Here is a 144,179-nt window from a genome sequence, read left to right as displayed (position 1 = left end):
TCCTGGATGGTCACCACAATAAAACTTCATCTAATTTTCAATGAAAATAATGGTAAAGACCAGAAAACAACAAAAATTCACAGCAATTCTAAAAACTTGGATTTATGAGCAATTTAATGCAAGAAGCTGAAAGGACTCAATGCTAACTATAAGACAAAAAGACTGAGGAAAAACAAAAGTATTTAAGTTTCATGTCATGAAATGCCTAACCGTCACCCCTGTGAAACAGAACCACTTGGGGAAACAAAGATACTGTATGTTCTCCCACTGTCTGTCTCCTCAGAATCCAAGATCTTCTCCAAACAGAAAATTAGAAGCTGTTTGTTGCACTAGAGCTGTTGCCTCTGAAGGATGCTCAGTCTTTTTCTTCAATACCACATATTTTACACCACTACAGAGACAGCTATACCCAGAACGAAAACAGATAAAACAAACGGGGTGCTGATGGTAATGCCTCTAATCCTAGGAAAGGATGTAGCCCCCAAAACAAACTCTCTAAGTCAGGAACACAGAGATAAGCAGAATGCCTGGAAACGTGTATCAATGAGTATATATGTATATCTCAGGATTTCTGCCTGTTGACAGCATCATAAAGCCAGAGAGTAGCAATAGTAGATGCATCTCAATAAGGCAGAGCTGCGACAGATGGGTGCCTTCTAGAAGGTAGGTATTGAACTTGGAGTAAACTCATCAACTTACCCTCTAGTTGTCATAAGTAAAAAATGTCACCATTATGCAAGTGGACAGAACCAAGGGAAGCCACACATCTTGTTTGTTGACATATGCCAAGGTTATAACAAAAGTGAAAAGAAATGACCGTTAAGCCTATGAAGAAATAACGCCAGTATGGAAAGTTCAGAGGAGGAGTCTAATTATGAAAATTATCAACGGCTAGTTCAGAAGAAAATTTCATGAAACCCTTTGGCATCTTCAATTGATACAAGGAAAAAAAATTCAATTGATACTTCGATGAGGAGGAGCTGAAATGTGTATGGTGAGTATAACCGAGGAAGAAAGCCAACAAGTTGTCATGAAAAGGCAACATTAAGAGCTAAAAATAGATGTGGACGGACTGAAGATAAATTAAGAAAATAATAGTGAGACAGGCTGGGACCTGGGACCTGGGACCCTTTGCTGCAGGGCTTGCACCTGGACAAACGTCTCCTCAAGTAACAAAATACAAAGAAACTATAAGGGACTAAAATTAACTGCATGCATATCCAGCTGGGGCAAATTATGGACAAGATACAAAAAGACCAAAACCCAACTGCAACTTCTGAAGAGCAGGGAGCAAAAACAGGGTGTTGGGAGCAAAAGCAGGATACTGCACATGCCCTCTGCACTCAGCACCACCAAAGGGGTGGGCAAACCACCTAAGCCACGCCTCCTGCCCGACCCCCTGTGCACACCACTCCCTTCACCCATATGAGGAACCAGCTCTCTCCTCCTCAGGGAGCGAGCAAGATGGGAACCTGTTCTTTGTTCTTTTTTTTTTTTTTTAACATCTTTATTGGAGTATAATTGCTTTACAATGGTGTGTTAGTTTCTGCTGTATAACAAAGTGAATCAGCTAATCAGCTATATGTATACATATATCCCCATATCCCCTCCCTCTTGGGTCTCCCTCCCACCCTCCCTATCCCACCCCTCTAGGTGGTCACACAGCAACAAGCTGATCTCCCTGTGCTATGCGGCTGCTTCCCACTAGCTATCTATTTGACATTTGGTAGTGTATATATGTCCACGCCACTCTTTCACTTTGTTCCAGCTTACCCTTCCCCCTCCCCATGTCCTCAAGTCCATTCTCTACGTCTGTGTCTTTATTTCTGTCCTGCCCCTAGGTTCTTCATAACCACTCTTTTTTTTGTTTTTTAGATTCCATATATACGTGTTAGCGTACAGTATTTGTTTTTCTCTTTCTGACTTACTTCACTCTGTATTACATACTCTAGGTCCATCCACCTCCTTATGAATAACTCAATTTCATTTCTTTTTATGGCTGAGTAACATTCCATTGTATATATGTGCCACATCTTCTTTATCCATTCATCTGTCGATGGACGCTTAGGTTGCTTCCATGTCCTGGCTATTGTAAATAGAGCTGCAATGAACATTGTGGTACATGACTCTTTTTGAATTATGGTTTTCTCAAGGTATATGCCCAGTAGTGGGATTGCTGGGTCGTATGGTTCTAGTTTTAGTTTTTTAAGGAACCTCCATACTGTTCTCCATAGTGGCTGTATCAATTTACATTCCCACCAACAGTGCAAGAGGATTCCCTTTTCTCCACACCCTCCTGCTTCAGCAGGGGTTCCAATAAAGCCTTGCCTGAATTTCTTGTCTGGTCTCTGATCAATTTCTATTGATTAAGGAGGCCAAGAACCCTGGTTGGTAACAAGAGCATGATTTAAGATGCTATTGGAGGTCAAAAGGAGCAGAATTTATATCAAGTACAAACTTGGGATCTTTTACCAGAGTGCAAAGGAAAAAATCACAGATGTGAAAGTTACAAAAGAGATATAACTATACAGAATAGAAAGCTGAAAGAAATACTGTAGAGTAATTAGAATTCATGAAGAAAAGCTAAAGAAATACAATGGAAGAAAATGCCAAAGATATTAGTGAAAAAGAAAATTACAAACTAAATAAAACTCAGAAATCATAGGCTAATAATTTGCGGGAGGAAAAAAATCACTGAAACCGTACCCACAAATGTCTTATTCTGTGTGGTAATTTAAAAAAAAATGTCTCCAAGTTCTCTTATAATCCTCCCTTCAAGAGGTGGATCTTACTTCCCTTTACCTTCAGTGTAGACCAGATTTAGTGGCATGCTTCTAAAAAATAAATAAAATAAGGTGGAAATGGCAGTGTGTGACTTAAGAGACTAGGATATAAAAGGCACCAGTTTCTTGTTTTCTCTTTCTCTCCCAACCTGCCCCCCACCCCCATCACTTGTTTTGTGGGAAGTCAGATGCCCTGCATGGAGGTTCCCATGGTAAGGAACTGAGGCATCCTAATGACACCCAGAAAGGAACTACAGCTTCCAGTCAACAACCAGCAGCCATGAGTGAGCTATCTTAGAAGCAAATTCTCCTGCCTCAGGCAAGCCTTCAGCTGCCTACAACCCTAGATGACAACTAGGCTGCAACCTCACCAGTGACACTGAGTCAAAATTACCCAGCTAAGCCTCTACTGGATTCTGGCCCACAGAACTGATAACAAATGTTTGTTGTTTTAAGCTTCTAAATTTGGGGGTAATTTTTTACACAGAAATAGATAGCTAACACACACTGGTGCCATTTTTGAATTATGAATTTATTACATGCTAACACAAAAATCATCATATATCATTTTATATATATATATAATATATGAAAAACAGTTATGTGCTGATAATAAACAGGTACTCTACCTAAAAATTACTTGAGAACAAAAATAAAAACAGCCTTAGACTTCTCTTCTACAACACTATATGGAAGATATTAGTAAAGGAATATCTACTGAATTTGGAGAAAACATTCTGACTTGATGATTTTATCCAGAGCCAAGACAGTCTTAGAGATCCAAGAGTTCTTAAAATATACCAACCACATGTCCTTCTTGGAAAAAAATAATGATATTTTCCAAATCACTTAGTGAAGAAACAAAAAGCTCAAGGAAAGAGGGAAACGGATACAAGATATAGTCAGCACTGCCAATGACTGTATCAATAAATATAAAGCATTATGATATTATTAAAAACTAGCTATTAAATAATTATAATTGTCAAGAATTGTTTTCAAAATTGAAGATATATAGTAACTGAAAAAAAAGTAACTATAGTAATGGGCATCTAAAACCCCAGATTATATTAAGAAAAATTGAGAAGTGAGGTCTAGGGCAGGAGGTGTACTGAACTCTTTTACTTATGAAGGGGTGGGGAGAAACTCAAAATTTGCTGTTTCACTAAGATTTTTGAAGATTAGAGAAAAATAGATTAAATATTAATTTTGAAACTATTAAATATAACCAATGATATAATTAAAATCAGAACCTATCTTTACATACCTGGGAAATGATGAAATATGAAAACATAGCTTATATAACAAAAGTAAGGAAAGAGTGGAAAAATGAGAAAGCATAAAATAGATTGTACAAAATAAGGTGATAGATTTAAAAGTCAATAAGTAGTAACAAAGATTATAAATAAATTAAATCTCCACATGAAAAGCCAAGATTTTTTACTGGGTCAAAAACAAAATCCAGCTATATACCCACAATGATGCACATCAAAAACTGACACAAAGTGTGCCATTAAGCATGAAAGTACAGGTAAAAATATATTTAATGAATGCTAGTCAAAGGAAACAATGTTGAGGGGCCAATATCAGACAAAGTAGAATTCTGTGCTACAGATAAAGGAGTTGCTTGTCTTGAAAGGTCATTTTATATTAAAAGAAGTTATATTTGACAGAGAAAATATAAAAATCATAAACTTTCCTCTACCAAATAAAATTACAGCTACACATATGAAGTGGACATTCTTATAAATAAAATGGAATTACAGATGTATTAAGTGCAAGTTTTAAACTTTTTCCCTAAAGTTGATAAAAAAATAAAAAGGGACAAAAATTAAGGAAAATATAGTATAATTTGGGACACCAAAATCATAAATAATAAAAGAAAGAATTAGAAGTTTTGACTTTTTAAAGTTTAAGTTTTACTGACAAAATAACACAATAAACAAATCATCAACTTGGAGAGAAGCTTGGAACATATTTCACAAAAGGATAATACTCCTACAAACTCAAATTTAAAAAAGAACATATAAAATAATGAAAACAGAAAAAAAGGAAAAATCATATACTGGTAACGATAGGAAGCAGACGTTGAAATTATCAAGCAGATCATAAAAACATCTTTGTTGAAGAAAATTAAAAACTGAGAGTTCAGAGATTGAGTGCAGAGTGGAGAAATTTTACTGCCAAAGGTGAAATCCAGTTACAGAGTCTAGGCTCTGGGGAACAGGAGCCACGCTAGAGAAATTGGGGAAGGTCTTCTGAAGACAGAACATTGCACATACCTGTTCTCATATTAAGAAAGCAGCATCTCTGAGTGTTGTCGATTAGCTGGTGATGAATTGGACTTGGTTAACTAAGCACTGGCTGGCTGCAAGCATGGGGCCCATCTTTGGATTATGGCATCCACCTGCCTCTGCTCCATATGTGAGGTGTCCAGATGGAAATTTCTACTTCCCAGCAGGTGAGGTGACCAGGTCAGGGCTTGTCAATTTCATACTGTTAATTTTTTTTTTTTTTTCGGTATGCGGGCCTCTCACTGTTGTGGCCTCTCCCGTTGTGGAGCACAGGCTCCGGACGCGCAGGCTCAGCGGCCATGGCTCACGGGCCCAGCCGCTCCGCGGCATGTGGGATCCTCCCGGACCGGGGCACGAACCCATGTCCCCCGCATCGGCAGGCGGACTCTCAACCACTGCACCACCAGGGAAGCCCCTGTTAATTGTTTTTTTAAATGAGCAGCTATACTTTTATAATCAGAAAAGATAATAAATATGCAGTTGAGTCTTGAAAAACATGGGGGTTAGGGGTGCCAGCTCTCTGAGCAATGGAAAAAACAAGTATAACTTACAGTGGGCCCTTCATATCCTGGGTTCTGCATCTGTGAATTCAACCAACAAGATCTTGTAGTACTGTAGTGTGTATCTACTGAAAAATATCCATGTAAACGTAGATCTCTGCAAACTCCTCTTGTTTTAATTGGTCAAATGTATTTCTATTTTGAAAACAAAAGGTATATTTTGAATCAAATTGAAACATGAAACCATGAAGCAACTCAGAACGACCTTAAAGAAAAAAATGCAATGTGAAGGAAATACCTTTTTTTCATTCTAAAACCATCACTCATATTTCCTAATTTTGAGGGATAGGTTTAGGACTAAGTTAAGGAAAATACTGCAGTGCCTCAATGGGAGCCCCTTTTTCATTGCAGGTAGACTATTCCAAGGCTGTTGCAGCAAAAGGCAAGAAGAGCATCATATCTTGATACATTTCAGTGTCCTCTGACTTGATGGACCGGTGCAGAAGTGGGGAATAAGTTCCTAGGAGCTCCTGACTCAATTGAGATCTAATAACACCAAGTCAGCATAACTATGTGGATGTACTGGAGGGTAAGTTGATTAACCCAAAGAGCTTCTTTCTAAGGCAAGTTGTAAGCTCACTAAAAAGCCAAAAACTTAGAACCTGAAACACATGTTCTAAAGGAAATCCAAGTATGGCCCCAAGCCAGGGGAACTGGTTTTCCATGGAAGGTTTCAACACCTGTAAATCATATGTGGTACATTGTATTTTTGTACAAAATATGTTCTGCTCCCTCCACCCCAACCTCAGGAAGACTACACTCATATCCTCGTGTTTCTATAGCCAAGAAGCAGGTCAAGAGAGCTTCTCAGCCCCCAAGGAGAACCAGTTCCCCAAGGTATGTATATGTACTCAATGGGGAAGATGGAAAGGAAAGGACCTCCCAGAGATAGAACCAAGAGCCATGGAGAATATTGGACTGGGCATCTACTGCAGGGGCAGAACCAGGACTTGCTCAAGGAATATTTTCTAGTGCCATGGGTCAGGGTCCTGGCTAGCATGTCTAGTGGGCTTTCACCATTGTTATGGATGAATCAGTGGCTGCCGTGCACTTCCCACTCACTGCTTTTCCAAAAGGCTCTACTTATTATGGTTATCCTGTCACTGATTCCTTTTTCGTTCATAATCTCCAGATCAGAAGAAGCCACATGCAGAACGGGGGTAGAGACTAGCACAAGAATTCTGGGGTTTTGAGTCTGATCCTTTGATTGGAGGAGACTTCCATGTTGTCTCCTTTAGGGAGTGACCGAGTGTATTTTGCATGCACAAGAGAAGGAAGAAAATATTTGTGACCAAGATAGAAGACCATGGTAAGATTGTATTATTGTTCAAAATATTTGCTGTCCTTTCCCGTGGTTGAATTACACATTCATGCTCTATTGAAGTCAGTTTCTGTCATGATACATGAGCAGAAGATCCATGCGCCACCACTGAACAGAACTTTTAAGAACCACTGCATGGCTTCGGCCATGCTCTCTTTTTCCTGTGCCATGATCCATCTCCTTAAGGTCTGCTTCACCATCTTGGAAATGGGAGTCAGGGCACAGACCTGCAGCCAACCCATGATGAGCATATACAATAATTTCAAAGTAAATCTCATTGGAAACCAATATGATTTTCTAGTCATAAAATGACAGATACAGGATACACATTATCTGATTAAAGTGAATGTTACCTGATTAAAGATATTTAGGGTCTCAGCGAACTTCCCTCGCCCTTGCATTAAACAGCTGTTTGTCTTTCTAAATTCCTTTTTATTTAAAAATGAAAATATATGAATTTTCCTCTGAGTATACCTTTGACCACAGTGCACAGTTACAAATACACAGTGTTGTCACCACTATTTTCTAAGTATTTTTGAAATTATACTTTTTTTTTCCTCTTTAGCACAAAAGTTGTTTTTAAATTTTTTGAGTAGGTGGGGCTTTAAATTTTTAACTTCAGTGAATTTCTATTTTCTCTGCATTGAAATTCAGAGCCTGTATAAGTTTGGCTTTTTAGAAGTAGTAAAGATCCTCTGATTCATATATTTTATATGTGTTCTATAGTTGCCTAAAGTAATTGTATTTTCTGAAAGGTCTAAAGATTAATGCATATATAACATTAACTCTATTCAATTATAGAAATTATATTGCATGGATCCCATACATCATTATTTACTTTTTACTTGCATTGTCCGTTTAAGGCTAAATGGGTTAAGTTGTTTGGTAAAATAATGTTTTGTATATTATTCCTTGAATTTCCAAAAACTTATCTCTATTTATGTTGATGCACAGTTTTTCAATAATAATACTTCACACTAGTGATACCTAATATTTATTGGGTGCTGACAAAGTACTAAGGATCTTACATTTTTGTTTCCTGTTATTTATAATTTCTTTTTTATTCCTTTGTTTTCTGCATTTTTCTATATGAACTGGATTCTCTCTCTGTCGCTCCTCTTTTAAGAAAATATTCAACCTGATTTTAATTCAAGTAGAAATTCCCTTTACATTTTTAATTGAGATGTTTCTAATTTAAAATGCAATATTCATATTGAAAAACATGAAATCACCAGGGTCAAGAAAATCCAAGAAGAGGAAACATGGGAGAGGGGACTCACAGCAATTAAGCTTTATTATAATGAAATTATCATTTAGAAATAGCGATAATAATAACAAAAAGCACAATTCACGGAGCACTTTTAACATGCTCAGCATTTTACATAATTATATTCCCTAATCATCATATCAACCCTCTAATCATACCAATATGATTACCTGCAATTTCAGGTGAGGAAACTGAGGCTCAGAAAATTTAGGTAACTTTTTCCAAATCATACACTAGCAAGTGGCTGAGTCAGGATTTGTACCTAAGTCTGATTCATAGACGTGTGATTTTAATGTACTGAGCATCTATATTGAATACACTGTTACTGGGGGAAAAATTAAGCAGCTTTGTTTTCCAAGTAGTACATGATTGATTTATCTATCTAAGATGCCTCTAGAAGAAAATGTACAACATTATAATTCATCTTTATATAAAATGCATGTTTTATAAGAATTATAGACTTTTGTGAATTAGAACGAATACGTTTATAGTGCTCTCCATCATTTGCTAAATATAAACCTTAAACATTTTTTCCTGAATTCTTTATCCAGCATTTTACCACCTGGTGGAACCATCAGCTCCTGAGTGAATATTCCAAGTTTTCACACGTGTAAGAATACGTTAAAATGTTTGTGCAGTATTCTTGTTGCTCATCCCCCGCCCCACCTGCACACACTTATTTTCCAGAAATACATCTGAATAAAAAAGATGGTTATTTTTTTTCCTTAATTTATTTGGTAAGCTGTTTTTGTACAAAGGTCCCACTTAAAACACATTGCCCCAAATCAATGTCCTCCAAGCTTCCGCCTAACCACTGAACTGCAGCCTTATATGCATGTGTGTCTCCATCAACTTGACCTTGTTAACAGGATAAACTAAGAGTCATTCTTCTTGGATTTTGGGTCCAAGGATAATAAATGTGAATCTCTGCCTACTCAACATTTCAGTAGGAAAGAAGGCAAATCGCTTGTATTTTTTCATGTCGTGTTTGAGAAGAGGAAGGCAAATACAAGTCAGTCTGGCTGTATAAAGTACAATTGGTTCAGCTTCTCTAAGAGAAACACCTCCCCCCAAAAAAATGTAGCTTAAATGCTCTTGGAATTTTTTTTTATGTATAATAGTTGGAGCTCTTGTAGCAGCTCTGCTTCATGAAGTTGGCCATGGTGTTCTTCGTGTTTGTTCAACCTTCATCCCTAGGTATTGGCTTCATGAGAATGGCTTACGGTCCACATTAATTTCAAGTGGAAAAGAGGGGAAAAAAAGGACATGTTCTTTCCTCTCAAGACTACAACCGGTGTTCTTCATGTTTGTTCAACGTTCATCCCTAGGTATTGGCTTCATGAGAATGGCTTATGGTCCACATTAATTTCAAGTGGAAAAGAGGGGGGAAAAAAGGACATGTTCTTTCCTCTCAAGACTACAACCTTGAGGCTGCACAAGCTGCACCTTCTTACATCCCATTGGCCAGACCTAGCTGCAAGGGAGGCTGGGAAGGTAGATTGATTTGGGGTGGTCATGTACCACCAGTGGTACGTTGGAAAGCAACTTAGCCTAAGATGAAAAGGGTCCTGGTGATTGGTTCACAACATTGTGAATGTACTTAGCATTACTGAACTGTGCACTTAAAATTGGTTAAGATGGTGAATTTTATGTGATGTGTATTTTACCACAATAAAACAAAATAAAACAAAACAAAAAACAGTGTCTTAGCCTGGAAGTTAAGAGACATGAATTCCATTTATGCCATAATTAACTCTGTGAACTTGGGTGATTTTAATATTACTGAATCTGAATCTATACAATGAAACTATTTTAGATTTTTTAGGCATAACCCATTTTAACTCTACATTAGCTATTTATCTTAAGTAAAAGTGAATTTATTGGAAAAATGAACAGGAAATTGCACAGTCAGGAGGGACAAGAGAACTGGGTAAAAGAATGACCATTATGTTCACACACCAGGTACAGTCTTGTCCACACCACCATCATGATGTTAACTCTGACTGCTCCCTGTGTTCTTGTTGTTCACATTAAAAGTCGTAAGTCATGTATTTCTCCAAAGAAGACATGTGAAAAGATTCCCAACACTGCTAATTATTAGAGAAATGCAAATCAAAACTACAATGAGGTAACACCTCAGTCAGAGGCGGTCAGAATGGCCATCATCAAAGTCTTCAAATAATAAATCCTGGAGAGGATGTGGAGAAAAGGGAACCCTCCTACACTGTTGGTGGGAATGTAAATTGGTATAGGACTGTAGAAAACAGTATAGAGTTTCCTCAAAAAACTTAAAGTTGCCATATGATCCAGCAATCCCACTCCTGGGCACATATCCAGAAAAAACTTTAATTCAAAAAGATACATGCACCCCTATGTTCATAGCAGAACTACTTACAATAGCCAAGGTATGGAAGCAGCCTAAATGTCCATTGACAGATGAACAGATAAACAAAATGTGGTACATATATACAATGGAATACTACTCAGCCATAAAAAAGAACAAAATAATGCCATTTGCAGTGACATGGATGGACCTAGAGATTGTCATATTAAGTGAAGTAAGTCAGAAAGAGAAAGACAAATATCATATGATATCATTTATATGTGGAAGGTAAAATATGGCACAAATGAACATATCTATGAAACAGAAACAAACTCACAGACATAGAGAACAGACTTGTGGTTGCCAAGGGGGAGGGTGGATGGGGGAGAGATGAACCGTGAGTTTGGGACTAGCAGATGTAAATTATTATATATAGAATGAATGAATAACAAGGTCCTACTGTATAGCACAGGGAACTATATTCAATATCCTGTGATAAACCATAATGGAAAAGAATATGAAAACCTGAATCACCTTGCTGTACACCAGAAACCAAGCAACACAATGTTGTAAATCAACTATACTTCAATAAAATAAATTTTTAAAAAATTGTAAGTCATGGAAGAGATTGTCCCCACTGCCCCAGCTAGATCTGTCTGCCCAGGACAAGAAGAGGATGCACCTGGCCCCTTTGGGCTCCTCATAGAAAACAGGCAATTCCTTTGACCCATACCACTCATCACGAAGGTAAAGGCACAGGGGGACCAGATGCTTAAGGGTCAAAACACCAATACCCATTCTTTCTTTGTTCTTGAAATTCTCTCTGTGAGCTTCTATCACACCAGGTTCTCCTAGTTTTTCTCCTGCTTCTGAAACATTCTTCCTTCTCTCAGGCTTTGCTTTCTCTCCCTGATTCTGAAAGCTCTGACTTCTTCAAGGCTCTTCTGTTAACCTCTTCTTTTCTTTATCAATATACCCTCATATCCTTGCTCAATATTTCAACTCCTAATTCTGCCGATGGACCCCACAAATCTCTGTCAACTGTCTGACTTCTCTTGTAGTCCAGATGCACATATATCACTGCCAACTGGACCTACGACATCTTAACTTCATGATGTCCAGAACCACTTCCTCAGCTTCCTCCCTCATGATCTTCCTCTTTTGGGTTGTGTTTTGTTTTGGGGAAAATTATGCTCAGAGACTAAGACTGCCTTTGCCAATATTTTAGTTAACACAGGTTGACTGTGAGAATTGTTAAGAATTCCACAAGCCAGTAGCATACAGGATAATGTCTCTTACTTAATAAACCAATAAAGAAATAACACAATCCAAACCAATGAACCAATTATAGATTAATTACACGATTGCTCCAGGCAGAGGGGAGAGGACAGGAATAAAGCCCAAATTTAACTGAGGTGAAACTTTCCTTGAGTTGGTTCTCCAGAGAGTCAGTTTAGCCAATCAGGAGCTGACGTCCAGCTGCGGGTGAAATTTAAAGTCCCTGTTGCTAAAGCACGTTGCTAGGGAAGAAGTCTCCAGTGGTGGCTGGCAAGATAAGCTTTTCTTCCAGCCACTGCATGGTTCGCACCACTTGTCCACGCAGGAGCTAATGCCCCAAGGTCTTTGGAGAGCTATTTAGATGAGCCAAGAGTCACCTTGTCCAGATCGAACACCCTAGAGAGTGCTCACAATCTCTGGGTGTTTACAGGTTAACGGTCCCCTCCCACACTTGCTTCTTCATATGTTCTTATCCCCAAGCCCCCAGCAGCGGCCCCCAGCAGCTGAGCTCCTGAGTGTTGCTGGGCAATCACAGGTGCCATGAAAGTTGTTTTATATCAAAACAACTTTACAATCAGGGAACCGCTCAGAAAAGGAAGTTTGAGCCACAGCACCTGTGTTACAGACAATCTGGGGATAAAAGGCACTGTGGAAGCCACTAGAAAAAGAAAGATGGAAGAAATCAGACTTTCAGGTGAATCTAAACAATGCTTCTGGAAGCCAGAGCAGTCACTGATATGATGATAACACTCTCCCTCTCATTGACCGGAACCAGAAATCAGATAAGAAACCTGGTCGGAAAGAAATTCAGATGAGCAGTATGGGATCAAACATAAAATCATTAGATAACAACTATTCCACACGGAATGAGAGTGGGGACCACAATAGAACACTGGATTGATCTGGGATCTAGGCGAAATGGAGCCATTGAAGGGAACACCCCCGATACAGAAGATTTAGCATCACTCTCTTTGCTACATCTGGGCTTATAATATATGTACTTTTGGGTTTTGGTGGTGAAAAAAAAAACTTTACAAGTTCATTTTTTGCTATAAACGAATGGATTTGAAGTTATTTCACACTCACTACACCCCAGGTTGCCTACCTTGGTAAATGGCAGTAAAACCCACCTTGCTTCCAAGGCATGGAAATTATGTTAACCTAGCTCTCTTCATGGTTACCCACGTCCAACCAACCACTATGTCTTGTGGATTGAACCTCTGAGATATTTCCTGCACCCTCACTTGCTCTTAACCCACACTGTCAAGCCCTTGTCCTCTTCATAAAGGTGACTGGAGTTGGTGTCCAAATCAAACCGGAGAAACTGACCATTATTGTTACTTATAAAACAGTATGTTTTAGAGCTGCAATCACAACATATGCTTATACTGAAGAAAATTCCCAATAAAAATTAAAATTATTTACTGTATTACATGGTTGTGTTTTAACTTTTTGTGTATTTCTTTTAGCATGGTAACTTCAAAAAATCAGAGCAAAAGTCACATTAGATGTCATAGTTATGTGGATACATTGATTTAATATGTGAAATCAGTTTTAGATTATTACCATTTTTTAATCTTGGAGATATTCCAGCTCCACTGATTGAAACTTCATAACTTATTTGATAGGCTGAATCATATCTGATTGTTTAAAGGAGATTTTTGGAATAGAATTTGACCAACATCATTCAAGTTTTCCCCTGACCATGGCTGTCAGCACTCAGTGTTTTCATTCTTTTATAGAATCCATTGTTTTAAAACTGGAAATATCAAAGGTCAGATTTTTCGTGGCAGCCCTAAGTCTGAAGGAATTATTCTGTGACTTAAATTACGGCCATTTAAAACAAAATTAAAAGATACCGATGCATTTTTTTTTCTATGTGGAGTTAAGAAGGAAGTCATTTCTCAGTACAGATAGAACAGTCTATGTTGTCAACAGGCAATGCTTTCATTAAATATCCAAGAAACAGCTATTTCAATGTAAATGCTCCAGATGGCTTCATCACAGCCTTCCCACCCCTCCACACTCTCCCTTGTTACTTATGCAAGTCTTTTTATATACACACCAATGTGCCCATTTATCCCCCCAAGGACTGATGCTTTTTAATAAGTGTAAAGGGGTATTTTTCTGATTTGACTTGGGATGCAGGTGGCAACTGGTGAGAACAACACTCACGCCCAAGGCACCATGAGTCTCAGGTGGCAGCCACTGAAATTCACGGGCATCTTCACTTTGTGACTAGTTGAGAAGGGAAGAATTTAGATGATGATAGAGTCCAGAAAATGCAGAGAGGAGATGGTGCTCTGGAAGAGGTGATGACGCATTTAAGACTTACCCTGCTCTCGGGTCTGGGAGTGGGTTGGTCAGGTGAAGTGTCTGAGAGCTACAATCAGATCTTCATGTACTTTCATGAGGGACTTGGTGAAGCTCTGGGAAGAAGCAAGTCTGCTTCAGGTGTAGGTGACAGCATGACATGGAGTTCTCCATGGCAATGGCAAGAGCCGTTCTCCCTTCCTTTGCAGTCTGCTATGACACATCAAAGACCAGTAGCTCTGGGAGCATAGAAGACAGACTTTTTCAAGGTGTGAAAAAGTCACACCTTGGCAGGAGTGACATTTGGGAGTGGGTATTTGAGACACAGTTGTCCAGAACACACTGCCTAGTTTGTCAGCTCATACATGGGTATAAATACTTAACTTGACAGTAGCCAATTAGACCAGAAGCTTGCTGTAAATCACTGATGTACCAGTACCTGCCAGGTAAAGATCAGCCCTTTGGGGACTCTCGGAGATACTCAGAGGAGATTTTGAAAGAGGAAGAATGTTCCAGTCTGGGCAGACAGGGCAAGAACAAGAACTTTGGGTTCCTGAAATTTCATTGGCCTCTACAAACCGAGGAGGTCTTGGTTATATTAGCATTACAAAGGGATCCAGTTTTAGTGAAAAGAAATACAAATTTACCTTCGGAATGTCAGCTGCCACCCTGAGAATGGGGGCGGGGATGCTTTTTTTTTCTTTTTTTAACAAGCAGAAGTAACCTTAACCATATGATTTAGGGAGCAGTGCTTTGAACTAAGCTATTACTAATAGAGTAGCCTTCAAATAACTTTAGTATGTGAGCGAATAGAATGTTTAATAAAGAACTCTATGTGATGCCAAGAATACATTCTTTCATAATATAGTGGGATTTCATCAATCAATTCTGGCAAGCAGACCAAGTATTGTGTAGAATTTCAGAATCAAAATTAAAGCATTACAGGTCTAAGAAAAACCTGTTCTTTCACTAAGACAGTTCCTTTCCTTGTGAACTATGGTCTAGTGCAGAAATTTTTAATAGTTTTATTTTAGGACATTTAGAAATAACAGCAAAAAAAGAGAAACTTTTTGCTCAAAAATTTCCTGGTGTAATTTCTCAACGACATTCTTTTGTTTCCCAATGTGCAGGACTTATGAACAATTTGCTCGGTTCTGTATGTATTTAGGCATAGATTTGCTTAATCCGTCACTAGGTTCTAGGGCCCTGGGACACTCCGTCAATATCTACCCCCCAGGCTTCAACACCTTGTTTTGTTCTAAGGTGAAAAGGAGGGCTTCCGTTTATACCAATGACCCAACAGGAGGACATTATGATAGAAAATATATTTGTGGAATTGTCAATAACTGAGAATCTTTGGTGGCAGTGTGGGAATATTTCAGTCAAAATAGTCAAGGAGATTTTGGTTGAAGTTTTATTTCTGGAAACTTATCTATAAATTCTGGTCTGGATTCTATCACAAATTAACTGCATAATGTAATTAATGTCTCTGGGCCTCAGTTTCCTGATAGAGAAATTGATTTAAATAATGTTTTGTAAAGAACAAGTTATGGGAAACACAAATCCTATGAGTTGCTGTTTTTCAAAAGGGGCCTATAATCCACACAGGTTTAAAAATATGTCATATCAACAGCCATTTCTCAAGTCTATGTGGCCATCATCAGAAGTCAGCCAACTTATTTAATCATGGAATCCTTTTTCGGGTTACCACCTATTAAAATCCAGATAAAGCACATTAGGAAAGCCTGTTTCCAGCTAAGAAAATCCTTTAAAAATAATATTTCTAGACTTCATGAAAATTATTGCTAAATGACAAAATCATAAAACAAAATTATAAGTATGCTAGACTTTAATAAAAGGAAGACATCTTCATTCTTATGGACCAATAGTAAGGAAATGCACAAAATTGATAACAATCCTATTAAGGTGATAACATTAGGCTTTTATCTTTCAAAATCACTTTTTTTGTCAATATGTTTTTGTAATTAAAAAATAATTTTTGCACAAAAATGAAAATCTTCTCTCTTTTTCTAGGAAATAGTATCATTCTGCTAATGTCATCTGCCAGTGTCATTCTGTTCTTTTTAGGTCATTCTTTGATTATCAAACTTTTGGCTCTTCTTAGTGGGGTGTAGCTACCATAAATAAATGGACATTTCCAGTCACATTTCACTGACTGTTGCTTCAAGAAGTAGTCGTTAGCCTGTGAGAGCAGGAAACAATCACACACACACACTTGTATGTATCCCTTGTGCCCACTCCCTTGGGACATTTAGCCAAACCATTCAACCACTATGTGGCTTTGTCCAATGAACTAGAAAAGAACACTCCTGACCTTATCATCATGACCCACATTCATAACCAGTCCTGTCTGTCAAGGCCAAATTGATTTGTGCATTCACCTGGATGTGCTGATACAATCTTACTGGTTCCTCTCTGCTACTGAACTTTAGATGGAGAAATGGGGTTTAGAATGTTCCTTCAAATAAAACTTGTTGAAAAATGGAAAAAGTTTACATTAGTTAAATTTCTGTTTTCAGTGATGCCAAAAAATTTCTTTGATTGCAGTTTTAGCTGTTCCATGTATTGTCCTTTGGAAGTGTCCTGATATCTATGGTTAAAAAAAAATAAAGGAGGACTATTATCCTAATGAACCAAGCAGAGGTTTTCTTCTTTCAAGGAACAATTCCTCATTGATCTAAATAAAATTCATGTTAAGATAGAAATTAGATTTCAAACATTGGAACCATATAAAGCAAAAGCTAAAAAGTCATACTTATGGCCTTAGTGTCCCAGAAGAGAAATTCTCCCTCTCGTTTCCTTTCATCCTGGTGGTGAGGCCAAATCTGATATTAAGAGGAAGTGCTATCTTTCTTAGTTTTTTCTATTAGGATGGTTCAATCAGTATCATTGCCATAGGCAATAACTACCTTTGCTTCCAAAACATTCCTCTTCCCCTGCAGTCTTTGGATATTAAGAGCTTTGCCTTCTGCCAGCAGTATCACTGCTGGGAATCTCTCCACCATTTTTTAACTGAACTTGAGCTTGTTTTAGAAATACATGAACAGATCTGATTCATGCTTTCAACCAGTTGACTGCATATGTTTTCATCATACCTGACTCCAAATAGTTGCAGCCAGCTGTCAGATCCTTTTCATATTCCAGGTGGGGCTTGTTGACCAGAGGGTATTGCTTTCTTTATTATTGCAAGATGAGTGGAACCACCTGCAGTTTGAGGGGGTTTTGAGTTGAAAAAAAGAGAAAAGAAAAAAGAGATAGAGAAGAGGAAGAAAGGAAGGAAGGAAGGAAGGAGAGAAGGAAGAAAGAAAGAAAGAAAGAAAGAAAGAAAGAAAGAAAGAAAGAAAGAAAGAAAGAAAGAAAGAAAGAAAGAAAGAAGGAAAGAAAGGAAGAAAACCCTAAGGTTGGTAGAAAACAGTAAAGAAAAGTGGTTGTCCATTTTCTTTTTAGTCAACAGTAATAAGATATAATTTACCTATGTTAAAAATCACCCATTTGAAGTAGATCAATTTCAATAAGTTTTGACAAATTTATTTACCTAGGAAGCACAGTTGATTGAACACCTCCCTCACCCCTCAGGTACCTGCTGCCTCAGGTAACCACTAATCTGTTTTCTGTCACTGTATATTGATTTTTCCTGTTGTAGAATTACATATAAATGGAATCAAATGATATATACTCTTTTGTGTCTGGCCTCTTTCATTCAGTGTGTTTTTGCAATTCATTCACCCTGTAGTATATATCAGTAATTCATTCCTTTTTATTTCTGAGTAGTATTCCATAGTATGGATGTGCCACGATTTATTTTGTCCGTTCACCAATTGACAGCCATTTAGGTTGTTTAAAGCTTAGGACAATTATGAATAAAACAGCTGTGAACATTTGTTCACAAGTCTTTATGTGAATAATGCTTTCATTTCTCTTGGGTGAATATCTAGGAGTGAGATAGCTGGACCATTTAGTACCAGCTTTTTTTTTTTTTTTTTTTTTTTTGCGGTACACGGGCCGCTCGCTGCTATGGCCTCTCCCGTTGCGGAGCGCAGGCTCTGGACACACAGGCTCAGCGGCCATGGCTCACGGGCCCAGCTGCTCCGTGGCATGTGGGATCTTCCTGGACCGGGGCACGAACCTGTGTCCCCGGTATCGGCAGGCGGACTCTCAACCACTGCACCACCAGGGAAGCCCTAGTACCAGCTTTTAAAAAGCCAGTGAAGGCTCTCTAAATCTTTGTTTCTTCTGTTTTACATTATTCACTAAGCTTTCTCAGCTCCCCCAAAAGTGTCTGCCTTCAAAGAACAGGTATAGAACTGTCTGAAAAAAAGGAAAAAGGAAGCAAAGCAGAAGTTTATCCCATCAATGTCTTCTGTTCAGATTGTGTCTGACTGTACTGGCCAAGAGAAAGTCCCAGATCACCTCATCTATTTAACACTGCTGTAAATGATCTTGCTTTCTAAAATTTCTTTTTCCAATATTGGATTGCCTGTTTACAGAAATTGGATTTTTATTTGTTCACCTTAGTTCCTGTGGCCTTGCTAAACTCATTTATTATTTCTAGAAGGTTTTTGGTAGATTCCTTGGAATTTTCTACATTCAAATATTATGTTATTTGCAAGCAGGGACAGTTTAATCTCTCTTTTTCTAAATTCTATGGCTTTTATTTATTTTTCTTGCCTTATTGCAAAAAATAAGGGTGATGAGAAAGGACATCCTTGCCTTTTCCTGATAGTAGGGGGAAAGCATTCATCCTTTCAATATTAAGAATGATATTAGTTTTAGATTTTTTGGTAGAGGCCCCTTATCAAATTGTGGAAGTTACTTTCTATTAGTAGTTTGCTAAGAGTAGGATTTTTTCAAAATTTTTCTGCATATTGATAAAACCATGTGGGTTCCCTCTTTACTTTGTTAATGTAGTGGATTGCATTGATTGATTTCCACATTTTGAAGCAGTTTTGCAATCTCTGGATAAGCTCTGCTTCTTCATGATACATTATTCTTTCTACATAATGCTGGGCTCAATTTGCTATTTTTTGAGGATTTTTTTTGTCTATGTTCTTGGGAGATAATTTGTGTGTAGTTTTCTTTTAATGTCTTCGTTTTGTATGAGATAATGCTAGCTTCATAAATTGAGTTGAGAAGTATCTCCCCCTCTACTATTTTGTGGAAGTGATTGTGTAAATTTAGTATTATTTAATGCTTGGTTGAATTTATCAGTGAAATCACCTGGGCCTGCAGATTTCTTTTTATAATTTTTTTTAAACTCTGAATTCATTTTCTTTAATAATTATAGGACTATTTATGTTATCTACTTCATCATGGGTGAGCTTTAGCAGTTTGTCAATTTTGAGGAATTGGTCCATTTCACCTTGGTTGTAGGATTTATGTGCACAGAGTTGTTCATAGTATTTCTTTATTATCCTTTTACCTGCTGTGTCTGTAGTGATATCATCTCCTTTATTCCTGATATGGGTAATTTGTGTCTTTTTTTCTTTGTCATTCTTGCTAGACTTAAAAATATTTTATTGATATTTTTAAAGATTCAGGTTTTGGTTTTATTTATTTCATCTATTGCTTTTCTGTTTTGCTTTCTGCTTCTTATTGTTTTCTTCCTTCTACTAAGTTGGGTTCATTTTTCTCTTCTTTTTTTAGTTTCTAAAGGTGGTAACTCAAGCTATTTCTTTCAGACTTTCTTTCTTTTAAAATATAAGCATGTCATGCTATAAATTTCCTTCTAAGCATTGCTTTAGCTGCTTCTACAAGTTTTGACATGTTATATTTGAATTTTTGTTCACTTCATAATATTTTCTAATATCCTTTGCTACTTCCTCATTGACCCATGGATTATTTAGAAGTATATTGTTTAATTTGTTAGGGTTTGGAGATTTTCCTATTATATTTCTGTTAGCTATTTCTAGTTTAATTCCATTACATCTGAAGATATACTTTGTATAATTTTGATTTTCTCAAATTTAGCTCTCCTTAGTCTCTTGCATTGTCATCTAATCAGCAATTTCTATTTGAGTGAAACAAATGTTCTAAATATGGAAATGTTCACTGGAATAGATTAAAATCAGATCAATATGATGCTTCAGTGACATTGGTAAAGATACTTTTCCAGCATATGTTTGTAATGAAAGTGAACTTGTTTTGTATATTTATCATCAGTTGAAAAATTTGAAAGAAATATTTCATACATTAGAAGTTTATTGTTTGGGGAGTCATGCGGATAGTGTACTTTGGTTTGTGAATAGAATTTCCATTCCACCCTGCCTGTACCTTATCTATTCCAGCCAGTAGGAAAGGGAACTTCATATTTGGGTAAGATTTTACAAACAGTTAAGCAACCATGAAACATTCTCAGAAATAAAGGTTTGAGATGGGTTTCCTAGAGAGAAATATTTCTCTATGTTATGGTAGTATTTTCCTCATTTCAGGCTTTTCTATCCATGATTTTTTTTTTCACATGTAATAAGATGTCCTGGAAGATATAATGGTATGCAGGGTTGGGGCTTTGATATGCATATTAGTAGCCTCTAATATGGAGTTTTCAAGAACGAAAAAAAAAAAAACTTTCTCGAATGTGCCATACTTTCCCTGTTAACAGAATCTCATGTCAGGAGCTGGGGTATCCCAATCCACTGCTCTTAAATTTCACTGTGAATGACTCTCCTGAAAGCACCCAGAGCGGCATTCCTCTCTGGACCACGTTATGAAAGCCATAGCTGTAATCAATATGTGGTTTATTTATGTTCCCAGGTAAGTAGCTCTCTGGAATATGTTCAAGTTAGCCTGTTCCCCCCCAAACACGTTACTAGTAGTCCTGGAATTTCCTGCTGTGTTTGAAGACACTTTGCCAATAAAATTATGTTAAGAATAGCTACCATAGTGATGGAGATTAAACAGACCCAAATGCAACTTAGCACCAGTGAGAGGTGGAAATCAGTGGATAACTACCTCAGCCTTCCCATCACTCAAGGGACAATCCTGAGCTTCATTCTACATGGTTCCTCTGAGTCTCTAATGGGACTCATTCCTAGTTGTTCTCCTTGTAATCCACTGGTTAACACACACTCCACTGGGTTTTCCCCCTTCCGTGTCTCACTTTGACAGCTCCTTCTCCCAAAATACACTGCTGGAAACCAAGTCTAAGTCCTAGCATCTGTTTTCGTGGGAATCCAAAATAAAACAGTAGTTATTCAATACATATTTGTTGGATAGATTTTAAAATGTAGTTTCATAAAAAGAAAACATGACAAATAGAACATTAAATAGAGAGAATGCACTAAGACTGCTTCCCTACTTGGCTTTTATTGACATCTGGATGTGTTCTCGTCATCGAGGATGGGGAGTTCCAGCTCCCTAGTAGGACTCCAGGAATTTCTCCCTGGTTGGGAGAAGTAGGAGTACCTTGTTATTGTTCCTTAAGTGGCCTCCATGATGCCATTTTGGGGTATGGAATGGTCTTGTCACCATTGGGCAGTGATGAAATTCTTGACTGTCCTCTTGACCAACTCTGACACCACCCCCTGGGGAGGCTGGGCAATTGTTACAGTCTCTTGAGAGTGGAAATCTAGACTCTCCATTCAGCTTTGCTGGCCTGGGTAGGGGTAGGGCACAATGTTTTCTGTGTTGTATGTCTGGAGTAAGTCAGTTATTGCCTAAAAGTTTTCTGTCTTTCTAGACTGCCCCTTTTCTTTTTCTTTGTCTGGAGAAGGCAGGCTTTTAGGGATTTCTTTGGTTTGTGTCCATTGGCATTTCTGGGTTGCTGGCTTCTTCAACTCCAAGTTTGGGATGTACGAGGCAAAAAAGAAACTTGGGGAACTTGTCACTATGTTGTTCCTTGGATCATGAGGTCTCTAGCTGATCTGCCTTCCTGCCATCTTTTGGAGTCTTTCAGTGTTTGTTTTATATATAATGTCCAGGGGTTTTAGTTGTACACAGCAGGAGGAATAAGAAAAAGTGTATCTACTCTATTTTCATGGAAGTGGAAGTCTCAATAACTTTTACAAGTATAAAGAAATCCTGAGACCAAAAGATTCGAGAACTTCTGATTAAATTCAAAGGTTCTTAGGTTTTGGACTTCATGGATATGTAAAACAAAAGAAAATGAAGGATTTTAAAACATAGTCTCAATAAGATTGCTTTCTATTCATTGCATGACACCAAGATGGTAAAAATCAAAGACAGTAAAAAAAAGATGGGTCCTCTCATAATTTATCACCATTTTTTTCACCAAAGAGATGTTTTACCACCAAGAAACAAAATATCTCAGAAGTTGCAGTTCTTTAAAATGTATAATATAGCATTATAAAAAATTTTACCTCCATTTTCTTTTTTTTTTTTTCATTTTTCTCAACTCCCTCTGGTCCAATGGAAACTCAATTTTACATAAGTACCCATGGAGAGACAAGCATGTGGAAACTCCTGCTCTAGTTTTCTTCTCTGGCAATGGTGATTTTAAACTCACACTATCTGGCCCATAGTAAGGAGAGTATAAAATTTTGTTAAATGAAATTCTATTCAGATTTTTTCTGTTGGTTTGCAGAGAAAGGTGTCTTTTCACACTTGATCTGTGAAATCAAGTTGTTTGTTTCATTGTAGAACATTGAACTGCATATATGTAAGTTCTGGGATAAATGTCTAATATAGTGTTGCAATAAGGTTCATGAGGAGCACTGTAATGGCAGGAGCTTGTTGCTGTTTTTGGATAAATGTTTAAGTTTTTCTTTCTTAAATTTCTCCCCATTTTTTTTAACCCATAGGCTGTTGTGACAGGGTTTTTTTTTTTAGCAATAAATAAATAGATAAATAAATAAATAAATAAAATATTGGGTCCAGTCCAGACAGATTTGGACCTGAGGCTTCTTTCCTCTAGACACACTGACAGCATTACTCAGTCTCTGCAGGTTTCATGAGCCCAAGAGTTAAGAGGGATGAGGTCAGGATGTGTTCTCCAGTGGTGAGTAGAACATTTCTCCAAGACCTGGTACCCAACCACCAGATCTATAGAAATATGGGAGCTTTTCTGAAATAGGGGAGGTTCTCTATGTAAGCAGAAATCATTTAAACCCCTGTTGTATTGGTTTCCTTCCACAGAACTCTCTCTAGACAGAATGATTTCCCTAAGGGCCATCAAGCCAAGGGCAGTGCCAACTGAATCTCAGATTCCCAAAGGAAAAGTTTATGGTTGTCAGTTGTGTGCTTTTCTCAGGGTGGAAATAAGACAAGTCTAGCTTTCTGTGGGGCCAGGAAGCACGGACTGCAGGAGAGAGCAAATATTCTTACAGTCTAATACAGCTCACAGAGCAGATGGATACGGCAATTAGCACAAAAACAATTTTGCCAAGAATATTAACACTTCTTGAGTTTATCAAGAAGGGGTGAAATTTCTAGTCAATAATTTTCTAAATTTATAGAACAGTTACTGGTGAGTAACAGGGTGTAGCATCTCTGGTCTTGTGCTCTTGTGTAGCCCAATGAGATAATTAGTAGAAGGAAAGAATTAGGTTCTTCATACACATCAAGTGAAATGTGGAATTGAGAAAAAAAGAGTTTTCTAGTTAATATAGCCTCCAACTCTTCTGAAAAACACTAAAACGATTATTTTGTTTTGACACAAGTTGTCCAGAAAGTTGCTTTAATTCCTGACCTTTGTAAACCTAGGCACAGCTTAATGTCCTAGGGCAGAGTGTGAGAAACATTGTCTACAAAGGGCCAGAGAGTAAATATTTTAGGCTTGGGAGCCATGTGGTCTCTTTCCCAACCACTCTAATTCTACTGTTGAGCACAAAAGCAGCCAGAGATAATACATAAAAGAATGGGCCTTGTTACGTTCCAATAAAACTTTATTTACAATACAGGTAGCAGGACAAACTTGACCCACGTATCATAGTTTGCCAAACACTGATCTAGGGCATTGATTCTGTTGTTTGATCCCCTCTGATATTATATATATATAAATATTTTCTTTATCCAAAACTAGAGCACTTATTAGAAGCCCCAAACTTAAAAATAGGCAGTGTTTCTAGAATGACTAAAAGAGGTCAGTTTGCCATGTGGTTCCTGATTTTCTTTCTACTCGTTACATGGAAATATGCAGAAGATATACTTTCTCTTTGAGTAATCTCACTTACCAGCCAAAGTCTTCCTATTTCCTCCCCAACATCTTTACCCTCCTCTTTCTGTGTCCCTCTTCCTTCTCCTAGATCTCCTTTTCTTCCCTTTGGGTTATTTTTTGGCATAGTCCTTCTCCTACTCTTGTTCCACATCTCAACTTTACTTTGGTCAAATAGGATTTTGTGGGGCTTCCCTGGTGGTGCAGTGGTTGAGAGTCTGCCTGCCGATGAGGGGGACATGGGTTCGTGCCCCGGTCCGGGAGGATCCCACATGCCGCGGAGCGGTCTAAGCCCGTGAGCCATGGCCGCTGTGCCTGCGCGTCCGGAGCCTGTGCTCTATAACGGGAGAGGCCACAATAGTGAGAGGCCCACGTACCACAAAAAAAAAAAAAGGTATTTTGTGGCATAGCCTGACAACCTACTCAGGAGTTGAGTGTTGAAGCTGTCACTCTTGTGGTAAGTAAGGATAAAACAGTGAACGCCAAGGCAAAAACTACAGCTACTACTGTCTTTATTTGTAGACAATAGTATGGTCTATGTAGAAAATCTGACGGAATCTATTAAAAAGCTATTGAGTTTAGGCTAGGTTGCAGGATAAAAGATCAATATACAAAAAATCAATTGTGTTTCTCTATACCAGGAATAAATAATTGGAAGTCAAAATTTTAAAGAACATCATACGCAATGAAATAAAAAATATAAAATTATTTGGGATAAATCTGACAAATGTGCTAGAACTATACAATGAAAACTATAAACATTGCTGAGAGAAATAAAAGAAGACCTGCGTAAATGAAGAGCTGTATCCTGTTTGTGGGTCTAAAGAGTCAATGTTGTTAAAATGCCAATTCTTCCCCAAATGATCTATAGAGCTAAAGCAATTCCAATCGAAATCCAGCATATGATTTTTTGTAGAAATTGACAAACTGAACCTAAAATTCACAGGAAAATGAAAAGACCCGGAATCATCAAATTGACTTTGAAGAAGAATAAAGTTAGAAGATGTAGATTACCTGTAGGCTATTGTAGAGCTATAGTAATAGAGACAGTGTGGTCTTGGTGGAAAGTTTGATAGAGCAACAAAACAAAATAGGAAGTCCAGAAGTGACACACACATATATGGCCAACTGATTTTTGACAAAGATGTAAAGGCAATTCAATGGAGAAAGAATAGTCTTTTCAACAAATGGTACTGTTGCAATTGGAAATACATCTTTAAAAAAAAAATAGTTTTGCTGCAAAAATTAATACTTTGTATCATATACAAAAATTAACTCAAAATAGATCGTGGATTTAAATGTAAATCCTAAAACTACAAAACTTCTAAAAGAAAAGATAGGAGAAAAGTTTTGTGACCTTGTATTAGGCAAATATTACTTACATACAACACTGAAAGGAAGACCTACAAAAGAAAAAATTTGTTAAATTGGACTTCACCAAATTCAAGAACTTCTTTATGTTGTTTAAAGGACACTGTTAAGAGAATGAAAATATAAGCCGTAGACTGACAGGAAATACTTGCAAATCATATATCTGACAAATGACTTGCAACCATAATATATAAAGGACCTTCAAAACTCAATAATAAGAAAACAAACAACCCAATAAGAATGGGTAAAAGAACAGACACTTCTTAAAGGAAGATATATGAATACCAAATCATATGAAAAGATATTCAATTAGAGAAATGCAATTCATTACAGAAATGCAATTTACAATCATGATGAGATATCACAACACACCTATGAGAATGTTTAAAATTAAAAACACTGACCATATCATGTGATGACAAGAATGTGAAGCAACAGGAACTCTCATGCACTGCTGTTGGGAATGTAAGACAGTAAAGTCCTTTGGAAAATAGTTTCTCAGTTTCTTATAAAGTTAAACTAATACCTATTATATGAGAAGTTACTTTACTCCTAGGAATTTCCCCAAGAGAAATGAAATATGTCTATACAAAGGTATGCATATAAATGCTCATAGCATCTTTATCCATAACAGTCAAAAACTGGCAACAACCCAAATATCCATCAAATGCTTAACGGATGAACAAACTGTGCTACAGCTGAAAAAGGTTATATTTCACAATAATAAATGGAATGAACATGGATGAATCTTAAAATAATCATGCTTAGTGAAAGAAGCCAGAAAAAAGTGAGTCCATTCTGCATTATCTTATTTGTATAAAATTCTAGAATAGGCAAGCTGATCTATAGTGACAGAAAGCAAATCGGTGGTTTCATGGGGACAGTGACAGATGAGGATGGGAGGGGTGAGGGGGAGAGAATATTACAAAAGCACACAAGGAAACTACTGGAATGTTGGGTGTGTTATGTTCCCAGTTGTGTGTCTGTATCATATTTGTATTTGACATACATGTCAAAACTTATCAAATTGTACACTTTACATATGTATAGTTTATTGTATATCAATTATACCTCAATAAAGCTGTTACAATTTTAGTAGCCCACTCTAATAAATTGTATAGGCTCTCAGGATACGTATTTCAGTGTGTCAAACATACCTTTCATTCTGTGTTATTTTCTATCCAAATTTTGGATTAATTTTGTTCTCTTTTTTCTTTTTTATCTTATGTCAGTGTAGTATATATGAGAGTCTTAGCAAATTCTTTTTGTAATAAGATGGGGTATAAAAACACACACAAACAAATACAACAATGCCATATTTCAGCAGGACCATGAGATGTTAAAGGCTAACAAATCCTCTGTACAAACATCAATTTAAATAAAATGCACTACCAAGAAACAGACTCACGGACATAGGTGGCTGCAGAGCGGGAGTGGGTTGGGGAAGGGATGGAGTGGGAGGTTGGGTTTAGCAGATATAAGCTTTTATATATAGAAAGGATAAACAACAAGGTCCTACCGTATAGCACAGGGAGCTATATTCAATATCCTATGATAAACCATAAGGGAAAAGAATATATATATAAAATAATGTGTATATATATGTATAACTGAATCACTTTGCTGTAAAGCAGAAATGAACACATTGTAAATCAACTATACTTCAATTAAAAAATATATTAATTAATTTAAAAAACCCACCACCAAGAGGATTGTCCATGGGATATGGGTCTCATTCCATACCATACCCCAACACTTCTTCTAAATGGTCTGATCTCATTCATTCATTTATTTGCTCACAAGTGCATATTTCTTTGAGTAATATAAACAAAAAATGTTGCATTTACTTGTGCATATATGGCTGACTGTAACTGTAGTTAAAGCATTGCACGAAAAACTGCCGATATTAGGTAGAAAGTTCTCCTGGTGCTAGATGCAGAGTTTCACCTCTATGTTATTTTTTTTCTTAGATGTTCAGTAGAATAATTTATTTTCAGAATCATCTTGACACATTCTGACATTTGAGTGGTTTGATTTTATTTGATGTATTACCCTTTTTTAAAAATAGGATACATGCCAAACGCCTCTATGAACTTCAGTGTTTCTAGCATAGAATTATTAATTAGATTCAGTTCTTCATTTGAAAAATAAGCTTACTGGACTGTATCAATTGGAGTGTGTGTTAATTTAATGTAGTTTGAAATATAGGAATTACCAAATGCAGTTAACTTTGTATGTTATTTCTATTTCTTGGAGCACATGCCCCTATTAAGAGATTTTTTTTTCTCCCCGGGCTAAGAAGATTTTTCTGTCCTTTTTAATTTTGTCTTCACGGGCACATTGCAAATACTCTACCTCACTCTGTTTTTCAGGTCCATTTTAGTAAAGCCAATTCTTTGTTTCTCTGCTTCTCACCTGTTTCTGTCTATTTATTTGTGTATAAGATGTCAAAGGAAAATGAAAAGTAACATCTCAAAATACCACCTTGAAAAAGAAAATGCCAACAAATTCTTTTCTGCACCTGAAGCTTTTAATTCTTTAATCCACCATGGAATGTTGCTTAATTACATATTTTATTATGCATAACTGAAAATTATATACTTTAGTTTCAACAGTGATATGAAAGCACGTATTGTTTATAAATAAAGAGCGGCTGGTTTGCCTCTCTGTTCTTGTTACAAATATTTGTGGAATTCTCAAAAGTTCTCTAAAACTGGCTTTTTGAAAATTCTCAGAGAGCTCCGAGGAAAACTTCCTTTTAATATTTTCTTTAGAAACCAGAAAATTCATTACTTTGCAAAAGCAAGATGATGTCACGTCATTATGGGCAAAACCCATCGAATAGTTTCGATATTTTCATACGTTTCATCAAAATTTTAACAAGTTTCACAAAGTATTTATTAACGGAAAAATGTTACAATGGTTGAACTGGGTGATGAATCCTTGCGGGTGCATTATAAATACTATTCTCTATTTTTTTGGGTGTATTCGGAAATTCCTATAATAAAATGTATGTTTAAAAAAATCGGTGTATATGGATTTTACAGCAGAGTTTTGGGGTTAATATTTCATACACTTGATTTCAATTACTTAGTGATGGACTTTTTCTTATTAGTAAAATACATTACACTCTATTTCTGACAATATCGAATTGCATTTAATTTTTTCTATATTTTCTGCATTTGAGAAAGCTCTTATTAAGCAGTAAACAGAGATAGAAATTTGTAGATAGAAGACTTGGGTTTGAAACAAATATAGCCACTTAACAGCTGAACAAATCAGTTACCCTATTTGACTTTCCCCTCCCTTGTGACTGCCTTAAGTACTCATAGTGGAACAGAGATGGTGTGGCAGTGCCTTGTAAAACGAAGCATTCTACCAATGTTGTTGCTATTATCATTTTAAGTATATTTGAGGGAAATGCTAGGGAGGGGCCTCAGAAGGTAGAAAGCGTTGGTATGAGATCTGGTAGAACAAATATTTGGAAATTAAAATTGGAAACAAAGGTGGAGTAGGTGAAAGAGGCTGTTGGACAGGTTTGTGTGCTGAACAAATGCTTATTTTGTAGCACATTGCCACAGGCTCAGTGAATTAATGCACACACTTAAATAGTTGAACTTTCTCAGCGTTCTCATTTAACAGGTACTGATGGTTCTTCTGTGAGTGAAAAAGCAAAGCAGCCCATGGGACATCCTTTCTTTGCGGGGGGGGCATAAGGGCATGAAAAGAGACTGTCACTGTCATGAAAACTTATTTGAATACCATAAAATGCAAATATTCAATAACAGTAAAAAAAATGCAACTAGGAGTAAAAAAATAATGGGCACCATTTAACTCAGTGCAAAATGTCACTTTAGAGTTTCTCTGTATTTTCTTTGCAAGGCAACAAAAATAATGTACTGCTCTGTTTTTCCTCACCCACCACCTCATCAACTAGTATCAGAGAGAACAGGGCCCTAGTCATGTGCTTTTGATCACAAGAGGGATATTAGCAGTTGAAATAGTTGACAGAAGAAGGTGACTTAATATACAACCTTAATACAGGGCAAGAAACCAAAATGGCATTTTTGTAGAATCATTTTGATAAAATTAAACTTGGAAATACGTATGATCCACATAAGAGGGGTAATGTAAGGAAGGCTTAAAATGTTGTTCATCATTTAAACATGAATTCCAAACTATTTTTACTTAACATGTGGTATTGTTAAGCAGGTAATAGTATACTGGACATATACTTTCTATCACATTTCTTAAATGAGGGTACTTCATATTTCATCAAATATGTGCACGTTAACAGATGTAATTTAGCCTTTGTCGAAAGACATGCAAGTATTTAGTATTTACATTAAATGGATTGTCTCAGAAATGCTGAATCCATGATATGCTCCCCTAAAAAGTAAAAAGTATTTATTTGTAAGGTTAACTACAGTATCGGTACCTTCTGATATTTTAGATAGGATTAGTATTTTTGGACCTCTATTGGTTTTCACACTATCATGCAAATTCTGGCTTGCTTTAGCACAATAGTCCAATTTCCATTGGCTATATAATAGCGTAGGTATACACATTTTAATTGTTCTTTTTGAAAATATCACCAGGCAGTGCAGAATACCTTTTATTGATAATATCGTGACAGTCAAGGACCTTAATATCAGCCAATGATAACAATATGGAATAGGGCAGAATTGAATAATGGAATGTATGAGATTGTCGTTTTCATTCAATCTTGAACAAATGGAAAATGTTTTCTACTCAAGCTATATATTTTAGATAAGCACAGTTAGATATAGATATCACTAATGCAGAAAAAAACCACTTCTTTTAAGCTCAGAATTCCTTAGGACTAATTGTTAATCAATACACATTTTATATATAATATGTACAGGCTTTGTAACCTAGTGCCACGCAACTAGGGCACACGTATCAGTTACCTTGGTTTTCAAATGTTATGTGTCAACTCTGCATATTATGTGCCAAGGAGATACTATCAACATTATTTTTTGCATAATATGCAAGTATTATATGGCCACAGAGTGTAATACAAATTAGTGGCAAAGTGCTGAGGGAAGGAATCCATGACAGATTCAGATGCACAAGGTTGAATATTACCCGTAAACTACCTGACTCTGCTAAGGTCTTAACAGCACAAAGCGCTATGTCATGCCCATCTTTTAAAAGTCTCTGAAATACATGGACACAGTGAAGTTTGTTCAAGGAATTTTACCATAGTCTCTGGCAACACTGGGGCTGGTATGAGCAGTATATGACGTTCGGGGAGCCATGTGGAAGGTTACCCTGACAAACCTCTTGCAAAACGTGCCATCTTCCCTGAAAACAATTTTGCTCACTCCATCATGACCGTCATTGTTTATACACATGTGTTTTTCCTTTTTTTGGTTTAAAAAGTCATATTAGCAAGATCATGTTGCTTGAGTTAAGGGGCCTAAGTGAGAATTTTATTAGTATTGTCATGTTGATTTCTTATACACACTCAGCAACTCATTGAAAATGTATTTCCAAAGAAGTTAGGAGGTTACTGGGAATGAGAAAATCCTATTTATAACCCAAATTCTCCTTCTAAATGTTATTAAATCTGTGACACCTTATATTAGGTGTTGTGCTGGTGTAGAAAAAAAACAAAAAACTACCCTCTGCTCTAGGTTTTCCCTTTAAACTCAGAGAAAAGAAAGAAGATAGGTTGTCTTTCTTTAAGCTTCCTGGCATATTATTCTATTTAATTATTACTTTTAATACACACTATCTACTCTCTATTTTATCTCAAATTTCTTTTGCTTAAATGATTTTCTGAACCCTAGTAATAAGCAAGAATATTTAAAAGTTGTTCTCTCATTTAATGAAAAGAATTGAAAACTTTTCCAATATAATTTTAAGTTTACAGCAAACCAGGTGCCTTTAAAGTAGTTCAGCTGTGCTTCAAAAGTAAATAGTAACTTTGAAAGCTGAATTGGGAGTTTTCAGCCATCCCACTTTATTTTCTTAAATTCAGCATTAAAGCAGTCCAGTTGCCCACCGATGGGCTCATCAGGGCTCAGGGAAAAAGATAGGCAGGAAGAGAGTGGGTGATTTTAGAAGCAAAGGAAAACAGACACCTGCTAACAAGTAGGAAATCTTAAAAAGAAGCAAAAGATAATGTGAATGTGAAAAAAAAAATAGCCAAAAACTGCAACACTGGCCCCAATCCTTTTCATGACCATTAGCACACCTCACTTTATATCTTGGAGTTTACTGAGTTTCATGTTGCAAGAATTTTGAAGTGCGTGTTTCAATTCCAGGCATGTTATTCTTATTTTCTTCACGGAGGTCTTATAGTTATGACATACACAACCAAATAAGCTCAGAGTTATTAAGTTATATTCCATTTACAACTTAAAAAAAAATACATTGCTTACTAAGGAGTTTTTAAACAGAAGGTCCATTTTTTCCCCTACTTATGTTACTATTAATGGCCTTTAAAAATATTCATACATCAGCTTAAAAAAAGTGTCGCCATGATGGAAGTATTGTGAAGTAAATGCAGATGAATCCATTCTAAGTACCTATCTGCTAGAGACTGAATTGATGTCTTTGTTGGCGAGTCTTTTGACCATCCTCCTATCTCTGTTTAATATATTAACCAAAAACAGGTTATCGTCTTCATTGTTAAACTTAAAAAGTGAGCATGTGTTTGTGATTTAAATATACAGTGTTTCAAGTGACTTTTCAATTGCTCTTTTTCAGATCTGCAAAATATCAAGAAAGTATTAACATGCATCTAACTTAGAGGGCCGTCTTGGACTCTGTAAGTTACTTCACATAAGCAGACAAACCCTACCATTGTCATACCATACAAACAATTTTAATTGTGTAGTTACAGTCAATAACCACTCCTAATCAGAACATTTCTGCATAAAGAAAATTGTGATACACTTATAAAAACAGCCAGCTGTAACAAAATAGCTGGTGTTTTCATAGCCATAAACTCATAAAAAAGAAATAACACCTTTATACAGAAATTTTATACAGATGTAGCTTTAAAATTGATTGTAAACCAAAGGAAGACACATTGCAAACATCAATTATTTTCACATTAATTGCATAATTTTCTAAGGTGATCTATTAGTTTTATTTACCTAAGCTTATTTGCATGATAGTAAAAATTGCATACAACAATAAGAGTGAAGCTTATAGTATGAATTGCTTGGATAACATAGAGCACTTTTTATAGGCAACTGTGTAAAGCACATTTTATCTATTTAAAACTTTTAAGACACTTTGTTTTACTGCCCATCAAAATACATTTATAAATAGAAAAGAATCAGTATGGTAACAAGAGAAGCAATTTTACATTTAACGGAAACTTCCAAAAAATTAATTACAACATGATGCTGCAGGATCTACAAATAAATAATGAGGACTAAACTGTGTTTCACATTTTCTTTTCATTTTTTAAAAAATCATGTAACAATGAGAATGAAAAAAAAATTACAGTGAACTTTTATTTCCAAAATAAAAACAAATTTGAATTACGGCAGTGCCATATAATACAAGGCATTTGTTGGCATATGTCATCTTTAAACTGCATTCCACAGTCTATAGTTCTTTTGTAACATACAATAGAGTAACAAACTCTTTTTTTCTTTTTTTTTTTTAAACGAGGGGCGAGTTTCCAAAGATCAGTGTGAAGTGTTACAGAAATAATTAAAGGAAGGAAATAATAATCACAGAAGTTATAATGCTTGTTTGAGGCTCCAGAATAATAATTAAAAAAAAAAATCACTGGTATCATGCTTACGGGGTACACACCTGGGTGTGTTCCGTGAACACAAATTTTCATTTTTAATACCAAACAATCCGATGCTTCACCTGGGGCTGCCAAGCAGTTTGTAAAAGAGAGCAAAACGCTTAGTGCAGTCTGTATCATCCTTTCTCGACTTTCCTGTTTGTGCAAGTTTCTGAAGATTCATTGGCCAAACAATGGACAACAAGGTTTGCTGAGCGAGTACAGGGTGGACCTTCCGTGTCGTTAGTCAATTTCACTGGTGCTGATGGAGGAAAAGAAGACTTTCATCTCAGTCTTTGACGTCGGCGTTAATGTCTGTGTTCCCTTCCACCGCCAGCTCGTCTTCTAGTTTCACCGAGAAAAGGGTGTTAGCATTTTTGTCTTGGACACTCTCCTCCAAATCCTTAAGCAACTCCTCTTCCTTGTACTCGGCCACGTCCACCTCCAGGCCCGAGTTGTCCTTCAGCTTGCCGTGATGTTTGAGATAGTACCGCTGGTTCTGAAAGAATTTGATGATGGTGTACTTGGGCAGGTCCAGCTGAGCGGACAGAGTCTGGATGGCCTCCTCGTCCGGGTACAGGCCCACGTCCTGAATGAAACTCTGCAGGATGCCCAGCGCCTCCACCGAGATCTTGGTCCGCGGCCGCACCTTCTGCCGGCTCTCGTCCTCCGCCTCGGCGGGCGCGGCCACGGTGGGCTGCCGCGGGGGTAGCCGGGGCCCGGCCGGAGGCTGCTGCACCTGCGCCTGCGCGGGGGGCGGCGCCGGCTGCGGCTGCGCCTGCGGCTGCTGCAGGAAAGAAACAAGCACAGGGTCAGTGGCGTTCTTGGCCACTGCGCATGCGGCCTCCCAACGAGCGAGCACATGGTCAGGGATCCCACATGCACCTGGCCTGGACCGGGACGGGGACAGGGATCCTGGGCGGAAAGGCAAGCCAGCTAAATGGTCCACAGTACCAGGAAGAAAATCAAAATGATCACCAGAAAGGGTGGAATTAAGAGGGCTTGGGGGGGCTCCTTGGCTTCCTCATCAGAGGTTAGGCTAGCTCACGGTGGCCGGAACTCGGCGCTCTGAAAATGTGAGCCATAAACTTCACCAGAAGGATACGCATCAGAGGCGAAGACAGCAAAGCAAATTATGATATCAATAATTGACAAAGATTTTAAATGAAGATTGGGAAGTAAGGATTTCAAAGGCATTTTCGAAAGGTGAGCTGTGGAGAGTGGGGAAGGAAATGAGTGTTTTGTCCCATTTCATTGGATGGGTAAAACGTTGAGCAAGCATACGCATACAAAGTCTTATTTTCGTTGCAAATAAAATGGGTAAGCCTCTGGTCTTCTGCAGCACAGCCCTTGTGAATCCAAAGGGTTTTTGAGATTCTCACGTGTGAATGTCCTACTAGGCAGTTTCAATCTAACAGACACACAGATTTCTTACAAAATTGCACTGGGCTGACACTGCAAGTTTTTTTCTTACCGACAAATAAAGGTTCCATCCATCCTACAACGGCTAGCAAATTGTTTTATCTATACTAAACTCATATGTGATTAGGATTTAAATTTAGTGTATACACTTTTTCATAATTAGTATCTGTATATGTGCTGTAATTTCCATACACAATCATACATAACAAACGTGTGACACATGCACATAATATATACACTCCATATCCAAGATTCTTAGCAAGGCAAATCAACCCGAGGAAGCCCAAAATTCTAGAACATTTGTACTGTGCCCTAGGCATTTCCTTAATCCTCCTAAGAAGCAATTTTATTAAAAACAATTTACATTTTCAAACAAGTACTATTTTTTTAACTTAACACATATCTTTTTTGTTTTTGTTTTTGCTAAACAGTAAGTTTTTCAGGCTTTCACGATTATTTTAGTGCTTGATATCCTAAGGGATTCTCTTTTTCAATTTAACTTTTATAGTCAAAGGTTTTTTTCCCTTAGTGGATGCATAACGCTATTATTGTGTACATATGTGTATGTGTGTGTATTCCTCCCCTTCCCGCGGCCCCTCCCCCCCAATAGCAATACCAAGAAATAATATACAGGTGATTCAACAAAGAGAGCATAGAATTTTAGGACTATGGAAGGCAATGGCATTTTCCCTGAAAGGGGAAAGCTAAAAGCGTCCCCTTAGATTTAACACAAATAATTTGTACAGCTCAAGTTCAATTTCAACACACTTCCTAAGCAACGGAGGCCAACAACGACCTGGACCCAGAGCTTCCCAATCTGAATTCACTGGGGATGAATTTAGTGGATCCACTCAGTGGATGAGTGGAGACAGGTCGCGGGATGTGACAAGCTGAGCCCGAGGCTGACTCTGCCGGCACAGGGATCTTCGGCCAATGCCACGGTTAGCACGGCCTTTGCAAGGTTGAGCATCCTGACCAAGAGAGCAGGTCTTGGCACCACCCTCTCTGTGTGTCCCTCTCTTGCTGGCATAGGTTAACTTGTGCCTGGCTCACCTGCGGAGCAGCACTGCGCCACGGTGCAGGGGTTGGCAGGCCTGGCAAGAAAACGCCTCTAGACTCTCCTTTCCCAGGGGTCTTGGGAGAGGGGCTCTAAAGGAAAGACAGACAAACGTGACTCACCCCTAACCTGTGCTCCCTAAGGCTGTGAGGATAGAGCTACAAAGTGAAGGCAGGGCCAGGGAGTCAGAAGCCAGAAGCCAATTTAGTTTCCCTCCCCTCCTCTCTTTTGGACAGAATCCAAGGTATACAGTTGTGATCCAATTAACTTCCTGTACAGAAACAGCAGTCATGCCTTTCCTCGGGGACAGTATTGGTACTCATTAAAAAAGAGGTGGCGTTCTAAAAATTCTGATTTTTTCAAAAGCGACAACAAAATTCTTAAGCTCTCACACAACAAAACAACCCAATTCTAACAAAGACAGACTTGCCAAATAAGTGTAGAAGGGGGTTCCACCGCTTTGGGGGAGGGGAGATGAAAGGAGAGGAACACAATACACATGTTGGAAAACGTGTGTTCATTTTCCTTTTCTCCCCCTGAGTGAGATGGCAGTGTATTGTTATCTCTTGCTCAGAAGCCTATGTTTAGACTGGTGGAAAGAAGAGAAATGCTCGTTTCCCTGCTAAGTTTAAACCTCTATTTACTGAGCGTTATATTGAATTGGCCAAGGTAAACGAACCTGAATCTGCTCTGCGGGCACGTGGATGATGTGGGGCGGCCGGTCGCCATGGTGATGCACCGCGTTGCTCTCCTGTTCATAAATGGCATCACGTTCAGGCTGAGGGAGACTGAGGAACCTTCGGATCATGGAGAGGTTCTCCCACAGGGTCCTGTTTTCTGGAGAAGGATCTTCTTTCCAGCGTAATAGCTCACACAGCCACCCCTTAGAGACAAGGGCATAACAGGTCAGTTCAGGCTGATGGCAGGGGGAGGTGAAGGGGGGTCGGCTGACATTTTCCATTAGGAGCTAAAAAGGAAGGACCCTGTGAAGTTAACTTTTTTCACAAGCTAAAAACACTCCAGGACTTTCCCTGGTGGCACAGTGGTTAAGAATCCGCCTGCTAATGCAGGGGACACGGGTTAGAGCCCCGGAAGATCTCACATGCCGCGGAGCAACTAAGCCCGTGCGCCACGACTACTGAAGCCTGCGCGCCTAGAGCCCGTGCTCCACAAGAGAAGCCACCGTAATGAGAAGCCCGAGCACCGCAACAAAGAGTACCCCGCTCGCCGCAGCGAGAGAAAGCCCACGTGCAGCAACGAAGACCCAACGCAAATAAAAATAAATAATTAATGAAAATAAAATACAAACACCCCAATCTGTTAAAAAAAATTTTTTTTAACCTGTTAAGAGAGAATAGCTGTGGCTATCGCGGAAGCAGGCTCTGTTTCTAATACACGTTCAGATTTGCATCTTAAAGGAGGGTCCTATTTTTCAGACTCCAAGGGCAAGACCCATTTACCATGGAGTCTGCAGAATGTGTCAGAGGAGAAAAGCAAGGCTGAGTGTGCTTCCTGTCTGATGAGTGGCCATCTGAGGTTCTGAAGGTATTTAAGAAGGGCTAGGACAGGCTTTTAGAATAATTTTGTTTTCTAAAAGGACTCCCTAAGTTTATAATTTTTGTATTAGAAAGGCAACTCTGTGTGAACATGTGTGTGTGTGAGTGTGTAGGAAAGAGAGAGAAAGGACGTGTGCAGTTATGTGAGCAAGAATGTCGTCCAAGGTAAGGCACTGTATTTAGAATGAGCATTAGAAGAATTCTCCAAGACAGAACTTTCCAGAAAGATACCTCGGAGTCCTGCCTGCTGCTATGTACACACATGGTTCATCAAGTGAGCATTTTAATAGAATTCCTGGGCTAAGAGACAAGGAAATGTCCAACGAATGCCAAAACCTGAACCTCTCTGATGCCTCCTAAGGCCCAGTTTCTGATCCTCAGATTTTCAAGAACCGAGTGGTCCAAGAGAGTACGCTGTCTCACATTCTCATGTCTCACATTCTCTAATCATCATCTCAAACCTTCTTTATCTTGGCCGCCATGATGGACACTAAGCAATGGGGTGGATTGCAATGGGGTGGACAGGAAGAGGGAAGAGGTCCCACCCACACCCCCTTCACCAGCCAAGGCAACCAGCCCCAGCTGCCGTGCTGCCTGTTGTCGGCCTACAACCATACTCTTTTCTGGACAAATGTCTTGGAGCCATCGCAACTGGAGATGCCCGGATGCTTACTCCACCCCCCCTTCACTAGCCCCTTCACCCTGGGGTGGCCAGTGACTGGCTGACCCACCCTCTTGCCCCACAGTGACGACTCACTCTATCCTTTAGAGATGGCCAGAGATGGCCCTCCCCAACCTTCTTATTGCCTTTCCCCATCAATACGGACTTTACCTGAGACCACATTCTTTCCTGACCCCTTCCACTTTCTTGTCCTCCTGAATGCCGGCCGGGTCTCTCACCACCAAATCATGAGTCCCTGATTCCTTACCTTAGCCTCTGTTTTAGGGAACTCGACCTAAGACAAAGGGGTTTCTTGGAAATTCTAAGTAAATTAGTTGGATGGGAATGGAAAGAGTACAGTTTAGTATCTGATTTTTAGAACTGGCCAAAGGGAGTTGCTTTTTTGTTGTTGTTACTTCTGGGTGACATCAGAAAATGGTGTGACTTTCCTTTCCTTCTCAAACTGAACCACTGGAGAAATTCTCTTCTAACTGTGGGAAGAAGCAAGGCCTATTCTCCCTGAAATGGCCTATTTGAAACATTTTAAAAGGAAAGATGGAGACTGATAACACTAGCTTCCCAAGGCACACCTACCACCCAGTCAAGGGTGACACCTGCTAAACCTCATGACATCTACTAGCCTTAACCCTAACTAAGAGGCCTTTGATTCTCCATTCAACACGTTGTTTAATTAAACAAATAATTAACCTACAGACAGTCATGTAATCATGCACTCATTTGATGCTACTGAATGCATAATTCCAGGCTAAGAGAACAGACAGTAAACTGAAGATTTACCTGAAAGAATATTAGCTCAATAAAAAATAAAAGTAATTGCGATGACAGTGTCACTGAACGTGCTTCTCTTCTAACCATGGCAGTTCTATGCTTCTTTCTGGAATCGTATGGTGACATGTCACATTTTAGCTCTATTTATGTGAATAGAACATTAACTACAAAACTGTATTTGAGTATTTGAAATATTTGAGACCCACTTGCATATGGTGCCCCAGAGATATTTATTTAGCTCTTACTGACAAATATTTGCTCTCTCGATTAAGCCATGAAAATATTTTATATTTTCCTACATCTAAGCTATTTCTTTACACTTTACCTCTATGTTTTGATGCAGGGCAGGTTTTAGATCTGTCTTCCTGAAGGCTTGAATATTAACTATGGTTAAGATCACCCCCCCCAACCCCTGTCTCCATTCTTCAGCTATGGCAATTGACAGGCCGCCATGCCTAAACACAGCAAATTGCTACAATTTTATTTACCATTCAAGAGATGTTAGAAGGTTCATCAAGAACAGAACAGTTTTTTTTTTCCTTTACTTAGCTAGAATTATACTATTGCAATAAGTGCTTAACATTGAGCATGTCTTTTTTTTTTTTAGCAATAAATGCTTGTAACTAAAAATTGCTAAAAGTTAAATTAAGAACGATTCATGTAAGAAAATCTTCTCAGAGAAAGCTGAAGAACTCCAATAATTTCTCGAATCCTTTTAGAAACTTTTAAAAGTAACATAGAGATCAGTTAGCACTTGCATATATGTGAACAAAAAACAAACATGTGGATCACAGATGTTCTTTGGAAAAGAAAATCATTAGTTCTTTTAAAACGGCTAATAATGATAGTTAATTCCTAAACAATCACACTCATGCTGGTTTCACAAATATTTCAGAAAAAGAGCCCTGACTCATTCAACAAATATTTTGCTCATATTGTCCCTTCTTTGTCTCTATACTTATGAGACGGATTCTTATTTTTATTAATTGCGCATGACTAACATAACATTTCCAGTAGTTTGCTATTAACCTCTGCCCTTAAATAATACTTCTAATTCCTTATCTAAAAATAATGTGATGAATTATAAATCTGAAGCATGTCTCCGCTAGCCTTTCAAGAGACGTGATGATTTTAAGAGACTGAAATCAGATGCTTCTTAGAAAAATATTTAACGGTGCATGCAGCTGGGAACTGTTAGTTCTACAAGGGTATTCCAAAAAACAAAAATGGGGGGAGGAGCGGTGTGCTGTGCGTCGCCCTCAACAAATAACGGAAAACAGATATTCTGACAGGCTAGTTCTTTGTCAGCAGAGAAATCAACTGGCTCATTCCCAATTCACACTGGCAAAAAGAAGATCAATTTATTATAATACCATTTAAACACGTCGGAATATTCTGACGCCCTCAAATCCTATCGATCGAGACTCTATTAATGATGACAGTAATCTGATCTATGTTTTGCAGAAAGTGACGAAAAAAACCAAATGCTTTCCAATTCCCCAATACCTTTTCCTAGGTCGCTTCTCCATAAGCCATATTGTTAGGGAAAATAAAGACAACGATATGTCAGAATACTGGTAATATGTAACAAATAAAAATAATGATTTCCCTATGTACTAGATTGGTTTTTTAAATGATACATGCATAGATTTACTGGGTGGAGGAGGTGAATAAGGTGCTGAACTTTGTTGCAAAATGTGAACATAATTACCTTTTAAGCCAGGTCTCTGGGACTTAAAATATCATAAGACCCTAGGCGGGGGTAGGGAACTGCTCTGACAATTAAAATTAGATCACAACTGTTCTGAACAGTAGAAAAGACAGGAGACTAACAGCCTTAAAATAATGAGAATGATCTATTCTCAGAAAACTAAAATGGCACAAGGAACAACCTAAACTTTAAATGTAGTAAATTTGCCAAGCAACATTACGCTGAATATAAAGAGGGCAAAATATAAACAGTAGCCACATGTAAATAAATAAGTAAAACTTTCAGGATGTTCCTACTTTTCAAACTGACAAAGTTTAATTTGACACCTTCTGTTCTAAACCCTTTGTTTCTATTCAAAATCACGCCTTGAGCTGTTGCTATCAATCACAGCACTTCCCCTATTACTTAAAAAAACTGGCATGGACCCTGAACAAGCTGAAAATGCCATGCAGATGAATTCTGAGATAATATGTTCAAACCTGTTATATACAACACAAATCCTGTAAAGTTATGTATTGTAAACCTACATTTATTGAGAACTAAACGTCTTGAATCCATCTGCCACAAAGGAAATACTGTTATGTACTTTATAGGAACCAAGAACCATCTGTAAATGTCTTGCCACTGTAAGCAAGAAAATGGTAAAGATGTTAAACCTCAGACTGTATGAAATCAATAACATTCTTTGGACTGGTTTTGGTTAGGGAATCTATGAAAGACATGGAAGATCAGAGGGGGAGAAAAAGGAAAAGAGAAAATGCAGAACGACTGCCAAACCAGTACTGAAAAAAAGCAAAACAAACTCAATGACAACACAATGGCAATTTATCATGGTCCATGAAACACATGACTGTATGCTCATTTTAAAGGAAAAATTAGCAGTTCTAAACTCAATATTCTAATGATGTGCTTTACCGACAGAATCTTGTTGTACCACATTGAAATAAAAATCCTGGCACCTTCATCTCTCAGCTGCTTAATTTCCACCCAAACTCAATCTCTGATTTCCACTCCACTCTTTTTAGAACAGTTAATTCAAGTCAATTTGCTGCTTCTATCATTTTAACAGATAAGGGGTGCACAGTAATTTTTAACTGAGTCAGGAAAGCAACCTCATTTCACGAATGAATTTATTGTACCTAGGAAGCCTCACACACATAAGAGGAGAACCCTTACAAGGCCTGGTCTGTGACAGAGCTGGGAGCACGTAACACAACTAGTTTTCCAGGGGAAAAGAGACTTCAGTGTTCTCTGAGAGAAAAAACAGAGTCACTTAATACAATATACAGATATGTATATATGATTGTTACGTACATATACATTTTAAACCCAAGAGCTATAAAAAGAGAAAGAAAAATGACAAATAATTCTCCCTGCAACTAAGAAGGAAAAAACATTAAAAAAAAAACCAAACCAGAATGGGTAATTTGAGTTCTAAAAAGCAAACATTTCACAGTCTGTATTTATTCTCCCACCCCTTACCCTCATCTTTCATGTGTTATTTGCAGGAGTATTTTGTTCCAATCTCTGGGGCATACAGTATAATAATATATGATATTAAAAGAAATCAATCTAAATAGGGAGGTATTTGATACAAACATTCTAGTGGAAAGCATGAATTACAGTTTAGCAAGTAGTAGGAACAGGATTAAGTACATAATCCATTAAATAGTACTTCTCACACAAAAAAATTTCAGTATTGTAGACTAAACTACACCAGGCATTTTGAATGAGTACATTTTCAACAACAACTAACTAGAGAGCTAGCAATTTATCATTCAGCAAATAATTTTCTACTTTTAAAAGAATCTGTTACTTATGCTAATGAAGACAGTTTTTAATTTGCCCACAAACATGCTAAGAGAGGGCAATTTTTTTTTTTAATTTACGAAGTTATCTGTGCTCATGGGTAATTTCATATCAATGTTCTATAAGGTGGGGTGGGGGGGAAATGGGTTCTAATTGTCAGAACTACTGAATCTTTTACCCCAGCATAAAGGTTGAAAGATATCACAAAAGATGCAAAGTGACTAATGATGTTTTAAACCACCCCTTGAATGTTCCAGAAGGGTTCCATTTCCACCCTTTTTGTGCTTTATATACACTCTGCCTCAAATAGAGTATTAAAACATATTACTTCTTCCATGCCCCTAATGCAGAGACACACAAGGCCTGATGGGGGTACAATCCCACTTCTGGGTGTGAGGCCTGCATCCTTCCTTCACACACCAACTTTAAACCTTTTTTTCCAAGAACAATCCTAACACTTTGAACAGTGAGAAACAAAACAGCGGCAAAGCACTACTGAAAGCATTTTCAATTATTTACTAGGTTAAAAGGGTGAAATGATACTTTAAATACATCAGATTTCATCGTCTGGGCCATTTTTTGGTGGCAAAGTGGTATTGATCTTTCCAAATGCTGAAAATTAACTATTTTCCAGAAGGTCATTATTTGATTAAAGGCATTAAAGTTGAGGGCAAAGAAGCGATGCACTTTTTTCTCCCCATTCAAATCATCATATAATTTAATAAAAACCATCCCATCATGTCCTGTAATAAAAACGCTTATCTTAAGATATTGTTCTTTACCTAACATATTAACCTTTAAATGTTATGAAGTTCTTGAGGAGAAAAACCTTTGCTAAAGCAGATTATTCTATAACATAATGAGAGGTCCCCACCATTAACATTAATAAAGATACATGTTCTCTATGGAATTAGCAGGAAATACATGGATCTTCCTTCCCAGTTTACTAATATCTACTTTGTGTAAAGAGAATTTCAGCAGGCACTACAAGTAACTTTTTCCTGCTAAGTTAACATTGGTTGGATTCAAGAAAACATGGGAAATAAATTTGAACAGAGGTGCAGCAATAAATGCATCTGCCATTCGAAAAGTAGCACATTATACTCACTTTATTCAAAGATGGGTTTTAAAAAGAAACCTACTTAAATGGAACATATGTATATGTGTGTGTGTCCCCAAATATATTTTATTTTCAAGGTGTGGTTTCTGATGCTTGTATTTTTGCTGGGGGAAAAAAACCCCAATCATACTAGTTTTTTAAATTATTACTATTTTAAATGTCTAAACTGTTACTGTTTTAAACTCTCTCCAGACTCTATAGTTTATTTAAGGGACTCAATATCTTAGCCAAAAATCCGTGGGTTTCCATACTGCGGTAGTAATAGGAAAAAAAATGGCTACCCATAAATTTCCCACTTGAGTAAATTTTTGCCACTTTGTCTTTAAGAGGTTAAGCGCATCTAGCAGAGTTTCTGGAGGTTTGGCATTTGCGAAAAGAAATGTTTCTACAATCTAGGGGAAGCTCACATTAAAAGTCAGTGAATTTAGAAGGAATATTCAGAACCACTGGTAAATGATTTTTATTTTTCAATTTTGCTTAAAATTTAACCAAGCCAAAAAAAAAAAAAAGACATCACTTGTTTTCTGTGGTTTGATTGTTCACCTCTTTTTTACCTTCTCAAAGCCACTGACTTGAGGGAACACGTAAATATGGTGTTTTGTTTCTTTTCCTATAGATTGTTTGGTGCGTAACAAGATTATAAGATGGCCAGGGTAGATAAAAACATAAAGATGGTTCTCACTTAAGACTGTCAGGAAAGTTTTAAAGAGTATTTTCCAGAAGAATCTGAGGAGAAAAAGGAGGACTGAAGATAAAACTATGAAATTCTAGACAACATATTAAACTAGCTGTCATGAAGATAATCTCTTCATTCGACTGAAGCAGAGAATTTCCAAAGAAAGCCTTCATTTTACTTTAAAAAAAGTATATTTGGAAGATATCTAATTTAAAGATTATTTTTTCATAGGCTTCAAAGCTGCTTTCAGGATGGTTTCTTCAAAGTTTAAATGAAACAAATAAAAATCTGGCTTACCTGTCTGATACTTGAATACAGACTTTGAAAAAGAATTTGTTTTTCCCTCTCAATCCAGGATGTATTTTTGACATTACATAAGTTTCAGTGATATGGTTTGGCTCTTGTTTAACATTTATACTCTCTGTCTTAAAAATCTTAAGGGAGGGGAAGGGTAAATTAGGAGTTTGAGATTAACATGGACACACTACTATATACAAAATAGATAACCAACAAGGACCTACTGTATAGCACAGGGAACTATACTTAGTATCTTGTAATAACCTATAATGGAAAAAAATCTGAAAAAAGAATAGATATATTGATATTAAACTGAACACTCTGCTGTACACTTGAAACACAACATTGTAAATTAACTATACTTCAGTTTAAAAAAATCCAAAAAAATAAAATACCGCATCTGTTTGTTTAAAAAAAAAATCTTAAGTTCTTATTCTCTCCTCACTCTTCATAGCAAGGTGTCATTAAAAGACAGAAAACACCATATCCCTAAGGTTCATGCTGTAATACTTGCATCAATTTTCACCTCTGTTTCTACCATAAAGAATCGTCTTCTCCTTTCCATTCTGCCCACCACTGACTTGTCAGCGCTGGGGTACATTTTCCTTGAATGATGCTCTTAGGTACCAAACACTCTTTTTAATTATGTCCAATGGACAATTATCTTAATTTCTGAACAAAACAGCCTTTAAGTAATCACTCCTCTTCCTCTCTTAACTTAGAGGAAAGTGTATGCCAATGATGACTAGAGCTTTGGGGAAGAATGAGAAAACAAGGGTTATCATAGAGAGTTGTGATCCCTACAAGAAGCAAATAAATACGATGCTTGACTTGGTCTGTGGAACTTCCTGATAGGTAAATACACAGGTTTAATTAAGCTTTCTTGAATCCCCTTAGTCCTCTTTGAGATGCCCTTGGAAAGGGAGGCTGGGATGAAAACCACTGCTCTGGTCTTTGCTTTCAAACTACCCAAGGTTATCCCACTGCTCAAAATGACCTTCAAAGCTTCCCAAGACAGAGAAAAAGGTCATCCTCCCTAGAGGTCACTGAAGGTTCCTTCAATCACACTTAGGTCCTAATTCATCGGACCATTTATTAACTGTTGCCCATTTCCCCACATTCTACTCTCATTCCCTATACTGTTCTCTTGAACAGGAAAGCGCTCTCCCCTTTTTTTCTGCCCACCCGAATACTAACGGTCCTTCCAGTTACTCTCAACCACCTCAGTATACCAGTTAAGGGTTACATCCTGTTATAGGCATTTACGTATGCAACCTTGAGCAAATTACCTCTCTGAGCCCCAGATCCTCCTCTACAAAGTGCAGATGATAATGGTACTCATCTCACAAGACTGTGGCTGGTACAAATGAAACAGGATACGTTTAGCCCAGTGCCTGGTCCGTGATAACTACAAAAGGGTCTGATGGACTTAACCAAAAGCATTTCCCTTAAATGGCTCACAGTACATTCGGGAAGAGGCGACATTCAAAAATAACTACTAGAGCAAAGCAGTATGCGGTGAAGGTCAGTGAGGGGCAGACATCCAGTGGGAACCAAGAGGAGAGGAAGAAGAGATCCACTGGGGTGGTCAAGGAAGTCTTTGTTGATGTAAAGTCATGTTGGTTTGGCTTTTAAGAATGGCAATATTTAGAGTGGGAAGAATAATGAAAAAAAAAAAAAAAGATGAATTAGCAATATGCTAGGAAAAATAGGTAGACTAGTTGCTTTGGAATCCATTCTTTCGTCATTGCTTTTTACCATACTTTCTTGAGGATGCAACTTAATCACTGTGACTTCGTCTCGTCTTTATAATGTGCTTCTAAGATCTATTTGTTAAGAAAGCCTGGATTTTCATTTTAACACCTATTCTACTACTGACTAGCCCTGTAACCTTGGTCAAGTTCCTTGAGTTCTCTGGACCTCAATTTTCTCCTCTGTAAAATGGGGGTAATGTTACCACCACTCACAGTGTTGTAAGAATTAGTGAGATAATTCACGCAAGGGGCTTGGCGTACAGTAACAGTATGATGAATGTCAGCTGTTATTATTTTTATTATTTTGTCATTATCACAAAGATAATGCAAAGGAATGTGAAATATCTAGGGAGTTAATGAAAATAATTCAGCTACCACATCCCAACCTGAACCCACTATCTTCCTCCCACAAACGAGGCTCTGCCTATATATACTCAATTAATAGCATCACCACTCACCCAGTCACCTGGGCTGAAAGGCTGTGATTTGAAGTATAAATTGGTATATACTTTCTGAAGCGCAAGGTGGAAATGTTTGAATGTAGAAATGACTAGCAATTTCCTTTAAAACACAAATGCCTTTTCTGATCCAATAATTCTACTTCTGAGAATTAATCATAAGGAAATAATAAAGATGTATACAAATATTTAACCATAATAATGTTCACATTAGCATTATCTGTGACAGCAAAAGTTGAATACAACTTAAATATACCTCAATAGGGAATTAACAGGTGGGTATAGCATATGAATGAATGAAAGGCATATATATACACACACACATGTGTACGCACGTATATGTGTATACATATGTGATATGTATACATACATGCATACACACATACACGTATGTGTGTGTATGCAAAGAACATAAATCAGGTTATCGCTAGTTAATTAGGATTATGGTTAGTTCTTATGTTCTTTCCTCCTTTATGCTTGCATTAAATTTTTTTTTCTAGTTTGGCTAGTACTGTTTTTTAATAAAAAAAAAAAACATAGCAAATGGCTTCAATTTAAAAATATGACTTTTCTTCTTTGCTTCCTCCATAAGCGAACAATCATGAATTCCTGTCAGTTCTACTCCTTCAGAAGGCGTCTTGAATTTGTTCCTTCTTTTCCATTCCTACTGCTCTGGTTCAGGCCCTCAGCATTTCTTCCGCGAACTAAGGCTGATGGGTTTCTTTATTCCAATCCACCCCCATCTCTGTTACCTGAGTTACATTTATCATAAACGAATGTCAATGCAAAGAGCCCCCTGAACAGCACACTCCACACTTTCCTTCACCCAAGGGGCTTGGAGACGCTTTAAGGCTCACACTTGAATGAGTGAGTGTAAAAATATAGCAAAAGATTTCCTGCAACACTGAAGCAGCAGTAAGCTGGGGGATCAGAGGAAAATACAAAAACGGCACAGTCTGGGACATTTAGTTAGTGGCAAAAAACTGTATACACCTCTACAATTCCTGAGGGCATTGTGTATTGTAGCAAAGTCCAACAACTTACATTCATAATAATGTTGCATTTCAAAGGAATAAGATTCAAAGCGAGCTGAGCCTAGTAGGTGTAAGAGGCAGAGAAGCACTATTAAAGGCTTCTATCAAAGGCAAATACATTAGACTGTTTAAAGCAGAAGTTTCCTGGGAAACTTACCTTTTCCCAAATCCCTTGACCCAATAAATATGTGCTCTTATACTGTAATATTATGAAACAAATTTCTTATCATGTTGCATTAAGTCACTATGAAAAATTTACAATATTTATTCTTCTCTTCAAAGTTATGATGATCACTAAGAAAAACTGTTGCTGAATATCTGTACATGCCATGTGCAAAAAAAAAAAACTATAAAAATATGAACCTATAAAATGAATAATTTTTAGGTTATGATTGACTCGATACACTGGTTTGTCTGCTGACAAAAAAAATCTATTGTCAGGTTAATTTAAACAAATATTTCTGCCACTGCATTTTTAATTGATGTATATAAAACTTTTCAATATTGCAGATATCTCCTCAGATGAGCTATACTTTCCATTATGCATATTGAGGGGCTGGGAATTAAAAATTTAAATCTTCCCTCTATGATATTCTAGGAGAGATAACAAAAGAATTTTTAAAACCAGGGGAAGGCAATTCGGGATTGTAAAAGTTATGGGACTCATATCTTAGAAGAACAATCAAGCGGGCAGGGTCATTACAAGCTCCCAAGTTTCTTATGATTTTGCTGATAAAGTAACACCCATTTTGTGGCCAAAAACCTCATCATTTTACCCATTATGCAAACCGACTCATCAGAAGTCGGCTTAATTGAGGGACTCAAATTTTGGGATTCACAAGTAGGCTTTAAAAAAAGAAAGCGTAAATATTTCTAGAAGCACCGTGGGGGTCCCAGTGATAATGGCCAGGTTAGACATTTACCAATGAAAGGAGACAAGGGAGGCTGGGTCACTCAGGCCAGCAGCTGCACCTCACAACCACTGGTCCTGTGTTACACTGGGGAGAGCAAGTCCAGAGAGGGGCCCGGGGCAGAAGGACAGGGGTGGAGACTGGCCCTACCCTGTCTTTCTGAGAACAGGGTCCCCCGCTGGGACTACCTGAGGAATGTGCCCACTTTTGTGAGGGCAAAATTGTGATCAGATGAATTTGCTTCTGAATCATTCCACCCTTCTACAAAAAAACTAGAAAGCGCCATCTACGTGCCATCTACTGTGAGGCTAAGAGATGCGGGGACAGACGTAAGAGGGAATTATTTCTCCCAGCCACTGACTGTCCAGTGAGGTAAGAACAGATTGAACTTCATGTGTAAGCTGATAGCAAAGGTGTAGCTTAACTGGCAAAAAGTTTCTAGCCTAAGGGCAAAGGTACTCTCTCCTCAAATTCCAGCACTATATGCGGGGGCATCAGAACGCTGAAGCAAGGTTGCCTGTAAGGTTTTTGTTGTTTGCAATGTCATTGCAACGATCTGATCATAAACCCTGCTTACATGCTCTGGAGTGAAGGGCACTTGAAAAATAAGCATCGAAAAAGTAATAAACAAATAACAATTCTTTCCCGGGCAAATTCAAGAATTCCTCAGCTAGCATGTTAAAAAAACATATAATTTTTTTCTTCCAACACACAACTTGTCTAATCATTGGTCTCATCTCTTTTGCGCCATGGACCCTCCTGGCAGTCTGGTAAAGCCCACTGTTTTCAGAACAATGTTTTTATGTGCCTGAAATAAAATGCATAAAATTACGAAGAAAACCAACTGTACTGAAATACAGTCATCCAAACTGTATCACACAGTAATGTATGTGCTTCTTTATTAACGTACCAAATAGCAAGATCTAGGAAGAGGTCTAATAACTACCGTAATTTCAGAGGGATGAGCAAAAATAGTATTTTGAGATATCTGCAATAAAAATGTGTTATGAAAGTATTTGTGATTTTTTTTTTTTTTTTTTTTTTTTTTTTGCGGTACGCGGGCCTCTCACTGCTGTGGCCTCTCCCATTGCGGAGCACAGGCTCCGGACATGCAGGCTCAGCGGCCATGGCTGACGGGCCCAGCTGCTCCGCGGCACGTGGGATCTTCCTGGACCGGGGCACGAACCCGTGTCCCCTGCATCGGCAGGCGGACCCCCAACCACTGCGCCACCAGGGAAGCCCAATATTCGTGATTTTTATTGGTGACAAATTCATAGGTATTGCTAATACTACTGTGACTTGTTGCCTATGTTGATAATTAAATAAAATGTCAAATTTCAGTAAGACATTAGTGAAAATAAAGTTTTTTTATTCTATTCCAGTTCATGCATGGACCCCCTGGGGGAAGATGGGACAGAGGTTAAGAACTCCTGAAGAGGGTGCCCCCTCCAATATATATGTGTCTGTATACATACATAGATACATGCACGTATATATTTCAAATATTATTCCAGAACTATCTTATATAAGCTCCTAGTAGATTACAAAACTTTGGTATTTATAAGTTCTTGGAACAGATCTGCTTATCATGTTTGTTTGTTTGTTTGTTTTTTGCCACTAAAGGACCATGCCTCTTAGAGATGGGTTGGAGGGAAAGAGTTAATCACTAGTTAATGGTTCCTCCCAGACTGCGTCCTGAGGAGGCCCAGCTTTCCACCAGGGGTGTTTCAGCAGTGCTGTACGTAGGGTGGGGTGTTGATGAGAACACTCCGCCCCCAACCAATCCTCAAGTCAATCAGAACGGGGGAAGACTTTTACCCCATTTACGTATTTCAGTTCTGGATGAGCTTTTGTTCATAAAACAGTAGTTTTACAGCTTGAAATTTCTTGATTGACAATTGCACTAGCACATATATATACCTCACTGTTTCTCCCTGGTCCTGTTACAAACTCAGTAAATGGGTTTACCACCTCTGAATAAAGAAAGCATCCATACCCTGACTTAGTTAACTAACGTCCTACCACCCCAAGAACTATAAAGGTAAGCAAGATTAGTAGAGTATCCTTTGAGAAATGTCTGGATGTGCCAGGAGAGGAACACTATCAATTTTCCAAAGACACCTGGGTTTCCCAAATAGAAGACGATAAAGTAGCAGGGCAGATACAGGATGGAGGCGGGGAAAGGAATGGAATTAAGGCAGGTGCTTGCTGTTGGGGGGTGGAAGTAGAGGGGGGAAGGCTTACAAATCAAACAATGGTTGGTCTTTCCTTTCATCACCTCTTCAAAGAGCAAACGGTCACAAAGGACACGCCTTTAAGATTTGAAAACAGGGCAGAAGGAAGCTAGTCAAAGCACTAAAGAAAGAAAAGGAAGTGAGTAGGAAAGAGGGTAAAGGAAGTGGGGATAGGTAGAAAATGAGCACATAGCCATCTCATCACTTTATATTATATATAACACGATGCTAAGTTTATCCAAAAATATAAACACAATTTTCTGCCTAGAAATTAAGCTTGATGGATAAGGCTTTAGTCCTCATGGTTACCCAGGGTCCAAGTTATTTAGTCTCTTTAATCAAAATACTAAAATAAAATCATTACCCATTAGGCTATTACCCTTCCCCCAATCTCCAAACACACAAGCAAAAATTAATTGCAAGCCCGGAAGAAAGAAGGCAATTTAGACAGTAACAGCTTGGCATGGACTGAGCTGGATTTCCTAATAGCATTTGTCTGTTTGTGAATGTATATTTTATTTATAGCCTTCACTTTCTTGACCGTATTGAAAGTAATTTATTTTTACCTAATCTGCATTGCATTTAAACCACCAAATACTCCATCAATGAACCAGCCAAGTAACACCCTGACAAGCAGCCCAGTGTTGGTACCAGGAGTAAAATGGGTAAACATTTAAAGGACACACTTGGGGACGGGCACTCCTCAGCAGCTATTAAACGCTTGCTACAGGTACCAAATGACAAACTGCAAATATGGGCTTCAAGATATTCCTTCAGATCAGCAGCCCTTCCCTGCTTCTTCCTCCTGGTTTACTCTCCATTTCACGAACCTCTTCCAAACCTGTGATTTCTCACAGACTGAGTCTATTTTTTCCTCTCTGATGTGCTATCCTGCCTCTGAAGAACTTGCATTAATCCCCCAAAATGAGAAGTTAAAGGTGGACTTTCAGGCATCAGTTAAAAACCCAAAAAAGACATGTTAAAGGGAGAAACTCTTTAGCGATCTCTAGGTCATATGGTGTTGGCAACCACTACCTCACCACACAGTAAGCCAAGCCCACACCCACCTGAATGCAGCTCACCTCCTCTCTATAGTGTCCTGACTTTGCTAGGTCCCTGATGAGAGAGGGGGAGCTTCCAGTTTTCTAGCAACAAGTCGCAGATGAGATCACTATCAATCTTGAGCTCATCTCACACTGTGTAACATGGAGTTCATACCCTGGATTGCAAACAATCAGTTCTCCTCACTATATGCCACTCATAAATAACCCTTTTGGGCTACAGACCTCAAAATAGCACTTTGTCCCCACAAACTAAGCCCTTCCATTATTCAAAACCTTGCCTCCTTTGTGACTCATTCCCAGACTAACACACCTGTCAGCAGGACCTTCAGTCAAAACAGCATCCTTTTTCACACTTCTGCACCTGTTTCAGCAACAAACTCACAGAACCTGGAACTGCCTGGGACATTACAGAGTCCGACCCAATCTATGTCACCTTCCTGAAGGGAAAGTTAGAAGCCTGAAAGGTCAAGCAACTTGCCCAGGGAAATCCACAACATGGTAGACAGGAAATTGGGACCCCCACCCCCCACTCTTTGCCAATCCTCAATGCTTTCTCTGAAAGATGCAGTTTATGTACAAGTTGTTATATAAACCACGTGTGACTTTATGGACAATCCTATTTCTCATGTAGATAATCAGGAACCATGCCCTCCCCCCCTTCCTTTCAGCTTGGAATAAAAATGTGAGCTACACTAACAGACGATATTGTTGACTTCGACAATGCTGATGAAAAATGCAGACAGTGGGTCCAAAAGAAAAGAGCAGGAAGTATTCAAAGAAACTAATTCTCCTTCCTGTACATTTTCCTAAGGATCTGAGGGCAGTGGAGAAGAGCGACTGCAGAGTGGCTGAAAAAGGTGGACTGAGCTGAAAGGCAGGATCAAGTTTATAAATTCCTTTTCAACCGAATCTTCACCGGCACTTGCTAACAGATTACATGAAAACTGTCCTTTCGTTAGATGGGGACCCAGCAGGGTCCGTAAAGAAAATTACAATATTTTCCTTGAATAATGAGATTCTTGTAGTCTCATTAAATTTAATGGAAAGACATGCTCTTCCCTCATACTCAAAATATTGAATATTCTCAAACTTCACACATACCCCAGCATCCCTAAACAGCAATTCTTTTTTTTTTTTGGTTCTCTTTCATCTTTCCTTTTGTATCTACAGGTGTGCTTAGACACAAAGATAATCCTAACACATGAAAACTAAAGTTTGCAAATGTGGAAAGCTAGGGATGATTTTTCAGGTTATAAATGAAATCTTTCACTTGCAAAAAAAACAAGGCAAGTTTCCTTTAAGTGGCGAGTGTTACCAATGACTGCAAAATGTGATTCAATTTGCATGCTGACTAACCTATCTTGAAGTAGCTATGCAAAATCTTCAGGGTCATTAAAGCAAGGGCAGGAGCAATGAAGTCATAAGCTGTACTTTTTTTTAACCTCTACTTTTCTTATTTCTTGGACTCATTCCCATACAACTATATGTATCAAACCTCTTCTTGGGAATCCTAAATAAAAAGTGACAGCAAGCCATTGTGGGTGGATCTCACTGATTAGTAATGGGTGCTTTCACTTCTGTGCTAAGAAGGATTCTGAGGTTATATCTGTACGCAACAGTGATGTGACAGGTAATGTGAGGCTTGAATCAAATCTTCCACAATAACTGTATCTTGCAAAATGATTATAAAGGTAGATTAAGACTGTTCGAAGAAACTGACCTAATAATTTGGTATTAACCATGTAAACTGCTTAGCAGCTGAGATGAAAGAGGGATTCTAACTAAAAAGAAAATAACTTCTTTTCCGTTAAAGTGATATTAGGCCAGAAGAAAATATGAATAGGCAGAAAAATGCTAAATTTCAAAGTTGGAAGATATTATGGAGCAAACACTAAGCAAACAGGGAAAAATTGGGAAGTTTTTTTTTAATGTGAGGAAATAAGGAAGAGGGAAAAATGGTTAAGGAAAGGAAATAAAGGGGAAAAATCTGCTATTCTATGGGGAATGGTACCTCTTATCAGTAATAGGAATCACCATAGAACTTTAGGAAGCTTCCAAACGAGGCTCATAACTTTAGTAGTAAAACAAAAATAAAGATAAAAAGAGAGAGTGTATTTTATTTGGCATTAAAAGACACTTAATTATCTTGATCTATGTTTTAAATGTTCTCTAAAGTGGATGGTTGCAAGCTTTCTTTAGAGGTACGATTCTAAAACACCAATGATCCTGTTCCTTTCTCCTCTCTTAATTTTAGTTTTCCACCAGCTTATTTGCCTTCTTATGGCTCCAATACTTTAATTTTCTTATAGCTGAATTCTTCTGAGGCTGGTGATAACTTTGGCCTTATATGGTTACCCTGCACCTGCATTTTCTGCCAGGTTATCTCCACTATTTCTGCAGCAACAGAATTCACTGGTTTTCAACTCTACCTTTCAAACTGATTCTGCAAATTAACACAACTCTCTAGGAAATAAATTTTTTGATTGGGTCCATTTTTGTTTTGGAATTGTCTGGGATATGACCAGCACGCCTAAACTAACAACTTTTCATTAACAAAAATAAGGGAAACCGTCCATTAAAAAACTGCATATGCCCACTGTAGAAATTCTTTCAAAATTTATGTTCAAATAAAAGGCTTAACACGGACAAAATAAAAAAGGCAGAGACTCCAAGGATATTATCCCTCCCATACAAAAAAAAAAAAAAAAAAGAGAGAGCGAGAGAGAGAGAAAAGAAAAATTGTACCAAAAAAAGGAAACGGAGAGTACCATCTTTTTCCCATTCGAGTTTTGGCAAAAGTGAAAACATGGAATTTGATGATGGTTTTGATAAAATCACCTGGAACAAAACTAGGCAACTTCTCCATTTTTCTAGACACTTCATTCCATTGCATTTTGTTTTTATTTAAGCACATCTCCCAACACACACACATACAGACCCCAACTCTGAAAAAAAAAAAAGGGGCCTGAAATTTTAGTTACACCACATGTGGTTTTCATTTGTGAAAAATGAACAAGCTGTTTGTGGTTAAACTGTCTAATCGCCTGTTATCAATCTAGCGCTGCATTCAAGATTTACAGGACCCATCAGCTTCTGTGCTACATTAGCTGTAAATTGGGGGCGGGGGGGGGAGGAAGGAAAAGAGGAGGAGGAGAGAGTTTATCCTGAGGAATAATATTTCCAATGCAGCCACACTCGCACTACATCTGGTTGTGCTGGTAGCGGCAGTTAAATTGAAATATTTCACAGCGTGTGTCAGAAACATGCAGAATGGTAATTATGACAGATCTGATTAAGCCCGAGTGCCACAAGCTCCCTGGCCAGCGCCGGTTGTGCAGGTGTGACCTTGTGCGTGCCTGCGTGTGTAAATAAAATTAATTACAAGCGAGAGGGTGAAGGCTTCGGTGACATCACAAAGCAGAGGAACTCCCAAGGGGGAGACCTAATGGAATATTTTCCCTCAGTCTAATAATACAGTTCATATTGACTTGAGGTAATTAGTGGGATCATTAAAGCAGTTTTCCCGGCGTATTTGGCTGCCTGATCAGATTAGTGAAAATGTTCTTCAGAACAAGCCCTGTGTGGTCTGCCAGAGAAGAGGAAATAAAAAGCAACAAAGCATATTTTGGAATGATAAGCAGCGCTGGACTTGTACTCTAGCAAAAAAAAAAAAAAAAAAAAAAAAAAAAAAAATCTCCACTTCTCTCTGGAGCCTACAGATCTAACTTCTTGTCCATCTTCATTCTGCTAATCAACTTGTGTATTCCTAGACACACTCTCAACTATTCCTTTCGTTTCCCCTCTCTCTGCTAAATCTGACTGCTCCATCATGACGAGCCAGCCCAACTCCCTAACAAATCTTTTTTAAACAAGGCAATTTGAAAATTGGGGGAAAGGCTCTTCCAGGACTGCCTTACTGACTATATGGGGCCACTGGGAGAGGCCAAAAAAAAAAAAGCCCAAGGGAAGGAACGCCACTTAAAATTCACCTGCTAAACAAAAGAGTCCTCTCTTTTGTAACATATAACAGAGGTTTAAATATTTCTTCCCCTTTGGATCTCAAAATGGGTTTTGGCGTAGGCTGAAGTTGGGGCAAACATTCTTGACTTGAACAGAACACAGAGCCCTCGTCAAGAAAAGGGCCATTTGTTTGAAACTAGTCTATTGAGCATCCTCTACCTTGCCACCGGAATACGCCAAGCGCTGTCACAGATGGCAGGCTCTGACAGTTCCCATCCGTAGCATCAAGACTCGACAGTTCAGCACAAGATCAGTGACATTCTGTCTCATTAGAACCACGCTAATTATCACAGCTAGTTTCAGGGGAAACCATGTGTTGCAATGGTCAATTTGAAGGAGCCTGTGCATCAACAAACTGGTAATAAGGATCAGACACCTTATTATACGACAGCATGCTGCCTATGATCTGATTTACAGAATCAGAGGCACCGAGGCAGCCGAGGAGGCTGGCGGTTTATGAAACAGTGTGTTTCCACCCAATTCCTGAGGCATACGGGTTGAAAAGGGGATTGTTTTAAAAAAAAAAGAAAATTACACAAAAGGCCACTGGAATGGTTGAAGCAAGAAATCAGAGGAGAACAGATTCTCTATGACCAGACAACAGAAGTAGATTAGGTCTTAGAAAAGGGACAACTTCATCAATTTAGCAATTGTACGGCGACGCCATCAGCAGACTGGAGCTTATATTTTTTCAAGGTATTTAATGACAAATTATGAAGTGGCTATATTTCTATTAATCTCTAAAATACATATATATTATATATATATAAAATATACATATATATCTTATATTTATATGATATATAAATATATTTATTTAATTTATTTATATTTATTTGTTTTATGTATTTATATTTATATAAATATATATATTTATAAATAAAACATTTTTAATATGTATATTTTATATATATAAATGGGTGGTCTATGATTTAGTTGTGTCATTTTGTCACGCAAAAGAACTGCATGTGCAAAAGCATAACAACTACAGTTATAAAAATGAATAATCTCAAAGGTTACTTTTTAAGGTGCAGGTCTTGCAAGGCCCAAAAATTCTACATCAGATTCCTATTACCAACATAAGTTCTTCCATCCCTCTTTTAGTACCTTTCACTGATGTGAAAGTTTAACAGTGCAGTTTCTTCCAGAGCTATTTTTCTACTGTCATTTTGCATAAATGCATTTTTAGAGCTCATTCATTTCACGGGGCTTTTATTTTCATTTCTCATATGAGGGAAAAAGAAGATAAAGCTAAAATAAAACCTACCTTTACTACCCAAACCATAAAAGACAACTGTTGAGACTTCTGAGAAACACTTTGTCTTTTCACTTGGTAGTTTGTGAAAGAACGAAATCAGTGTTATAATTATGTGTGAAGTTTAACTGAATGACATTCCGTTTTGAAATTCATTCCTACTTAAGAGTTAAAACCAGAAAGAGAAAGACAAATACCGTATGCTAACACATATATATGGAATTTAAGGGAAAAAAAATGTTATAAAGAACCTAGGAGTAAGACAGGAATAAAGACACAGACCTACCAGAGAATGGACTTGAGGATATGGGGAGGGGGAAGGGTAAGCTGGGACAAAGCGAGAGAGTGGCATGGACATATATATACACTACCAAAGGCAAGGTAGATAGCTAGTGGGAAGCAGCCGCATAGCACAGGGAGATCAGCTCGGTGCTTATGACCACCTAGAGGGGTGGGATAGGGAGGGTGGGAGGGAGGGAGACGCAAGAGGGAAGAGATATGGGAACATATGTATATGTATAACTGATTCACTTTGTTATAAAGCAGAAACTAACACACCATTGTAAACCAATTATACTCCAATAAAGATGTAAAAAAAAAACAAACCCATGGATTTGGTCTCTTCCCTACTCCCATTTTGTAGATACCGGATCCTGTCCTGAAGAACTTTAACTCTTCAATTGTCAAAGATGGTTATAGAAGGGCTTCCAAAAAGAGGAACTTTCATAGGATATTATGAGTCCACACTTTTCAACTTATACTACATTTTAGGACAAAAGGTGGCCTTAGATTAAAGCAGATTCTACGCATATGTACTTGCTATACTCATGCTTTAGACTGCATTACACTGGTCTGCTTCCAAGTGGACCACTCCTGGGGTCACCTTCCCGGAACTTCCTCACATGATAACCCTCTTTAGAGAGTTGGCTCAATATTCACAAACTGCTTCTTTTCAAATCTTGACTAATATTTTCCTATGACATTTTTTGAAAGATGGAGAAACTGGGCTTAATGAGTTATGACTATACTTGTTACAGTGAACTTATTAACTGGGAGAATGAGGAAGATGCATTTATATCACTCTAGTTACCGAATTTTAAATTTTAGAGGAAAACAAATTTTTAAATAATTTGAAGGTGGCAATAAGATAACCAAGAAGTTTCGGTTCGACTTGCTGCAATAGACAATATCAAGTGCCTGGGGGAAAAACACCCCATTACGTGATTTTTTTTTTAGCCAAAAATATGATCGGCAAGTACGTGTTCTATTTAATAATTCTGAACCTCCTTGATCAAACCCTAGATTAATTTAAACATATGCTTGTTTTTATAACATAGAAATGTGGAAAGGGCTCAGATTCACAAATTTAGTTCTTAAAACATCGTATAACACAATCATGTACCTTTAAACCGCTAGATTATGTCAATGTTTATGTATTTAAAGCCATTAATTTCAAAAGTCCTGTTGAGCAACCACTAGAGACATAAAGATAGGTCTACACTGCAGAAAACTAAATCCAACATGGATTCCCAATATTTAGACAGAAGGGATTTTTAGAGATAGCTCCCACAGAACACCTTAAATAGGAGATGGACGGGTCTCCACGTCTTTATCAAGAAGGCAGCACCGGGCCCTCCCCAAATGTAGGTAAACCTGAATACAGGCAGTCCTGAGATACTACACGCTGGGCTGTCTTACTTCTCTTCTCTCTTCAAGCATTCCTTTGGCCTCTTCCTTCTTCCCGGAAGCTGATCCAGGGAAACCTAACCTGTATCTCCCCAGGATCTCCTCCCACCCAGTAAAAAGTAAATAAATAAATGGATAAAGTAAAATAAAATAAGGCACTAGATGGAAAATGTATGAAGAGGCAGTTCTCGCCTTCGATGCTGGCTGAAGGCAACTCTATTAGTCCAAGAGAAGGGGCTCTGAGGACACGATGTAAAGATCTTCCCACAGGCTGCTAGAAAAGCATGTGACACCAGAAATAACCGGAACCGTGACTCGCAAATCTGCAGGGGCCTCCTGTGGATCTGAAACAGGAGGCTACACAGGTGAAATCGTGTTGCAGTGAAGTCTGTTATGTGAACATTCCAAAAAAATGAATCAGCACAGGGCTTCAAAGTGTAGTTTCTGTGAAGTGTAATTTGATGCTAACAAAATAAAAGATGGCTTCGCTGACATGCTAGAATACAGAATGCAGTCATGGTGCCGTGATTTTTTTTTCCTGGATTTTATCACTGTAGATTCCTATAACCAGCAATGAAAATGACATTCTTAGCCCTATTTCTACCTCTAATGATTTGTGACATATCCTGTCTTACTCGTATTTAAGGCATTCCCATCACCATCTAAGAATTACCAAATCTGAAGATGCTTCTTTCTTTTTTTTACCTACAAGCCCAAAGGGCACTAAAGCTTTCTTCTTTCTCCTTCACTCTCCCCTCTCTCTCCCATCCTAGAGGTCTTGAATCTCAATGACAAAAGTGTCTGAAAAGTAGATGGAAGAAAGCAAAAGGCTTCGAATTATTTGGTCTCTTCTACTGGTCGTGCTATCTTCACAGAGGCAGAAATTCTTTTTTTAGTGCAAAAAACCACACCTATCAAGCAGTCGAAGTTGTTGCAGCCAAAGAGTCCAGTAACTACAGGACTGGTAGGTAGAGACTGCAAAAGATTCTATTGAAAAGCATGTTCAGTCAAATAGAATTTCCATCATCTAGCTGCTTTACCTAAAAGAAATACCCTGTTCAATAACGCACTAGAGAGAAATCATTTTCTAAACGCAAGTGGGGATGCAGCCGCTCTGGAAAAGCCCTTTATTTAAACTGACTGCATTACTGTATCTGCGAGCTCCACCTCTGCAAACATGAAAATCAATGTAACAATTCGATGTACAAGGCAAGGCCTACGGCACTGCTAATGTCCCCTTGCTGGACATACACCTTAAGTCTCAGAGCTCTCAGGAGGTTTGCTGCGGAATAAAATTAGATCCCAACATCTGCCACCATTAAGGAAAAAATTCCATTTCCGTCTCCCATATGAAAACACTATAACCACTGAACAGTAACTGAACCTTGATACCGTAATGGCTATTACCCAAATCAACTATTTTTTTAAAACAGTAAAATTAGCGAATTCTGCTCTCATAAATATTTGAATGTTATCAGACTAAATGTTTGATAAAATTCTAATATGATTCACTTGGAAAAAAGGCTGCTTGTTTGAATACCCGCAGTATACAGTGTATTCATTTGTAGCGATTCACATTATGTTTAAAGCATATCATCTTTCTAAAGTCTGCGTTAGCCTGCTTTCCTACCCAAGCACAAAAAGTAGCCTACCTTCAGTTTGCAGTTGCATACTTTACCCAGACATTTCTATTAACGTTAAAAACAATCTCATTTCTATTACTCATCGAAGAGAAAGTATAATACATGTGAAATGGTGGGATCTGAAAAGTTGGTTTCTTTTCCTGAAAATACTTTGTGCATTAGTCATTGCAGACCACAGCTACACATGTCTGGTTCCACCACATTCTGGGGCTGTACTACCTTTTCAAAATAATCCTGCTCTCTGCCATTCAGAGGATTTACCTAAAGCTTTACTTTGTAAAATAAAAAGTATCTGAGATAGAAAAATAGATAATAAATAAGTCACTCTGTGTGCAGGTCCGAGTCTTTTGCTTAGCACATTGTAAGACATTATCTATTTGTGTTACAGTGCTGTAAATCTAAAAGCTCTTCTGCATGCATGACAGCATGGGAGCTCCTCCCATGTTAAAAGAAATCTTGGGTTCAAAAAGGTTAAATCATTTCCCAATACCAGAACAGCAGTGACTCAGCCTGGACCATAGCGTCCTTTGAGTCCTCCACCATGTACCCTTCCCTACACCCCAACCCCAAACAGACGTGAAAAAGCTTGGCTTCTAAGGGCCCTATGTTGGCAAGAACCCATATTCCATGAATATGTCAGTGAAGAAAGGAAAGCCCCTCCCATTCCACTATCAATTAGTCCAGCATCCTTAATTCCTCTTTCCTTTGGTCCTGATGCTGCCTGGAACCCTGAGGAGACACTAAAATAGTGATGCTGAGATGCAGAATTTGGGGTTGGCTCTCCTACTTTTTAGTCAAGTAACCCTCGTGTAAAATGAGGAAATCAATGTTACAGCCCACAGGGTTACTGAGAACTAAATGCAGATAATATATAATGCAGGACGGGGTCTAGCACAAAAAAGGTAGTGAATGTTAGGCCAACATAGAGAATCAGGGCGAGATACAGAAGCAGATGGGGCTGGACCAGTTGAGATAAAATGGCTCCAGCACACTGTACACGTGTTTCATTTGGGAGGACCTCTGCCCATGCTGACAAGCCTTGGCACCTATCTCCAAGGCATAAACAACTCTTGCTCAAGTTAAGAATTCTGACCATGAGAAAGGTACGTTGGATTTGAAGATTTTTTTTTTTTGGTTTTGGTTTGTTTTCTAGTTTTTCTATTTCCTTCACAAAAAATCATGGCAGGTGAACAGAACTTAAGTCAATGGACTACCTGCCCTTGTTAAGTTAGATCTCTTCTCTTAGGGATATATACAGTTTTTGGACTTATTTTTCAGTAATCATCAACTTTTAGATTTTCATAAAGAGGGCAGTGCTAACATCTAAACTGAACAGCTAAGAGAAAGCTACAGAAACACTTTTTAACGAAGTTCCAGTAAATTAGTAGTTAGGAATAACTATGTGAGGGAATGAAAGTTAATGGTCTGCTGGACCCCAGTAGTCTACAATTGGCCCCCTGGAATCTCTTTCAACCAGTAATGAGGAGATGAGCTAGAAGCTTTGGGGGTTCTGGGGAACACACCATCGTGGCAGATACACAGAAGTTGGCAACTGACATCTCTGAAAGTGACTCATGGGGAGCTTCGTAGGACAGGAGCCCAAAGAGCAAAGATGTTAAAAAAACCCTTAGAACATCACTCACATGACATTACCAACCCATTGCTACCACTGTCTGAATAGCTCCAAAATCAGTACTCAGCCCAGGAGGGGAGAATTGTGGATATCATTTAAAAGAAAGAAAGAATGAAGGTAGCAAAAACGCTGCTAGCCAGAAGGAGCTATGCTCTCGTCAGAAAGGAGAGGGAGGGTGGTGGTGATTATATGACAGATGCCAACTTACCCAAAAGTTTTAATAGTCTATTTTTGTTTGTTGGTTTTAAGGCTGCCCCTTATCACAATAATGCATGTTTAGTTTCTCTGTTTATCTATTCTGGAGATTGGGGGAAAGTGTTTGGCCTTGTAAGAAGACAGTCTGTTATTCTTGATAATTTAATTGGAAAGGTCAGAAGAGATGCAGAATCAGAAAGAAAAGCAGGATAAACTATGTTGAAATATGAGATCCTCATCCTAATTAGACTAAATAGCCAAAAGAAGAAGGTGCAGGGTGGGTGGGTGAGGGGCGATGTGCGAACAGGACATTTCTCCTTAATGCCTAGTCTTGGCATGTAAATGAAGACATCTGAAGAAGCACACAGGTTTGAAGCGGCTCTGACATTCTATCATAATTAGAAACATTTCAAGAGCCCTGTAATTTCCAATCAAAATTACAGTAATTTCCGATATACAAGCCATGATTCATGACAGAATTTTACATTCCATGAGAGATTACGGTGGCCTGATGTATGACACGCCGAGTATGGCACTAACATAAACAATTCAGTTTAATGTTTAAACAGCACTTGATGTTTAGAATCTCACAATAAAAGAAACATGTTATTGTAGAAATTATCACTTTGACAGTGATTGAAGGGTGCGCAGGCATGTAGCCTATAAAGCAGTAATTTCTACAGTCCACAGCTTGAGTTTAATCATTTTTATATAACATTTCCAAGATATCCCTTACGTACTTCCAGCCAGCCTATAACTTAAACGAGAACCACCTTTTCTCAAGCAAAACTCCCATCAAGGACCACTATGAATGTTGCTAGAGTGAAATTTCAGAAAAACCTAATAAGGAAAGTACTGTATTGTAAATACCTCACACTGTAAACAGTCTCAGGACTGTATAATGTTATCAGAGGCTGACAGCAGCCAGGCTGTTTTACAAAGGAGGGTTCATTAACGATAATGAAATATATGTGTCTAAAATTTCCCTGATTGCCTCTCAATCTCACTTTGATAGTGTTATCAAATCTTTCTGCAAAGGGGACAAGACTTATACTGGACAAGACCGGTATTCTTCTGGTCCTTTAAAAAGTATTCCCGGCCTTGAACAAGGGTTTGTAGATAACTGTGAGCTTGTTCATGTAGATGACTCTACTTTTGATGAACAGAAATTATCAATATATGACAAAAAGACTGCATTATCTGTCCTTCGTTATGTCTTGTAGGGACCTGCCACTTTTCCCATTCAATTCGATTCATTTATAATTCAAAAGATATAGACAATTTTCCTAATTGTAATTAAATTTGTGTGTCATATATACATATATATATATATATATATATAACTAAAATCATTATTTTACAAAGCTGTGTGTGTGTGTGTGTGTGTGTGTGTGTCACTTGGTTTTAATAAGCACACCTAACAGTTGTAGATGCCTGAGTTGGAACAGAAAAAAAATACAACGCTCGTAGTATTTTAGGATAGAAATCAAGGTCACCTAAGTACTAATGAAATAATAATAATTCAAGTTATTTGTTCCACTACAATAGACCAGATGGAGAAACCTCCTATACATTACAGTACTCTTCTGGAAACAACTATTAACTGACTCAGGGATTTCCTGAGAAATCTGTGGTCTGGACAGTAGCTGTTGGAGGAAACACAACCAAGCGTCTCTGTTCCCTGAATCTGAACACTCTGTTTCATCATGAGCTCTGTCAATAATCCTGGAAACCGTGACCTCTCAGGGATGCAAGTTCAACTTGCAAATAGACACCCCTTCGAAGGAACTTTCACAGGCATCGCAGATAAACGTTCTCCAGGCCTAACAGAGGCTCTTACCTGGCTTTTGGTTGCTGCCACCTTTGCAAACAGAGCTTGGGAAACTTTAGCGCGCTTCATTTCCTGCTGAATCTCGTCATAAATGGAAGCATTAATGTTCATGGTATTGTTCTCTGGTTTCCCATTCCTCTCAGTGGCAATGGTAGCTGTTTTCACCTACAAAACATTTTGAACATGCCTGTCATTTCCCACTGGCCAAACTGTTTTGAAGCTTCTCAGGCTCGGCATCCAAACTGGATACTGTTGCTCCTTTTACGATCAAGGTGATCAACAATGCGGTCATTCAACATGAGTTCTTAGCTGGATATCAGATTGCTTAAGTTAAGGAAGTCATAGTGTCACAGGTGACTGCAGCTGTAATACGACAGCAACTGCCGGCTGACAACCAGGAATTATAATGCCATAAAGTAAGTTTTCTGGAAAATGGAATAGTTTCAAAGACTTGAAAACCCTAAACTAATTGTTTCCCAATTACCTTCCACGGCAATTCTAACAAAGGAAATTCACAATTAAAATCATAATGCACAGGGCTGTATCTTCTATCTTCGCTGGGTACCCGATGCCTAAGAGACAATTGCATCACTAATAGCTATTACATACTACGGCCTTTTTAATTTTAGACTTTTTTTTTTAATGCCTTTTCCTCTTATGTTTCATTTAAAAAACCTTCTATAACAAAGCCATTTGCAGAGCTGCACATTTAAATCTTCTATCCATCCATGAAACAGGTAGAGTGCCTTGCTTAATTATCATAAAGGCTGGTTGCATTTTACACATGCATGTCCAAGCTGTTCTGTATAATTATTTCATCATTTCCTGGCACCGCTGTATATAACTCTTTCCTTTTGACTGGTGGAACCAGACAATAAGAAAAAGTTTCACAATATTTAATAGAACATGACTGCAAGTTACACAAAATATATAAACAGTGACTTACAAATATAATCAAAATGTATAATCTTGAGTGAGAAATTAATATAAATGCCTTTGGTAATAATGATAAGCAGATAGCTGCAGAAAAATGCCACAAAATTTAGGGGGAAAATCAACCTCAGAATTTATTGATACCATGATTAATCTTCAAAACTTAAAAACAATCTTTAAAACTTTAAACCTTTAAAATAAAAATTTGATCTTTATTGAGCATTTACAGGAACCAACCAGCCTGGGAAATTCACATATGAACCATGTAGCTGCTTTTTACTGGGAAACTGATGAAAACATAAATGAAAAGTTGTCCAGATGCAGGACCACATTTCTCCTGGCAAAGTGATTCATCAAGGACCACGTTTCTTAGGGTCCTTTACAGAATCCAGGTTTTCCTTCTCTAGAAACTTACCATCTTGGACCATTTCTCTCATCCACTAGGAACAACAGAAAATGAAGCTCATTTTAAGATAAACAAATGATTTTGGGGCACTAAATGACACACCTTCCTAGTCATACAGTAAGTCTTCTAATGTTTATTTCACCCTGCCCCCAAATATTTGGTATCAAAAGAGGGGCAGAGGTTATCCTAAGCCATTTAATTCCCTGCACTTAGAGAGTAAAGCTGAGTCTCCTTTACAACGTGCTTTCTGACTCGTAACTTCTACCTGGTAAGCAAAATAACTCACCTCTGGAGGATGCAGCTAGACTCTCCCACCTGGACACTACCCTTGGGAGCACGGAAAGGATAATGCTGGGAAACGGTTGGACCACAGGCCCCCAGTGAGGACACAGAAGGTGAGGCAGGACAAGGGACCCACTGGCTGGCCTCACTGGCCTCTCCTAAAGCATAATCCGCAGACAGAAACAGCAAGAGCAGAGGCTGGATTTCAGCCTTCCCCTGCCAGCTCTGCACTCCAGTAAGCAAGGGCACTAACTCACGGAGGCATCTTAAGGACTGGGGGCCACTAGGCACAGACACAGGGCTTTGAAGCAGTAATCTGCTAAACACCACTTTAGGAGCCAGAAGAGTTAATGCATTACCATAAATTGCCTACGAAGTTGCTTTGCTGAGATTTGCAACTTTGCTCTGGGGTGGTCTTGCTTTGAGGCAGAAGGATAGATTTGATCACCACATGGGGTCCCTTTTAATACCTATTTTTTTCACTGCTTAAATGAAAGAGAAAAGAAAAGCCATTTCAATCGCTTTGAACATTGAATGTTATGGAAATGGAGGCATGAAGTTCAGGGCATTGGAAGAAACAGTTCCTTGGTATCATCTGCTTAGCAACAGTTAAGAGGGCAGGCTTTGGAAACTTGGTGTTTCAGTGTGTTTTGAAAATCATTTTCATTCTTTTGTAAAAATGATGTTTAAGAATTTATCTTTGAGGTGGGTTATAATCATTTGTTTCAACCCTGTGATTTTGTTTCTAAAAATTTCTTTGGTTTAATTTTTCTTTTTTTAATAAAGCAACTACAACTTGAACCAAAAAGCAAACATTTTAAATCATAAAAAAGAAAAATCTCCTAGTAGCCAACACAATCAAAAGTTGAAAAGTACTTTTTTCTTTTTTAAAGTACTTTTTAAAAGTTCTTTGTAAAAGTTCTTTCAAAAAAAAAAAAAAAAAAAGTGAGAGGGCTTCCCTGGTGGCACAGTGGTTGAGAGTCCGCCTGCCGATGCAGGGGACGTGGGTTCGTGCCCCGGTCCGGGAAGATCCCACAGGCCGTGGAGCAGCTGGGCCTGTGAGCCGTGGCCGCTGAGCCTGCGCGTCCGGAGCCTCTGCTCCGCAACGGGGAGAGGCCACAACAGTGAGAGGCCCGCGTACCGCAAGCAAAAAAAAAAAAAAAAAAAAAGGTGAGAGCAACAACTTTTAAAAATATTAAGAAACTGTATTACTCATTTAAAAAATATTTAGAAAAGCTCTTCCTTATCATCTTGTTGGCTCAGATATGCATCTTATTAGAGATAAGCTATTAGAATTCTGGAACCACATTTTTCTCTAAACACAAGGTATTGCTTAAGGGGAACTGACTTGGACAGCTTTTCAAAAATATGAAAGCTGAAATTTTTCCCCAGGTAAAAATGGAAACAAAAATCTTTTATACCTCACTCTACTAAGTACTATTTTAGCTTAGCTCAAAAAAAATCTTCTTTAATCCTGGTTTAGCTTTTAATATTATATCACACATTAAAATTCATAAAGTAGTTCATTCCAGGCAAAACAAACTACTCTTCAGCTCTTCTCTGCAAATAGCACAGGAGGTAAAATAAATGCAGTTGCTTTCTGAATAGCATTTATCAAGGTAGCGTGTACCACTCCATCATTACGGTGGCGCCAGGGAAGTAGTTAAGAATTGGAGCTTCTGCTATTTACCCTCCCACATGGGGAGAGGGTGTAGCACTAGGGTGTGCTTTTTATTTCACTACAATTGTTCAGTAGAACACAGATTTTCCATGAGAATTTTTTGCTCCTTTACCGCTGCTGAATTCATCAACCCATACTACAAAATGAACTATATACACTACATACGTACTATATATGTACTACATACAGGCTACACAAAATGGACTCTACTGTGGTCCTGACTGGCGTCTGTGCTCTTCCTTGATGCAAGTGGAACTGCCTGCAAGCTCATACTGCACACATGCGTGAGGGCATGCCCATATGCAATTAAAGGTTGATGTAGTTTTAATAATAATTATGATAATAAGAGAGACTCACATTTATCAGTTGTTTATTATGAGCTGGGCCTTGTGTTAACATACATTAACCTGCATAATAGCCCTGAGTAGGTAATGTCACATTACTGCCCCATTTTTAAATTGAGAAGCTAACAAAGAGGTTAAGTAATTTGTCCATGGGGCAAGGCTGAGAACTGAACTTGAGTCTAACACCAATGCTTATCTTAGGAATCACTGCAATACACTCAGGGTATGATGTTATATAGGACTTCTTTATTTGGGAAAATTCTTATTATTTTTTAAGACATGCTGCACCTGTTTTTTGGTGGCCCTTTGCTAAATCTAGCTCATGAATGTCTAATTTTTAGTAGGGGATGGTTTTATCATTAGTTTAAAAAATCCGTGCTATTTTGAGGAATTCCTATTGGTGATAGAAAACAGTCCACATTTTCATACTTTTATATATTAATACTGTTTTGAGTATCATGGTTCTATCTTTTTACACTTTTCTTCCTTTTGTAGAAACCATATTAGTTATTTTCCAGATCTAGACTTTCAAAAGTCCTCTAGCTTTTAAAAGATGACCATTAATGAGAAGTGTTTTCCAAGCACATATGTGATCTTAAAATAAAGCTGGTCAAGGGATTCATAACAAATAAAACTTTTATCAAGTGTGAAGTTCCTGCCCACAACTGAACCTATGTTTCATTATACTATAGAAGAATGTGTTGTAAAGAGACAGAGTGTGCAACTACCAGATTAAATTAATTATATATCGCTTCTATTGATATAAACTTTGTACATTTTCTAAAACATTGTTGTAAAATGTCCCATCTTCAGAAGAAACCAAAGAATACCATAACGAGATGTTAAAAAAAAGAAAAAATATTATATAATTCATGTAAAAGTTATAACTTGATAATTATAGGCTTTCAAATGGTCCTTATGAAGACAGAAATTGCTCATTTAACTCCAAAAGTCACACATCTTAAAACACACAAATAAATCCACAGTAAGTGCACACCTAAATAGAAACCATCAACTTAAAATGGATATGTTTAGTGCAATAGACAACTTCCAGAAAATAATAATTAATTACTATTAATAAGATTCATCTTGTAAACTCATCTGGAAAATTTGCTAAGCGATAGTCAGAAAAGAAATCTTTAAGGCCATGGAGATTTGCAGGGATTGGTGTCTCCCAGATACTCCTACCACCAAAGTTTGGAAAGGGCTCTTTTCTCTACAACCTCAGAAATGCCCAACTGTCTAAAGTCTAAAGTCCTCCAAAGTGGACCATTTGTTAAATATTCAGTGTATTCTATCAGAAGAACATTTCACATGTGTTCCTCTTTCTAACCTAACAAGAAAACTTCTCATCCTCTCTGACAAACAGAAAGAGTCCCTGAGTTTCATTTTCTCCTTTCTAAAATGTCTGTCTTCTGAGGACGTGGCTTGAGGTAGGGGAAAGAGCATCCGACTGAATAGGGGATTTGAAAACTAAGTATCTGACTTTTCTCATTTTTCTCATACCAAAAGGTTGGTATAATGATTCCATGAATTCACGCATGTGAAGGTGCTGAGAAAACTGTGAATCATTGTCAAGTGCAAGGTATTCATATTTCTTGAATCAGAGCATGGACATTGGGAAAATATGCTTTCAACCAACAGCTCTGGCCCGGAGCCTACTGCCCCAGCCAGAAGACAAAGCTCCTGGCGTGGCTACCCCTACCGAAGCCTGAGGGACAGGAGTGCACAGGAGCCATCTCGCCAAGGCAGAGCCAGCCAAGAGCTTCCTGAGGCTGGCCTAGGTTTTCCCTGGTGAGGTTCTCCTAAGAATAACACCCAGGGCCTGAAGGAAGCCCCTTCTTGAAGATGATTTATAACCTGAGTTCCTCAATGGTTTAGGTCCTTGGTCTGGCAGGACCCAGGGACATCCAATCATCTTCCATATGACCTAAACTCTTCAGAGAAGCTGGAAGATAATCCAGTCTCTCAGGCCTAAAGGTGTCCTGGGTCTTCAGTGAGCCACAAGGGACCTCTGCCTTCAACAAGCATTAGAAAGAAATCCTGTTCCGGTCCAACCCAAGCCAAAGACTAGTCTCAAAACAGATTTTGAATATCTTCATTGTGGGGGGGGGCAGGGAGCGGGAGGGAATGAAATGCACAGTGATTTCACACAGATTCCTCTCTGGCAAAATATAAAAAGACAAAATCCTGCAGTCCTTTTCTATACCTGTGGTCTCCTCCTTTACTAAACCCCTTCCATTTTAGTCATTTGTAAATAAGCACACGAAAACCTTATGTGTGGTATGTTGGTTCCAGGTTAAGCACTGGATTTCAACTGCTGCAAAACAGCACTAACTCAACTGCTCTATAACCCGGTTTTCCAAATCCTAAGTACTCATTTTACATTGATAATACATCAAAAATTCCCTAAAATTTAATTCATTGAATCACTGTCCAAGGGTAAAAGGTGAACAAACCGGTTGTGAGCTCTGTTATGATAAAATTAAGGAATGCAGAGGGATTCTCTATGAAGCAGTGAAATAAAATTATTCACACATATCAGATAATCATTTCAGAATGTGGTTAGATGGCCAATAATATTGTGTTAATAGAAACTTTTTTTCTGTGAAAGAGCTTCACTAAGAATCTACAGTATCTAAGTACATTCATCACTGGCTAAATATCCCAGCTAAAGGCTTGGTCTCAACCCCCTCTTGAGAACAAACACATACAGCTGAGGGTGGCTCAACCAGTTTATCAGTAATTCAGGCCAAAATAAATTACAGTTTCTATCCCAACTTATCAGCAGGTATAGTCTTTAGACATACATATAGGAAAGCAACCCAGAGTATCTTAATAGTATACAAAAATAAATATCACAATTAAGAATTAATGTAATTTTGGCTAAAAAAAACAAAAAACGATGAGTAAGGAAAGCAGAATCATATCTGGAAAACAAATAAAAGCATTAAAGTCCTAGAAAAATTAGAAAACAAAAGCTTTATTAAGGAACTACTAAGTCAAATATTTGGATAGATTAAAACAAAAAAAAAAGAAGCAGCTCAACGCTTAAATTCACACTGGTCTTAAGTAAGCCCTTCTTTTGTTAGTATTGCAAGATTAAGTGATAAGTAAAATAACTCTGCCCAGAGGCCTTCCAATGATGACTGCAACAGCAAAATTAACTAATGATGGTACATATGATAACTCTAAACACCACAAACTCAGCGTTCAGTCAAGTCCAAGTATTTTTTGTTTAATCGCTCTTACAAAAGTCATATATGTATATAAAGAATTCCTCATTCTTTTTGGTAAGAAATATTGTATTGAAGGCTTAACAGATCAAATTCAGTAAGTGTGTGTGTCGGCAGATGGACATGTATGCATGTATTTGGGTGCCATTCTTTTCTGCTTAGAGAAACATATCTTTCTTAAAGTTACAGCAATGCCTTCTTTATCGTCTGCTCCTATAGACATTAAGACTTAATTGATTTTCATTGAATAAAATGGAGAAAATGGACCTTTGGGATGGTTCTAAACAATAATCATTTCAGAACATTACAATATGCAGTTTAAGACCCTCCACAAGTGGCTGTATATTATGTCTATTTCTTATTTATGGAGTATCTATGGCAGTTTCACTTTTAGTGTTGAGTGAGTTTTATCTCTATACTTGGAAATGGATGACCATTTTTTACTATTGATGAAATTAACATTAAGAGATAATTTCATTATGACATTATGTTACATAAGCACTTTTAATTAGTACTCCATATTTACTTTCCATCGTTTTAGCTGACCTCATTGTTAAGAGTTGCACAGGCCACAAATTAAATGTGTAAGAAATATATTTGCTTGTGGATCTTACATCTAATCCACTCTCAAATTTGTATCTAACAGCTGTACTGAAAATTAACTTCTCAATTCTCATAATAGTTTTGAGGCTACCTTTTAAACTTGATTAAAAAAAAATACAGATGCGCATACACAAAATTACCTGGCAGGTGACTTCTGTCCTTTCTAAAAAGTGCAAAAATTTGGAAAATAGAAAATGTGCCCATTTCTGGGAATATGGATGGAATTCCTTATCAGCCCCATTTAAAGCTGCCTTCAAGGATTGTATTAAACTTAATTATGAAAGATTACAAACGAGATGATGCGTAATTGGTACCAGCTGCAGTTGGTATTGGAAAGCATAAATACAAATGGAATTATTTATTTTTATTTATTTACTATTCAAATGGTGGTTCTAAAACGTGCAGGGATAAAATGGACTTCATTACTTTTTTTTCCCCCATTGAGTTTAAAATACCTTTTTACTTAATAGTAGTAGGGCCAAATATCCCATTTCAAGATGACTTTTCACCCCCAAAGAACCCCCCAAATGAAGCAACACAAAGTAATTTTTTTCCCTCTATCTAATTAGTAGCTACTTGTTTTTATATCAGAATTAGTGAGCTGGGACCAAATTCTCCTCAAGCAAGTCTATGAATTACTATTAAAAAAAAATCCCTATCCATCTACCTTTCTCATGCTGGTTGAGATTCTTCCTTAGACTTTTTCTTTTTTTTTAAACAAAAACAAAAAGCAGAAAGGTGAGGAGGAAAAAGAGAGTTCACCTGGGGAGGGCGGCTGGGCGGTGTGCTTATCAGGGGGGCAGGACCCATCGCTGAGGCTGCATTCAAGCTCCTTTCCCTTTCATCCTGGTAAATTCGATCTCTCTCAGCTTCCGGTAACTGCAAGAAATTCTGCATAGCCCGAAGGTTTACCAGCAAAGACTGGGATGCAGTCTTGGGGTCCTCTTCCTTTCGTAGGATTTCTGAAAGCAAGCCCTGCAGGGAATGAAAGGCACAGGGTGAGCTTGCCCCCATGCTCTGCCCAGCCCGCGGTGAACCTTTCCTTTTCTTCTCCACTCTGTTCAGAAAATGAACAGTCAGAAGCATTAATTCCACATAGGAATATATTAGTTACAATTGAAGTGGTAGAGAAGAGAGCCTCAATTGTATTCTTAATTTTATTAAGCGTCTGCTTTACATATAACATAAACTGCAACTGCCTAATTGGTCTCCTTCTTTTGAGTAGCTTAACTTGCCATGAAATCTTTCACAGAGACAGGATTGAGGCAAGTTAAGAATAAATGAAATGCTCATAATACGACAGCACTGAACTGTATAGTTCTCAAGCTGCCAAGACAAAGGCAGTGGAATGCCAACAGCCCAATATGTAAAGATACAAAGCCATTTCGAGAGAAGTAGGATTTACAAAGAAAATACTTGAAAATGAATTGTAACATACTAGGAAAAAGAATATCACTAAAGCATCATCTAAGATTTATGCTATGTTTTTGCAGGCAATATTTTACATTATTCCTTGGTTTTCAAATTATTGGAGTCAATGACAAGTGATTCTATTTACCGCTTAAGGAAACTATACTGCTTGCTATACAATATACCTCTGAGTAACAGGTTGAAAATTTGAACTTCAGAAACCATCCTTTAAATTTGAAATACATAACCCCTTTTCCACACTGCAAAAATCCATCGTAGCATGCCAAGAAAAAGAATATTATCAAATTCTGTAAAAATCAAATTTCTTGGGGAATAAACATTTTTAATAGTGCTAGAAGAAATTCACAAACCATTAGTAAACTTCTTTATGGTATTCCTCCCCAAATAACAGAGAATTGTTAACTACTTCTTTAATTTTTGGAAGAATGCATTTTAAAAATGGGTGTTTCTCCACAATTTTGTTTAAGGGCTTATATGAAATACAAGGATTAGAAACATTTTCTGCCCATTTGATAAGGACTAAGCAGGCCTTACCTCTTCAACCTTCTGCATGAAAAAATGCCTGGAATGCCAAGACGTGTTTGCTTTCTACATTTCAGTTTATCACAATATGGCTCAGAATAAAATGTGGAGATCTCTATATCATTTGCAAATTTCACTTTCTAATAACCCTGCAGAAATGGCAACAGGGTACATTTGGGAAAGGGAGGTAAAGTGTCATGTCAAAACAACCAAGCCCCAACGTTATAACATTGGGGTTTTTTCATGGTTTCCTAGAAGTGCAAACCTGGCTTTGTTCCCAATTCCTCAAAGAAAATGTAGCATATTGCCCCAAGATAACAGTTGGGTACAGACAATATAAAAGCAGCGTCCACTTCAAAAACGATCTATATAGGCTGCTATTAAAAAAGATCCTCCAATAGGCTCCAGGGCTTAAGAGTACATTTTAGTTTCTCATTTGGTCTATGCAAGGGAAGCCAGTTTCACCCTAAGAAATGTGACTGAAGAATGAAGGGTACTTGTCCTTTCATTTATAATACTGACAAGTAATGTTGCAACTGTGTTTATACATGAGCAAAACATCCAGTCAATTTAACTAAAATTCAGTCAAACAGGCAGTCAATCACCCAGCTATTTAATTTGCGCAAGGCCAACTAATTAGATTGACTGTGTTTTTGATGTGTCACGTTGAAACCAAGAAATACAGGTCTCAGAAACAATGTTTGAAAATAGGTGTTAAAAAAACAGCCCTTGCTCTAAACTCTTCCCTACCAAATGGGGATAAAAAATCTTTAAAGATATTAAAAGATGTATTTCACAACGCAATATATCTTAACTCTACAGAAAGAGAAACATACAGTACACATAAATACATTATAAATTCCTTGAGTACAATAGTCTAATATTCTTTTTTTGTCATCCCAGCACAATGCCTGCCACGTGTTTGATAAATATTTACTAAATGGATTATGTGTATTCAGACCATAGAAGGAAAAAATTCCAAATGGGTGACAGAAACTTAACAACAAGATATGTTCCCCATGGGAAAATTCTAATGGTAATTAATAATGTACTCAAGGTGAGCCTTCAGTGGAAAGTTATGTGGCACTTTGTAAGACGTTTATCTGCACTAATTGTTCAGTAATTAAAAAAATTTTTTTTGCAGCAACATGGATGGACCTAGAGATTATCATACTAAGTGAAGTAAGTCTGACAGAGAAAGACAAGTATCATGTATCACTTATATTCGGAATCTAAGAAAAATGATACAAATGAACTTATTTACAAAACAGAAACAGACACACAGACCCAGAAAACAAACTTACGGTTACCAAAGAGGAAGAGAGGAAGGATAAAACAGGAGTGTGGGATTAACACATACACACTACTATCAACATACATAAAATAATCAACAAGGACCTACTGTATAGCACAGGGAACTATACTCAATATTTTGTAATAACCTATAAGGGAAAAGAATCTGAAAAAAAAATATAAGAATATATAAACTGAATTACTGTGCTGTACACCTGAAGCTAACATTGTAAATCAACTATTTACAAAACACTTTAGGTCAAAAGAGATCCTATAAACAGATGTTATTATATTTGGGAAATTTGAAATTAGACATTCAGAGATCTCAGATAACAAAATGTCATCTCTTTCCATTACAAATGCTTCCCGAGACAGCAGAGAACTACAGTGAGAAAGCCAACACATGAAAAAATACATAATGATATCAAGTCTTGCTAACATGAGACTGAGTCATTCCTGTATGGCTTAAAGTAACAGATAGAAGGTCACTTGGGAGAGAATTTAGCAATTTCTCTACTCATATTTTGACGTTAGCATGACGTCCCATTTGAGCATATGAAATGTTTTCCGGGCAAAGCATTTTATTTCCACTTAATTATTCTAACTAGAGCGAGTGCAGGTTTTCTGCCTGGGATGTGCTGAAAGTCTAGACTGATATTTCAAATCCTGGGACATTCACAGAGCTCGAAAGCAGACAGTGTAGACAGCCTCAGGTATTTTACAAACCTTCGGGTTTTTGTGTGTTTTTTTTTTTTTTTTTGGCCCAGGCTTTCAATGAGGGGAGTGCCCCCTGGTGGAAATGCTTGAAAATATTATTAGAAAATGTTTTGATTAGAATGTGTTAATTACTTTTTTAAAGAGAATGATGTCACTTGAGAAAATTCTGGATGCGAAATGACTGGCATTAGAATCCGGGTATGGGAATGGACGTTTTGGTCCTGTTTGGGTTGTTGTTATTTGAGTAGCTACATTTATGGATTCAAGATGTATGTGGCCCTTGTTTCCCATTTCCCATGACTGAAAATCCAGTTAAGACTTGCCAAGTTAGGTCAAGGTCATTTGTAGTAATGCCCCATGGTGGACAGTAAGAGAGACCTCTTACCAAAAACTTTTCTTCATGCTAAAAAATAACATGTCAAGGTCATCATGTACCATACTTGCTATCGCTGAAATACCAGGACTAAAATATTTACCAATATTATGCCCCATAGGTGCTCAATAAATTTGCTGAATGAAATTAAACAAAATCATTAGTCATTTTTGTTTCCAAAAAGAACTTGCGATTTTGTATATTATGTAGTATGTTACCAGCACCTCATAGATATCAATTTTATGGGAAACGAGAAGCTGCTTTTCATGCACTTCACATCTTCAGATTGTTCAATATGTGCTCTATACGTGAAAACGTAAGATTATTCTGCATCGCCATTCCATAGTGGTGGTGAGATTTCTAATGTTTTCAATTAAAGAGTGAACTTGCTGATGAATACCTAAACCTTTTTTACATTCCAGAAAGAGTTTACAAGTAAAATTCATTAGTATTGGAAAAGAAAGAAAAACCTTCAATAAATATTATCAGTACTTCCAAAAGCTAATTATGAATTCTTTAAAACAGCAGATAAGCGAAAGAGACTGCCAGTATGAACAAAAAGCCTGTCTGGCCTCCCGTTTGTCTCCTCTTTGAACATAATCACTGATTCAAATAGATTTTTATCAGCTTCGTGGAACTTCAAAGCCCTCAGAAGGAAAATATGATTTGATGAAACCTCCCTCTAAAAATAAAACATGTAGAAGATTCTTCAAGGCTACCTCTTGTTTGGTGAATTTTTAATCACATGTCCAGGTGAAAGACTACTTTCGAACTCCACCTCCTACCTTGGACTCAGGCCAAGCAAGTTATAAGCAGACACATTTATCTCTGTCGGTTGGGAGGCCAAACAAGAGCTGTCACGTCGGGGTAATAGCACCTTTTTACCTTTTATTCAATAGTGATATGGAGAGTGGACTTTTCTTAAATTACACTGTGAAGAATTATAGGAACACAGTAGCAATTTCTGTTATACTTAAGCAGGCAAATTTCTCTCCACCACATAATTTACAGAACTCAAATTCAATAAAACATTACATGATGGCCCATTACTGTTATCAGTTTTGAATAATCCATCTTCATTCTTTATTTTACTGGAAAATAAAGTGTGCCAAAGACAAGAGGAGGGGGGAGAAAAAAGGGAAAAAGCCACAGAATGGGATCAGAGTTAAACTATGGGATTTATTTTAAAAAGCAGGGGGAGCACTAAAGAATATATTTTCTTCTATCACGACCTTTAAGTAGCAGTAATACAGAGAAGTGAATGGAAAAGTATAAATCTAGAAGCTTCAGCAATTAATTTTAGCCATGGGTTTCCATTAAAAAGACATCAAGTAGGCATAACTGAATGAATGACAGATGCTAAAAGCTGGTACCTTCCGTAGCAATTAAAGAACATATGCCCATCAATTCAGAAGGGGGAAACATCCTTAAAACAAGGAATTATATAAATTTCATCACAAGCTTTCAGAAAAGGTAGACTTTTTTTCCATCTTTTTGCTTTCTTTTGTTTTCGACTTTAAAAAATAGCGATACAGGAATGTCTTAAAAGAGAGGGTATGTTTTAATTCAGGAGACCCAATTAAGCTGATGAGAAAATTCTCCAATGAAGAGTTGAAAGATGAGACCCAGGATTTTAAAGTTAGACAGTGCTGTCGATATTCTCAACTCACAACAGCATCATCTATTACATGAATGTTTTAACATACAGTTTATAGGATGCCAGTGTCTTTATCCGATCACAACAGAGGACTTTGCATTTGTATGTACATATTTTTCATTAATTTTTTTAAAACCTGGAGCCGGAATTGCACACTGTAATAAGTACACACAAACGTGTCTGTGCGGTTTAACTCTGCAGAGCTCCTGCTCTATACATATGCATTAGCATGTGTATTTTCATCCTCCACACTCACACCATACACTCTCACGATGCACCTGCTTTTATTGAAATGCATACAGTTTGAAATAAACATACTACATACACTCATATGAATATATAATCATTAAAATAAATGCAGCTGTGTGTGTACGCGTGAGTGTGCGTGGTGTTTTGGTATGACCACCGAAAAGACATGCATGCTTGCGTGTTCCAAAGTGAATTCCCCAAAAGTGAACTCTTAAATATACATAGACAATGAGTCTCATTGAAATCTAACAGCTTCAAACATGGCCCATCATCCACTTCGACGGAGGAGTCCCAATTACCTCTATACAGGTTTAAAACCAAACCCCTCTGTCATCCGGGGCTCCAGACAATTTTTCGGTAATGACTCTTTCTCAACTGGCTATTATTAATAAAGAGATGGATATCAAGCTGCACCCGGGTTTCATTCTCCTCTCTCCCTTGAAAACATTAAGTCACTGTTTTCAATGTTAACCACAGAGATAACCATCTTTTCGAAGAGATTGATAGGGTATAAAATAGAGAACTCTGTCTCTTTTCCAGTAACAAATCCTATTGATATCTGTGGAATCCGTCCACATGAAAACCCAAGGAGAACAAATGGTCACTCTCCAGGGTGATGATGCCTGGGACATTACAGCCCCACAGAAGAAAAAACACACTGATGGGTGGTGACCTTACCCTTTTCACCTTCAGCTAGACTCTCTTTACTACATAAAACACACTTTCCTTGGTCCTTCAAGAAATAACAATTTGCTCAATTTCCAAAATGCTTTCCACTGAATCTGTGAGTCATCTGTGTCCATGTCAGTGCTGTCTCTGTGGGCTTTCAATTCAGTTCAACAAGCAACTTTTAGGCAGAGACCTGCCTGGTTTTTGCCCGGTACTAAGAACTACTGGTAGTTACTGCTATTTACAAAAATAAAGGATGCTGCCAGAAACAGGAGTAGCTGGAAGGCTGACTTGATCCTTTCATCTATTCATTTTTAAAATTTTTTTTAAAATAATGACCCTCCAACTGAATAGAGGTGTCATATTAAATTTACCACCTAATAATGAACACATTTTTAAGTTGTAAAGATATATTAATAAAACTAGGTAAAACCATACAATTTTAACCTGAGAAATAACTTTGCAACCACCCTTTTAAACACAGGCAGATGATGTACAAAAAACAGTTAAAGAAACTGAAAACAAACACTGAGTTAAAGGCTTTGTAAGGCCTCCTAAGTTTCAATCCAGTGAAGGCAAGCCAAACGTAAGTCACAGCTGGGATTCTCCTAGGTATGGAACCTGCCAGCAAGGAATTAATACTAGATATTTTTGTACCCGGATTTTATTTTTTATTTTAATTTTTTTTGCGGTACGCGGGCCTCTCACTGTTGTGGCCTCTCCCGTTGCAGAGCACAGGGTCCGGACGCGCAGGCCCAGTGGCCATGGCTCCGCGGCATGTGGGATCCTCCCGGACCGGGACATGAACCCGTGTCCTCTGCATTGGCAGGCGTACTCTCAACCACTGCGCCACCAGGGAAGCCCCCGGATTTTATTCTTATAATCATGTAATAAACAAAATAAATACGAAAGTAAAGTATGAGTCAGGCCAAAAAAAAAAAAATTGACGAAAGAACAGTGGCAAAACAAGAAAAGTTAAAAGGACATAATGTCCTCATTCTAATCAAAGTTACATGTTCTTCTGGGGTTTTTCTGGGGAGGGTGTGTGTATGTGTAATAAACACCATGTATATATCATACTAGTTTCAAAAAAAAAAGACATTTTTAAAAAATCCTCTCATTCAGTGTTTAATGGAATCAATTTTTTTTTTTTTTTTTTTTTTTTTTTTTGCGGTACGTGGGCCTCTCACTGTTGTGGCCTCTCCCGTTGCGGAGCACAGGCTCTGGACGCACACCGGGGAACGAACCCGTATCCCCTGCATCGGCAGGCGGACCCTCAACCACTGCACCACCAGGGAAGCCCAATGGAATCAATTTTTTTAGGGCTTTTCAGATGTCTTTATCTTAGGTCTTCTCCTGTATATCACCCTTTCTCCACATCCTGCTAAACATCTTCCTTCCTGATAATATCTTCACAGGAATTTGCCCAGGAGGACAAAGGTGAGAACACAAGGGGTATATGCAAATCTCAGTGAGAAGTCTCGAGCTAAGGCCTCCAAGGCCAAGCTGACCCCCAGGGCCTGTTTTGTAAATAGTTTTATGCATTTCTGTCCATGGCTGCCATGGCCCTCAAAGACTAAAATACTTACTATCTGGCCTATTACCGAAAAGGTCTGCTGATCCCTGGTCTAGGAAAGGTGGATAGTGGGCTAGAAGCCTGGAGCCCTACCAATGAAATGGCCTTGACCAAGTCCTCAAACCTTTCTCAATCTGCTACTAACAGTCTATAATTCCATTACATAAAAGCATAGGTAATGTCAGTTTGAAATATTTTCGATATTTATTCTTTCAAGGCCCCTGAGTCAGGATCGATTTGTACACAGCTTTCTCTTGGTAGAAGAGGTTTACGATTAGCAGAGAAATGATCAAATGTAGGCACCCCCAGGTACAGACAATATGACCACAGGGAGAGAAGGAAAAAAATGTTAGTACAAAGTAAAAGCATAAACATTAGTGTAGATGGGATTAAAGAAGGAAGAGAAAAAGAGAGAGAGGAACCATTTACACATAAAACAAAACTGACCTGAGTTCTGTTAAAAGCCACACGTGCAAATACTGCCTGGGAGATTCCTGCCCGTTTCAGTTCATCACGTACCCACTGGTAGATTTCGGAAGACACCTCTGTGTTGGTGGAAACCTGTTGCTCCAAAGGCTTATTCATAGATCTACTAACAGGGGGAGGGTGGTTCAAGTACTGTTGGTTTAAGGACTGCTGGGCTAGGAGTCTGTTCACTGCATACTGCTGGTTCAGCAGCTGAGCCATCACCAGCTGCTGGTTGACCAACTGAGGACTGATGGGCGTTGACACGAGCCCAGGGTGCAGGTTGGGAAGAGGGGTCCGGACAGAGGGCTGGCTGCCGTGGGAGAGCTGCGCGGGGGACGGGGGTTGCTCCGCGGTGTTCCCTGGGACCGGCTGCTGGCCAAAGTTGACGTGGTTGGCACCTTGCTGGGATAGTTCAGAGAGACTATCCATTTCAACTGAAGTGGACAAGAAGGAAAATCACGTTGAGCCAACAATGATCTGCATTGATAAGGATCTCTGGTCATTCCCTAATACAGACAGAAGGCACAGGGCACACCCAAGGTCCAAGGAAACTAAGAACATCTCAAGATGTAATGCAACTGGCCATGCTTTTACTTTTGTCCTCTGCACCATGGCACAAACTTTGAAAGGGGGATAACGCTTTCTAGTTTTATAATGTGGTTTAGATTTAAGGCCAGAAATCAATTATTTTCAAAGTCTATGTGACTAGTCTGGGGGTCAAACGATTATTCACTCTTACTTCTTATAAGGCAACATTTATTTTAAAATAGCTTCTAGGGAATTCCCCGGCAGTCCAGTGGTTAGGACTTGGCGCTTTCACTGCTGAGGACCTGGGTTTGATCCCTGGTTGGGGACCTAAGATCCTGCAAGCCACGTGCTGCATGCGGCCCCAAAAAATCCAAATAGCTTCTAGAAGAACACTCTTTCCTTAACGGCAACTAGAAAGAGTGAGTGGAGCTAGAAGAAGATCATATGCAACTGTAGAAAAAGAAACATGCAAGTATTTTCTCATAATATATACATTAACTGTTACTACTCCAGGCAAAAAGTTTGCAAGAAAAAAAGTACACAAATGTTACTTATGTTCAATTTTAACCTAGCTGTTAATATAGAAAACTAATCAATATAATAAATAATAAAAGTGGTCATAATGATCAGTAATGATAACTGAGTGCATGCTGAACACGGGGCTGGGTATCTTACACGTCCTGTTTTGCTGAATTCTAACTATCATGTTAGATGATGGGTATAGCTGCAAATATTTCTTAGAATGAAGCAAAGGACTTAATGTATTGCAAGCCAGCATACCCAGTGTTGCTAAGACCCAAATGCTTCTTGAAGAAGCTGTGACCATCACCAGATGCTATGACAATCTTTCAAGGAAGGGGTAGGGAGTCACTCTGATGCAATGGTGATACTGTCCCCATCTTGCAATTTATTACCACCCACACAGGACGAACGTTTCTCCCTTGGCTTGATCCCTCACATGGACTGGCTGAGAGTGAATAGTGAGTGTGTCAACTGCTTTCCTGCTACAGGGAAGAGACTGCTTGGATGCTCTTGACCTGAAAGGCTGAGGATGGTCAGTAGGTGAGTCTTTCTAAATAGTACACCATGGGAATTCCCTGGCGGTCCAGTGGTTAAGACTCCGCACTTTCACTGCTGTGGGGTCCGGGTTTGATCCCTGGTTGGGGAACTAAGATCCCACAAGCTGTGCAGTGCGGCCAATAAATAAATAACTAGTACACCATGCTTCCCATGTGTGGACTCTGGGTTGATTTTAATCATCATTTCTCTTTTTATTAAATATTCAGGTTTTGTATTTAGAGGAACTTATCATACTGCTATAGTCACTGATATATGCAAAATATAACTAAGCATTGGGGAAGAAACCTTCCATTTCTACCAGTGGTATCAGCCCAAGTGGGCCATTCATAGGGAATAGTAATTCAAGCAATTATTCCAAAAAATGATGCATTGTCTTCATTATAGCTCTAAGCTATAAACGGCAAAGAATCTGTTTTGGTAGATGGATGGTTTTGCTTCAAATATTAAAAGCTAAAACAGGCTCAAAATTCAGGTTCTCTTGCCTCTTAAAATCTTCAGGAGAAGTTATTATTGTGTTACTGAATGAATGTAACGGAAGTAAACAGAAATAGACTTAAAACACAACGTAATGCTATGCATATTAAACATCCCATTCCTATATTATTTTAAAACATTTTATTTGGTAGGTACAAGAAAGAAACCCTTAATAGAAATTAAAACATTAACCTTAATCACAGTGTTTGCTTTAACGAACACTAACAAACTCAACAGGGAGAAATGACATAATCTAAATGCTAGGTAGGGTACAACACACAACTTTTATCTGTCACTTCACACTGCAGGTAATTTTAATGTATTTCCTGCGTAACAAATATTGACCTAAAGTTACATGTTAAGATAGGATGCCATGGCATTGAGAGTCTAGAAATGATGCAATGGTTCTTTGGTTACGGATGGTAAAGCAATACGCTCACCAAAGTGCCTATCTGGGGGGGCTGGAGGCTATAGCTGTACATATCACTTGATCTCAACTGTGGAGACTATAAATACAATTGAATATCCTCAAAAATTGGGTGTAAAAATTGGCACTTTCCCTTTCTCTCAAAGAAAACTCAAAAAAACATAAAAGCATGATTTATCTCTGAGAGAACCCACAGCCAATATTAGTTATTCAAGGCCTGGTTAGGTCTTCACTGAGATGTTAAAAAATGACAGCTCCCCCCCCACCCCGCCTCGCCTCCATCTCCTCCTTGGTCTGACAACCAAGTCAGTTGGGCTGATTTAAACACAAACATTTATTGAATTTAATTATCTCATTATACTCAGACCCACTCCCCACCCTCCAAGAAACATTCTAAATTGATCTCTAATTGGGCAATCACAAGACCTGGCTTTACATGCAACTTGGATAAACCCCCAAATGACACGTAATGGTATGTAGCCACCGCTGCAACGGTTTTCTGCTTACCCATCATATCTTTTGTCTTCTTGAAATGTTTGTACCACCTTCCAAATTCTTGACATTTTGCTGCTGAGACATTTGCATAGTAAGTGCTGTTCACAATGGAAGAAATCATACTCTGCGTGAAGAGGGGGATGGAAACAGTTGTAATACACAGCAGCACAAGACAGAACACGGACATGATTTCAATTGTGGAAACTGTAACTTTTTTTCATCAACTGAGTACCAATACATTTTTGTTTCACACTGTAGCCTAAAGCCATGACTTCTTCAAAGTCAGTAAGTAGAGCATCAAATGCTTTATTTAAGTAGAAAGCAACAGTCCACTGAGACTGGTATAAAATGATCACACCCACAGACTTTACTCTAGTATGTATGGGACCTCCACCAATGTCATCTGTTCCTGGGCGGACAAACTTCAAACTTCCACCGATCCCAATAAATCCAAATACTTGGAGATGGCTTTCTGATTGTAATTCATAAATAAATGCCACTTTGTGGTTTGGTGACTAAATTCTCCATCCTTGCAACTCCCAGGATGGCCCAGGGACCATAATATCAGCATCATCTGGAAGCTTATTAGAAATGCAGAATATTGGGCCCTACTCCAGACCTGGTCAGGCAGCACCTGCATTTTCATCAGATCCCTGGGGATTTGCGTGCCCACTAAAGTCTGGGAAACACCCCTTGCACTTTCCACTCATAGCATTTGGGTTTCACCTGGAGGTAGATTAACACTGTTGCAAGGCTGACTGACCACATTTAAGAAGAGAAAAACTATTCACAAAGATCCTCTAACAGAAGAAAAACATATGCTGCAATCTTATTGCTAGCTTCATATATAGTAAAGCTTGGGTTTTGAATTTCAAACTAACCATATCATTTTTAAAAATATGCATTTCATGGTGACTCATCTCTCAAGGATACCACAAAAAAGAAAACGCCCTATTTTGTCACTTGTCTTCATCCTGCTTCTAATAACAAAAGCTTGGAAAATGGAGTCAACAGTTTAACATAGAAAAATGAAGAAAATCAATGATTTTGATGTATTACTAGTTTTGTTTTTATTTTTTTAAACTCATTTTCAACAAAGAAAAGTATTTTCTTCCCAGGAAATTTTGGTTCTGGTCATTTCAGTGACTTGGTCATGGTTATTTCCAGCCACAACACTCATATTCTCTAGTAGTGGCTAAATTAATTTCCTATTGAGTCGTAGGAATAATTAGACTTTGCAGAGCCAATCTGTCCTCCACTCCTATGTGTAGAAACATGAGAACTTACATTTCAGACTTCAGGTGGTCTGTGGTGAAAACGGTTTACAGAAGGCAGGGAACAAGCAGAAAAGCCAGTTTGGGGACAAAAGTATTTTTACATCGTTACCTTCTTTAAGCTACTTCTAACGTAGAGCTCTTTTGATTATCATTGATTCTCCTGACATCCGTCATCAGTGTTAATTTTGTAGCATGCACACATTCCTGTAATATGTAAACCTTGGGGATCTTTGAAGAACTTCCAGTGAAGGATAAGCTGGGGTTACATTATTGATGTAAAACATGGCTATCTTTCCTAAGAGGCACTATGATATCTTTTTTTTTTTTTTTAACACTTTCTACTGGATAGTCATTTTTACATTTCTCTAAAAAGACATTCTTAATGTGCTCATGATACTCTGCCATTAATCCAGACTAAGACAGTCCCTCAGTCCAAGGTACAAAAAGATACTTAGCAATGTTGCCAAAACCGGACCCAGAAGATTACCTGATCCAGTTAACAATCCGTCAGCTTCAATCACACTTACTCTATTAACGATGGATCAATAATAAAGTCAGACACTAACAAAACTACTGAGACGGCTGATGGATCACTGTGATTCTGCAAATGGGTGAGAGCCCATGTTCTTCTACTTTGGTCCAATTTTTAAAAAATTATTACTCTTCAACTTAGACATGCTGGCAGATTCTTAAATGTTAACATAATAGTACATGTAAATTTTAGATGTAGCTTATGTCTTAGTTTTCAGAAAAGTCTGAAATATCAAAATTTTGCTGAGGTTTTTGACAAATGTCCAGGCTACCTGACTTTGCCAATGGTTCCATCTATGAGATTCGCTCTTTGCTGTGCACCTACTACGTCCCTGGCTGGTACTAGGGATACAAGGGCAGATAAGATACAGCCTCAGCCTACAAGAAGTTTACCATCTATTAGGAAGAGACATGTAAACAGATCATTTCAATTTAATGTGATTCAGTAGAGCAAGAGTGGAAAATATATGGGGGTGGGGGAGGAAGAAAAATATACAATGTGTGGGAAAAAGAAAAAAAAAACATCTGAAATATTTTTATAAAACTAGAGCCCATATGTAACAGTGCTATGTAGTTCATTATTACCCATATGTGGAAAATAATATCCATATGTGCGTGTTCATCAAAGCTTCCCCCTGCCCTCGTTTAACCCTAAATTGGTAGGCTCTGTCCTTAAGTGACTTTCTGGATGCTTTCTGCTCTGTCAAGTGGTGCAGGCTTAGGGAAACTCTGAATAACATAAATATTAGCCTAAGTGAGACATAAGTCAAAAGGCTAATCCACAGGTTATGACGCATGCCAAAGCAACTTTCTAGATTCTCTATCTTTCTGTGCTTTTAGGGGGCCGGGAAATAGTCCATAATTCAGGTAACTTGGGGTCACCTCTATTTTTACTGGAACAATATGCAGTGATATGTCCAACTAAACTGCTCAGCCAGCCACTGCATGAGACATTTTGTTTTCCCTGTGGTACAATCCCCACTGAAGGCTTAGGCATGGCATCTAACTAGGTCTATGAGTTTTAAAGGCAGGGAAGAGAGATTTCAGAATCTTGGGGGGGCACATGGTATTTGAAAGATCACATTCAGTCCTGTGTCTTAAATTTGGAAAATCATAAAGAAACACCTCTTGTTTTGATAATACAAAGAAGAGAAAGTCAAGATTGATAATACTTTCCTACGGGCTGAGGATGGATAGGGGGTAGGTAAACGAAGAACCATGTTTCTGAGAAAGAGGCTTGGGATTCTTCTGTCAATCAAAAGGATGTAGTTTAAAAAGATCACTAACTAAAAAGATTACTCACTAAGTTATGAGTCCATGCAGGTCTGGGGCTCTGTATTCCTTCCTAGCCCAAATGCCTGGCATGTATTAAATACACACTAAATGTTCATTTGATGAAGCAGAATGAGCTAAACCTGCATTCAAGTCCAACATGTATCACACACTGGTAGTGTGACCTCGGTCAGATTAACTGACCACTACGACAATTCCCAGTACTGAACGGGAATGTCAGCAGCAGTCACCTCTTGGGGCTGTTCCGAGAACCTAATCATATGGACTTTTTTTTTTTCATTCATCCAGCAACTATCTATGGAACTCCTGCTATGTGCCTAGAACTGAACAAGTCACTAGAAAAATAATGACTTGAAGAGACATACTATCTCCACTTGGACTGACAATAAATAAAACAATGAATGTGATACAATTAGCACAGAGCCTGGAACATACGGAGTATGGACTTAAGAGAAGTTAATTACTATGACAACCCTCTGCCTCCCTCTTCATTGGCTTTTATTATGTGATCACATTTCAGATCAGTCGAAAGACTATGCTTTAAATAACATATGAGTCTTAGATACAATTTTCAAATGATGTATTTTAAGTCAAAGAAATTTTCTTAGGAAAGAACAAAGAGGATACAAATTAAATGATTCAATGACAAGTCGGGTCAAGGGATAACAAGGGAAAACATCAATGAAAAAGAGCATTTCCATTTGTTTCAATATTCCAATTTGGTGGTATCTTCCAAAGCTGGCCAGTAGGTACCAGGTGGTAGCTGACATCAGGAAGATACACACCACTCCTCTGACTTATTTGATCCATGCCCTCTTCCATCTCTAGCTAACAGCTGCTCACCTAGGATACAATTTCAGCGCGGACTCCTGCAGGGCTCTTCCTGATGGCCCAAACATCCCGTACATAGAACCTCCATGGCACCCATCACGCTGTTTATTTCCTACTAGGTGGGTGAGCCTTGGGGCTTATCTCCATATAGCCTGGACCTATCACAGGGCTGGGCAACCTATTTGGTGATCGATAAAAGGTCACTGAAATAAGTCATTACTGCAGGCTACCAGAAAGTCCTCTTCTCTCTTTGTTTTCTTAAAGGCCAAAGGTAATGTTAGATTAATTGTCACAGGGAATCTTTTCGACCCATCAGTTTTAGCTGTCAAGCTCGAGCTCAAAGAGTTTGAAGAACCTTTGTTCTTGAATTTGCAAGAGCTCCCTTCCAGGTTTTTGAAGCTACTTCCTCACAGATGTCTTGGAAGTCACCGAGCTCGGTGCTCGTGTTCTCCCAGATCTCTGGGTGTCTATTTATACGAGCTTCTCCAAAGCACTGGGAAAAGGGCACGGCTTGCCTGACAAGTCTTCTTATTTGGTGGCCAGTCTGTGGAAAGCATCCACGTTCAGGGACTAAAATAACCAGGCTGATAAAACTCCTTCGGTTTAAATCCCAAGTTCAAACACTACCCAGGAACACAAACCAAGGAAGAGGCCCCAGCTTCCAGCGTCAGGAAATACAGTTTGGAAGTCGGCAGAAATTGGCTGTGGGTCTCCTAACCCCAGTGTGACACAATATTCTCATCCTAGGAGCCAAGTTGTAAGCTTTTCTCAGATCCATAAAGCACATGTCTGCGCCCTATGAGGAGCTCCGGCTCTTTCTGAGAGTCTGCTCGAGTTCCGATCTGAAAGAATGCCATCTTCACAGAAACCCTGGTTCTCTAGAATGATACCATCTGCCACAGGCTGAGCTTCCTTTTCAGCCAAATACATTATTTATAACCTTTCTAATTGTGAAAAGGTAAGGGTGGAATTTTTCTACAGCCTGACTTCGATATGGTTAGAACATTCTGAACCTTTGCTCTCAAATACTGCAGGTCTCTGCATTTGAAAAACAAAAAACAACCCCCAAACCCATAAGGAATTGGTGGAAGTTACATAATTTTTCCAAAATATTCTATCCTGTCAACCCCCTGCTAGAATAGGACGTACACTGTTAAGTATGTATTTATAACACATTTAGAAAACCGAAGGAAGAGAGTTTTTTATTTTTCTCCTTGGTCATCTTAGGAGCCAAGGAAGAGGTTGGGGGGAGAGGTGAGGCCTTCTGAAAAAACGGTTCATCAACTGGGGAAAGGCAGTGATCTGATTACCCTTAAAATTGCTTTGCTGTGCCTTTAACATCAACAAAAAAACCCACCCCCAAACAATGCTAATCAGGTTATTCAATCATTTAAACCAAAACTGTTCATGCTTTTCTGCCAAATCAACCAACCACAGCAAAATCTGTTATCTCTGATTGCTCAGCTTCCAGTCAAAAAACCAGTTAACCCCGACTATACCAAAAGTTTTCCAAAATACCCTCAAAGCGCTGCGTGCTCATGGAGGAGAAAGAGAAAGCCATGCCATCTTTAAAGGGTAATTGGAGCGCTGGACCCTATTTGCATATTACAGTTCACTCTAATAAACTACACAGCCTGTACCGGAAGCCAGCAGGTCCCTAGCATTCATGGGATCTCCATACAGGCTTTCCGTGCACAATTTTTTTTTTTTTTTTTTTAACAGGACTGTGATATCATGATCAAAACTTACTAAAGACTTGTGGATGGTCTGACTGAGGTGGGAAGAGGTGCCAGAGCCTCTACAAAATGGTGGTTCACCCAAGTTTAAAGCTTTCAGGCTCCATCAGCAGAGAGGGCAAAAGCTACAACATCTTATTTACACAATTATCTAAATACGATTAAACAGCTGATGGACAAATATTAAACTGGAAAATGTATAGTCATTTCAGCTTAATGTAATCCTCTTTCTGTAAACACCCAAGATGATTTTTTTTCAACCAGAACAGTCCTGACATCTCATAAGCCTAAGGGTGAATAGCAAGAGATTGTTTTTGATAGTTATAAATATTCAAAAGACATGCAGACCATCTGCTTTCATAATACAGGTAAAGCAAGACTGAAATGGGGACTGCTGTATAAAAATGATTCTTTTAACAAAGTCTTCCTCTCCTCGAAAACTATAAAGACAGATGTCAAAAACTGTTTACACAGAGCAATCAGGAGCGTGCAAAATGTAATATTCCTTTTACACACAGTGCTTGCTAAAGAGATTTTTTTTTTCCTTTTTCTTCCCATCTGTGTGTTGCAACACATTTCTACAAGTTAAAAACATTTTTTTTTTCAAACAGAGATCTCATGAATACCCAAAAACATGCTATCTGGTTTCTGAATGCTAATTAATTTCAACTAAGGAATCTGAATATCTTGTTCTGTAGGAAGGAATGTATGTTTTGAATTGGAATACTCCAGAGACACAAGGGAAATCGTCTTGCACAGGTTTAATTCTGTAAGGCGATTTTTCATGGTTCTACCTTGTCTGTAATATATATCTGGTACATCCATGTCTTAAAATGAAAGCACATAACTGCTAATGTCTTTGGCATAAAGTCTAAAATAATTGTTTTCTGAAATAAATGTCCGTGCGTGCAGAATGTATATACAGAAACCTTTAACTTCTCAGGCGACACACAGTGATGCTTTATAAAGCCCCGCAGTTAATTTTCAGGGTTGGAACACTAATCTTGACAGTAACCTTTTTATGTATTGTATTAATGGCACAGAGACATTAAGCACCTTTTTATAATTTTCAATAAAATGAGCATTTACTGAACAATCTGTCAAACTGCTGGCTCTCTATTATTTTACATTTTTATTTTTTGACAAGTGTAACTTCACACACTCGGCTGGCCCTCCCCTCTCTCTAGGTCCGGCCTGCCTATGGCCTGAATTTTCACAGCAGGTTTTTAGATGTGCGTGGGAATCTTAAAGGTCAAATTTTAACTTCAGATCAAATGGAATCAACTCCACATTCAAACACTGTTTTAATAGGGATTCTCAGTAAATGGGGTTTTCTTTTCATCCCAAAGGATATCAAATACTACAAACAAGGCATCATAGGAGATGGTGACATGGAACGAATTTGTTGAAAATTCACAGGTAGTCCCCATCTGGTATTGAGGGAGGGGAGGAAGGGAATCGGGTTTCAATTTATGGGAAGCAAATGGCAGGATTTCTAAGTGTCATATTCTCTTTGTGATGTTAGCTTATGTTCCCCAAATCTTTCCCTCTGGATCCTTTATTGCTTTCTAAGCTATTCTCTTGGGAGATACAACTGGGGCATACTTGGCATCTCAATTTGTTGAGAAGAGACTAATCACTTCTAAATTTTACTTAAACTCCAGTTGCCATCGTTAAGGCTCTTGCCATCTTGATCAATCCCGGTGCCTTGAAAATGGCATCGTCACACAGAGTCACCCTTGTATCGTGCTAAAAATAGAAACTCGGTACAAAGCTCCAAAGGAGTACAAAGGGAAGCACAAAGAGAACCTGGGCAATTCTGTTTTAATTCTCTTACTACATTTCCTAAAGATGAAAATGTGACCGTTTCGAAGCACAGGAATTTTATGTAATGGTTTAAATAGCCAATTCATCATGTTTAAAGGAAATGCTGGCTCACAGTTCGTACGGCTTTTCCGCATAATTAAAGTAATTTTACATAAGGCCCAGATAATATCTTCTGACCAGATTCTCTATTCTATCTTTTTGTATAAGTATCATCTAGATCGTTCTTAATGCTACTGAAACCTTCTTATTCAAACGAATTGAATACATTGGTAAAGAGCTTAAATTAGAAAATATTTGCTAAAAAGCATACCGTTACTAAGGGCATGTAATATTTCAAACTAACTGCAGGCTTAGGTTTGCTCATCTGCAACATGAACGGAAATGAACTAGATAATCTGCAAGGTCCCTTCTAACAGCTTGAAGATTCTATGAGATCTATAGGCATTCCCAGACACAGGTCCTACAGGGTCTTCTTTAATGACTAAAGAAGATGCGATTGTTATACCCATCAACCATTCACTGTGCAGACATTACCAACTACAGTTTTATTTCTTAGGAAGGTTGGAGTCCCTCGGTATCTTGCTTATAATATGATTACTAAAAACATACTATCATTAAACATTATGCTACTCCAAACAGAATTTTCATAAGTTTTTCATTAGATAAATCTAGTGAGTTTTATTTGATTTTATAGCAAAAATCATTTCCTAAAATTCTAAATCCTGAGCACTGGGAATGCTTGCTCCTTCTTTCTCTGATGGCCCTTGTGTGGTTAAATCTCCCATTCTCTATGGAGATTAAAATTTCTCATATCTGTACTTAGAGATAGCAGAAAAAGATACCAAATTTGTATTAAATTCCAGAGGTCCTAAATAAAGCATTTTGAGAAACTTCAAGCCACAGAGCGGAAAAAAAAACTAGTCTGAACAATCCACTTTTCCAAAAGTAAATACTAGAATCAGACTCTGTAACTCTTCACAGGTTTTATACCCCTTCCTTCCTTGTACGAACGCTATTAGGTTTTTAAGCCACACTGCCTAAAAACTGGGGAGAAAAGTAAGACTGCTTTTTAGCTTTTTATGGGGCCAAAGACTTTCTTTGGGAGTCTCATGAATCCGACGGAAGCTCTCCCCACGTATATACTCCCCAAAAGAGGCTTGGAACTTCTGGGTCTGCACAAACCCTTGGGAGCCCACTGCGTGGGCAGTGGATCACACCCAGATCTGATCCAAGATTCCACAGGAGACTGAGGGCTGGGTCATGTCCTTGATTTCTGTGTTTTATTAGTTGTTAGTTGTTAGCCAAGACTTCCCACGTCTACTAAGTAAATAGAAACCGATGTCACCTCTGGATGAGGTCACAGAGAAAAATCAAATTAACCTAGCTCACCTCTACCCGTATTATGAAAACGCTTCACAGTTTAGGAAAATGCCATATACTGGTAATCACCTCTTTGGGAGTTATGGGGAAATGGTAAAAAAAAAAAATGTGCTGGACGGGCTGTCCGTCATGAAGTAAGGAGCTCAGTCCATCACCGGGTGCGTGAGAGCCAGGCTGAGCTGGTGCCTCCTGCAGAAGGGTGGACAGACCAAGCCCCTGAGGCCTGTTCTGCAATGGCTCAACACTTATCTCCACTTGCAGCTCTCTCTAAATTCAGGTGATTCTGGACCTTCACACCGCTGACTTTTACACACTAGATGTTTATAGCCCCAAACGGAGTCTCCAATGCCAAATGTGGCCTCTGGAACCTCAGCTGAGGGAGAGACATTGTGAGCTAACACGGGGTGGTACTTAACTGCTGGCATTTCCAGCTTGGCAGTGTCAGCAGCTTGGCAGTGTCAGCGTCTTGGTCTAAAAATCATTTGATTCTGCTATTGGTATTCCCCCCCGCCTTATTTTTTTTTTTTAATATGAGAAATAGACAAACCTAAATAGAGTAATAGTAGAAAAGCATGGATCTCAAATATAACGCAATTGAGACAAAATGAAACCTACTAGCCAAGCTGAAATACATAGTTGATTATAAAAGAAAAATTTTAAATGTGCACGGAAATATGTTGTTAAAGAGTGTGCTTAACAGTGACGTATAATTAGGTCTTTTATAGCAGTTTTTAGATCTCTGGGTCCCTTGTACCTCCCAAGACTATTGTTCTGCTTACAAACATAGAAGTTTTGTACATATACTCAAGAACAGTGACAATATAAGCAAAAATATGGGACAGCTTGGAATATCAGTAGGTTTTCTTAGAGGAAAATGTAGAAGTAATTTGCTCTCGGTAAGGTAAATTAAAAATTCAGAATTAAGTGTAATAGGAAATATATTTTGTAAAGTAGGATATTATAGATAAGACTACATATAAAATACTAGTAATAAAACTACTGACATAGTTTATAGGCTCAAGAAATAAACATGATGAAAATTCTATGAGTCTGTTTAGGTTTGACAAATATTCCTGAGATCCTACTATGTGTCAGATCTCTGAATGTGATGATGAATAAAACTTAGTCCCTTTGTGACCATCAATTACAGTGTACTCAGAGAACGGAGTTAGTCCACAGATAATTACAAAACAAAGTGGAAAGTGCTATTGGGGGGGGCATAAAGGAGGGACAGAGACTTGGATGTAGGGAGGGGGGGGTGGAGGGTAGTTAAAGGAAGGAACACTGGGAAAACTCACATCCAGAGGACAGTCCACACCAGGCATCTTTGACACTGTCCAGTCTAAGATACCACATCTGCTTAACTTTCAAATGTGCTTATTTAAAGCATCATGCTTGAGTTTTCCCCCCACTTGCATTTTAAGATGCATCAGACCTTTATACTGATTCTAAGGAGGGCGCTAAAAGCATTCCTTAAAGGTGAGAATGAGTTAGTTATAAAACGGCCCTTTAATTTTTTCACAAACGAAAAGTTCTTGGTTGTTTCCATAAAAAGTGACACTTGTACCAAAATCTTCTATGTTAGCAACAAAGTTTCTTAGACCCGCAAGTGCCCTTTCAAACTCTCAATCCCCAGGCTGTAGAAAAACAAGTATAATTCTCCTAACAATCCTGAAAAATTGGTACTATTATCTTGCTACTTTACAGATTTAAAAAATGAGGCATGGAGAGTCACTTGCCTGAATTTACAGAGCGGTAACGACAGAGCTCACATTCTTGACTCCCATGGAACGAATGCTATTAGCTTACTAATTATGTGATGGCAAAGAGCAGTGGCTGATGAAATATATCACTTCCAAAGATAGTTCCATTAAGAAATAAAAAGAAAATGAGATCGAGCTCTGCCCTATGTTAACATAATCGAGGAGATTCAACACATTTGGGGAAACATTTATTGTGACGTTTCATAAAGATAATACTCGTTTTGGTTTGCTCCACGTTTTTCAGTTGCATAGGAATAAGCGCTGGATTGATAGTAAAATGGGACAAGCCTAGGACAGTCGGGTGGTACCCAATGAGGAAATACCCTGTCTTGTCATCTAGATAAGAATGTGATTTCAAACGGTGCTAACAATTAAAGCTTTAATCGTTCTTAACTTTCAACATCATTTGCCTCTTTAACCTCTTTGAGTAAACTAAATTAGATTAGCATTTTCGTGGGGAAATATTGCCATACAAGAGAATAGTCTTTTGAAAAGGAGAAAGAAAAAGATGACTAAAGAGGATGAAGTTTTAGAGTAAGGATGAGAGAAAAGAAAAAGTTTCTTAAGTCAGCCACCTTCTCTACAATGCGGAATTCTGCAGCCTCCTGAATTGTCCCTAATGGAACTCCAGCACCCCATAATAATACTGCATATTAGAACCCACTACAATCTTACATTTCTGTAGCGCCCTTCATGCAAGGATCCCAGGGTGCTTTACAATCATTATGAGTTAAAATTAAAACTAAAGCACATACAATTCCTAACAGAACCATTTTAAAAATGCTAAGCAGAACAAATAACTTTTAAGTCTAGATTTAAAAGTCCCAACAGCAAGAGCGTTCCTTATTTCAATTGGCAATGAACTGCGGAGCCTGGCTGACGCTCTCTCCTGTTACGTTAAAGGCTCTGTTATGTTTTTTAATACTCAGAGCACCTTACAATCAAGCAGTTTCCAAAGAAAGAGGAAAAAATCTGGTGCGTGTAGTATCTGTTTTGATTATTCTGAATTTAGGGTTTTGTTTGTTTGTTTATGAGTTTGTTGGGGACCAAAATCTGACATGAAATAAAACAGGTTTAAAAAGCAAATCCAGAGAAAGCCCAACTTGAAATTTACGTAGTCATTCCGACAAAAGACACTCCAAAAGCACTTTAAAACTAGCTGTTTGAGCAAGAAAATCTGATTGATTAGCATGATTTGGTTAACTTTTTAAAAAAATTAGAAACTAGCATTTAATAGGCTTTCTCTCAGGCCATGTCTACTCCTAAGCCTTGGCAGTATTTATTATTCTGCAAATCAGAAAAAAATAGGGGAAATGCACTCATGATATGGTAATTTTCCTTGCATTAGTGATTTTGAGGTCAGAGGAAACCTGTTCAGATCTAAAACAAAGCGTAGGTAAAAATCTATTAAGTGAAAATGAAGTGCTTACTTCTGTCAAAGCACCCTCTAAATTGGCATGGCTTAGACTCTTTTATGTTTTATTCTTGTGAAGATAGTGGCCATAAAATATCTGAGATCAACCCATTTGAAGTCAGATGCTTTATTAAGTTTGGCTTTTTTGAAAGGTTACAGGGAACTAATATCAAGCTACAGTAAAACCCTTATGTATATAAACCGGCTAAAAATGAGCCTGGTAGATGAGACACAAAAAAGCAAATTTGCAATTTGGAGGACACGTCTATTGTAGATGCTACGTATTACATTATTAACACAGAACAGATATCTCACTAATTTGAAAGAGGTACTAGAGTGAAGTAATAACTGGTTCAAAAAAGGAGACAGAAAAAGTAATCTGATGTAAGTTTAGCAATTCACACAACTGCCCATTTAAGACTGGTTTGCCATTTCCTTTATGGATCTCGCCATTAATTGCTGAAAGTAGTAATAAAATCCAATTAGTATCTAGTACTTCCATGCCTGGCAAAGCAGATATTCATAACCTCGGACTCCCTTGGGCAGTAAGGTAAAAACTGGGAAAAGTTTTGCCATTTAAAAGAGGAAAGAAAAGCTCCTACGTGGAGCTTTTCCTCAAAATATATGATATTTAATGACAAGATTTACAATAGATTTACAATATTATGCTAGGAAGGGGCAGGTACAAAATCCTACAAGCAGATCTCAAACAGGAAACTTTAAATAGAGCTGCCAGTTATACCCTTGGTCATCACATTGAGCCAGTGAATGACTAAGGTCTATATTTTCACATAGACTCGAGAAATTGCCCACTGTTTCCCATGCAAATATCTAACGTTGTCTTGGGCTATTAGCGCAATTATACCTACTGATCCGGACAGGATGTAAGGACGGGGAGAAGTGACTGCCAACAGAGTTCTTACAGTCAAACTTTTTGGAACCTCCCAAATACCAGACTATCCCAGGAATCAGTCCCCGTGCTCTAAATCACCCTCGAATACTCTAAATTAGGGGCATGACGGTATTTTTAAAGTGAGTCAATGTAAGAATGACAAAATCAAAGATACAAAAACAAAACATACGTTAAAGAAAAATTTCAGCAGTAAGAATAAATACAGTTGGAAAACTGTAAGTAGTTATCAGTACTACAGAGAAATGTATTTTATAAAACATCAAATTAGTTGGAGAAAGGTTTTTTAAAAAGGCCTCTGTCTCTATCTATCTGTCTATCTATCTATCTATCTATCTATCTTTCCTTCCATCCATCCATCCATCCATCCATCCATCCATCCATCCATCCATCCATCCATCCATCCGAGAATACTTGATTAAGCTCACAGGGTCTGGGTATGAATTCTCACCCCTCTGCTTCACCTGCTCCGTAATCATGGGACTTGCTTAAACATTCCATGGCTCGGGTTCCTTAACTGAAAATGGGGATATAAAACCATATACCACTTAGGGTGACAGATACACTCTTGATACTGTAAAAGTACTAAATGAAAGTTACTATTATTTCAACTACTAAGATGTGTCACCCTTATTACTCCATAGGAAATAGAATGCCTGTCACACAGCAGACTGTCAATACCTATTTCTGAATGAATAAATATATGAATATGTGAATAAATTTCATAGGTTAGACTCTCATGTGAAATACAATATTTGAATACTGATGTTGGATATTCTCTGGAGAAAATGTGATTATTAATGTTTACTGGAATTTTTTTAGAGACGTCATTTTGGCCCCAAAATTATGAAAAAAATAATATAAAGTGCAGTTAAAAAATATATATATCTCTACAGCCTAACAGATAGGGATTTTTAAAATTGGTGCTTTGTATAATACAGACTGAAAACCAGCTGAACACAGGGGTTTATTAATGTCTATGGAAATGACTGTCAAGTTTCAGAGAATGGGCAGGGTTAAGCGCCAAGCTTCAGCAGGGCAAGGTGGCTTCTTTTTTCGCCTGTTTTGCCAGTACCTAATGAAAAGTCTGACACATTCTACACCCCTAGATGCTGTCAGAAAAAGGAAAACCAAAATATCATTTTTCTCCACGTTACTTCTAAATGGAACGTTCGAATTTAAATTCATTTTATATATCTTTTGCTACTTGAAAATAAAAATGACAGTTCTCACTGTATGGAGGACTCGGGCTTGGAGCTACTTTTCCCAGGTAAGAAATGAAACAGAAAGAACCGGCACCTTAAAAATATGAAAGTGGTGATGTGTGAGCGTGTGTGTGTTTGTGTACACAAATGTGAATGTGTGTGTGGTGGGCAAGGGTGGTAAAAATGCACATATATCAGATTAAAATCCCTTAGGAATATGTGACCTAAACTTTTTAGAAGGAAGACGCTAGTCTGGCAGAAGTAATAACTGACCTTTTACTTATGATACTTTTAACAAAACGAATCTATCCTTGTACTGAATGTATACATATTTATCTAATGTTCAATTTCTAAAACTTCAGGGGAAACTTAAAATGAAATCTATTTTTATTGTACATCAAAATATTTACTTTTTCAAATCCCAATTTACCTTCCAAATCCATACCCTCCAAGTTCCCATGACCATAAGCTTTCCTATCCCCACGTCAGACTTTATTCTCCCTTCCTTACTTGCAGGTCAGAATACAACACCCACCTTACCTAACCACATCCACTGAAAAAAGCAAGAGTAACAACACAGCGCCCAACCTCAGATCCCTAATGAGCTAAGGGTTTCTTATGCCTTAGAACAGTTTACAAAAATAAACAAACACGTGGTAGAAAAAACAATAAATGGATGTCAATCTATTTGGGCAGATTTATGATAGGAAATCAGTCACAGAAATAAAGGTCTGAGTTATAAGTCAAACCCCACGCACACTTAATGGAATTTCTGCGGCTAGAGAAAACCTTGCAAAGATTATCCAAGAAAACATTACTGCAGGAAAACCTAAGTCTTCATTTTAAAATCAACACACGAAAACGCATCCTTGGGAAAGGACTTTGGGGGTCAGTCACTAACCAGCATTTTGACTTTAATCTCTGCGAAAGATAACATCTTCTAGTTCTAAGATTGGAAGTGCAAACTGGACTTGCTCTTTGCAAGTAGGGGACAATCCTCCTGGGAGCACTGGAGGCATGGCCTGCCGGACACCCCAGGCAAATTCCTGGGGCTGCCCCTCCCCTTCCCTCCTGGCCGCTCCTCAGTAAAGGGAATCTCCTTGCCCACAGGGTGGACATTCTGCTCAGCATATCATTAGGGACCCAATGGCCATATTCAAGACTGGGCTATTTTACCATATTAAACAAAACCAAATCCTTAATGTACAGCAAAATGGGCATGCTGAATTGTATGCTAAGAGTCCTCACGTGAATGAATCAAAACTCCACAGGAGGGGAAAAAGTCTTAAGCTGTAGCATTTCTTGCTGTTAGGTCCCATTTTGTACAAGACTGAGGCCGTATTTATTATTTGCTAGGCATTTTGCACCACAGCATCTTCATCACCAAATCTCACCAGGGAGGAAAAAAAGAGCAGTTTTACCAAGCTCAGCATATATTTGGGGCTGAGGCCTTAGAGTGCCTGCATTTCCTCTAACTAATAACTTCTGACAGAAGAGAAAATAAAGAAGCAAATGGAAAATAGTCCATAATTAAAACATTCCGAATTGAGTATCAGATTCACGAATTCATTCTAGAGAAATAGAAGATGATGCAGCAGAATATAAAATAACCCCCTCATTTAGAGAACAAGTTGCACTTTTTCATAATATTAGATATTAAATTAATTTCAAATATTTGCTGCCACTGCTGAACGATGTATACTTTTACAATTTTTTTTTTTTTTTTAAAGAAAGGAAGATTGTAATTACAACTGATGTTGAAGTTACAGCCTAGTTTCACCACTTAAGGATGACAGCAGGGTCCCCAGCTACCCAGGCCCACATGTTCCTCTCGAGGCCTCTCTATAGAAATTCACCCATGTCTGACTCCAAAACCAAGTCCTGAATTTCATTTTGTCAATTCTGTTTAACATTATAATAGTTTGTATTTAATTCATTTCCCATGATAACATTAAGTAAACTCACAATTGTATTTATAAGCTATAGTGAGGTAGAGTTTATTGGCTGAATGTTGATGTCATTTAACAATTAGTTCTCACTGCCTGTTTCAATAAATACTTATACTAGCATCCTCTTCTCCGGCTCACAGTAAATGCCTTAAATCTCTGCCTTCCCAAATCAATGGGACACTTAGTAACATGAAGATACATGAGATTCCTATAGTGGGTATTTATATGTATTTTAACGCTGAGTTAACAAACAAACAAATAAACCAGCCTTTAATTCTAGGACATTTCAAATTTTCAAATGCTGAAACTAAGTGACAAACTATCTGGAGTTGTCTGCAAAATCCAAAGCCCCAGAGGTAAGTCACCTGCTTCATTATATCATCCTATTGATTTAACTGTGTTTAATTAATTTAAATTACTTTTATTCGACGGTTATAAATTCACATCCTGCCTACTCCAAGGGTGAGAGAGAGAGAAAGAGAAGATCAGCTAAAATGACAAAAAGACTTTGCTCTGATTTTCAAGAAACGGACACTTAACACCAGAGAATATTTTACCTGTGGCCATAGCTTACCTTAAAAGAATATAAAAAGCCATCAATAACTGTAAACTTAATTCATTTGCTTCATTCCTAGAATTGCTAACAAATAACAAAGTAAAGTTGATGGACTGTAACGCAGCAAACCTGCAATACATGGAGGTTCCATGAAACGGCAGCACAAAAGGCCACAACCTTCCTTCCAAAGGTACCCATGTATCTTCACGGCCATCACATTAGAAACACATTTTGAGAATATCTCAGTTGCAGAAATGTTTACGGCACTCATTCAGTTCAAGTCCAAATGACTGACAGACTAACATTCACACTTACATTTTAAACTTGCATTGAAAGAAAAACTTTAAAAATTTAGTAAAAATCTAGTTAGACCAGCACTTCAACTATACTCTATGGTGGCATGACCTTCACTGGTGTGGGCACTGAGAGATGACATTACGACACAGTTACGTCGTGACCACACGAGCAGCCCATGAAGAGCGGGTTCACAGCATCCTTTCTTTTTTATTTGAAATCAGCTCTGCATCATCAAAAGTGATGTTTGGCTTTACATTTAGAAACAGAGGCAATCTCTCAGTAGAGTTTTAATTGCCCCTCTACCAAAATTCACTCTAAAAACTCAAGTACAATAATAATAAATCTTTGTCTGATTTCAAAAATCCCTGATGGTATGACAGGCGTCTCAGAGGAAAACATATGATCTCACTAAAAAATAAAAAGCTGGGGTGTGTAAACCAATGCCATAAAACTGGTGACAAAATCCTGATAAATAATAACTATTTAATCTTTAGTTACAGGGAAGAGATTTCTGTTTTCTGTTCTTACTTAAAAAATTTTTTTTTTACTAAATGCTATTTCTTCTTTTTTTTTTTTTTTGGTAATGAACAAAGTATCCAAAAACTAAACTATACTCTTGTTTTATTGAGGTAGCATGGTGCAGTTCTGAACATTAACACTTCCAATGCCCTTGCACTCACCTAGGGGTGCTTGGAAGTTATACCACCTTTATTCCCTTAAACAAAGGCTCTCAGGACAATGTAGCTTCCAAGCTCAGAGCACTCAAGAGGAGGAATCTACAATCGAGCTAGTGTAGAGTTCTGCTGAGCTGTTTTTCCTCCGCTCTTTTCCCCAAGGGGGAAAAAGTGTAAAGGCTCTGGTTCAGGACGAATAGGGGATATTTTTGAAAGTCACCAGCGGTCAAGTCACTTTGCCTTTTGGGGAGATTCTTGCTTCCGATGCCAGTTGCTTTAGACTAGGGAACCCTATTACACCTCCAACTAGGGCTGCCCACAATGTCCTATCATTTAGGACAGGCAATGCCAAGTACCTGTGAGAGGGGGCACTCCTTGGCCAAGGAACTCTGATTCATATCCTTCAGTAAGTCCTTCAGCGCATTCCTGACGGTGGTGTGGGACCACTGTTCTGGAGGCAGGTCTTCTAGTTTGGGGCAACTATTGGAGACACAGATTAGAAAGGGGATTATGACCAGATCGCATCCTGCTGCAGAACGTTCCTTTAAGACAGACAGATTTCATTTTGCGCATCAAACAGATGCATCTGGAGATTGCTCTCGGTCTCCTGATTGTTCCGATTAGTTAATTACTTTATACAACACATCTGCTGTATCGATGCATGAATTATACATCAGCTGCCTGTGGTGGCTATTTTTTCACGTTACTTCTACCTTCCTGCTCTGATGTGCTTGGGAAGACAATTTAAGGTGTGCTGCTTTCTCACGAGCCATGGTGAAAAACAGGAACGTGGGAACACTTTCCTTTCAGGACTCTGTTCATATGAGTTAAAATGGTAAAAAATATATATACACATAAATGAAGAAGAGCTCGGCAATAGCGAATAAGGCATTCTTTCACAAAATGTACACAGATGGCACTGTTCATGATATGCAAAAATATTTTTCTCTTAAGTAAACTTTATGTAAAATGCCTTCTTGTAATGCATCATTTAATCCACTGCACATACAAAGTCTCGTCGTCTGATAACCTGCACAGATCGATGCATTTGGGGGGAAGGTTGCTTTTTAATGACAGATTGAAGTTAGGAAAATAAAGCAGAAGGGGTAAAGTAACAAAATCAATTTGGGTTAGCCTTTCTGAAACACAGAGTAAATCACAACTGAAGGGTGACCAGAGATGCTTTATTTCAGATGATCAGGTAAGTAGAATATTCTGCCCTGGAGTTGCTGTCCTGACTCACCTGTGTAACTGAATTTTCAATGTGACCACATGATACACATCTTGAAGCATATCTGCTACCGTAGCATCAGGGGCATCAGTCACATAAGACAGTGGGACTGGATTCCACTTTCCAACCTGGATTAGTCCTATTCCAGATAAAGAGAATATGTCACTAACTACTTTACCCTTCAGATAACATATCTAGTAGAAGGTTTGTTCTTTTTCTTTTTTAATTGCCCCCCACCACAAGCAATATTGTTATTTTTTTGAATGATTCCCTTCCCTCTAAAAGGCAGGTCAATGAAAATATTCACAGCTTAGCTTTCTAAATTGTGAAATTATGTAAATGACGGTGGGGTTGTTTATTATTTTGGAAGTAAAACCCCATCAATAAAACCTAGGCAGAGGCCACATTTTCCTAACTTGCAGGAAGTTCTAATAAGACATAGCTGAACCAGTTCTAAATGGCTTTACGATTTAGATAAGATTCTCTACTGCAATGGGAATCAGCATTGAAAAATACTTTACAGCCCATAAAACCATCAGAAACAGAATAAAAGAAACAGAACTAGATATTCAGTCATAAATGCAAATTGACTCTCAACAGTCCATCTGCTCAAATACGTTCCTCACTTCCTTGTGGGTCCTCAGTGGAGCAGATTATTAAGGTCAATAAGCATACTAATGATTCAGCTGAAGTAATTTAAAAAAAAAAAATCTACCTCGACATTCCACATGAGCAAAATGTGTGTTAACTAAACCAAACTGAATTAAGCCAATTTTTTAAAGCCACAGTCTAGAAGGAACCCATGTAACACACAGGCTACAGTTTTTTGAATGGAAATATTCAGTTGCTTTCTCTGCAAGGTAAACAAAGGATGCCAAGCAATTTTTCCAACCCCACGTCTGCATTATTTACCTTTGGCCTGGGCAGCAGAGCTATGCGAATAACCCAGAGACAGCAAGGCCATTTCAATCAGCTGGTTGAAAAGCATATCCTTCCTCACCAACACAAATTCTGCATGTTCCTCCTTGCAATCGTACTCAATGGCATTTTCATAATGTTCCACCACGCAGAAAACCGGTAGCATGGTTCCTATCAAGGACACAGAGGAAAAAGAGACGCAAACCAACGATCTTCAGAAATACAGTCGGGGGGGGGGGAGGAAAAACGAAGCCGTGAAAATAAATCTTCAACACAGTGAGAGAAGGGGCGGCTGTGTTTCCAAGGCAGACAGGGCACAGAGATCCAGGCGCACACACACACACATACACCTGCCTTTATTTTTATTTTTTTAAGTTGTAAGAGAAATACTGAAACAGAATGGGAACTTGGCCCTGAGGTAACTTGGGCTCTGCTTTAATTTTAACAGTGCGTTTCCCCACATCAATTAATGCAGAACTACCTTTTTGATCAAATCATAAGGCTGATGAGAGAGGAGCCAGGGTCTCGTCTGACCTGCTGTGAGTGGTACCCGGTGTGCAAACGCAATTCGCTACGCTTGTCCTCGAAAGAACCCACCTTTGGGCTTCCTACAGACTTTTGTTAACATTAAACGTTCATTGTCTGTATCCAAACAAATTATATTTGATGATAAAATCATTAGCATTTTCCTCCTTTTTTAAGACCTTGACTTTAACGAGTCCATAGAAGAAACACAAAACTTAACCAAACTGATGTTCAAAATACACGATTTCAATATGTGCATACTGCAGATGAATAAGATTTTACTCTGATGGCTACTCATTTAATCTATCTGACTAAAAAGATATCACAGTAACCACATGTCTTTAAAATGAACAATCTTTGCTACAGCAAATGGGATAAAAATGAGAGGAAAGGAAACTGGCCTCATCAGGGCATCTTAGGATACAGGAATCTGCATAGACTTGAGGTGTTCTCTCTTTATTTACTGTAATCCCACGTAATAACTCAGTAGCCAGATGATTAACAAACACAGGCCACACCACTGTTAGCAAAGCAGTTTCTAGAAACAGAAATCACGGAACGTGGTAGTACTCGAGGTGTTTACGCAGCGCACTGTCAGACTTCCAGAGATAAACGGAAAAGGGTTAAAAGCAGATGCATCTGAACTATACTGTGGCAAGCTGCCAGGAGGGTATCATCTTTAGCATAAATGATGACTAGGGTTACTTTAACAGGGCACCCAGGATCCCCAATTAGTCCTATCACATTAATGCCTCTATAAGCTCTGCCCTCTGGACTCACAGAATCCAACCAACTTCTGAAGGTGTCGAGTGCCTGCCAAGCACAGATAAAAATCAGGATTTCCTCCTGACACTAGGGATGCCCTTTAAAAACGCCCTCCTTGCTTGTTGCTGCTGAACAAAGCCGGCAGTAAAAGCAGCTACATTTTTCTACGTGTGCATCTACCCCACAGCTTCAGTGAACTGTTCACAAGAGATTCTAGCTCTGACAAATAAACCCCTTTAGGTTTACTTAGAAAGGCTCGCAAACTCATTTGGAGGGACCCAACAGGCTAGGGATGAAAAACAAGCTGCGGAGCTTGCCAATATTCATGTCACTCGTTCGGCTGTTTTATACCAGAGACAGAACCCATCAGGGATCAGAAAGAGACTGGGGGAGACCACAGCAAAAACAGCAGTATGCAAACGGGTGATTTCTTCCTTGGCTGGAAGGTACTTTGGCAAAACCTTCTAAACAAATAAACAAAAACCTCCAACCCCTTTTCTTAAGGTGTGCTTTCTCATCCCGGCCCCACTTTTTATCTAGCGCCTGTCAAACAGAAACCCTGCACTGGAAAAAGAAGGTTAAAAAAAATACTACCACCACCACCAAAAGGCTGTAGGAATTTTGTTGCTTGAAGTAAGCAGAGAAACTTCTACAATTAAACTGCATTTTTAAAATGTCACTATGAATGCAATGCTTAAAAAAAAAGCACTTGAGCAGGAAGTGAAATTACTGTACTTTGGTTTCTCCTCCCCGTCCTGAGGTCTTCAAAGAATTGGGTTACTAATACAACAAAAACATACACATTGATTTCTCCTCTTATAGAATGATACAGACCTGTTCTGCTCTTTGCTTCTCCTGAGACCTATGAAATAACTGTAGGTTTTTCAAACTGTTGAAATATATGAGAGTTGTTTTGGACTTTATTTAGAGGGACCCTGTAAGATCATTAAGGTGGCTACTGATAAAGCGACAACAGTAGCCTTTAATTCCCAATCTAGCTACTAAACCTTCCAGCAAACTGTCACATTGTCCTCCGGATGCTGGGAGTCAAGCTGAACAGGGGACTTCTCTGAACTGTCTGATTATTTGTGTAAGCGCTGGACGAGGCTTCCAACTCCACCAACTTCATAACCTTCCAGCATGGAAAGGGGAGTGCGCTGGTCACTGCTGACTGCTAAAAATACCCCATGATTTAAACCTGAAGGCAGTCTTAGGAGCTTTTGCTGAAGGTTTATGAGCCTGTGTAAACAGCACGTCTGCCATAAGGAGCAGTGAAGTCTGTAGAATCCTTGTCTAAAACTGTCCTGGCATTAAAGTTTGCTGTGCAAATATCACATAATACCAGAGACAGCTGAAATCTCCTATTTAGGAATTTATGGAACTTACATGTTTGCAGGCGTCAGAAAGTCTTTTTTATAGAGCCCCAGTGCTTCGCCGTACAATATTAATGCACTCTGTTTGAAAAAGCCGTAATAAATTATATTTTTAATGCTCTTACCCTGGCTTTCTTAAGATGCATACATTCTTGGCAAACAATCAATAAATAGGGTAATCATGAGGAGAGGCCAAAGAATTTGCTGAAGTGCTGTTTTTCCATTTTTAATAGATAAAGATCTAACAATACAGACTGCTGTGTCTGTTCATTTCAGGATCAATATATTCTTTGTTTTCGCCAAACCAAGGAAAAAATAAATGATTGTATGATAAATGTTATGCATCAAACACAATGAAATTCCTCTGCTTGCTAACTTTATCTACTTAATATTCTTGGTTGCTACAAGATGGCATTTTTATCCTCTGCTTTAGCAAATGTAAGGAAAATCTGAATCCTATACACAGTTATTCGGAGACAAATAAAGACCTTCTAAGGCCCACACATTATGCCCAGGATAGGCAATGATTTATAGAAACAACAGTGCTGAATGCAAAGTTATTCAACTGCATCAATGGAATATAAAATTGGTAGAAAGGAATCACACAGTTACATACCCTCTCCTTATAAACTTGCCTAGATCTGCCCTTCTTTTATCAAAAATACCCAATTACAGCAAAAGGGAGACACTAGAATCTTCAGGTTTTTCGCTACTAAATGATGAGTTTGCTCTGAAGAAAACAAACCACCAAAAAAGCCCAACATCACAAAACTTTTATATCATATTGCAGAAGACTTCCATTATCTGTGAAACTGCCTTACAACCAGTAATCCTATGAAAAAGCTAGGTTGGTTCTCAAACAATGGAAATGTCTTATTCTTTTTTTTTTTTTTAGTATTTATTTATTTATTTAGCTGTGTCGGGTGTTGGTTGCAGCATGTGGGATCTAGCTCCCTGACCAGGGATCGAACCTGGGCCCCCTGCACTGGGAGCGTGAGTCTTAGCCACTGGACCACTAGGGAAGTCCCACATGTCTTCTTCTTACTCAGGGTTAGTTTCAGCAATAGCCACCTCTGTACGCTCTACTACAATAACATCTTCTCGATGGAAGCCTCGTGTAACTGAGACAATGACATTTAATTCAGTTCTTATTGTCCACAACATCCAAAGACTCCAGTCTATAGGGGAGTAAGATGCTCTGCTCAAGGCACGGAGCCTACACTTTCAAACATGGCTGAACCTACAGCCAGAAATGTAACTAACTTCAGATCAGAAAGAGAATCAAGGAAAAGAACGTAACAAAGAAGCCTTCTGCCTCTCCACACGGACACCAAGTGGCCTTGGGTGAACACAGGGCTTGCAGCCTTCCAGGATTTGTATCGAAAGTATTTACCTTTCCTAAGGTTGCTTTTCATCAGATGGCCCGAGTGTTTTAAAGGTACTCCCTGCATTTTTGCACCTGTGCTCCCAAGCCTTCCTCTTCCTAGTGGGCTCCCGTTCTGCTCCAGGCGGGCAATCTTGGCTGGTGGACCCTTCGGATCGCTCACATTGTTAGACATTTCTGAATGTTCTTTCCCCTGAGTTGCTTCGTTCAAATGATCCATACTCAGTTACTCTAAAGATCACCTGCCAGAATTTAAAAAGAAGACATGTTATAATTGGGTGGGGGTCTCCACATCTCTCTCTCTCTCTGTATATGTAACACCATGTATATGTTTTATCCTGGATGCTTCTCTCTTATTTGTAAAATTGCTTAACTGGACATATAATATAATGCAGACATTACTCTATTTCTAGATCACAGCATTATATTTCCATTCAAGGTAACAGAATAATTTGCGGAAATTGTACCAACACACATGAACGAAAAGATAATTTGTCACCTACCAGCAAAACTAACTGGGGAGGTGGGTGCGGGGGGAATGGGCTTACTTTTAGAACAAGAATTTACAAGTATAGCTAAAGAGAAAATAAATTGTATTTATGTAGTCCCAATTTTTAAAAATTAGAAACTTAATACAGAACACAATAACAACACTTTAATCAAAGATGGAAAGATTATCACAGTCCAAAATATTAGTTAGATCTGATGTCTTTGCTTATATTTTTATATGCAGTTTAATTCTCATTAAGAAAATATATCTACATACGTATACACCACCTCAAAAGGTAGCAAACTTCTGCTTTTGAAACTCTCTATTGGCTTTACAGTTAATTTGTAGAAAAACTTTTCTACTGTCAAAGTATCAAGAGTTACATGACCTGTTTTAAAGATTTAGTCAAGTCTTGTCTCAAACATGTGACTGAATCATTCCACCCCTAAGCAAATGGATAGAAGTAGAGGATTTCTTCAAATAGCCCCGGTACTGAAGTGTTACAACTCACATGTCTTAGGGTTAATATTTCGGGGTCCTTTAGTAATAGAATGCTGTTAACAATTTAAATAGCAAAAATTTTGAAAATATTTCATAATACACACATTAGATTGAAGCGCTAAACTCGCTTTGAAAAAAATCTTGATAATTTCAGTAAAACACAATTGCCAGTGTTCAAAAATAATCTCAGCATGCAAAGAAGTCAACATCTCAATTAACTTCAGAAAAAATTAACATAATTATTTTCAGTTGTATTATACATTGGACATCAATTTTCATACTGTTTATAATTAAGTAGTACATTATCAAACTCCCTTCTAAAATACAGTTTTAACTAGCATTAATACGAACAGATGAGTAGAATTCTTTTATGAACTTTCATGGTACTTGAAGCACTGAGTTCACCGACACTAAGGGAGAGGGGAGCATATATAGAAAAACCAGAGACAATATGAGAATTATCACTTTTCTCCAGCTGTCTGGTAATTCGACATATCTTTCCCTTAAAAAAAAAATACATATACATATATACACACACACACACACACACACACACACACACACACACTATACCGAAGAAGCTACTCAGATCCAGATTTGAAAGCGAGCTTGTGTTATTAGCATGGCCTTTCTGTAAGCATTTATTTTCCCCCCTCTGTTTAACTGTAGATTACTTTGTCCATTATAATCAAGGAAAGAGGTGATGGGGAGGGGAGAGCAATGATAATCTGTAGGTTTAAAAGCAACCTTAAGAATGTCAATTGAAGAACTATAAAGTTAGAGAAATAATGGCTATTTATCCTTGTACTCCAGGGTGGCACACTGAGACCAAAGGTCTACCGTTGATCGAGGTCCCATCTGTTTTTGGTTATGAGGTTCATTAACAATAAATGTGCCTCTTTTAACCACTTTTTATCAAGATTACTCTTTTCCACTAATATTAAACTGTAGTCTAAAGCCAAAATTAGTGGTGATTATTAACTTATTCAAAACACGCTTTATAACGCTTCATATGGGTTACAGTACAGAGCTGCTTCTCCTGAAATTGGCTGCCTTACCCTAGAGCGGAAGATGAATTTTAAAACATATGACTTGAAAAGAAAATACTTAACCCATGGGGAAATTTAAGAGCAAAAAAAAAAAAAAGAGGGGGGAGTAGATAAAAGCATCAAAGTTAATGCTACAAAACATATTAAGTAGTCATGAGGCTTAACAGCGTTATAAACTGTACAGTAAAGTGTTAGATGATAATTTAGTTAATGTATTGACAATCAAAACATCATATAGGTCATGCAAAATTGTCCTTCGAATGAATACCCACCTATAAGCAGCTATCAAACTCAGTCATCTTGTAAAAAGCTCTACATTATAAAACAAAATTACATGCACATAAAACGCCCAATTTACTCATTTAAACTCTACGCCCAAGGCTAAAGTTCACCAAACCTGAGTTTGGAATTGCAAAGAGCAACCTCCACGGGGCCCGCTGGACTGACAGCACGGGAACTAACTACAGTCTCAACAGATGCCAGGCTGAAGAGTTTCTTTTAAGTTACACATTTAAACAACCCATTTTACTGCAACGTCTGGCTGGCGCATTGAAAGCAGGCTACTTCTCAAAACCCCATTTCCCTGTCCATAAACGAAGTCCATATACGATAATCAACGAAATAAACAGTGAACTCAGACACAGCAATTATTTCCCTTGAAAAGAGAAAGCCAAGCCCGAAATTCCGGTTTCAAGAACCTATTTTTTGCAGCGTGGGAGCCTTTTCAATGAGTTCCGTGCTGGATCGCCTCCCTCGGCCCACAGAACCTCATAATCACATTTTAAGAGATTGTGCCCTTATCCATTCCATATGGCCGGCACGATCCAGGCCAAGCTTTCACTGTGACCTTTTAAAGAGACAAAGAAGCAAAGTACTATCTAGAAACAGAAACACTGCAGTTTTACTGAGTGAAATTAGCAAAACCGACCTGAAACTCACCACTTCAAAACTTGACAGCATATAAATAACAAAAACAAAGGAGGTTTCCTTTGCAGCCTGGGTTCTTGAAGAGAAGTTCAAGAATGTTTTCTACGTCCTTTTTTTTTTTTTAATTAAAAAAAAAAAAAAAAGCAGCAGACCTGAAGGCGACTTCCCCTGAAATTGTATTATTTTCTCTTCCCTTACCCCCGCCCCCCTAAGCGGGGGAAGGGCCGATAAACGTCTGGAAGAGTAGCCATGGGAGAGAGGGGTTAAAAAAAAAAAATCACAATTCGAAAAACAACATATATGGTTTGTAAAATGTCTAACCTTAGAGAACAGGGTTTTCGATGGGGGAGGAGGGGAGAGTGGGAGGAGAGAGAAGATAAAATTGATCTGACAAGTGATTCGTTCGGTGGGGGGGGGGAATCGTAAAAACAAAGCAAAACCCCTTAAGAGCAGTACACTGTGGCGGTGCTGGGGAAACAAGGTGGTGACTGGGGATTCTCTTATTAAAAAAAAAAAAAAAAATCACTGCGGACAAGGTCTCCAGAAAGGCAAGAAAGGTTCCCCTCGCTTCCCTCCCTCCCGCTCGCTGGGTTTCTTCGGTGTGAGGACAGAAAGTCTACTTCTGGCTGTCACTTGTAATCTTATTCTCCAGGCACCCCGGAGAACGCAGGGAGGGGAAGGCCGGCTCGCCTCCCCTCCGATCGCCCCCCGCCCCTCCCCCTCCCCAACAATTGCGCCTGATAGTAACAAACCTTCAACTTTCTTCCCACAGCCTCGCGCCCCCGACCAGGGCATCTACCGGGGGGCCGCGAGGGTGGGGGGCAGGAGGTCGCGGAAAAAGCCCCGGCAAGGCATTAAAATGCCACTTTTGATTCGGCCCTCGCTGACGACAGCCTCGAGGACCCCCTCCCTGCCCATGGACGCGGGGCTGCGAGCGTCTGGGGAGCCGAGAGAGTGAGGCCGAGGAAGAGGGCTGGGGGGAGGGGAGGGGGGATCGGAAGGCACCCCAGCCGCCTCCGCCGCCACCGACTCCCCACCCCCTTCCCCCAAAAAGTCGCCGAGCTCTCACTCAGCCGGAGTCCGAGGTAAATAAACAACGAGCTCCACAATGGCTCTAGGACTTGGGGGAAAAGGAAGCCAGAAACCCCGACACAACTGAGCAGGAGTTTCCCGAAAGCGGAGGAGTGGTTGGGGGTGGGTGGGAGGCGCCCCCCCGGAGTCGCCTGGGCGCCCGGGCGGGCTAGAGGGCGGCCACGGCTAATGCGGTGGCGACGAGGCCAGCGGTCGCCTGGTGGCCCCGGGAGCGGCGCGCGCGCGGCGGTGTGTGTGCGTGCGGGCGGGCGCGGGTCCCCGGACGGGGCCGCTCCGCTCTCCCCCTCGCCGCCGGCGCTGCCCCCATCAAATTCGGAACGGACTCCTCCCGGGCGCGGTGGCCGCCGCCGCGCCCCGCTCGGCTCCGCGCGTCCGGCCGCGCTGCAGCCCTCCGCGCCGCTGCTGCCGCCGCCGCTGCTGCTGCTGCTGCCGCCGCCGCCGCCGCTGTGGCTGCCTCTTCTTCCTCCTCCTCATTTTAATACACAGTCACCCCGCTCGCAGCCCCAGCCCCGAGCACGCAGCCTCCTCCGGGCCGCCCGCCGCCGCCGCCCAGAACCCTTCCCCAGCGGGGCCGGCTCCGCCGCCGCCGTCGCCGCGTCCGGGGAGCGGGAGCGAGCGAGCGAGCGAGCGAGCGGGCGGCGGCGGCGGCGGCGGCGGCGGCGGCGGCGGCGGCGGCGGAGGGGGCGGGCGCGGGAGAGGAGGAGGAAGGCGGCGCGGGGGGGGGGGCAGGGTGCACGGAGCAGGCGGAAAAGGGATGAGGATTAAAACCCGGGCTGGAGGGCCGGGATTGGGGGAGGGGGCGGGGGCGGCGAGTTAAAAAAGCAGCGAGACAAGTAACTAGTGAATGAGCGCGGGGAGGGGGGAGCGCACGATTTCCGGCCCCGGGCGCGCAAGAATTTGTAATGAGCTTGATTAGAGTGAGGCGGCCCGACGTTTATTACACACAATACCCAGAATAACAGGGCGCCGCGCGCGGGCCGGCGCCGGCCGCCGGGCGCGCGGGGAGGGCGCGCGGGGAGGAGGAGCGGGGGGCGGGGAGCGCTGCCCGGGCTGCGGCCGCCGGGCGCGCAGGCGGCGGGGGCAGGTGTGCGCGGGTGCGGGGCGGGAGGAGGGACAGGGCCGGCGGGGGGTGTCGGGGGAGGAAAGTGATGGGGAGAAGAGGGCTAGGGCCGGGGGAAACTAACCACCCCACCCGCGCGCCACAAAAGCCACCGAAAGGAATACGTCGGGAGCGTAGCGGGCGGGCACCCGGGGGACTGGCGAGGCGCGGAGGGCGCACCGGCCCGCGGGAGAGCGGCCCGGGCGGGCAGGTGACGGGCGCCGAGCGCCGAGGCAGGGGGACTTCAAGGAAGTGGCCGAAGGGGACCGTCGGGAGGTGCAGCTCTCCGGAGAAGCGCGGAGGGTGCATAAGGCGTTTGCAGAGAAATAAAGGCCAGGGTCCCTGAAACGCTCTGGCGACTATTTATCCTCAAAGGCGGGGGAACCCTAAACTATTAAGAGACAGTGATCAAAAAAGATGAGTAAGAGCCTTTCTATACTAGTCAGAGGTAGATTCAAAACTCCGTCCCTTCTGAGCCAGGGAACACGTCGGAGGAAGAAGTACGTGGCCCACGGTGGCCGAGTGAAACAAAATTTGGGTCACTTGAACGAGACCTGACCAGTTAGTTATTACAAAAGAAAACATGCCACCATTCTTAATTTACCTCGGGTGAAAGACAAGAAAGTTGGGGTGGGTAGGAACCTCTGTTGTAGCAATAAATACTTCTGTAATCTACGGTGAATTACCCAGGTAGATAAATGGTCATTAGCACATAAGTATGATCCTCTTATTTAGATAATCTATTAAATCTAGTTCCTAAAAAAATGAAGAACATTACAGTCATGCCCAAAATAGAGAGGTTTTAGTACTAACATCTTAGAACCCTGAAGGCAGTTAATCATTAAACAAAAACAAAAATGTTATAAGAATCATTTTTCAGAATAGGAGGGAAAAGAGAAAAATAAGAGAAACATTTTGTTACACATAAAAAAAGCAACAAGTTAGCACAAGTACCGAGATAAGAGGAAAAGATGCAAATGAAGCTCTTTAAAACTACCAATACACTCTTAGTGTGTACATGAGAAATCTAAGAAAAGCAGAAGGTAAAGCAGAAGATAAAGTATAGGAAATAATGGCCTCCCAGGGAGGATAAGTTAAGGAGAAACACAATGAAAATATATCACTCTAATGGCACCTACGTTTCACCCACAAAACCAGAAAGGTTAGTGAAAATTGAGGAAGGCAACAGTGAAATCTTGGCGCATAGAAACCCAAGCCTAGGGCAAAAGAATGTGATAATAAAACACAAAACCCAGCATCCTAAACAAGAAAATAAACATAAGGCAATCGTTACTAAAAAGCTCAAATGATAACATATTTTCAAAAGTTGAAATGTGGGGAAGTATGGAGGCGGGTATTTTAATTAAAGTATAAGAAATACAGTCAGTAAGGAAATATATAAACATGGCAAAACAGCACTGCTGTCAGAGTTGGTATTGTGGATGGATGGATGTAAACTTATTTTTTTTTAATGTTTGATATTCAAAAAGAAAAACATGGATAACACTCAATTATCCTTAGAATGACAATGATTTTTGCAATATGGTAGGTCAAATTAGGAATTTCCAAGATGTATATTTTAATAGTTGCTTCAAACTGGTGATGCCTGACATGTTTCCCTGAAACCTGCCTGATTTTCTTTCAGTACGGACAGTGCATTCTAGCATCACAAGTGTACAAATTTACAAACAATAGCAAAATTTAAAAATAGAGAAAAAGTATAGTGGACTGCAAAAAATCATTTATCCATGCAAATGCAACTCAAGTTGAACGTTTAAAAAAAGAAAGAAAGAAAAGGAAGACAGCTGTTGGGCAAAACAAAATTTGAGCAAAGAGAAAAGGAGACTAAAAAAGGGTGACTGAAAATATCAATATTAAGACACATTGGCATAAAATATTGTAAATGATGGTTATCCCATTATTTACACAAATAAACAAGACAAAAAGTTTCCTGATTGCCTTAGCCTCCTAATGATGTGGGGATTCAAATATTAATCTTTAAATTTGAATAGCACCTTCTATCCAGGAATTATAAGCTAATTCTCAAACACAAAACATAAAAATGTGTAGTAAGGACGGACGTGGCCTTGGAAAATGATAAACAGAATAAATGAGGATAAAGACATCTAATAATGACTTTACTATTTTTAAAAAAACAATATAGTACAATTACAAATCTGTTAATCACATATACATAACTAATTTCCCCCAAGCAATAATTTCTTTATTTAGGAACTATATAAGAAATGACACAAGTAAAATGGCACCGAGGTTTATGTCCTCCAAGTGATACAGTACACTGATGAACTTCCTATATATTATCTACTCCTTTAGAATACTCATTCTAAAATAAAGAAGAAGGAAAGAAAGGTAATTAGGAAAATACCACCTTTCCAGGCATATGTGAAAATAAACTATCATAATAGGGGGGCATCAATTTTATTCTACACAGGCATCTTAAATTTGGCAACAAAGATGCAAGAGAGTATTGAATAAAGTTAAACTTAATAAATCTAGCTATGAAAATAGAAAACCTCAGGAACATGAAATATTGCAAGTCAAATACATGAACTATTTAACATGTGGGTGTACAGTTAAAACAGTGCATCAGTTTTTTATCACAGAAAAAGGCACTCAGACTGGCTACACAAAGGTAGCAGAGATAAAATATTTTAACAGATGACAAGATTTTTTTTTAAGTTGAATAATAAAAGGACTACAGCATGTTTCAGATGGCAACATATTAAGATAAATATACAGGCAGATATCCGAAAGCATTAAAACACATTCGGAGTTCTGAATAGCACATACATTTGTAATAAACAGAGAAAGTATTTAGAATTTGAACGTTTTTAAGATATGACAGCTCCGCCAGTGACTGTGTTAGCAAAGCAGTGCTTACCACCATTAGCACTTTCTAAGGACATGGTGGGTTTTTTTTTTTTTCAAATTTTTTAATTCAAATACTGTTGGCTATCTCTCCACACTCTTAAAACAGCACATTTTACGTGGCATATTGCTCTTTTTGTCGTGTCAACTCTTTGTTTTTTGGCTTTAGCTGCAGGTGGTGTTTTCCATATATGAATTTCTGGGAATACGGTCTGTGTTGGCCATATAAGGATGTCTCTTTGGGCCATATGTTCTGCTGTCATGTGTCTCATTTTGTCTGTCTGGGATGTCAGGACTGATTTCCACATCGTTTCTTGAATGGACCAAATATAAATTTGTAAGAGCAGAGAGGAAAAAAGAACTGGGGCTGGAGCCCAAACAACTTTGTCAAAACATATATAGGAGAGGAAATGCAATATCCTGTAAACATCTGCACCCTTCTTCTCACATCTTATCTGTGACTGACATCATCACAACTGCATAGCTTGGGGAGAGGATCTATTTGATCAAGTTCAGAAGTTTGCAGTGTGTGTGTGTGTGTGTGTGTGTGTGTGTGTGTGTGTGTGTGTGTGTATGCAGCTGAATCAGATAGACCCCGCATCTCTGGAGGTCATGGCATGGCACATGGTAGCTGCCCTACTCTGAGAGCTCTGGGTCCTGCAGTCAGCCTGACCTAGCCTTGAACTTGGGGAAGGGAAGCCGGCTCACGCGTTTAGTGAATAAACAGAACCCTGGATTAAACTTTCTGACTAATTTTACAAGAAGGTCTGGTCCCCATTTTACACTCTCATAGCCTCTGGCAATTCTCCTTTGTCACAGTTATCATCAATGAACAATGTGGATAATTACTGGCTTAATAAATATCTCCCACACTAGACTGTAAACCCTATGAGAGCAGTGGCTGCGTCTTGCTCACTGCCCTATCACCAGGGATTTGTACAGCGTCCTTGCAATATTTACATTCTGAATAAATAAATGAGAGCCAAACGCTCACAGTGTCACTTGCAACCAAATTCCACAGCTAATTGCAAGGACAATTCCTTTTAGAGATTGCGGAAGTGAGATGGAGTTAGCAGAGGGAAAAGTGGCTATATCATTGAAATGTGAATTAACTGAAATTACGTAACATTTACAATTTAGTTCCTCAGTCACATATCAAGTGTCCAATAGCCCCATGTGACTAGTGGCTATCCTATGGGACAGTGTAGATTATAGAACACTTCCACCATCGCACAAAGTTCTATCGGACAGCATTTATCTGGAGAACTTCTATCAAAGATGACTAAGTAAATCCAGGACCTAGCCAGGAGGAGTCTTAGAGGTGCTGAATGGCTTTCAGACATTCTAATCATGTCCAAATTGAAGTCATTTTCCATTTTATTTTATTTATTTAATGCTTGTTTTTGTTTTGCGGTACGCGGGCCTCTCACTGTTGTGGCCTCTCCCGTTGTGTAGCACAGGCTCCGGACGCACAGGCTCAGCGGCCATGGCTCACGGGCCCAGCTGCTCCGCAGCATGTGGGATCTTGCCGGACCGGGGCACAAACCCGTGTCCCCTGCATCGGCAGGCGGACTCTCTACCACTGGGCCACCAGGGAAGCCCCATTTTCCACTTTAGAATGAGCCCATAGATCTGTAAGGTTGCATGGAATAAGAATAGGGTACCGCTGCACACAGATTTAAGACAACTTTCTAGACCTGTATGTATGTGAAAGGGTCCTAGAGTACATTTGGAATAATATGCAGTTACCCCAAATGCTGCTTTCCATGAACATTTAAATAGCTCATAGCTGAAGCTAAAAACCACAGAATCACTTGCCATCCTCTCTCCCACCCCCACGTTAAATAAGCATAGTTGCCATTAGAAATGGCTTTTTTGGAAGCTTTAATGTAGATACCTACGCAAACCGGGTGGGCATCCAAACACCAAACAAATAATGGTGTACTGCAGAAAATCATAGCAAAAGGCTTGAATATATTTCCGGAGAGATAAAGGAGAAATAATAAAGAACTCTAAATAGGGGGCCTAAGGTTTTTTGTTTTTGTTTTTTCCCTAATACATGGGGTTTCAGTTATAGTCAGACTGAGAGTGATCAAAAGTTGTTTTCCTAATTACTTTAAGGTGGATGTAAACACCCACTCGTCATTTGGATTATGGTTTTAATAGACAAAGGTCAGCATTAAAGCTAAGCAAAGAAAGGCCAATGTTTAAGTTAGTTTGGAGAGAGTGGGCTAAGGGAAGTGAGCAGCCATTATAGTTGGATTCTAGAACCTGATGGGCTATCGGGTCCTTTCACCCAGAAATATTACCTTTTTTAAAGCAAGAATTGATTGGACAAATTTTTTTAAAAAGCTACCTTTCCTTCCACAGATGTCAGTGTGGAGCATAACCTTGACAAGGTACAGTGGTAATCATTCCATGAAAACTGGCATCTCTATCTAGAACTAGCTCCAAAATTGAGTAGGGAGGGGGCCAGGTTCCAAAAGCAATGCTCTTGAGACCTTCCCATAGTTATGTAGCTATCGCCAAATTACCAAATTACTTAAGAGTTTCAGGTTGCCTTGTCTTCTCCCCATTGCTTCTGAGTGCCCGCCCTCCCGCTTCTCCCTCTGCCACATCCTTTAACATGCAGCTGGATTGCACCTCTTCTGTCCAAAGCCTCCTCCAGCTATTAGCTACTTCCTTCTCGATGCCCCATCCCAGCCCCTGTCCTCCAGTGTGGCATTTCAGATTTACATGTCTGCCCCTCCCAAGTGTAAGTCTGTCAACATCTTGAGGGTGGACTCCTGTCTGTATTCCAGGAGTGTCTCACGGTGCCTGCCCTCTCAGGGAAAGGAATCCAGGAACTGCTCTTACAAGTGAATGCTGGTGAGAATCTTAGAAAGATTCTTGCAATCTTGGGTGGTAAAGCCAGGTGCAAGATCAGAAGTTAGTCCGGTGGCTCCTCAAATCTGCTGCATGTTATCACCTGCGAGCTACTTCAACAACCCAGATGTCCAGGCTGCACCCCACTGCCACGGGTAGGAGCCAGGTATGCAGTGGTTGCGAGTTACCAAGGCGATTCCAGTGTACAGCCAAGTTTGGCATCTATTGGATTAGGTAATGTTTTGAAGACAGGAAATCCAATATACCTGCTAGGACATCCTCAAGTGAGATGAAGATCCTGGGGTTACTTGGAAAAGTTAAGGCTTTTCTAGGAACCAGCACTCACCCCCAAATTTAAGAAATATATGTGCAGGCAAGCTACTTGCTTCAAACAAAAAAAAAAAGGTAGGGGGCAAGCTATTAGATCATTGATTTGGTGAATAAAAGTCTGCTGTTTGAGGAACCATGAAAAATTAGCATTTGCGCACTTGCGTGAGGCTTAACGGGGGTGCCAGAAATTCTATGCAAGTATATGATTTATCATCACAGACATAAGCGACTAAACACAAAATTACACGTGGAAGTAAAGTTCCAAAATCAGTCTATTATTTACTGCAGCCAGAACCATCCCAGTTTTCTCTAATTCTTTTTTCTTTTTTTCTTCAACATAGTCCAGCAGGCTTTTTCTCCCAGAAAATTTCAACCTGGAGTGGGACTCCCTTTGCAACAGTTGAAAACTGTTAACTCATTTCTAGACTTAGTCATTGCACTTAAGCAGAAGTGAAGTGTTCACGTTGTCCGTGCCCAAGAGCTAGTGGCAGGGCACCTAGCTGCTGTGTGGTACTCTCAGGAAGCTCAGGGGATTTGAATTCCAATGAAGTCAAACAGGAACTGTTCCCAATCAACATTTAGCCAAGACATATCAACCAAATCTTAGTGATGTGAATGCTATTTTAATCTTTCTCGGCTTACTTAAAGGGAAAAAGAGTTTGAGGTTAAAATAGACCTGAATCTGGGTTCAGATTGTTTTGGGTGAGAGTACCAGCCACGGGCAACATCTGATTTTGTACCGCTGTGCCCATCGCCACAAAGCAGTGGACAGGGGTTGTTCATTGGGAAGAAAAGCCACCACCAGAAACAAGTGCAACACACCTGGACAGTGATTAAATACCCCTATAATGCTTGAAATTTGTTGAGGCGAAGGAGAAGTGTAATTCAAAACTAAAGCACATTCTCTTTGGGATGATGGCAAAGATTTGGAAGAGACTGTGCACTGGGTGCACAACAGTGTGAATGTAATTAAGGCCACTGAATTGTCCACTTACAAACTGCCCAAGTGGCATATGTTATGGTATATATCTTTTACCTCAATTAAAAAAATGTGAAAACAACAAAACTAAGCAAAACAATCTTTCATCTATTCCTAAGATTGGCAGACATATATTATCATGCCACACAGAAAAACAATAAGCTACAACACACTGACAACTGCCTCCTTGATGCCAACCCGCCACTGCTTTGTCCTTACCCGCCGACAGCACAGTCCAGTCTATGCTGGATAATTAATTCATATGATGATTACCTGACCCAAGGATAAGTAACATAGATTGATAATGAGAGACCAAGATCTCACCCAAAGTAGGTAATCTGATGGTCCTCTGAGGCAAGAAAATGGTTCTCTTTTCAGATGTTCTTCTATATTCTTGTATCTTAGCAAAAGAGGAAGGATAGACAAAAACCAAACACTCCAAATATCCAACATTCAAATATCCAAACATTCTTTCTGGATATTTTTCAAATGAGTAAAAATTAACTATACTCATGAAACAGCAGACCGTCCCAGGGGAACATCTGCAGGACGCTTTTATGCAGTCCAGCCACAGAGGTAAAACAACTGTATAAATGTAGTCAATGTAATAATTTATAAACTATCTCTATATAAAGATTCTAGATCCTATTTATTAATAAAAGAGTACATTTTTTGTTATAAAAAGTCCAAAAGGCTTTCAGATTTATTTTTATCAGTCACTTTTTTGTGATAGTAATTACGATTGAAGTATTTATTTCTGCATGCAATAATTTGTAATATCATCTTTTTTTTTTTCCCAGTATATTGTCTGATATTCTGTTTCCTATCATCTATTCTTACTGATTTTATATTAGGGACTTTTATATTAATGATGGAGTTTTATTTTTAATGTACTGGAAATTCATATATAAATTGTATCTCATTGAAGTTCATTCCTATATATATGTATTTTTCTGATGCATGACTAAGGAATATGATTACGTAGTAAAGCCAAAGTAAAATTACATCCTTATTGGGTATAAAAGCCTAAATAAAATACTAAAAAATAGTTTCACAGCATAACTGTAGCTAGAGCATATCCAGTTACCTATTTTGCAGGTGTGGCCTTCTTTATTAGTGTGTTTATTGTGGAATTTAATTCATTAGATAACTAACGTAGACTATAAATACACGTGCAACTTTCCAGCTGATATGAAGCAAAAAGTTGATAAATAATGCTGCAGTATAATTTTAAAAACAGAACTAGTGAGCCTTCAGGCTATTTTTTAATCATTTATTTTTGTTTATTCTGTAAAGACTATTTTCATTTGTATTTTTTTATCTATATATAAATACACTTGGAAGAGAAACAAACAGCATATTTATGAAAATTTTTGATGGGGACCAGCTTGTAACTGTTTTGAGACTGTAATTGCTCTAAAGATGGACAATACCCACTGTTTCATTACTTCTGCAACTGAAAAAAATACTACACGTTCATATCATATTTAATGAAAATTAAACTTATCTCTCTGTGGAGGTAACAAGACTCTCAAAACTAACTTTTAGGTTCACTTTGCACAAAGGGGTTTTGTCACGAAGAATTTACAACACCGCAAGCTAGGGTAAAGGCATCTTTGTGGCTGGCATATGCTGTAGTTTCAGATATAAGCCAAGTCTTGGGGCATTCTCAATAGATTTGAAAAATCCAACTGTTTGGCCAACAACCTAGTATGAATACATGTACGTATGATATACATATAGCATAACATGATATACATGTTCACAGATACTATCTGCATGTCATACAAGAGAATGTCACACAACTTAAAACTAGACAACCACAATTTTCATCAGAAATTCTTTAAAACCCAGAGTTAGTGTACTAGTGTTCTATCATTAGGCAACTCCTACAAAAAAGGATAAATGACACAGTGGGAAAAGAAGTGGAGAAAAGGTAGGAACCCTAGATTCAGGTCTTGCTTCTTCCTCTACCAAGTAGAAGAGTTACCCTTCATAAGCCAAGCAGAACCCGGTTCTGTACCTACAAAGTGTTGGAAAAGAATCTGATCATCTTTAAGGCCACAAAAAAAAAAAAAAGAAATTCTCTGCCCTTAAATTCAATTTTAAAAATCAAGTTCACTTTAAAGAGAATATACAGATATATAAGGAAATTTCTCACATGCTACATTAGATGTTTATCTATATAGGAGACAGGTGTCAAACAAACAAATTAAAAAAAAAAAACCACTAAGGCAAAGGGAAACTTTAACTCACCAGATTCCATCTGTTACATCTGAATTCATGCATAATTGATTATCCATGACTGGTAAGTTCTTTTCTCACTAGCCGGACCACAGTTTTCTAAACATTATGTATTAAATCACCAGGAAAGTAGACTACATTTCAGAAACAGCAAGGGCAGAATAAGAATATTTTAAATGAAAAATTACATGCCAGTTAATAATAATACAGCTGACCTATGTTTAAGGGAGAGAAATTTTAATCATGTGCATATTAAATATTAATAACCTATTCTGTTATTGTTATAATAAGGTTAAGTAGGCTTCGCCATGCTTAAGGAAAGAGGGACAACTAGGAATGCACAATAGTGCAAAACGATACAGGGACGGGAGACAGACATAAGGAAAATGTGTCAACAATAAACAAGAGGAAATGAAAAAGAAGGAAAAGATGAAGGTGGAAACTAATCTCTATGTGTCATTATGACTGCCAGAGTACTGGCAAAGCAGCAGCATCCTTTTATTTCAATTTTAATCATTTCTGAATTTTAATACCCGGCTCCTTTTGTAATTCTCCTGGCATTCCCCATATGCCTCCATCCCAGCCAAAACACCAGTGTAAATGAAATGGCAGGCAACCACACCACTGATGTAGCCTCCCCAAAGAACCTACCAGGTGACCAAAAGCAGAAAAAGGTATGTCTACCTTACATCCCTGAGGACGTCCAGCCAATTAACTGGCTGAATGTTCTCTATGTTCTTTAATTTTGCAAAGAAGGACAGTAGTTAGGTAATCTACAGATAGAGAACCATTAAAAAAAAATAAAACAAGCTGGTAGTAATACAATAATCAGTGACCATCAGGGCCTGGAAAAATGAGTTTGCTCTCACTGGCACTAAAGGAGCATCACATGATTATTTAATTACAGCTCTAATTTTTGTCTCGTGGATGGCAACATATCAACAATTAATAGGGCAAATAGAGGAGACTGTTTTTAAAGAGACAGAATGTGCATGATAATGGAATAGGTCACACAGCAGTGTACTGCTTCAGGAATACTTTTCTTTGTGTAACTAACACTGTCTTGTAAAGCGCCACACACATGAAAATCAATTTAAAGAGGAAGTGTCTTTTTTAAAGATAACTTTCATAGAATGGCCAGAACTTTTCAGACTGTTTTAGATGCACCTAACACAACCCTTAAGGAATGGAGTGAAATCTTCATTAATATAAATACCCTAACTCTCAAAACATTTTAAAATAATGGCTACAGCTACAATTAAAAAAATATCTATTTATGCAATTAATCATGGCTGATATTTATCCAGTGGGGTCCTGAAAAAAATCATTATTGTAGAAAAGAACAGATAGAGGTCAATCAGACTTGGGCCACATGGGATTTTTGGCCCCAGAATATCAGAAAAACCATTACATGGTAGCCTAACTGCAAGGACCTCCAGGGAGTGCTCTGTGCTTATACCAGAATAGGTTGTTACCACAACTGAACACCAAAGGACCATGAACCTAATCAGACAGACTTTGCCTCATCCACAAGGTCAGTGAGGATAAAACAAACCCCAGTGCTACTGTCCAAAATGACAGAGCACAGAAAGAAAAAAACACTCAATTATCCAGAACACGGGCATGTGTAGATTAAGTGTGCAGATAACCCGAGTAAAAACAGAAAATTAGAGAGGAAAGTCTCTTCCCATTAAACCATATCAGCACAAGCTAAATTCACTATTTTATTATTAATTTAGCAAATCTTTAACGAGTGCTCTCCACGCAAGACAGAACGCTAACTGCGAAGCTTCTACTGTTTTCTATAACACAGACATGTACCTTACGTTGAATTTTTTTCTTGTAGTTGAATACCTTGTAGAAATAAATAAGGGCAGCACCTAAAAATTTGTAAAGTGGGAATCCTAGTGCATTTTTAAGTGCTGTATTACAAGGTCAACATATCCAGATTCACCAAGGGAGTTCAAATAGTTAACCAATTTGATAGAACTGTCTAAGGCAGGCTCAGTCCAGCTTTAAACCTCACTAGTTTCAGTCACGCGTTGTTCTGCCATACGAGAAGCCAAAGCAAAAACCTAGGCTTTAGATTTGGAAAATAAAATATTCTTAGAACTACTGCTATGATCAATTGCTCAAACGTATCTTAAATATCAGGTTACAGAGAATTGTAAGAAAACATAGCTTGGCTCAAGAAACAGTGACTAAAACGATTCCACAAAGAGTAGTACTAAGAGGTGCTAAATCAACTCAATAAGCTTTTAATGGCTTATGTTGGCCAAAGTCATCACAAAACAAAAATGTAGGCATCTCAAAATACAATGTGGGAAGGCTGAAACTACTGAGGGACTCTGATTTCTAAAGCCACTGGCAAAAGTGATCAAGCCAATGCTAATTACAAAGAAAGAAAGGAAGAGAAAAAAAAAGAAGAAAATTGAAAAGCTTACATCCCGGTGAAAAGTTTTAAAATAAAGTTGCTTTAGTAGAAAACATTCTGATAATTCTGGACCCCAAATCTGACTCCATACATTCTAAAAGACTATTTTGAAAAGAGTCTAGCAAGCAGCAGCTTGTATGTAAGGGTATACATCATTCTTTTTTAACATGACTGTTAATATACAGTTAACATGTCTCAGAAAAGGCTGTAATTAACTGTCTACTGCTCCAATAACACTAATATGTGTACAGTATTATTAAAATACAATGACTCCTTACAAAGTAAGACTGTCATTTTTAAACTTTTAAGATAATGTTCTAAATTGTTTTTGAGTCCTCTTAAACTACCCCAAAGAGAGCCCACCTCTAAGAAAAAAATTTTAAAGCACAGTTATTAAAATATTGTGCCAACCTCTCAGAGCCTGGAGAAATCTGTCTACTATTAGAACATCTAGGTATCATTTATTTCAGTTGGTGAAAATATAGTGAGAAACACTTGGATTATTTTATTAATTCTAGATATTCTTTTAGAATTTAAAACTGTAAGCATTTGAACTGAGTGCTTTCTTTACTGATAAAATATTTTTATCAGTGAACAGGAAAAAAAGGTCTGCTATATCAAGAATGATCACATAGCCCTGTTGTTAATCCCCAGTGATTTCCATTGTCTGGTTCACTGGAACAGGAAAACTCAATTGCATTCAACATCAAACAGCTAATTATGGACACACTATATTCAAGACTATCTCAAGTTTAAAAGATATCTGCATATACTAGGTTCTATTTTATTTATAGTATTTATTACAATAAAATATTTACAACAGAAAACCTCTTTTACCTTAAAGTCCTTAACATTATAAACATTAAAAGGCCAAATTGTCTTTTGCATGCTCTTAACAGCATATCAGAAACCACGGAGTAAGACTAGAAAAGAACCTCTAGCAATCAACTCCACTATATGCCCAGCTTCCTGGAAAACTGCATCTAAAGAGTTCCCCCTCTCACAGATTACTGACTACCTTTTCTTTAAATATCTCAGGGAAAGAAGATCTAGTAATTTCTCCTGGGAGCTTTCTACCACATTTCACCACCCAGAGTAGAATTCACACTGCAGAATTTCTGCTGGTATCTGGTCCCAAATCATCTCTCGCTGAGAAAAAGCAACATCCCAACACAGAAACCTCCCCTGGACACTAAATGCTGGTCTCTCCCTGTGGCTATAGCCCTGATTCCCCATATGGAACTTTTCTGCCACTTACCCTCCAAATATCAGAGGCTGCTCTCCGAATCTAGCCCTACGAGAGAGCTCTCAAGAAGTAGTCTTTGACGAGGTGACAATGACGAAGTTCTCTCTGGCACTGCTAGCAAGGCAGAAGCATCCCCAAATGAGGTGGTTACCAGTTGCCTGTGAAGCAGCTGGACCATTACTGCAGTTCTGAGGGTACGTCACAAATCAGGTCATAGCTCCGGGTAGAGTCCACCCACTTCACCGGGTACAACGCCCTCCATTTCCTGCACACCTGGGGGGAAGGGGTGCCAAGGAAGGGGTGGAGGGAAATGCAGGTCCACAGACATCCGAGCAAAGGCAGGACCAAGTGCAGCCTGACATCTGCTTCTTCTGCAAGCATCTCCGCTTCATGTGGGGGACCTGCACCCCTAAGGTGCAGCCACAACTCGTGCCACAATACGCAGGCTCTCCAAGGAGTGATGAGTGTAATAAAATATTGCACAGTTAAACGTTGTATCCAGCAAGATCGTTTCTCCACTGGAAACTGAACCAACTCTTAATGTTTGATTACAAGACACTTCACTACCAAACATCAAATAACTGGACTGAATAAATTGCAGCTGAATCTAGGGACATAAATGCTGGGGTACCGGTTAACTAATTTTCATCTCTCACAACTAAACTGGATCACCACATAAGCTAAATTACATCCTTGAGAGTCCATTGAAAGAGGTGATGAGAATTTCTATTTACGAACCTTCAGACAGCAACAACTGTGGAAGTGATACAGAATAACTTGAAAGAATAAAAATAGGCCAATATGCTGGAGAAATGCTACGCTACTAAATCTCACCCTGAATATATATACACACAATCTGTATCTATTTACTCTGAAATGAAATATCTGATCTTAAAAAAGACTTAAAAAAAAGTAAACAGCAAAAGGTACCGTTGGCATAAGTTCAAAAGTACTAAATAATGTGTGTTAATGTGTTGATCACACTCTATGAAGACATCAAGTTGAAATAGACTTACCATTGAGAATAACACTTAGGAATGATATATAAATTACCACAGTAGACACTTTTTCTTTGGGAGAGAAAGAGAAGAACCTTGTGTAACAGATTTGATTTACATGCTGTATTAAGACCACATTCTGCTCTGATGTCAATGGAACATGTGATTAGAGATTAACAACCGTGTGTACAGGATGAGCGTAAGAGCTACTTACAGAGCATACTCGAAAACGAGCACTTTCTCAAGTTAATAATAAGTTTTGGAATTCAACGTTAACAGTATTTTGAAGTTTCTAGGGGTCTCCAAAGAGAATGGGCTTTCAACTTAAGAAGAAAAACAACAAATGCATTTAGTATTGTCAAAAATTTGAAATTCACGGTTGGCAGATTAAACAGAAAGACAAAGGAGGCAAGAATATTTTCAGAGGAAAGTTAACAGTATTAATCAATCAATCAATGTGTCCCACTTTATACTCATATTTGCAGACCTCCATTAAAACCCAAAGCATTCCATCTATGGCTTGGAATAGAAGACACTTTATCAAAGTTATTATTTAAGAAATCAAATAGTTGAAGTTATCTCTTTGGAATTCTGTAGAGAGTTTAATTTAGCAAACGTACACTTGAATGTGTCTGAACATATTTGTCTTGAGGTTGCTCTAAGATGACTATTTTAAGTGGCATGTGGAGTCTTTGGGGATTTGGATATTATAGTTGAAGTATGCAAAGGAAAAATGTATAATATTTCTTTCAACTGATTCTCGCAGGACAAAACATGAGAAGATAAAATGACTCTTTTTAAAACTTTAGCCACTGGGAAATGATAAGAAAACTCCTCTCGACCCCTACCCCCAACCAGGAAGAGTCTAAAGCCCTGGATTATTGTACAGGTAGATGTTAAAGTGGAGACAGAGCCGTTATTTAGTGGTGACAGGAATATAAATACGTGCACTAACCTATAAGCTGGTATTTACTTCAGGAAGGTAAGTAATATTTTTCCTCTGATTGCTGAGCTGTCAGTTTAATGCAGCGTAAATAAACAGTAGGTGCCTGCTAGCTTGAAGTAGGAAGTGTTCATTCCACACGAGGAACAGATTACTGAAGCCTGATGCTCATCGTGCTGAAACACAACTTTCATTTTACCAGAAAATACACCCTACCGTGGAGGATTTTCGTGCCTGATCTATTAATTAACTTAACTCTGTTCTGTCAAAATGTAAACCAATTTGTTAAAAGCATCCCAGAGTTTGGGAGTTTGAAAACCAACTGGAAACGCAAGAAGGATGACTGTTCTGTAATCTGATCACAAATGCTAAAAATGACTACTTAGTATAATAAGCAGAAACTATACCAAACCAAAAGAGACAAAGAACATATTTAAATGGAGAATTCAATCATCTCAGTTACCGAATTTACTCAAAATCCTCCTCCTTTGCTAATTAAAAGCAACTGGCACCTTTCATATTTTGCAACCTTGTGCTACTCAGGCCTGTTCAATATGTATGCTGCTTCTGCTCTCTGAAATATCTAAAGGTAAACCATTCATAAAAATCCGATCACATTCTTTAATTCTAATCAAAAGATTACTGAACTCCCCTGAGAGAAGTGGCAAGTATGAAGAGCAAATGATGATACCCTTCCTAACAGCATTCATGTAAAATGTGCTTTTCTTCCCATTTTCTACATACCACAAAGCTCTGACAGTATAGAGCAACTCAGGTTCTCCTTATACATAAGCACAAAGCAAAATATCTCCTGGCATCATTTAAGATGAGAACTTACCTTATCTAAAAAGTATAAAAGGTAATTTGGGGAGGTTTCTATTTAAAACCTGAACAAATTCTGATCATTAATCAGTGGACTGTAAAAGTCAAATGCAAAAAACCCAATATTTTTGCATCTGACTACAACAGGTCCAGACAGAGTCTGAAGATCGATTCCGTCATATGCATTTATTTTATACACTTTATCAGTCCCAGGTACGAATATGACACAAGAGTCATCCGAGACAACACGTCTTAGAAGAAAAGATGTGTTTGTGTAAAGGGCATATCTGTGTATGGCCCTTTTGGAAATTTACAGAGCAGATGAAAAACCACCAGAGTGCTTTATAGAGTCCCTGCTGTATATCCATGTTGTATTTAGCTTAACAGTGTTTGTAACCAAAAGGTTTTAACAATAATGAGGAACAGGTGCCTGTCACCTGACCTTTTAGGCCTAATTTACAATCCGCAACCTGTCACATGAAAAAAATCATTGAAAATCTCTCCCAGATATTTCAGTCTTTGCTAATTTAATGCAGACTTGCCTAACCATCATTTAGCACATCATCTTATTCAATCGCAGGTTCATATAGCTTGGCAACAGACTTCTTTGCAGAAATAAACCATTATTCATTTTGTTGTCGTTCTTGTTTAAGATGCTGAGAGACAAAAGAACTCCTTTTGTAGATTATCAACCAAAGAATATATTAATTTATTACAACAACTGAACAAAAGGCATTCCTTTGGAATACTTTTACATACAAAGAACTATTATTTATTACATATTTCAGCTTGTGGGAAAATGAAGAATGCATTGATTCTGGAAATAACTATTCAGACTTTTGGAAGTTCTTTAAGTCTTCTTTCTCTGCTGATATTTTTTTTTTTCTGCTTCCTCCCTTCATTCCCCCCCACCCTTGTCCCCCCATACCCACACCCCCCACATTTTCGGGCACTAGTACTTTAGGAAGGAAATCCCTATTTGTTCTTTTTTCATCCATCATTTGTATTCATTATTTAGAAAGGAATACAAAATTGTGCAGTGATTCTTATTTCTCTTGTATAATCTTGTTACATGCAGCCATACTCAAATTTAACAATGCTTTGTATTTTATAGCTACTGTTTACATATTATGTATTACATATGACTGAACAACTCTACATTTAAAATATTGTTTCCATTAGGAAAAATATGAAGTAATAAGTGTCAAATGGAGATGAAGAATAAACATGCCCGGTATATTTATAAAATGTATAGTCATTTAAAATGTGCACAAATAGGATACATATTTTGCTACTGTTACATTTTATATAGAATACACATTGTCTAAAGTGTATTTAATAATGTGCCTAACCGAGTTAAAGTATTTATGTCTGGTGATTGTGTTAAACACTTGGAGAGGTAGTGAAAGATACAGCCAGTTACTCCTGCTAACTAAAGTTGAGATTATGCGCTTATTATAACCTTTTCTAACAATGTGAGAAAAACAGAGTAAATATATTAAAATTGTTTCACAACAGATGCTTAGGTTGTTAATATTTAAGATGCCTATTCATGCTATTCCTGTCTGCACATTTGTCAAAAATGTAAGCCTGAATGCTAATGTTTGCCAGCAGACTGGAGCAGCCAGTATACGAATGTACTACTGTTCTACTAAAATAATATGCAATAGAAATAAAGGACCGCTGCTAAATCATAGCACGAGTACCACACAGCAGATTAAAGGTCTTTAGAGCAAACACCTCAACCTTGGCTTTCTCCAGTCTTAGTTTCTTCCCCCCCCCCCAGCTACTTTTGACGACAGAATAAATCTTAATTCCTGACATCTCAGAAAAATCCACTTTAGATTGGGTGTAAATTTCAAGAAAGTTTCAGCGGGATGAGTTACTCTGTCAGCAGTACAAACACTGTAGATTTCAGGGACTGCTTAGGACAAATCTTGACACCCAGCAAGTCGCATTTTACTCATTCTTACCCCCTCTTCTGTCCTCTTGGGAAACTCAGGTCCCCTGGCCTCCCAGGATGGACCCCCAGCCAGTCGGGGCAGAAAGGTTCTCTCCTGAGAACAGGACGTCTTTAGCTTTTCTGTCTCTTTACAACCATGTGGAGTCCAAGTCTTAACAGCATTTGCCTGGAAATCCGGAATGCTGCTGAGAAAGTTCGCCCAGGAAAGGCGCAGAGGTCCAAGCTGCCAACCAGGGCACTTTTGAGAGGCGATCCGGTGGTTGACGCTTGTAAGTGAAATTTGCTACGCTCTAATTAAGGTCAGGGCCAAAATCTCCAGCAAGAGCCCTAAGCCCCTCTCCGTCTTCTGGGGTCGCCCCCAAGAGTCAGCTCGGTGGATTTCCCCGGTACGCGCCTGTCACTCCCCGGACCTGCCACCCGCCTGCTTTGTCCTTCTCATCGTGGTGGTCCAAACCCACGCTCCGCCGCCTCGGGAGCCTCGGTAGTGGAGCGCTCAGAGAAGGCCGCCACGCTCGGGTCGGGGCCGCAGGAGGGAGACACGGCGCGGACCCCGAGGCCGCACCTGTGATGTCTCTGTCCCTGCAAAGAGGGCAGCACCTCTTCCGGCCTCCAGCCCAACTCCAAACCCACATTCCCTCCAGCAGCGCCTTCAGGACCGACCTCACTACAACCGGCCAGGGCTCGAAACGCGGACTGCCGCCCCCTTCAAACTCCCGGCTCCAACTTGAACACCCCGGGGCCCGAGTGGCTCCCGGGATGGAGGAGTTGCCACAAACTTCCTAGGCCCCTCTCTCCGCCACTGCTCCCAACCAGCCGCGCCGGCGGGGGGCGGAGGAAGGCGCAGATGGACCGGGGAAGGATGCTGAGCTTAACTTGCGATCCGGCGGGGGAACGTTTCCACTCCCCAGCCTACTCCGCCCGGCCCCGGGGCGCACAGAGAGGGTCTCCCTTTCCCCGTGTGCTTCCTTCGGTCTTTTCGATCCCCCTTTTCTCTTCCCAAAGGGGTTCTACCGATGACCTGAAGGAGTTTGTTCAGCCAGGGTCTGTCTGGCAGGTGTGTGTGAGGGTGTCCACACCCCGAGAAAGAACGAATGGCATCTTCAAGTCCCCCGTCCCGGGTGCTCTCCCTCACTCTCCTGGCCACCCCTCCGGATCCGGCCGCGCGCGAGAGAAGGAGCTCGGAAGACCCCTGTCCCCGGGCGCCCACGAGAGGGGAGCCGAGTCGCCCCAACGACGGGCACCGCGGGTGGGTGGGCGCTACGGTGAAGTTTAGATCGACTCCGAAAAAAGAAAGACAGAGATAAAAGGTTAAGAGTAGGGGCCAAAAAGAAAAAAGAGAGAGAGAGAGGCAAAGGAGCAGAACTCACTCAGGCATGGGCGTTGGGGGCGGCGGTGGCTGTCGAGCACGGCCCGAGACCAGGCGCAGCTTCCCGGGCGGGCGCGGCGGCGTCGGACTTCCGAGGCGGCGGCTTCTGCCTCTGGTGCCGCCGCCGCCGGAGCTGCGGCTGCCGCGGAAGTTAATTGCAACTTGACTTTAAGTTGTCTTCTTTTCCCATCCGAAGTGGGCGTTTAAAGGGGAGAGAGAGGCGAGGAGCGAGCTAGCGAGCGCGCGGGGCCGAGGGAAGGAAGGGGGGGAGGGAGGAGATGTTAACGGGGGGAGGGAGGGGGCGGCGGCGGGGGCGGGAGGGGGAAGGGGCCGGCGGGAGTCGCTCTCTGCTAGGCGGTCTCGTCGCCCGCAGTCTGGAGGCGCACCGGGGCGGCCGGGGCGGCCCCCGCGGGAGCCCGCAGCAACCCGGGCGCGCATCCAGCCACAGCTCTCGGGCCGGGCACGCGGCGCCCGGGGGCTCAGCGGACCCCGCGTAGCCGCCGCCGCCGCCCGCCGCCGCCGAGGAGCGTGTGCGGCGCGGGCTGGCCGGCGGGGCGGCGAGGGCCCGGCCCGCCTCCCCAGCACCCACCCCGGCTTCTCCCCCTGGCGGTGGAGCCTCGGCGACCGCCGGCGACACTGGGCGCGCTGGAGCCCGAGCCGAGCCGAGCCCGAGTCGCCGCCGCCGCCGCCGCCGCTCCCAGGCTCCCTCCCAGCGCGCCGGCCCGGGTGTTGGGGGCAGCGGGCCGGAGGGGCGCGGGCGGACGAGGGGCGCGCGCTGCGATCGGCGCCGGAGGCCGGACCCTCGGCCGCGAGGGTAAGTGTGGGCGCCTGGGGGAGCGCTTGGCTGTGCTCGGCGCGGTTCTTGACGCCCGCCAACCACCCCCCCTCACCTCTCCCGGGCCCCCAGCGCGCGCACCCCTCCTCCAGCCGCCTGCGGCTTCCTCTTGTTGTTCGTTGTTTGGCTGGGCTTTTTTTTTTGGCTGGGGGGGGGTGGGGAGCGGGAAGGGGATGATTGTAGCTGTGTGCCAGCGGAGGAGGAAGTCAGGTGAGAGGCCCCGACGCACCCCCCCCCCCCGCCCCAAGCCAGCCTCCGTGGGGTGGATCGCTCCCCACTAGGGGCATGTGGGCCAGCTTTTTTCTCTCGTCAGTGTTCGGTCGAGACGATCTTTCCTAGAGGGCCTCCTTCCCTTCCAACCTGCTCGGTGCACCTCTCTTCACCCCACCCTCGCCCCGCTCAGCACCCCATCCAGGAGCTCTGCACCCCAACTGCGGAGCACGTGGCAGAAAGAGGAGGAGGGGACCCTCTTGCAGACCCCCCATGCCGCGCCCCTGCTCATTTATTTAATATCCTCCCGTCGGCAGCTGTACTTCTTTTCAACCCATTGGCAAAAGACGCCTAAACTGAGGTCCAATTTCTCCAAAAAGCGGGAAGCAAAAAGGGCAAGTGAGGATTAAATGACAGCGGACTCGGAGAGGAGAAGGGGCGAGGAAACCTTTCCAAAAGGGGAGTGAAACTGCAAACACCTCTGCAAGATCTAGGTGACTGGAGATTCAGGACCCCAGGCTAAGGAGAAAGTGGAACTCGGTCAACTTTGCTTTCTTTTCCTGCCGTTCTTACCCCCAGCTCTAAGGGAGCTAACAGGTCTTTTGTGTTGTGTTGTCTTTGGGAAATGCGCACTGAGTATGACAATAGAAAATGACTACTGTTTACTCAAAGTTAAGAGAATCGCAGAAAGAAAAAACACAGTGTTTACTTTCTCTCTTCGTGTGTGTGTGTGTGTGTGTGTGTGTGTGTGTGTGTAGTCGTTAAGCTCGAACTGCAGAACGTCAGTTTGTAACAATAAGGACGGTAGAGGCGCCTCGGTGTATTTTTAGAAGCTGCACTTTGAGTTCCTTTCACACAAGGCTCGCTCTCTTATTAAGACCCCATAAATAATTGTATTTAGAGAGCAGGAAACTATGGGAGCAGGACGAAGATTGCTAAGATCTCCATCCCGCCAGCGCAGAGCACTGTTTTGCAGTGAAGTTCCTGGAAAGTGGCAGTGGGCTGAGAATTCAGTTTTTCCTCAAAGCTCTGTTAGGTCCTCTTCTGTCAGATGTCTATGAATAAAGCACGCTGGGAAAATCCTGATATCTGTGCCCTCTTATTTTACCTTTTACACAGTGGTTGATTCTGCTTTCAAGTCCTGGTGACGGTACATCAACTGTGCTGTATTTTTGTGTGGTTTTTCTAAATAAAGGATAATACTGCCTGTATTCACACTGGTTTCTGATATGCCTGTTCTTTTCTATCAATGGGTATTGAATTCACTGGAATTTATCCATCTTTTTCAGTTGATTGTCATTTTATGCAGAGTTGACAATTCTAAAGACATAAGAATGTAGAAAGTTTATGAATTAGCGTTCTTTAAGAGAACTAGCCCCTCGTTGTTGTTTTTTTAAGACACAGGTGCCCACCTCAGCTTCTGGTTCTAAAGCAAAAAGGTATAAATGATTGCAATGGGCAAAACAAAATAAAACCCAAGTTTTCCTTCCTGGACCACTTTCTGTCTCCACAGGGTCCAAGAGACACCAAATCCTCCTGCCTTCATTTACCAAAATGCTGAATTGCCTAACTAGTACCAATATCTCCATCTGGGAATGACATCAGGTTTGGAATGGAAAGAATAAATTCTCGGTCTTTAATTACGCTTATTAGCAATTTCTTGAAGCAGGAAGCTGATTCTCCAATTCTGAAAGCCTGAACTGAAGCTTAGCAGAAATCGAAATATAAAAAAAGGATTGTTTCTCCTCCCTTACACACTCTTACGTACTCATCTACTCCTCCAAATTATCAACCAAGCCCCCAGAATTTAAGGTGTGATATGGTCCTCTGCATTAAACCAAGGGAACATTTTGCCCCAACCTTTTGAATTTGCTTTCCCCTGGGGAAATAGTCTTATACAGAGAACTCATAGTCACTGTTATAATGTAGAATGATGTAATGATGGGTACAGTGCATGAAATAACATATCTTGGTAAACGCAATGTAAACCCTGTCCCCTGGCACATAATAGGAATACATTAAATACTTACTGGATTAATAAGTTAATGAAATATTGTAATTGGCCACAAATTCAATAGTATAGGGCTAAGGCTTTTTTTCAGAAGGAAAAATCATCTTGCCTGAAAGTTATTAGGGTAATACGTTTGTGCTGCTAGTTTTTTTTTTTAACAAGTCCAAACCTAATTTAAATGGTTGAAAGACAACTAAATCTGAAGCCTATCAATTGGTCAATAATAATAGCTAGTGTCAAAAGCTCATTATCTTCCTAGGAGAACAGACAGTAAAATATTACCTTCTAAATAGTATGAGAAAGATGCAAAGGAAGAATAAAACAGTCTTGGCCTGCAAGGCACTTACTTGCTGGGAAAATGACATTATAATGTGAAAAGACAACTCAGCAGATCAGTAAATGGTTTGAGTCAAAGGAATTTTTTTTTTAAATAGTTTTTTTTTTTCCTTTTTAGACCGGAGGAAATAGACATCCTGAAGTTCCAGGTTGGAAGGCATTTTTAAAGTTGATTTGTTGAGTGAAAACTTTAGGGACCATCAATACAAACATCTTGAGTGAAGGGAAACTCACCACTTACCTCCATAGAGGCAAGGATTTTATCTAAAGAATACTTATCACAGAGTAGAGTTCAGTGTACACTGTGTGAATGAATAACATCCTAAGTAGTTCTGTCTTTGTACACTTTATGACATCTTTGTCTTAAATTGCACAGAATCGGTCTTCCTAATACTTCCAGCCATTAGTTCTGCCACCTGCTGCAAAACAGAGCAAATCTATTCTATTTGTCAGGATAGGCTATGTTATGCCAGAGTAACAAACAATTCCAATTTTTAGTGACCTATAATGGCAAAGGTTGTCTTCTTGGTTATGCGATGAGTCCACTGCAGGTCTACTGGTCTGTTCCACGTCTCCTCATTTAGGGTCGCAGGCAGATGGAACAGTTGCCACCTTGAATGTTTCATGTTGCTATGGTAAAAATAAAGATCACTCTGGAGAGTCTCGTACTGGTATTTAAGTGCTGCGGCCAGAAGTGACACACATCATTTGGACACACAACTCATTGTCCAAGAGTGATGACATGGCTCCATGGAATCATCACAACAAGGCCCAACAGAGCAGCCTACCTTGTGCCCCAAAGTGGAGAACTATGGTACACAGCTCTAAAAACTGATATATTCATGGTGACTTGTGTCCACATGATCGCCTCCAGCTAACTGATTTCTTCCTGCCACTTTGTGGCCCAAATGTTCCACTCCTCAGGGTAAACGCTGCCAGAGAGTCCACCAGCTTAAAGGGAGACATGCTGTGGTTTCTTTTACCATCCACTCTCTGAATGCAGCCCTATAACCCACCCCTCCCCCACCAAAATGTGGCACCCTATCAGTTTTAAGTCACTCTTTATACATTTATTAATATTATATGCACTGTATTTTCTCAAGACTTGTTTTCCTGGAAAGGGTACAATGAACAGGAACTTTTAAGAACTGTTATCAGAAGATGTCATGATCATTATCAAACTTTGAAATTTGGTCTCGAGTCATTACTTCCCTTATTTTAAATGTCACAATCTTGTGACACACAGAAAAAAATTCTCTTGGAAGTATTCATTCATGCATTCATTCATTCATTCATTCATCCATATTTTTGTTCATTCAGTAACCATTCATCGTGTACCTACTAGATGCCAGGCACCCTATTAAGGGTTGGGGATATAGAGGTGGGTAGAGTCCTCCTTTTCAAGAAATACATTTTCCAATTGGATAGATGCAGAAAGAATTTTGAATTTTGAATTCTATTAGAATTGCAACGCTAGTAGAGGCACAAAGTGCTATGGGAACACTTGGGTAGAAGCAAATAACTCTCTGGCAGGATTGAAGAAAGTTCCATAGAGGAATTGAACTAAGTCTTGAGGATATATGAGATTCCTTTAGGCAGAAAAGGAAGATGGAGGGAAGATATTTCAAGCAGAGTCCAGCAGGAGTCAGGGCACTGAGGATGACAAAGCTTGTCATTTAGGGGACTACAGGGAATTCAGTGTGGCTGGAACATGGGGTCTTTGCAAAGGATGAAACCAAAGAGCTTCAAATTGTGAAGGACCTTGAAGACATACTCTATAGAGTTTAGGCATCAAGGGATTGCAAACTCTTACATTACCTTGGTCCAAGCACGAATGTAAATGAGCAAAGCAGACGGAGTTGAAGACCATAAGCATTGGTAGCGACAATGGCAAGCAGGAGAGAGATTCTCTGCCTAAATGGAATGGTGAAGGCCAATCATACCAAGTGCCAGATCTTCCAGCTTTTAAAGAGAAGCTACTGATTCAGATTGCTATGAAAAATTGAAATCTTAAATGTTGAGGACTTATCCACATTTTAAAGAACCCATGTGGAGGGAAAACGTCTACAGGTCAAAATCAGCTTAAGGACCCCCAGTCAGTCGCCTGTTTCCTACTTCATGAGATAGGGAGTCATTAAAGCTTGTAAGGATGGGGTAACACCATCAGATCTCTTTAGAAAGGTCACTCTGGTGGCAGAGTGGATAGGAAAAGGCTGGAGCCGGGAGGGTCTAGTTGATACCGCATAACCATCTGAGCGGTGATGCAAAGCCCTTTATAACACTGCCCATTTTATAGGACACAACTTCCCATGTATATAGGGGGTACCCAATAAATATTTGCAGAGCTAATAAATGAAAGAGAAGAAAACTGAAGTTTTAGAAGGGGGGCACATATTTTGAGTACTCCTTATGTTATACACTTCCTTTGCTGCTGTTTATTTTTCAAGAGCAAAACAGTCCTTTTTTTAATGACTTTTTGAAAAGTTTATTGGAGTATAGTTGATTTACAATGTTGTGTTAATTTCAGGTGTACAGCATAGTGATTCAGTTATACATATACTCATTCTTTTTCAGATTCGTTTCCCATATAGGTTATTACAGAATACTGAGTAGAGCTCCCTGTGCTATGCAGTAGGCCCTTGTTGTTCATCTATTTTGTATATAGTAGTGTGTATACATTAATCCCAAGCTCCTAATTTATCCCTCCCTGCCACATTCCCCCTTTGGTAACCATACATTTGTTTTCAAAATCTGTGAGTCTGTTTCTGTTTTGTACATAAGTTCATTTATACAATTTTTTAAAATTAGATTCCACATATGAGTGACATCATAAGATATGTCTTTCTCTGTCTGACTTACTTCACTTAATTTCCATTGGCAGATGAATGGATAAAGAAGATGTGGCACATATATACAATAGAATATTACTCAGCCATAAAAAAGAACGAAATAATGCCACTTGCAGCAACATGGGTGCACAATGATCTTTTCTTGATCAGGTGTAATTTTTCTGTATCATTCTCTGATACATATTATTGGATTTTTAAAATGCATAAATCATTCAGTGCGGGACACAAAGATCAGCAGGCATCAGAATATGTGTTGTCTGGGACTAAACTTCCTGATCTTTCCACCTTATTGAGGAATGCCATCTAAACAGTTGGATTTTGTACTGGGCCCTAAAACTATCCTCAGGCTCTGTGGAACTACAGAGACCCATTTGTATAGCTTATGTATGTTTCTAGTGAAAGCCAAATTCTTTATTACTGTCCTTCAGAGTATATTGTAACTCAGTCTGTCCTATATCCATGTGCCTAAGACCGTCTCAATGATGTTAATTTTTCAATTAAAAAAATTGAGGGCACCAAACCCTCCTTTTTCCCAGCTCCTTTCCTGCTTTGAAACCATACTTGCCTGCCATTCCACAGTCAGCAGTCTGCAAGAACACCCCACACTCTCCCATAAACGCCTGTATAACTTTAGAAACGCTAGATATTCTCTCATAAGGTATGTGATTGGTTTCTTGTAGGTTCTGTTCCCATGGGCACATCCAGATTCTTAAAGCCACTCAATTCACCGGGCAATCAAATCTTTAAATTCTCAACAGCTCGCTCTACAAATTGTCATTTTTTTACTCAGCTTTCTTGAGGTATAATTTCTATACAATAAAGTTCACCCGTTTTATATGTTCCATGAGTTTTGAAGACAAAGGAGCAGCATGAGCAAATCATAATATTTTACATGAATTTCAGAGTAAATTAACAGATATAGGCAAAGCAGCCTTGGGCGTCTGACTGCCTGGATTCTAATCCTGGTTCAGCTGCTTGTTTGACCTTGAACAAATTTCCTAATTTTCTGCCTCAACTTCCTCATCCTTATGATGGGGATAATAATTGTACCCACCTCCTCTAGAGAGTAAATGCCCAGGGTTTCAAAACAGCTAGTACTCAATAAAGGCTAACAATGGCTTCTTTTGTTAATGTTGTTGCTGTCATTATGATTCTAGTAGAAAAGAAATCCTGGGATCTAAACAAGAATAGAAAATGAATTGACTGGAATGTAAGTGGGGTAGAAGCAAGTCCCTCCTGGGTGATTTGCTGCTGTGCCAGGGACACACAAAGCCAGAGAATAATGATGGCCTCTATTTCTGGAGTACTTATTTTTTTACTTAAAGATGTTGGAAGAAATTCTTTTCCTATTAAAACAGTTATACATACACTAGAATTGAATGCAACGTTTTGGTTTTTTTTTTAATAAATTTATTTATTTTTGGCTGCGTTGGGTCTTCGTTGCTGTGCGTGGGCTTTCTCTAGTTGCAGCGAGTGGGAGGGCTGCTCTTCGCTGAGGTGTGCTGGCTTCTCATTGCGGTGGCTTCTCTTGTTGCGGAGCACGGGCTGTAGGCGCACGGGCTCAGTAGTTGTGGCTCGCGGGCTCAGTAGTTGCGGCTCGCGGGCTCTAGAGCGCAGGCTCGGTAGTTGTGGCGCACGGGCTTAGTTGTTCTGAGGCATGTGGGATCTTCCCGGACCAGGGCTCGAACCCGTGTCCCCTGCATTGGCAGGCGGATTCCTAACCACTACGCCAACAGGGAAGTCCCCTTGCATGCATTTTTAACAAAAACAGGAATCTTTGAGACTTGGAAGGGGAGGGGGGAGGACTGCCTGGAGACAGCATTTGCTTAGTTCTGCTGCCCCTTCTCCTCCTTCGCTTTGGTGGAAATGTTTCCAAATTCCAGACCATCCACACTAGTAACACTGACCTAAGATTGTTAAAGTACCTCCTATTTTGATATACTGTGAATGCTACCCAATGTTCCTATTTTAGGTGAAAAATATGTTGGAATAGGGAAGAAAGGTATTAGAGCAGAAGCTTGGGAAGATCAAAGTCACCAGGAAGACAAGAGCGTAACTGAATTCTAGTTTTGATTCTGTAACTAATCAGCTAGTTTGTTATGTCTTCCCACCCACCTAGAATAAATATATGTTGTTGAATGATCTTGGGAAAGACACCTAGTCTTTATTAGTCTCAGTTTCCTAACCCATCAAATTGGAACAGTAGATCTCAAACTTTAGTGTGTTTCGGAATTAAATAGAATGCTTATTTAAAATGCAGATTCCTTGGCTCCAAATCTATAAATTCAGATTCGGTAGAAAAAATACGCTGCGATCCAGCAATCCACATTGATTTGAGAAACTTGGGCTGTTAAGGGGCAGAAATCCAACTCAAAAAGGAAAGTTTGTTTCATTGCTTATTCTCCCTGCTACATACATATTCTCACACATACTCACATAAATTGGAAAATACAGTGTAAGGACTGCTTTAGGCATAATTAAATCTAGCTGCTCTCTTGGTCCTCTTTTCTTCTGTTTTCACTTTATCCTCAGGCTGGTTGTCCCTTTACTAGAGTAAGCTACTCCCTCCAGGCTTCCATTCTTCTGACGTAGAAACCCCAGCACAAAGAGCGTTCCTCTTTCTCAAAGTTTCCAGAAATTACACCTGGTTGTGACTGGATCAAATTGCATCCTGTACCCAGACCTCACCCTGGTCAGGGGCTGCAGTTCTTTAACTCACCAGCCTTGGGTCACATGCCCATCTTGGATTTGAGAGTGTTAGCCACACTACCCAAATCAGGTAGTCTGGGAGTTCTCCAAGACACATTGGGGATAATTTCCCAGAAATAGGGAAAGTGGATGCTTATTGGCCAAAACTGTAGATTTCCATCCACTACTGTACATTTCCTAGAAGTACTTAGATGAGAATAAGCCAACTGCTCTGTTACAAACGGATGACCAGTGTACCAAGATATTGAGGCCTTCAACCTTTCAGGTGACCCGACAGTGCCTGGGAAGGGCTTATGATGGTCAGAGTCCCTGAGCCAGTTGCCTCAACCATTTACCCCAGCGTTCTTGGCCAATATTAAGCACTTTCTATGTGCACCATGAAGATGATTTATATGCAGCTCACCTGTGACTTGCACGTTGCGAATCAATGGATTTTGAGAATCATTCACACTTTGGGGTCATCTCAAACACAATAATATTGTTATTCTAAGATCTTCCTGAGATAACTTGGAAGTTGGCTTACGCAAATGAAAGGACAATAAAAGCTCCCCTTCTGGTGCAAAAAAGTAGGACAGACAAACAAGCAGGGCCAACAGTTATATCCTACTTTGAATTGGTTTTCAGTTTGGTTTTATTTAATATTCTTGGGCAAATGTAGTCTGTTCCATCTAATGGATACAGTCCTAGTCTAAATCTCAGTTAATGTCTGGAACACGAATGGATGCACATTATACAGACAGTGTAAAGGGTTAAGCTGGCAACAGCATAGAACAGAAAACTGAGTTAACTATTGGTCATCAGTTATGTTTTAGGTGCATTATGTGCAAGTTCGTGGAAAAAGTGACTTCTAATAAATGGACTGTCAGCCCATTCTTTTGTTAAGTGAAGAGGCTACTACGTTTTGTTAAACTCATTAATAAGATTAGAAAAATAAAATGTCTACCTTTTCATTTTACTAATAAGTCATTAGTTTAGTTTCACATGGCCTCTCCATGCCCTCCCTCCCCATTTTCATCTCCTCCAAAGCAACCCAATGTGCCAAAGAAAGTATTTTCAACACATGGTGCTAGAATGACTAGACATCCATAGAGAAAACAAACAAACAAAAAGCCCTTGATCCCTCCCTCACATCATACACAACAATTCATTGGCAACAGATTATAGCTATAAATGTAGAAGCTAAAGCCCTAAAGCTTGTAGAGCTTTATGTTTTAAAACATAAGTTGGGGGCTTCCCTGGTGGCGCAGTGGTTGAGAGTCCGCCTGCCGATGCAGGGGACACGGGTTCGTGCCCCGGTCCGGGAGGATCCCGCGTGCCGCGGAGTGGCTGGGCCCGTGAGCCATGGCCGCTGAGCCTGCGCGTCCGGAGCCTGTGCTCCGCAACGGGAGAGGCCACAACAGTGAGAGGCCCGCGTATCGCAAAAAAAAAAAAAAAAACCAAAAAAAAAAAAAAGAACATAAGTTGGAGATAGACGGAGGTTTCTTAGAGAAGCCAAAAAAAATCAATAATCATAAAAGAAAAAAATAGATAAATTACATGTTAAAATAAAAAGTTTCTCCTCATCTAAAGGAAAGAGGGGGAGGAATAAAGCCTGGGAATCCATGATCAAACAGTCATTGCCATCAGGAGGATTTCCTCTCTTGTGCATTAGTTCAAGTCGTTTTGACTTGTAAGTGATTGAAGCTGACTCTGAGCTCAAGCAAAAAAGGAAAAGCAGACTGGGGCTTTTCATGGAATCCAAAGTCAGGGGTGCAGTGCGGCCTCCCAGAACAGAAGTCCTGAAGTGCTAGAGGGAACCCAGTCCATCTTCTTTCTCCATATCTCTTCTTTGGCTTTCTTCCTTATGACTGTCCAGCTGCTCCTCTCCTCAGTTACGTAGCAGAACATGGTTGCAGGTTGTTCTCAAGCCATGGATGTTCCAATGGAGCCATCCAGAGACAGGACCATCTTTCTGTCTTTCACAATTCTCAAGGAAGAGTCTGATCGGTCCACTTGGGTCCATGACCACCCTTAATCCAATAAACTGACCAGAGGAAGGACAATGTTTAAAGAACACAGCAGTTCCTTTCATCTATGACAATGTAGGGTGAAAAGAAATTGCATTCTAGTTGATATTAATTCCACGTTTTCTCTTTATTAGACAAGAGACAGAGTTGATGAAAATTTTGTACTTGGTCAGTTTTTAATGGCTACAAATTTTGATGTATTGATGTACTATCTCTTTGGTTATCTAACCTCAGCATCTCTGCATTTCTGCAAGTTGACTGATATATATTAAGGACCATAAACAAAATTAGTCCATTTTTTAAATGGGCAAATTTATTTGTGAATTATTAGCCAAGATCTATCCAAATGCAGACGTGCCTTTGTTCTAGTCTGAATATACAATAAAATTAATTTAAATAACTTTAATCAGCTTCAAAACCAGCAAATTTCAAGACAATTAGGTTAACTTTAAGAACTCATATTTATTGAGTTAACAGATGGTAAATTAAAAAACAATGAAGTTAATTTTTAAAATCATTCATTGAATTAGAAAAACAGACATTTAACAAAACTGTTTTTAAGCTGGGTTTTTTCTTTCATCCCAATATGCATATGTTAAGATTCCAATTTGGGGGACTTCTGCAAAGACACTGAATGAGCTGCAATATATGAATACACTCTTCCACCGAATTACTTTTTTAAAGGCTTTAAAACCGTCTGTAGAAGAATTTTATGCATCAACAGTAAAAATATGCGAAATAAGCATATTCCAGATATTGGAAGGAATGAAGAGTCTACTTTGTCACATTCATACCGTAACATGTTTCTGTGGCCTTCAGTGTTGCTGGCCCTGACATACCTTGGGAGTTTCCTATGCTATAGCAGAGTAAAAGTTACTCCTGGGCAGAATTGCATTACTGCATTTTAATGGTCAAACATAAGACTTCCCTTTGATGGCTCCTTGGGCCTTGTGCACCAATGACTTGAAACATATAAGCATCACAAAATGTTCTCCTTTGTTCCTTTTTTGTTCTCTCCTTTGCTTTCTTGGTAAGTGCTAGAAGCTGGCTCCGTAAGCTTATAAGGAAAGGGGAATTTCATGGAAGTACATTGAAGGCATGGGAGCTTTTCCTCTGTAGATGGAATTGGAGGTAACACCACTGATAAATTAAGATATATCGTTTGCATTTTACTGGCTATTGTTAATTTTAACATGATGGCCTGTCTAGAACTAGAGTTATATATGTGGAAGCAAAATTATTCCATAAAAATAATTGGAATAGATTTGTTTGAATGGCTGGCTGCTCAGTTGGTGTTGTAGTCCTTTCCTTACCTTAGACAGTTACAAACTGTAATATAATTTATTTCATGGTCCTAAGAACTCGTTGTCTAAAATGTGGTCTTACTTTACATTGTAAGTCTAACATTACTTGGTCAGTAATGTTGAGAACTATATTTATTGATTTTGAAATAAAAATTTATTAGTTGTAA

At 39.2% G+C, this 144,179-nt stretch overlaps 1 protein-coding gene across 6 annotated transcripts; it reads right to left on the bottom strand.

Annotated features, from left to right (window-relative positions):
• Positions 1 to 32,470: 32,470 nt before the first annotated feature.
• On the bottom strand, positions 32,471 to 131,875 carry SATB1 (SATB homeobox 1). 6 transcript variants are annotated; one of them, XM_049710193.1, is made up of 11 exons: positions 131,735 to 131,875; positions 107,525 to 107,740; positions 103,463 to 103,639; positions 102,563 to 102,689; positions 101,676 to 101,799; positions 83,689 to 83,800; positions 80,652 to 81,106; positions 72,480 to 72,692; positions 64,242 to 64,397; positions 36,575 to 36,778; positions 32,471 to 34,203 (listed from the first exon to the last, which is right to left on the bottom strand). In XM_049710193.1, exons 2-11 carry the CDS (start codon positions 107,733 to 107,735, stop codon positions 33,706 to 33,708), a joined length of 2,277 nt encoding a protein of 758 aa, XP_049566150.1. In that variant the 5' UTR covers positions 107,736 to 107,740; positions 131,735 to 131,875; the 3' UTR covers positions 32,471 to 33,705. The 6 variants fall into 6 exon arrangements, with proteins under 6 accessions (XP_049566150.1, XP_049566151.1, XP_049566149.1 ...); XM_049710194.1 differs by lacking the exon at positions 131,735 to 131,875 and adding an exon at positions 125,658 to 125,680 and having other exon boundaries at positions 107,525 to 107,744; XM_049710192.1 differs by lacking the exon at positions 131,735 to 131,875 and adding an exon at positions 110,480 to 111,642 and having other exon boundaries at positions 107,525 to 107,744.
• Between the last annotated feature and the right edge of the window lie 12,304 nt (positions 131,876 to 144,179).

This window comes from Orcinus orca, chromosome 5 (genome assembly GCF_937001465.1).
Source record: "Orcinus orca chromosome 5, mOrcOrc1.1, whole genome shotgun sequence".
NCBI lineage: Eukaryota > Metazoa > Chordata > Mammalia > Artiodactyla > Delphinidae > Orcinus > Orcinus orca.
This window is presented reverse-complemented; position numbering and strand designations above follow the sequence as displayed.

Bases quoted from the DNA above. Each gene is read 5' to 3' on its own strand.
- SATB1 (XM_033432014.2), bottom strand. From the start codon at position 107,735: ATGGATCATTTGAACGAAGCAACTCAGGGGAAAGAACATTCAGAAATG. The intron at 72,693-80,651 runs GTCAGTTTTGTT...CATTCCCTGCAG, and splicing joins TGGCTTTTAACAGAACTCAG to GGCTTGCTTTCAGAAATCCT. The intron at 36,779-64,241 runs GTAAGAGCCTCT...CTTGTCTCTAAG, and splicing joins TGGCAGCAACCAAAAGCCAG to GGGTGGCTGTGTGAGCTATT.